At 32.4% G+C, this 115850-nt stretch overlaps 8 protein-coding genes across 10 annotated transcripts; 5 read left to right on the forward strand and 3 right to left on the reverse strand.

Moving 5' to 3' along the window:
• Window positions 1-6018: 6018 nt before the first annotated feature.
• Window positions 6019-7947, reverse strand: LOC130979087 (40S ribosomal protein S10-1-like). Its single transcript, XM_057902442.1, has 4 exons — window positions 7845-7947; window positions 7699-7747; window positions 7209-7621; window positions 6019-6490 (listed from the first exon to the last, which is right to left on the reverse strand). The coding sequence occupies exons 1-4, from the start codon at window positions 7845-7847 to the stop codon at window positions 6410-6412; spliced, it is 546 nt and encodes a 181-aa protein (XP_057758425.1). The 5' UTR covers window positions 7848-7947; the 3' UTR covers window positions 6019-6409.
• A 9924-nt stretch (window positions 7948-17871) lies between these two features.
• Window positions 17872-20940, forward strand: LOC130982329 (cytochrome P450 82A3-like). The gene is made up of 2 exons (XM_057906297.1): window positions 17872-18943; window positions 20212-20940. Exons 1-2 carry the CDS (start codon window positions 17960-17962, stop codon window positions 20839-20841), a joined length of 1614 nt encoding a protein of 537 aa, XP_057762280.1. The 5' UTR covers window positions 17872-17959; the 3' UTR covers window positions 20842-20940.
• A 4251-nt stretch (window positions 20941-25191) lies between these two features.
• On the forward strand, window positions 25192-29896 carry LOC130982405 (cytochrome P450 82A3-like). Its single transcript, XM_057906402.1, has 2 exons — window positions 25192-26221; window positions 29086-29896. The coding sequence occupies exons 1-2, from the start codon at window positions 25247-25249 to the stop codon at window positions 29713-29715; spliced, it is 1605 nt and encodes a 534-aa protein (XP_057762385.1). The 5' UTR covers window positions 25192-25246; the 3' UTR covers window positions 29716-29896.
• Window positions 29897-40351: 10455 nt separating this feature from the next.
• Window positions 40352-43319, forward strand: LOC130981982 (cytochrome P450 82A3-like). Its single transcript, XM_057905770.1, has 3 exons — window positions 40352-41181; window positions 41695-41850; window positions 42542-43319. Exons 1-3 carry the CDS (start codon window positions 40405-40407, stop codon window positions 43169-43171), a joined length of 1563 nt encoding a protein of 520 aa, XP_057761753.1. The 5' UTR covers window positions 40352-40404; the 3' UTR covers window positions 43172-43319.
• Window positions 43320-71249: 27930 nt separating this feature from the next.
• Window positions 71250-77345, reverse strand: LOC130979139 (uncharacterized). Of its 3 annotated transcripts, none has more exons than XM_057902504.1 (9): window positions 77106-77345; window positions 76780-76910; window positions 76147-76232; window positions 75720-75814; window positions 75057-75153; window positions 73653-73767; window positions 73388-73542; window positions 73185-73310; window positions 71250-72246 (listed from the first exon to the last, which is right to left on the reverse strand). In XM_057902504.1, the coding sequence occupies exons 1-9, from the start codon at window positions 77285-77287 to the stop codon at window positions 72169-72171; spliced, it is 1065 nt and encodes a 354-aa protein (XP_057758487.1). In that variant the 5' UTR covers window positions 77288-77345; the 3' UTR covers window positions 71250-72168. The 3 variants fall into 3 exon arrangements, with proteins under 3 accessions (XP_057758487.1, XP_057758486.1, XP_057758485.1); XM_057902503.1 differs by having other exon boundaries at window positions 71250-72264; XM_057902502.1 differs by having other exon boundaries at window positions 71253-72298.
• Window positions 77346-79759: 2414 nt separating this feature from the next.
• On the forward strand, window positions 79760-81041 carry LOC130981396 (uncharacterized). Its single transcript, XM_057904997.1, has 2 exons — window positions 79760-79942; window positions 80037-81041. Exons 1-2 carry the CDS (start codon window positions 79760-79762, stop codon window positions 81039-81041), a joined length of 1188 nt encoding a protein of 395 aa, XP_057760980.1.
• Window positions 81042-81062: 21 nt separating this feature from the next.
• LOC130981397 (uncharacterized) lies at window positions 81063-82321 on the forward strand. The gene is made up of 2 exons (XM_057904998.1): window positions 81063-81428; window positions 81515-82321. The coding sequence occupies exons 1-2, from the start codon at window positions 81063-81065 to the stop codon at window positions 82319-82321; spliced, it is 1173 nt and encodes a 390-aa protein (XP_057760981.1).
• A 6950-nt stretch (window positions 82322-89271) lies between these two features.
• Window positions 89272-91462, reverse strand: LOC130982281 (cytochrome P450 82A1-like). The gene is made up of 2 exons (XM_057906229.1): window positions 90461-91462; window positions 89272-90208 (listed from the first exon to the last, which is right to left on the reverse strand). Exons 1-2 carry the CDS (start codon window positions 91424-91426, stop codon window positions 89576-89578), a joined length of 1599 nt encoding a protein of 532 aa, XP_057762212.1. The 5' UTR covers window positions 91427-91462; the 3' UTR covers window positions 89272-89575.
• Window positions 91463-115850: the final 24388 nt, after the last annotated feature.

A 115850-nucleotide genomic window follows, 5' to 3' on the forward strand; every position in this document is an offset into this window, starting at 1 on the left:
TTACCAGCCACTCCAAAGGCCACAAGGTCCGCTGCCTTTCCGACCAACCGGGTTACTGCAACTTAATTTGCTTATTGCAAACGACGGAAATACTCATAACCATCCTTCTAACGCGCAATATCTTTTGAAAGTTTTGCTTGCACTTGCTGGAAGGTTTTGGAGATCTGCAGGTGAATAGATTAAGAGCTAAGACTGAAAATACGGTTATCTATTTGGGCAATTGAGTTATCACGTAGACAAGTATGGGGAATCGAATTATCAACACGTGGTGAAATATAAGTATATATTAATTGGGAGGCATTTTGATAACGAACCAACATATGTAATATGGGGCACTGAATTAACATATAGTGAAAGAAGAATTATATCGCTTGGAGAAATTTGCACTCAAATTCTTGTGTTGGCATTCATGAATAGATAGCGCTTTCGGTAATGGCAAATGCATGGTCACCACTTAATAGGAATTTATCGTAAAATGAGTAAAATGGATTATTCAAACAATTAGAAAAAAAGATATCATCAACTTAATAGGTATAAATTTATTACAACCTCTTTCTTACTGAACGATAACTTTCAATGTTACAAATAATGTTACCTTAATAGGCATTCAGACTTTAGCATAACCATGATCTCTCTGTCTCTGGATGGAGTATTTTCATCTGTGATTCAAAATTTTCTTATATCTATTATATATTACTAATTTTACCATCAAAATATATTATATGTCACTTTTTTATTCTAATTGAAATCAAATTTTTTCTCTGAAATTAAAGAGTTATTTCCTCCTCTCTTTCTCTTTATCTCTCTCATTCTTTTTTTTTTTCAACTACTCTATCTCTCTTATATATTATTATCAATAACTAATTACAAATTTGATAGTCAAAATATACAACATGACATTTTCTAATTGTAATTAAAATAAAATTAAAATTAATATTGAAATATTAAAAGTAAAATATTGAAATTGAAATTTAAATATAGTTATATTGTATTACTAATCTAACAACAAAAATATGTTACATAACACTTTTCATTAAAATTGAGATGAAATATTTTTCTCCAAAATTAATAAACTCCCTTCCTCCATCCTCTTATCCACCTCTCTCTATTTCTCTATTTCTTTTTATTCTTTCCACTTTATATAACTTATAATTTATATTTTATATTACTAATTTGAGAAACCAAAATATATCACGAGATATTCTTATCATAATTAAAATAAAATCTTTTTCTCCAAAATTAATAAACTCTCTAACTCATTTTTCTTTATCTTTCTCTCTTTTTCCTCTCTCATTCTCTCTCTCTCTAGTTTCTACATTTCTGTTCTACAAAAAAATTAATAAAATAATATAATTTAAATAAATTCATAAAATTATAAAAATACATTAAATGTATAATTAAATATAATTAAAAATAATCACATTTTATTATTTACATAAAAAATATATTATTATTATATGTATATTTTTTTAATTTTTCTTATTTAGTTTTAAATTTTTACTGCTTATTTTTTCAAATTATATTTTCACTTCTCTTCATTCAAATATTATTACATATAATTTTAAAAAAATACTAGTATTGTGATTAATAATTAGAATCAAGATTCAATTGTTTCAAAAAAAAATAATGTTGAATTCATTTTATAACTATTAATTAAATTTTTTATACTAATATATAATTTTTTATATATAGAGAGAGAAGGAGAGTGAGAGAGATTACTTTAAATAACAAATATAAAAATTAATTATTTTTATTTATACAAAAGACTCTTAACACTTAATCAAATATAAAAATATACATATTAAATTTAAATTTTTAAATAATAAATGTTAAAATTAATTATTAACAAAAAATTAAACTCTTTCATATAAAATAATAACTAAAACTCTTATTATTTGATTTTTTATTTATAAAGACTCTAATTTTTTTAGTCAACGAAAACTTTTATTCCTTGCGATTTTTTTATAAAAATAATTTGATTTTATAAATCTTTTGTGCCATTTGATTCTATAAATCTACCGACATAATTTAAAAATATTTATATTTTCATAATGTTATGACGGGTAAAAACACTAATTTTAATACTAAATTTACTCGTCTAAATTCAGCAACAATAAAACACGGCAATTAGAAATAACTTCAGGATTACTTAACTTTTTCAACAAATACAAGTTTGGTCATTTACCAGGCAAGGTAATATAAGACAGACAAACACGGTACAAAAAAAAATAAAACGGGATCAAAGCGTTAATGAGTTCTGCTGGGATAACAAATTTATTGGAGCTCAAACAATACTCACCAAAGTTTAAATAATATAGGAAGGTTTTCACATGTATCACAGTATTTTTTTGATACATTGATATTCCAATCTTTTTTAGCATTAAGATATATAATAAAATAATTAGAAGGCTAAGATTGAATAGATATATATTGAGTAGTTTTGCTTTTTTAAAGAGCACCATACAACAAAGACAAGTTGTTCCCTTAGCCCACAGAAAAGAATGAAGAAATTACTATCTTGTACTTGTGTTGTGTTATTTCCTTTTGATACACTCTTTACTTTTCTTTTCTTTTTCCTAACCAATTTTCATTGATCATTTTATCTCTCTGTTAGTTTTTTTTCCTCCTTTTCGTTCCTTTAAAACAAATGACTTCCTTTGGCACGATGTACTTTATTTATCTATTTATTTTACAAGGATATTATTATTATTATATGAGATAATACTATTTTGTAATTTAGTTTGTTTCTCTTTTACATATATAGTACTTACTTAATTCAATTTTCTCTATTATATTAAATACATATTATTTTATTAAATGCATATTATTTTTCAAAATTTTAAATATGAATTGTTTTAAATATTAATCTATTTTTATTAAGTTATTTAAAAAAGAGAAAAAATAAAAAAAAGGGTAAAATGACCATTTTAATATTAGTATAAGTTAAATTTAATTGCTCAAGTAAGTATTATTATAATAATATCAGTAAAAATTTGTGCAAGAATAATATTACTTATATTTTAATTTTATCAACTAAACTCATTTTAAAGTATAAGTATTAAATTTATTGTGCTAAATTTTTAAGGATAATATAGAATTTCACAATAAATTAATTTTATCTGATATTCGTTAATTAAAGAAATAAATTTATTAAAATATTTTTAATTAATTAATTAATTATAAGCCTTAGAAAAAAAACTAATCTCATCATTCTTGTTAATTAAATTATGATATAAGATAGTGGTATGGATAGTTTTATGGGTAAGACTTGGCAAAAAATAACTTAAAATTAACAATAAATAAGTAATAAGGGATTGATAGAAAAAATAAATAATAAATTTTGTGCATCATTAATATTATTGGTGAAAAATATTTATTAAAAAATTAAAATATTAAGTCATTAATGAACATCTTTAAGTGAAAGACATCTATAGTCAAATTAAAAAAAAAAGCTAGAATTATAGACTCGTAAATTTTGTCAAGCTATAATGAATTAATTTTTTTTGTATATAAGAAACTATTTAATAAAAAAATTTAAAATTAATATTGTTACGTGGGTAATCTGAAATAGGTGGATTGGGCTTGAAAGATTAGCCCAAACGTCAATGGAAGGTGGTCTCCAACTTGGTTCACATATGAGAGCCGCCGTCTGAGTTGTATATGTGAAAGAATGGGGGGTGGTACCTGCAAAGACACTCCGATGCTTAAGTTAGCAAGGGGGTAAGCAGGTTTAGAGAGTATTGGAACTTAGAGATACCTGAGGGGTGTCAGTGTATTTATAATGGTGATCCAATAACCACCGTTGGAGTAGTTCCACTTTTGAAGGTGGATAACCGTCCCTTTATCTTAGGGTAGTTGGGATATGGCTCTTGGAAATAGATTGAGAGATTTCAGAGACAGTTACTTATTTGAATAAGTGTTATGTGACAGCTATCCATCGAGCCCGACTTCTTTGGGAGGTCGGTGGGTGACGAAGGTCATTCTTTGGAATGGGCCTTTTAGCATGTGTTTGGACCTGGGTCATAGTGTTGGGTCAGGATATGAAAAAATATTAAATCTATTTTTGTTAAATTATATTAACTAATTGCTTACACTTATAAGTTAAAAGTTAAAGATATCTACTTATACTATTTATAATTGATTAAATAAAAAATTTTAGAATCATAATTGTGCTAAATTAATATTATTTTGTTTAAGTCTTTTCTCCTATTTGTTTTATGATAAAATTTAGTTTAACATTTTAAAAAATAATGATAATTCTTATCAAAGAAATAAATGAGCATATATGAACTTTTTTGTTGTGATTTTTTAGAATCTATTTAGAATAATCATCTTTTAATTTAGATTTTAATAAATATTATTATTAATATTTTTTTCATACCGTATGATGATTAAGAAACGTAAACGAAACAAAAAAGATTTTAATATTAGTAGGATGAACAAAATATTGAATAGAAAAAATATGTCAACTTCACTATTAAGATGCATGTGCAATATTTTTTACTTATATTATGTGTTAATTTTTTAAGATAATAATATTTAGTTTTATTTTTAATATAGAATAAATAATATTTAGTTTCACCTTTAATATATTATAAATAAGTAGATAAACAAATGCAAAGAAACAGAAAATTTAAAAAGAATAAAAAAAATAAAAAAATGTTTTTAATTATAGAGATATATTTAATATTTATCACCAATTTTTTTTCTTTTATTTTTCTTTGTTTTTTTAAATAAAATAATATAGTAAAAGACAAATTTCAATCATATATTATAAAAATATTTTTAAAGCGAAATATTCATGCTGTATTTAAATACTATTATATAAGAAAAAACTAAAAAAATTATTATATGTAAGGCAAGTAAGATTATTTTTTTAGTTTATCTATACTTATTAAAGAGAAATAATATTAACATTAAATACATTGAATAACCTCAAGAAAAAAATAAAATAATATTATACATCCAAATATTTTTATTAATCAAGTATAACCAAGTTAGTTTAACGTAACAAAAATCAGTTCTAGCTAATATATTCCAATTCTTATAATTTAATTTGGTTAGAGTTGATTTATAAAAAGATTTAGATGTGTAGTATTACTCAAAAAAGTATTTATTTGGATAATTTTTTTTTTTTTGGTGAAAAACACTTTTTAAAATAATAAAGTATTTTTATTAAATTTTAAACATATTTAGATGTATTTAAAACAAAAATTTTTACTAAAAAATTAAATTATTTGATTTTTTAAAAAATCAATAATACTCTGATTTTAAAAAAGTAGAAGTAAAATAAGTTTTAATTATTTTTTTACTAGACATATCATTTATCATAATTAATAATTACCATTTATACCTTTAAAAATAAAAATATATTACTCAAATTGAATAATTTTATTTGAGCAATGAAAAAATAAATTGTAACAACATAATATTATCATATTTGTAAATATTAAATTTAATAATTTGTCATGTATCATGTACAAGATAAGATTAAAGTTTATGATTTTAATTTTTTTTTCAATTAAAATCAATATGCCAATTTTATAAATCATAACTTCTTAAATTAAGAAAAAATATATAAAATAGATACATAATTATTTAATCAATATAAAATAACATGATATATATAATTTTTGAAATATAAAAAAGTGTTATTTCTTTTAATAAATTTGTTATATTTATAAGTTTATTTCACATTATTGGAAATAATTTTATTTTTAAGTATTTTCTAAACAAAATTTTCTTTTTTTTATGAGACTTCATAAATAATATAATTTATAATAAATAAAGAAATAAAATTTTTATACATTATTTTACTGTGCAGCATTTTTTCAAGTCACATGTGTTATCTTTTGTTTTTTTTTTTTTATGATTGAAGGACTATTTTTGTCTTTTTATAAATAGCTACAAGACAAAATCAACTTACAACTTAATCTTACATGGAACATTAAAATTCCAATAAAGTAAATGGAACACTTGAAAATTTTCCAATAATATATTATATATTAACTCAAATAATTAAAGAAAAGAAACTAATTATATATAATAATCATCCTTTTTATCTTAATTAAAATTTCTCCAGGACTTTTATGGGGGGATAAATGAGCTGGCCAAGTTTAAGAGTGACGCTGAATCATTTATACGTGCAGTGATGCCAGGATGTAGCTCTCAACAGATTAAGACTACTCCTGGTACAGTGTTCTTACTAAATCCAAAAAATAGTCCCATAATGGTGCATGAAATTAAGTTACTCATTCTAATTATCAAAAACACAATTCAAAATCTTAAGTGCATAAATAACCAAATGAATGCAAAATAACAGATCAAACATCCAATTTTTGGCCAGGGAAACTACAATCGACTCAACAGACAGCTATGTAACAGCAAAAGAGGGCAAATATTGAAGAATTTAAGGAGCGTTTGAGCTTGTTGGAGCGCCGCCTCCAAAACCACCAGCACCCCGACCAAAGCCAGGCCTTCCACCAGCACCCTGAATGATGGAAAAATCAGACAAAATTATTCAGCAAAAAGACTCAAAAATGTAAACGACCATTTCCACAAGGATGAGATCTAAGAAATACTACCACACCCAACAACCAGCATCAAACATAATTGGTGTGAATATCAAACAATAGTGCTCTAAATAAAAGTGTACTGGCATACCACGCCAACAATCAAATTACATTAGATCATACCATAAGCCAATTAAAAAGAAGGCAAAAAAATTGACTGCAAGAGAAAATTGCCTTGTCTCGAATTACATAGAGAAGTGGGGGGCTTTAAAATTTTCAGCAACTTCACAAGATGGACTTTAGAATATACTGGACAACATTGTTCTCTTCAAGTAAATAGCATGCAATATAGAATAGAGAACAATATACAATAATCTACCATTCAATACACCAAAAAGAATATAAACTTGGTGCACATTCGCCACAGTTATGTCAACAAATGAATAATGTGCAACACTTGAAACTTGAAGCAAGCACGGAAGTATACAACAATTTGCTGGCACACAAAACATTTTAGACTAACAAGAATACAGTAACAAACAAACTAATTCAAAATAGTCTGAGCAGTGGCCATTCGGCAATTAGAAACAGATCATACATAGAAAGACCACAGTTAAAGTCAGATAGTATTACAAACTAAATAACAAGAATATTAAAAGTTGAAAAGAAACAATAGTTTGGTTCAATGTGAAATACCCCAAAAGAAGGTCTGTAGTCAGCAGGAGCACCACCCTTGTCTCCTCCAAAATCACCGCCAGGTCCTCGTGGGCCTCCGCGGTATCCATCACGGTCACCGAATCTGCGCTCTCCCTCAAAGCGAGGTGGACCCCTGGGGCGGTCACCCGGTGGGCCGCCAAAAGGCCTGCCAGGTGGCTTGGCTTGCTTCTTGAGAGTGGCGGGGACGATCTCAGAAGGAAGGTTGAGGTATGTCCTGAGATGCTCGATGCCATCGTTGGTGAGGAACCAGTAATAGTGCATCCAGGCAAACGTCTCCCTGACGTACTCCTTCGACTTGAAGCTCTGCATCAGCTTAATCACCTGCAGATTCGGCACATCAATCTCAGGGTGCTTCGCAAGATTGAAGTCTTTCTTCGCGTAGCATACTCCCTCTGCAAATGCATTCGTCCATTCATTCATTCATTCATTCAGAACACAATAATCTATCAGACAAGATGAACGAACCTACCTTGGAATAGGTATTTGCAGATCTCCTTGCGGTTCTTCTCCGGAATGATCTGAAGAATTCAAAAACAATAGAATAATTCAATCAGATAATTCAAAAGGAACATGGATTGGTAGACAGAGAAGAAGCAAGCTGTTGAGGTAGCTTACCATGGTTGCAGTGTAGAAGCCAACGGGGCAGAAGCGGCAGCGAGCTCGCACTGGTAAATTATCGCTTTGCTCCTTCCCCAGTCAGTTGTCACACTAAACCCTAATGCCACTCTCTCCCATGTTTTATGATGGACCTCTCATCCAAATTCGGCTTCCTTCTCGGCCCATTTGTGCCTTCACCTCACCCGGCCCATGGTTTCGTCTTACTGTTCTCATTCTCAATCAAACCTTTTCCGACTTCCGAGGGTTGTTCTCCTAGTGCGTTGCGGGGTGGTTTGGGCGGGTTTCGGGGCAGGTGAGACTAGTTGGTTGGGCTTCTATCCGGGTCTGGTTTGTACGAGGCTTAGCCAAATCTTTTTTCTGGGCTACCAAAAATATAACAATGGTTATTTTACATTTCTACTATAATTTTTTATTTGGTATTTGATTTATTAGTTAGAAAAAAATTTAAAATATTTTGAACCGATTATAGAATATAATAATACTATATAGTCACCAAATATTATCATTTTAAATTAGTATTTGACCAGTAATAATTTGTATTTATATATATAACAAATTTACACACATAAAATACATAGTTTATATTTATATTTATTAAAATTTATATACATAAATTAATACAATATATACTCGTATTAATGTATTTGTTAAACATAATTTGATTTTTGTGCTGACCAAAATTACTAAAAATTAATGATTCTTAAAATTTATATAGAAGAATTTTCTATATAGAAGAATCTCTTTGCCTGAATATAACATGAGACCATCAAATATAGTTATGTTTATTTTTAGGCAAATTTTTAGGTGTAGATAAAAAATGAATATTCTGTGAAATTTATTGAGAGAATAATTTGATAGTAATAGTGCAAAAAATAATATATTTTGGTATTAATATTATCATCGAAAAAATTCGTCAGTAACCAAATAATTTTTCGAACAGGTAATTTGTTGTAGAATTCGACAGTAATTACCGTCGGACGAAAAAATTCCGATGGTAAATATTTATCAGTGAAGTTTATTCTGTTTATATTTTTTTCATTTTTCTGACGGTAAATTCGACGATACTCACGTTTTTCTTGTAGTGTCGTCATGATTGAAGATGATAGCGTGGATGACATAGAGAGGAGTATTCCTGTTGGGGCTGGTAGAGCATCGAATTTGGAGACTCAGCAGTACCCCTGCACTTTTCAACTTTAGACTTAAAGGCAATGAGACAGCAGGGATTCCTAGATGTAAAATTTGGATTCGGGGCCAGAGATTCACATAACACAACAAGTCTAGCTAAGTTCAAAGTTAGTAATCAGTTTCAGAATAAAAAGGAAGTTGTCTTATGTGATGATTTATAGCATCCGTCTTGGAGTTGAGTACAAAATGCTAGAATCAAATCATGCCAAGTACTATGGAAAGTGCAAAGAGTTTGGAAACACTTTCATATGGTTGATTTAGATCACTCTTCGCCAGCAGAAGAATATTTGGGAGATTAGACGGTATAATGAACCTCATACATGTCTGACCACGTCAATCTTTAGTGATCACAGGAAACTTGATTTTCATGTGATATCTGCTTTATTACTAATAATTCTAATAGCGCTTATAATCAAAATCTAAGCGACTTAATATTACTAACAATTCTAATCTATCTTAAAGAAAATAAATTTCATTCACTAACCTCTTCACTGATGTTACCAGCAATATGATTAACTTCGTCCAACTGGTAGATACGATTTGGGTCGTCTTCCATGTCCGCATTTTTGAATCCTCTGGTGTTGTTGTCTAACTTTTTTCTCTTTGGTAAAGTTTGGAGGTGGAGAAATTTGTAAAATGTAATTCGAAACAATTGAATTCGAATTGTATATATATAGGAACACAACTATTAAATCGAATCTATTACATTCAATTAATCTTGATTCTTGTTTTCTTTGAATTGAAACTATTTAATTCGATTTACCATGGGTCTTAAATCGAAGCTTATTGATTCAATTTACTATATGCTATTTCACTAAAACGTTTTTCATAATAAATCGAAACTAATGAATTTAATTTATTAATACACCTATTAATTCGAATCAATTGAATTCGATTTACATTAAAAGAGTATAAGTTGAATTCGATTTATATAAATATGCAAATGAGACGTTCATCTAACCTATTTGTATTTAAGAAATTTATACAAAATTAGAACCCATTTAGTTTATTTATGTGATTTTTATCATATTTTTTCTTTATATTCTACAATCTGATCCCATTCAATTGGATATCAAATCTAAAGATAAAAAACGTTTATATCTTATTCTTCTTTTAATGCTCAAATTGAGATTTTGATTAAATTCAATCTATGATATCTCTATCGTCTATTGTATATGTTTTTGGGGCATAATATAGGATAATAATAAAAGAGTAAAGAAAGAAAGAAAGAAAAATGCAGAGCAACGTACTGCTAATTGAAAAGAAAAATGCCTTTAAGTGAATTACTCAAAGTGAGTTTTTGATATCTTACCGTTACGTTTCACTTGAAAGACTTATATATGATGGTAAAAGTCTTTTCATAAGAACTATGTACATAATACACAACTAGTTATCAGCTTTTAACACTTTCTTGGACTTTCATGATCAGCCCATGACTTTGGGCTTCTTTACTTGCCTCAATAGCCCCCCTCAAACTCGAGTGTGGTCTTTGAGTCACTCGAAGTTTGTCCTTCAATCTCTGAAAGGCAATCGCCGAAAGAGGCTTGGTTAGGATATCAGCTACTTGTTCATGTCCCGGGATGTGTATTACATGTAGAGAATTTGCCTTAAGCTTTTCTCTAATAATTTGAACATCAAGTTGAAAGTGTTTAGTTCGATTGTGCTGAACGGGGTTGGCAGTAAGAAGAACTGTACTGAGATTGTCACCAAAAATTGTAGGAATTGTCTTCATGGGTATCTTCAATTCAGTTAGCAGATTTGTGAGCCACACCAACTTTCCTTCACAGGTAGCTAAACTTCGAAATTCTGCCTCAGTAGAGCTCCTACTTATGGTAGTTTGTTTCCTGCAACACCAAGTAATCAAGTTAGGTCCAAGGAATACACAATAACCAGAGATAGAATGCATGTCCTCCAAGTCCGCTGCTCAGTCTGCGTCTGCAAATCCATAAAGCCTGTAATCACTGCTGGGATGTATCAACAATCCATGCTCCTTAGTACCCTGCAGATACCTTAGGATTCTCTTTACCGCCTTCCAATGAGAAAGCAAAGGAGAATGCATAAACTGGCTCACTTTGTTCACTGCAAAGGATATATCTGGTCGGGTTATGCACAAGTATTGTAATGTACCTACCACACTACGATACAGCTTAGCATCATCAAAACATTCAGACCCACTGGACAGCAACTGTAATGATGAAATCATAGGTGTAGGCATTTTGCTTGCTTCACCCATTCCTAGTTTAGAGAGCAAGTCACTAATATATTTTATTTGGGATAAATGAAGCTGCCCTTGATCTGTCTTTTGAACTTCAATTCCCAAAAAATAACTTAGCTCACCTAAATATTTTAAGGAAAACACTTTATCCAATTGAATAATCATGTTACTAATATCATTTGAACAATTCCCAGTGATAATAATATCATCCACATAACACAAAATATACATAACAGAATCTGACCTAAATCTAATAAACAGAGAAGAATCATAGTTAGTGCTATAAAAGCCAAAGGAGTTTAAAGTACTACTCAATTTGTCAAACCACTCCCTTGGTGCTTGCTTTAATCCATATAGGGACTTATTTAATTTACAAACATACCGAGCAGCTTGTGTCTCAAAACCAGCTGGTTGATGCATATAAATGGTTTGATGCAAATCACCGTTTAAAAATGCATTATTAAAATCAAATTGACGAATTACCCAGTTTTTGGACACTGCAATGCTCAATATAAGTCTCACAGTTGCAGGCCTCACCACAGGACTAAACACCTGGTCAAAATCAAAGCCTTCTAATTGATGAAAATCCTGGACTACCAATCTGGCTTTGTATCCACTCCCAGGTTAAAGGGATATTACACCTCTTCCCCAGGAACTCTAAATGATTCACCCGGAAAACACATAGTCGATTCTGAGGTTGCTAAATACAGAGCCTGGGAGTTCCGGTCCGCTGATTGGTAGATGGAAGTCTTTTCCCGAGGCCAAGCGCATTTTCTGCATCGGTGGATGAAGAATCGCGAACATAAGAATTTATGGTTGACCATGTTCCCAGAAAAAAGATACTTTAGAGAAACAACGAGCACGACTGAAGTGGCTATACATACAAATCCATTTACGGATAGGATAGCATTTCTCTACGCGTTGATCCGACCAACCTTTCTTATGTTATTTCTAGTTTGCTCGAGTTCGAGAACCGAATCCGGGAGCGGAAACATGAATGTTATTTGCTCTTTCAACGAGTGCTTTCGCAACATCCTGCCTATTGAACAGTCCCATCTGCATGTCTTTTAACAGCAAATACCCATTTACTCCCAATAACCTTAGCATTAGAAGGTGTTGGTACCAAGGTCCAAGTGTTATTCTTCATCAAGGCTCTAAATTCCTCATTCATAGCATGATGCCAATGAGAAATTTTTTGAGCAGCAGCAGCTGATTTTGGAGGTTGTTCAAGAAAATTGTTATTAAAAATGGTGGCTGCTAATGCTCTTGGCCTTGAGGAGTGAGTTTTGGACTTTGTCAACATTTGGTGAGTATTTGGATTATGAGAAGAAGAAATGGAAGTAGAATTTTGAGTTTGTTGAGACTCAGCTTCCACAAGCGGAAGCTGAATTTTGATACCTGTTATAGGTTGCAAGGCAGAAGATGGAATTGATGTATATGCCGGCTTTTCGGCAGTCTCTATATGTGTCGGAAGTGACTGAGAGGGAGGATCATCAACCTGAAGACAAGGGGCTGGGTTGGAAATTGGAGTACACCTGGCAGTGGAAGTAGCCTTTGGAAACATGGTAGGGCCATCACCAGACTTTGGTGCAGGGGGTAGAGAGGAAGAGGCTGCAGGCATTGTTAAGAACAATTTTGCATATGGAAACTCAGATTTATCAAATTTCACATGTCGAGTAATATAAATCTTGCCACTTTTGGACAAACATTTATATCCTTTAGAGTTAGTAGCATAGCCAATAAAAACACACTTTATTGATCTGTTTTCAAGTTTATTTTTATTGTAAAGCCGAATAAAAGGGTAGCAGTTGCTTCCAAAAATTCTAAAAAGACTATAGTCTGGTTTCTTATTAAACAATTTTTCATATGGAGATAAATTGGAAAGAACTTGAGTTGGAATACGATTGATTAAGTAAGTCGAAGTAAGAACTGCTTCATCCCAATAAAGCAATGGCATAGAGGCAGTGGAAAGCATAGCTAGACTCATCTCTATGAGATGTCGATATTTTCGTTCTGCAGTCCCATTCTGTTCATGAACATAAGGACATGAAAAGCGATGAGTAATGCCTGCTCTTGCCAAGAATTCAGAGAAGGCATTGGAGGTATATTCGCCTCCATTGTCTGTTTGTAGTGCTTTGATTTTGTGTCCTGTCAAATTCTCAATATACAGTTTATACTGTTGAAAAGCCAGAAAAACTTGTGATTTTGTAACTAATAAAAAGGTAAAAGTATATCTTGAGAATGCATCAATAAAGGTAACATAGTATTGAAATCCAAGATGAGAAATATGAGGAGAGGGCCCCAGACATTAGAAAACACCAATTCAAGAGGAGTAGTATATATTGTATTAGAGTCAGAAAAAGGTAACTTGTGCATTTTTTCTTGTGCACAATTTTCACATACATGAGTATTTTCATTTATATGCTTCATCGAATGTTGAATATTACATTGAGAGAGAACTAGTTTAACAGATTTAAGAGATAAATGCCCTAGGCGTTTATGCCACAAATCTAACACTGAACAAGACACAGTAAAAGCAATAGGGGAATTGAGTGAATGAGAGAGTTGAGAGACAGCAACATTTGTAAATTGATATATGTCCCCCTTTACGTATACCTTGTAAGAGCACTTTCTGTGTAAATTGGCATTTCACATGACAAAAATTAGCAAAGAATTCAAAATAGACACAGTTATCATTAGCAAATTTCGAAACACTAATCAAGTTCTTGGTGATTTGTGGTGTGTGTATCAAGTGCTGGAGATTAAAATATCTTTTGGAATCTAAAGAGTATAGAAAAGAATTTCCAATACGAGAGATGGAGATACCTTCACCATTACCCACTTGAACCTGTTTTGGGCCCGTATATCTGGGTACCAAGCAGGATCTGCAACAGTATTGGGGGCAGCAAGAAAAGCAGTGGGATGGTGAAAGGATGGTGCTGGAGGGGGAGGTGTAGTGGATGCAGTGGAAGGTCCTTGAGGAGAAGTAGAAGATGTTGAGTAATTCTGATTATAAGCCAGGTTGCTGGATTGCTGTGCTTGATTGCGGGATGGGGGTGGAATATCTTGATTAAAGCGATTGAAGCAATGCCACGCAATGTAACCAAAACGGCCACAAACTTGGCATTGAGGTCGATTTTGCTGAGAAAATGCACGTCCCCCCTAGGAAAACGTCCCCCTCTTCCTCGTTGGAATCCATTGCCTGAGCAGAGTTGTGAAACACAGGAAAGGAATTTTGGGTGAGATTAGCTTGAAGAATGCCACTCCCATTTTTCTTGAATTTCTCTATCACGTCATCATGAGACATGATGAGATTTTTGACTTCCACAAGACTATAAATTTCTGGTTTGGCATTGACAGTAAGAAGAAGATTTTGGTACTCTTCATTAAGCCCTTCTAATAGAACTTCCACATGTTCTTCCTTAGAGAGAGGATTACCTAAAACTGCAACTGAATCAGTCACATTCTTGATTTTAAAAATGAAGTCACGAGCTGTCTGACCTTGTTTCTTTATCAATTTCAGTTGAGCCTTCAGTTGTTTAATATGATATTTGGTGGATTGTGCGAAATAATCTTCAATTTTCTTCCATATTTTATAGCTGAGCGTGGAACCTACCATTTTGTTCTTGAACGCATTGTCAATTGAGGCAAGCATCCAAGAAACTAAGTGACAATCATCTTGCTTCCATTGTTTATAGAGGGAGGATTCAGTTCCTGCTTCTTGATCAGACTTGGATGAGAATTGGGGTGGGATTCGTGCTTTGATGAGATGATCTTTAAAATCCTGACCTTCAATTGCATTGAGTGCTTGTTGCTGTCAGGTCTTGAAATTTGTTTCACATAGTTTGTCTGAAATTGGATTGAACGATCGTTGCTGATAGATGATTGGAGGAACATTATTGTTGGTGGGTAAGGAGGGGTTGTTAGTAGCCATGGATCTCTTAGAACCCTAAAGAGCTCCGATACCATAAAAGAGTAAAGAAAGAAAGAAAAATACAGAGCAAGTGATGCAGAGCAATGTACTGCTAATTGAAAAGAAAAATGCTTTTTAGTGAATTACTGAAAGTGAGTTTTTGATATATCTTACCATTACGTTTCACTTGAAAGACTTATATATGATGGTAAAAGTCTTTTCATAAGAACTATGTACACAATATACAACTAGTTATCAACTTTTAACACTTTCTTGGACTTTCTTGATCAGCCCATGACCTTGGCTTCTTTACTTGCCTCAACAAATAATATGGTGAAGATTGAAAATTTGATAGAGAGTGAAAGTTCACCCAAAAAAATTATTATTTGCAATGTACTTGTTTTTTTTATATAAATTTAATAAAAATATTCACTCTTTGTCCAATTCTATTTTTCAACAAAAAATTTCTCATAATATACCATACCCATGTTTAAAATACCGATCACAATAATTCTGTGAAGGTCCCACGATGTCGTTTTGTGCTTTTGCTAATGGATTTGAGTGATAGATTTGGTCAGATATGATTGCCTTTTCTACTTAAACAAATTAGGAAAATAAAATTTGGAGCATAAATGAGAGTTTGAATTTCAGAATTATTTTATTTTATTTTAAGGATTCATTTTTATGTATCATAATAAATTAATTAAATATTTATAATATCATCATATTTTTAATTAAATCCTAATTTAAAAAATTATAATTAAATTTATGTATTTAATAAAAATGTTACAATTACATCTTTATAATTATTTTTTGTTAAAAATATATTTTTTAAAATATTTAATTTTATGTAAGGCTGTACATGGATCGTATAATATCCACTGTTCGCAGTATATTTATCTACATCTGATCTATAGTTTACATATATTATCTGATCCGCACTTTGATAAGATCAGATAGCGGATATTATTGTCATGATTTATGCGGATCCGATCCGCACTCTAATATAAATACTATAGTTAATAAATAAAAAGCCTAAGTCCCTAATTTCCTAACCCAGCCACTCAGTAACGGAGTACTCTTCCTCTCCTCTCTCACCCAGACCCAGTCGACTAGTCCCATTCACTGTCCCAGACTCGCTGTTCACCTCATTCATCACCATCGTTCACCTCTGTCGCCGTCGTGTCGTTCATCGTCGCGTTTCGTCAGCTCAGACCATTGAAACCATGTCTACTTCTCCGTCTCTGTCTCCATCGTCACGTCGTCGTCTCCTCCTTCGGCACGATGGTCGTCTCCTTCATTAGCGCGGTCCTCGTCTCCTCCATCAGCACGGTCGTCATCTCTGTTTATCATCTTTGTTCATCATCTCTGCTTGTCACTGCTCTTCATTGCTCGCCGCAGATTCTTTCTTTTGCTTGTGCTTCTCCAATGCAAATCTACTTTTGCTCGATTAGGGTTCTAAATATATTTTTTCTTATTTTGTTGATCTTTGATTTTGAAATATAAATCTATTTTTGCTTGTTGTTTTTTTATCAGATTTTGCTCATTTTACTTCTGATTCATTGTTTATGTTTTTACTATTAAAAATGTGTTCTTAATTTTTGAAATGTATACTTTTGTTATTGTTATGATAGCGGTAATTGATATATTTTAGTGTAAATATTGATGCTAAATTAGGGATTTAATTGATGCCAAATTAGGGATTTAGAGTTTCAGTTTCTATTTTTGTTAATTTTGTTGATTCTTTTAAAACAAAAAATATTTTTATTTTTTTCATTATATCCGAAATTCAATCCGGTCCGCAAATGTGAGGATCAAATCGGATCAAATTTGATATTATATTCAATCTGATGAGATTAATACGAATTGGATTGAGATTTCGGCTATATCCGATCCAATTCGATTCGTATGTAGTCCTAATTTTATGTTTAATGTATGATAAATTATGAAATATTCTAAAATTATTGTTTTTTTTTAAATAAGAACTACTAAAAATTTAATTACAAATGTTAATTTTTAAATAATAGTACCTAGCTGAAAATTTAGTAAAGAGAATTGGTATAGAATTATTAGAATTTATTATTTTTTGTCATTAATTAATCATCAATATTTAAAAATATGAACTAAAGTATATTATTAGATTATTAAACTAACAAAATTGAATTAATGATTAAAAATTTTGAAATGAGGAATGCTAGGGCCAGCAATTTTGGTGTTTTATAATCATCAATTGGCCATCAATAGTATTTTTAATGGTGTGAGATTACATCTAATGGTAGAAGATCACTCACTTTTGTTTTGATGGTTAAGTACTAGTCAGAAAACACAAAAATTGCTGGTTCCTAAATTTTTTTTTTTGAAAAAAAATTATAAATTCTGATAATGTTCTAACATTTTTTTCTAAGGTTAAGAGTGAAACTCAAGTCTAAGACCTCTAAATGAAATTAAAAGATGATGTGATTTGAGTTATAACTTATTACCCTAATATTTTTCTTTATTAAATTATAAGAACGGGCAAATTAAAAAAACTATACATAATTACAAATACAATACACATGTTAGTCACAAAAAAATACAATACACATGTTTAAAATATCTGGAGGTCCCACGATGTCGTTTTGCTCTTTTGCTATAATTGATTTGGTGTATGCAGTATGCTTTATATGCTCGCCTTCTCTACTTAAACAAATCAGGAAAATTAAAGCATTAAGCTAATTAACTCATCATTTATCCAAATCAAACTCATCTCTATCTCTTCATTTTGCAATTCCACAAACAGATTCTTGAGCAGAAAAATCAATGGATCCAATTCTAACTTATCCAAACACCACCTCAATTACCGGAATAACAATCCTTTCTCTTGTTATTACCATCTTATTCTATTTATTAATGTATCGTCCATTCAAAGCTGGCAATAAACATAGAGAACCTCCAATGGTGGCTGGTGCATGGCCTATACTGGGTCACCTTCCACTCTTCCATGGCTCACGTTCACAGCCACTCCACATTACTTTGGGCGCCATGGCTGACAAATATGGACCCCTTTTCACCGTGAAGCTTGGTTCCAAAAAGATTGTAGTACTAAGCAACTCAGCAATGGCGAAAGAATGCTTCACAAAGAATGATGCAATTGTTGCTTCTCGTCCCAATCTTGTCTCATTCGAAAACCTTGGCTACAATGGAGCCATGATTGGTTTCACGCCGTACGGTCCATATTGGCGTGAACTCCGCAAGTTTTCAAACTTAGAGCTTCTCTCGAATCGCCGCATAGAGCTGCTAAGCCATGTTCGAGTCTCGGAAGTTCGAGCTTCAACAAAAGATCTCTTAAGTCTTTGGTCCACTCAGAAGAATGAATCTGGATACGTGTTGGTGGACGTAAAGCAATGGTTTGCAGAGTTGACATTCAACATGGTTCTTAGAATGGTTGCGGGGAAGACATTCTTTGGAGCTGTAGATTCAGAAAGTGAGGATAAAGCGAATAAGTGTTTGAAGACTATTAGGGAGATGATGCGTCTTATGGGGATGTTTACTGTGGGAGATGCTATTCCTTCATTAAGGTGGCTTGATTTGGGGGGCCATGAGAAGGCCATGAAAGAAACTGCTAAACAACTCGATGAGATTTTGAGTGGATGGTTGGATGAGCATCGCAAAAACATGGATTTCTTAGATGAAAAGGGTTCAAGTGAAGAGCCACGTGATTTCATTGATGTCATGCTTTCGGTCTTTTCTCATACCAACATTCATGAGTTTGATGCTGACACCATATATAAAGCCACAATATTGGTATGTATCTATTTAGAATTTGTTACTTGTTCTTATTATTCTATTTTTTTAGCCAGCACTGAGCTAATAATAATTTATATTTATATATACAAAAATTTTATATACAAAAAAATATAATTAATATTCATATTTATTAAAATTTATACACATAAATTAATATAATTTAAATTCATAATTTTTAAAATTTATATACATAAATTAATAAAATTTATTTATTAAACTACTATTATTGGCTCAAAAGTTTTTTTTTTCAATAGTTAAATCATATTTCACACTGGGAGTAGAGAATTATACACTTAATACTTATCTAATCTTTTCTTCTTTTTCCTTTTGTTTTCCTTTTCTTAATTTTTTAATTTTTATTTTTTTCCACCTATAATAAGCCAACTTGTTCTCAGTTGCTATTGTATTGTGTGCTCATTCCTTTCTTATCGTATGTTAGAATTTAAAACACAAATTAATAAAATTCTGTGGCTTCCTAAATAATATAGTAGTAAGTATAATGAGTTGACCGAATACATGAAAAATAAAGAGTAAAAAAAAAGTTTCATGTATATATATAAAGTGATATATACTATAATATTACAATGGCTTTAGATGTTAAAATTAAAATAATATTTTTTATATTATTTTATAATGCTTTTTAATATAAAAATAAAATAAAAAATATTATCAAAATATAAATAAAAATGACCTTAATTTTAACATACAGAACATTTTAAATGTTACTAAATTATATAGTTAACCACCGTAATAATAGTCATAATACACTCTTTCATATAATGATATAGGATTGTATTATATGTACACTAAAATCAACTATTAAAATTAGCTATTAATATATAATATATATTAGAATATAAATACATATTAAAAATAAATTAAACTATATATATATATATATATATTTATACATAGATATATTGATGACTGATTTTAATAGCTAATTTTAATATAACAATAACAATTTTGAATGATATAACATTGTGGTACTGGTAATTAATATTTTCAGTGAAAAATATATTTTTTTCTGGCAACAATTAGTTGAGCTTTCTATTTCTTCTTTGCATGTTTTAAAGCTTTAATTTGATTTTCATTCAAAACATATATGCATACTTAATACTTTCCTTTGTTGTTGTTGTTGTTGTTTCTTCAAAAGAAAACTGATCTCCTTAATGTATGTGATCTACTATTTTCTTGCAAGATTGATCCTCCTTAAATGTGTATAGCATTTTTGTCATGAAACTCGTACTATTTTAATGTCGCAGACAATGATAGTTGGGGGAAATGACACCACCACAGTTTCTCTTACATGGGCCATGTGTTTGCTATTGAAAAATCCTCACGTGTTGGAAAAGGCAAAACAAGAACTTGATGAGAAAATAGGGAAAGATAGATGCATAGTTGAGTCAGATATAAATAAATTAGTATATCTTCAAGCTATAGTCAAGGAAACATTAAGATTGTATCCAGCAGCTCCTCTAGCAGCACCTCATGAATTCACAGAAGATTGCAACTTAGGTGGATATCACATCAAAAAGGGAACTCAGCTAATTACAAATATTTGGAAAATCAATACCGATCCTTATATTTGGTCAGATCACTTGGACTTCAAGCCAGAAAAATTCCTCACAACCCACAAAGATATCGACGTTAAAGGCCATCACTTTGAATTGTTACCGTTTGGAGGTGGTAGACGTATTTGTCCCGGAATTTCATTTGGCCTTAAAATGCTTCACTTTGTTTTGGCGAGCTTTTTGCATTCCTTTGAAATATTGAACCCACCTATTGAATTTGTTGATATGAGTGCAACTCTTGGATTGGTCATTGCTAAAACTACTCCACTTAAGATCATGGTTAAACCACGTTTATCTCCCAACTGTTATGTAAACATGTAATTAACACTAGCGTTAGTTGTGTGCTTTCGTGTATTGTCACTTTGTTAAGTCCTATACTTGTCCATCTATCGCTGCTTAAACATAAAGTTATAAAATCAAATGATGGTGATTTCGTGATGTAGATGATCCAAATGTCGTTTACTTTTAGTAATTAACAAGTATAATTATCCGTACGTGATAAAATTAAAATTATAATTTTAAATTATTTTTTTTAAATTAATTTAAATTATAATAATTTTATTAATAAAAAAGTAACATGTTATATATTATTTGTTTATTTTTTTTAATCTAGTATTAATTGGATTAACTCTAAAATAATTATTAATCAGTTTTAATAATTTTTTTTAATAAATCACACATATATACTGAATGTGATCAAATAATATAGTAATAGTTAAATTCACCAACAAATATATTGGCTATTATCACACTATAAAATAAATTAAATATAAAAGCTAATAGCATTTATAAATCTATAAAATCGTATTGTCTTTGATTCGTGTAAGGGTTTACTTATCAAATAAACTTAAAATATAAACCAAAAATATTTATAAAATGGACCTAGCATCACTTAAAAGAATCATGAAAAATAATCAACTTATCTTATCATCTATGAAAATCATTTCTTTGTAAGTCGTCTTGTTCTTGTCAAATTTGAATGGGACTTTCCATAACCTTATAATTATTGCCTTTATTTTCCAAACTTTTTTATTACATAATCTACCATAGGTAACACTGTTGATAGAATCGCAGTTAGTAGCCCTTAGGTATGAAAAATAATAAACAGAAGAAGATTTATATATGAGGTACAAATTTTCTAGATGATAAATAATTGTAATAATTCACTATTACTCCTTATATATATATATATATACACACACACACACAAATTATATACAGTAATAATTAGCAAATATTTTCAATGGAGATACTTGCTACAATTAGGTGAAATTTATGTCATTATATTTTATTAATCTTTATGATTAATTCAATAGAGACACTTACTCAATATATATGTTATCTATATTAATTATATGCCAATAATTTTAGAAAAGAGCTAAAAGAGGAGATATATAAATATATATAATATTATTGCTATATAGGAAATATACATAAATTGTTACATTTTTTTATTATATTATACAACTTAAAATTATAGTATCATGTTATTATTAATTCTAGATACTTGCTATAATTATATCAAATTTAATTATGCCTCTAAATAAATAAAATAGATAATATTCAATATTATTTTTTTATATTCAATATTTACTGTAAATATAAAAAGTAAAATAATTAATGAAAAATATGAGCAAAAAATAAAATATATTAATTAAAATTCAATTTGTTATCTAACTAATCTTGTGTCCAAACGATATAACTTTACGAAAATATTATGAATCAAACCATTTTTATTCTAAAAAAAATTATATGTAGCCTTTAGTATTACAAAAATAATTATAAGAATTAATTATTGATATTGATATTAATCACAATTGATTATTGATACTCTAATTTTTTTTAAATATATTTTATTTTTTTAAAATATAATGCATGTACCGTGTAAACCTTTATTATTATTATTATTATTATTATTATTATTATTATTATTATTATTATTATTATTATTATTATCCACTAATTAATATCAAATTAAATGAGTCACTATTAATATGTGCATCAACTATCTTCTAATAAAATTATTACACTTGAATGAGAATTAGAATTATATCAATTGATATAATTAGAATGATTAAAAATATCAATGGTTGATAAGAAGTTTAATAACGCATTGAATATTAATTTCATATAATTGTAATGAAAATATTTTCTTAAATTAATATAATCATACATTATTCATGAATTAATTGTAATATAATTAGAATAAGTTTATTTGAGAGAAAAAAAAGTTCATATGTAATTTCTAAAAATTATAATAATTTTTTTATTTATGTATACGTATATAATAATTTTGTTAAATAATTATATATATATATATATATATATATATATATATATATATATATATTACTAGTTTTTTTAATATATATACATATACATAAATAATTCTATACATATACATAAATAAAAAATATATGAATTATATTTTGTTAAATTCTATATTACCGGTTATTAAAAACATTTAAATCACATATATTAATTATTTTTTTGTTATAATTATTTCGTTTTATATATATGATTATTTTTATTTTATAATCGTGCAACAATTTTTTATTTTTTATATCCATATATATTTCTCAATCTCGACCCATTCATAAGCATATTAACAGTTTTTTTTCTAATAGTGATGTTTTAATTTTTTATTTTTTTTTTCACGTATCTTTTCTTTTTTTTTTAAATAGTGATGTTTTAATATATTTTTTAAATACATCTTTTTAATAATTACATTACTAATTTAAAATATAAAATGAGAAAAAAGGTTATACATATATCCAAGAAAGAAAATAAACTTAAAAATTAGAAAAAAAAGAATTTTATATTAAAAAATATAAAAATAATATATTCAATAAGAATAGTTGTAATATATAAATTGAGTCAATAATTTAAATTTTTCTAAAACTAATTTAATCAAATACCAATATTAGAAATAAATTATTTAAATAATATTTAATCTATTCTAGTCCTTAGACACGTATAGATTAGAATCATTCTCGTAACGACAACCAACTGAAATAATATCGTAAGTTCGAACATTTATAATTCGTGCAAATTCAGACCATTCCCTTGTTCTTTGAAAACCTTATGTATCTCTGATAGAGTTGAATCACAATTCCTTTTATAGAAAAAGAGTTATGGAGGTGGCTTTGATGTGTTGGAGACCAAAATCCGGAAGTCACTATTTATATTTGAGTGTGACACCCATTAAACCTCAAAGACCAAATAAAATAGTATCTCTGATTTTATTCTCATTTAATTCTAAATAAAAAATAATAATGACTTATTTAATTTAGCATTTATGATAATGAGATGACCATTATATAAGTCATTTAATGTAAAATAGCTTAATTTATGATTAAAATTATTATATGTATTGCCCATAATAGATCACGAAATAATAATTTTGTAACAAAATAATCATTCAATTTGAATTACAATTAATTGATTGATAAAAATTATATTAAATTGTATGATATTTAAATAATTAACTAAATTAATTAGTTGATATAATTAATTTATTATAATAAATTAAATTTATTGAGTTAAAAAAAATAAAATATTTAAAATAAAAATAATTATTTAAAATTTATTAAATATTATTTATTTATTTTTTTAATAATTTAGTCTCAATATTAAAGACATTATAACATTCACCATCTAACATTTGACTATATTGCAGGGGCCTCATGCATGATGTCGTTTAATTAGATCTTTGCTATATTGCACGGGCCCCATGCATGATGTCGTTTAATTAGATCTTTGCTACTTGTATTTGAGTGATTTGGTCTATATGAATTATTGGTGCCCTACTTAAAGAAATGTCAAATAGAGATATGGACTGGCAAAATAGCTACTGGGACAATTTATTAACGAGCAAGTATACAGCTGTCCGTTAAAAATAGTTATTATATTAATAATTATATTGGATATATATTAAAATTAATTATTAAAATATAAATATATATTAAAAATAAATTAAATTATATTATTTATATATAAATATATAATAATTAATTTTAATAATTATTCTTCCAAGAATACTCTATCCGAACTATACGTCGATTCTTTGTTGTCTTTGGTGTGTCTGATAGCCTTAATTAGATCGGTAATATCCTCGAGAACTCATACCCAACCGTGATATCTGCAAAAAAAACTTCAGTAAAGGATAATCTAAAAATAATAACGAGCAAATGAGCACTGAGATATTATAGTTGCAGAATATTGTATATGTGAGTAGTTTTTAGCTTTCTTAGCCTCTAGTTGATATGGTCGACCTTTTGCTTGATTTATAGCCTGGTTGGTTGAAGGAAAAATGGGTTATCGGCTCTAGCCGAGATTTCTGCAACTGATCTCTTGGCGAGATCGTGAGTATTGTTCCATTACAGTCTGTTTCATTTATTCGTAAATAACTTGTGCCGAGATATAAATCAATCTTTTCGAGATTTTAGAGGTGCAGTACAATAATTATTTTTAATATATAAATAATATTTTTATTAAATTAAATATTAGTATATAATATATTAAATATAAAATGTATATCAAAATAAATTAAATAATACGTATACAATAAATATATTATACTGATTTAATAATTAATTTTTAATAAACACATTTTTTATTAACAATATGTCCAAAGAAACGAGAAATAGCTATAAAGCCAATCAATTAAGTAGCGATTAACTTAATTATCTCTGAAACAGCAAGCACAAATTCTGAAGCACGAAAAATGGATTCAGTCCTGACTTACCTAAACACAACCACAAGCATTGGAATCCTTTCTCTTATTATCACCATCTTAATCTATTTACTTTTGGTTCGTCCCTTCCAAGTTGGTGATAATAATGATAATAATAAGCATAAAGAACCTCCTATGGTGTCTGGTGCATGGCCAATAATCGGTCACCTTCCACTCTTGCATGGTACAAAGCCACTCCACATAACTTTAGGTTCCATGGCCGACAAATATGGACCCCTTTTCACCATTAAAGTCGGATCCAAAAGAGTTGTAGTACTAAGCAACTCAGAGATGGCCAAAGAATGCTTCACAAAAAACGACGTTGTTTCTTCCTCTCGTCCTATCCTTATTTCATCTGAGAATCTCGGATACAAACGAGCTATGTTCGCTTTCGCGCCGTACGGTTCATACTGGCGCGAACTGCGAAAGATTGTTACATTAGAACTTCTCTCGAATCGCCGCATAGAGCTACTAAGTCACGTTCGTGTCTCCGAAGTTCAAGCTTCAACGAAAGAACTCCTTAATCTTTGGTCCACTCAGAAGAATGAATCTGGATACGTGTTAGTGGACATAAAGAAATGGTTTGCGGAATTGACATTCAACATAGTTCTAAGAATGATTGCTGGGAAGAGATTCTTTGGAGCCATGAATTCGGAGAGTGAGGATAAGGCGAATGAGTGTTTGAAAAGTTTAAAGGAATCGTTGCGTCTTTTAGGATTGTTCACTGTGGGAGATGCTATTCCTTCTCTAAGATGGTTGGATTTGGGGGGTCATGAGAAGGCCATGAAGAAAACTTCTATGGAATTGGACAGGTTTATGATTGAATGGTTGGATGAACATCGCCAGAAAAAGATGAATTCCGATGCAAGCAATGAACGAGACTTCATTGATGTTATGATTTCGGTGCTTTCTGATGCAAAGATTCATGCGTTTGATGCTGATACCGTAACCAAAGCCACAACGTTGGTATGTATAAAATAATCTTTAGTTTCTAGAGAAAATTTATTTTAGGGCTGCGGTTTGAAAAAATATTTTTTTAGTTATTAATATTAAGCTTAAGGTATGTTTGATCGGAAGTAAAAATCGATATATTACTTTACCCAAATGAGTTTTATGTGTAAGGGATCGGAGTGAAGGTACTAGATAGTAGTGGAGCACAAATCCAATGATATATAATGGATTTCGAACTCATAATAATATAATATAGACCACATAATAACATGAGTATTTGGATATCAGTGCAACTAGGGAGTTTATTTTTTTGGTTCAATATTAGTTAATTTTTATTAATTTTAAATTTGATATTCTAACTTTTAATCCTAAATCTTAAAGTCTCCTAAAATAAATTTTAAAAAATAATTTTATAATTAAAATATTGATTATTGTTGAGTACTTAAGAGTCGGTTTTCTATTTTTTATATTATTTAAATTATTTATGTAATCTGTTTTAACAAACAAATAAAACCCACAACCAGTAGAAATATAATATTAACTAGGATAATTTCTAATTCTACTCTACTCTATTAAAATCCTAAAAACAAAAAATATAATAGACATTAAAGTAATTACCTTTCATATAATAATAATAATAAAAGAAAATATAAAAAAATTAATTTTTAGTTAATTAATATTAACAAATTTAATTTATATTTAGAATTTAAGATTGAGAGTTAATTTAAAATTTAAGATAAATAAACTAATTTATAGAAAGTTGGATAATATTGATTAAAAAAATTAGTTTTTAATATTATTTTAATAATAATTAGTTTTTTATTTCTATTAGCGTGTTTTGAAGATTGATTTCGTTAGGTAGATAACGAAGAATCTGAACAATATGAATAATAGGCTGAAATTTGGCTCAATGAAACAAAAAAACACTCCATTCAAATTATTCAACTAAAAAATCTCATTCAATAATTCAAAATTTAACTATTCATTATATCATAATTTATCAAAACACCTGCTTTTTTCTTAAATCTTCTGCCGTCGCGCGCCGTTGCTTGGTCTCCAACCAGCCTCCATCGTCACCGTTGAGATCCTCCTCACCGCCACTAGTTCATCAACAAGGACTCTCATCGGTGTTGTTTTCCTCCAGACCGGAAACGAACGGTGCTGCTGGGCTCCTCCTCGTCGTCGCTACTTGGCTTGCACATAGGGGTGGAAACAAGTCAGGCCAGGCCAGGCTTTACTCTTAACAGGTCTGGCCTGTCATACAGTTGATTGGCCTGAGCCTGGTCTGCAGCCTGTTATAGGCTCTTTATAAAGCAGTAGGTCTGGCCTGTTATTCCTTCTGGTCTGGCCTAAAGCCTGTTAAAAGGCCTGATAATTTTTTTTTACAAAAATAAAAATATTATTTTAAAAAATATTTTTTAATAAAAATAGTTATATGTAATATGTCATATATTTAATATTTATAAAAAAATTTAAACTTTTAACATATTTAAAATATACAAAAATATTTATAATAAAATATAATAAATTTAAAATATCTCATAATTTTGTTAATAATAAATAATTATTTATATATTTAATTATATTTTAACAGGCCCAAGCAGGCCTGACAGGCCTATAAGGCTAATTAATAAGCCTAGGCATGGTTTATTAATGTATTAAGGCTTTTAAAAGAGTTTGGACCTGTACCTATTTTATAACAGGCTAGGCCAGGCCAGGCTGCAGGCCCCTAACAGGTCGCCTGGCCTTTTTCCACCCCTACTTGCACACACCGTCATCGGCGTCACTCACTCCTAGTGAAAATAACCATTTACTTGAGAATAAATATAATCATCCGCATATCTAGTAAATTGAACATCTAGCATATTTTAATTGTATATAATTAAACCTAATCCAATCAAATAACCATCCACATAAGAATTAAAAAAACCATCCGCATACCTACTAAAATGACAATCTTGAACTAGCCATAATTGAATACCAGAGCTTAAACTCTGGGAGGTGGCAAACGAAAGGATGGAACTCATCGGAGCCCCTGGTGGGGAGAATGGCACCGTTGTAGTGTTCCTGAATTTCGGGATTAACCTGAGGGAAAAGGAAACCGATGAGGAGGTTGAGCATGTAGATTTCGAGGTCGTAGGAGATAATATAGAAGTCTTGGATCAAGTATACGCGCAGAAACGTAGATACAAGCGATGATGAAAGAACCAATCCAGCGGCAGAGCATGTGCGGTATGATCTTGTCAAAAAAATGTTGGTATGCCACAACACCGTGAATTTCTATCGCGATATGACATCATCCAATGAGAAATAGTTGGCGGAGGTGGAAGAGATCAACGTCGATAAGGAATGCAAAATGGCGTCATAATCTGAGTTGGAAGAGAACCTGCTACAGCGGAGAGGGAGGCAGCAGTATCAAGACCTTTGTGACGACGACAATGACAGTTACAGAATAGACCGACATCGTTGAGGAAATATAATGGTACATAATAATTTTAGTGTTAATCTTAATGTTTTTAAATATTAAAATGTGATAATAATTATTTAATTAATTAAGAATCTGATTTTTAATTTTAAATTTATCTTTTTTTTTTAATTATTATTCATGTTGTTCACTATATACATTGTTGTTCTATACTTTTCTTTTGAGGATTTGACTTCAAAATCAAACGTGAAATGCATGATAATGGTTTTTAACGTATATAACGTATGCATTTTTGTCTTCTTTTATTATATTAGAAGAGTTATTGGTGTCTGACTATGAAAGCAAGTTAGCATAGCATTCCTGAAATCAAAATAAACCACCTTTTAATTTCTTTTTTAAATGGTGACTATTGATCACCTAGAAATTAAATAATCTAATATTAATTTTTTTGCAGGCAATGATTGCGGGTGGAACCGATACTTCCACTGTTACTCTTACTTGGACGCTATGTCTACTATTAAACAATCCTAGTAAATTGGAAAAAGCAAAAGAAGAACTTGACAAGGAAATTGGAAAAGAGAGAAACGTAAGTGAGTCAGATATAAATAAATTAAGATATCTTCAAGCTATAGTGAAAGAGACACTAAGATTATATCCACCGGCTCCTCTTGCTTCACCTCATGAAATTACAGAGAATTGTACATTAGGGGGATACGATATTAAAAAAGGAACTTGGCTCCTGATAAATGTTTGGAAAATCAACACGGACCCTTATTTTTGGCCAAATCACCTGGACTTCGAGCCAGAAAAATTTCTCACTACTCACAAAGAGGTTGATGTGAAGGGTCAACATTACGAGCTGCTACCATTTGGATGTGGCAGACGAATTTGTCCTGGAATTTCATTTGGCCTTGGAGTAATTCAGTTTATTTTGGCTAACTTGTTACACTCCTTTGAAATCGTAAATCCCTCTAATGAACCTATTGACATGAGTGGAACCCTTGGACTTGTCCATGCTAAAACTACTCCACTAATGGTTATGGTCAAACCTCGTTTATCTTCTAAATGCTATAAAACCATGTAATAATACATGTATGAACCTAGCTTTCCCATGTGATCCATTATGGTTATGTACTTATGTATGTCGGATCTATCTCCTAAATAAAATACCATGTACTTATTATGTATGTCGGATCTATCTCCTAAATAAAATAATGTAAATCATTGTGAATTTGTTATTGTTGATACATAAATTTGATCATCTATCTTTGATGTTTAATCAAATTATATATATAACTTTATTTCTATTTATTCAATCACATAATATATATATAGTGAATCAATGTTTTTAATATAATAAAAATATATAAAAAATAAGACAATAATGATAGTGATATATCACATATAATTACACATAAAACAATAATGAGAATATAACTACAATCACTATATTAAAATAGAAGAGTAATAATATCAATTCATATAATAAACAAAACTCCTAATCTTAACAATGGAAATTTAATTGTTCATAATTTAGAGAGAAAACTAGAGTTCTGAAAAAAACTGTAAACTTATAGAATATGATGCATAAAAGAAAAGAGTCCAAAGAACTGAATCTTTTTTCTTTTATATCTAATTCTAATTAATATAAAATATATTTTTTTAAAAATAAATAATATCTTTTTCTATTTGTAAATAAAATAAAATTTTAATCAAAATAAAAAAATCTTCGGATACTCCTTGAAGACGTGGGGACTATTGTATTCCTGAAGGCTAGGCGCCACTAAGGCAACATGGTTTGGCGTGCTTGTGCGCACCTAACTTGGAGAATTCCAAGTTAGGCGTCACCAATGCCTTATGGATTTGGGAGCTTTTCTTCAACTGGCACCTAACTTGGAGAATCCAAAGTTAACCGCTACTAAAGCAGTATAGTTTGGAAAAAGAAAATGTATACTATTATATATCGTTGAAAAACTATGAAAGTTAGCTTTCCAATGCCACTAGAACCACGTCAATTGAATGTCTGTAACTCAAGTTATGCCAGTTGGAGTGCAAGAAGGCCAGGATTGACAGCATCATCCACTTTCTTCTTTTTCTTCTACCAAACCCTATTAAATCCATCCGAATGCTACCTGAAATAAACTGAATTGCACACGACTAAAAATAGCATTCATAGTGGTTCAAAAATACTTAAATCTTGATTAAATTTAACAAATTCGAATACAAATTCACTAAAAAAAGATAGAAAAGATATTTACGCATTAGTGTTTCTATTTGTTACTTGCATTTCATATCTTCTTATGTGATTGGGTTTAAAATTTTTCAAATACTCAGATTTTGTGGCTCGCTAGTTTGGCAAAGGATTATGAAGATAAACAGAGAATCAATGTGTTGTGAATTCAAACTTTAATCTGTAGCTCTTTGATTTGATGCAAATGTAAGTGCATGTTTTTGTTCTTCGTTTCTAAAAGCATAAAGACATTATTTGGATTTGCACATGGAACATAAATATTTGGATGTTGCTCTTTATTCTTGAAATGAGTTATCGTAACAAAGATAAGTGAATGTCAGAAGTTTGTGGCTTTTCTTTTTTAACCATTTTTATTCACGGATTCTTTACTTCTAATTCATATTATCTTTTAAATGATAGCATCAAATTCGTAGTGTAGCCTCAATCATTTTCTATATATTTTTTTAGGGTGACTCGGAATGGATGAAGATGAGGAGGATGTGGACTAAATCACTATAAGAAATATTATTAAAATCGACGGAAATCAACGGTTAAACTGTCGATAATATTAAAATTCGACGACAAAATGGACAACGGAGGTGGTCACTATTAAATTTGTCGATTTTTCAAAATTCTAATAAAATCGACGGCTTGCCTAACCGTCGATAATAATTTAATAAAATTAATAGTGTTCCTATCTATAATATGAGTTTGAGAATTTTACATTGTTACTAAAATCGAACACGTTGTCGTCGATATTATTATATAAAATCGACGTCATTTCTGTCGATATTTGATTCAATAAAATCGATAAATATTTTCGTTTATAATATGATTAATAAAATTGACAACGTTGCCGTCGATATTTGATTCAATAAAATCGACACAGTTGCCGGCCATTTAATTATTTAGATACCGACAAATTCTTTGTCTATACTTTATTTTTTTTGTCAATTTTAATTTTTAAAAGCGACAATTTTACCATCGATTTTAATAGTTATATGTTTTAATTATTTTTTCTATTTAAAACATAGTAAACAATTAATACAAATAAACTTTTAAATATAGAAATAAAATTTATACAGAATATTAGATAACAAGACAAATAAACTTTTAAATATAAAAATAAAATTTATACTAAATATTAGATAATGAGTTTACAAACTTATCAAAATAATAAATGATCCTCTAATATGAAGACTACTCAAGACAAGATAAATAACTAAATTTAGACTTATATTCGTTTAAATTGCAATCCACTAATAATATAAAATATTCAAAGTAAAATAATTAAATAACCTACTTATACTAGTCTAAATAATCATCCGAGTCATCAAGATCGTCAAAATCATCCTCCCTTTGAGAACTCTGTAGTTGTCCTGGTCGCTACAGAATAGGTGGCAGTTTTCTACCTGGGGCTGGGACTGGAACTGGGGCTGGAGCTGGAGCTGTGCTTTTCTGAGAGTTTGGAAAAGTAAAAGGAGGAGGTGGGGGAACACGTGATCCAGAACTTCTAGGACCCATGGTTCTCACATACTCAGTCAAGTTGCTTAATTGATTACTAAACTGATCAATCTATTAGTTACTGGTGTTGAGATCCTCGTATAAGGATTCAAATACAGATAAGCACGCATGGATGAATTCCGTGGAAGGACAGAGTAAATAGAATCCTAGGATTGGACTTATTTCGGTTTAAGCAAACATTTTCTTGAATTTGACTATGTAATTCTTAACAAGAGATTTATTATGTTGATATTTTTATAAATATATTATTTTATTTTCCAGTTAATTTTGTTATTTTTGCCATAAGTTTAGATTCAATAGATGAAAAATATTAAGATTTATAGTATTAAAGGGTCCAAAAAAGGTATCTTTAAAATTAAACCCAGAAAAAAAAAACAGCATTTTTTGAAAGGAAAATCTAATTTTTTTTAAATTTGTATTGAAAATAGCAGCGGTTTTATAACCGCCACAAACAGTCATAAAGAAAAAAAGCAAAAATATTGCGGCGGTTCGTAACCGCCGGTAAAGAAGGGACTAAATCCTAATACTTGTATTAATTGCCGCAAAATACTAATTCAGCGGCGGTTATGCCAGCGGTTGTTGGAAACCGCCACAAGACCTAATTCCGGCGTCCATATCCATGGCGCTCCGCTAAACCGCCGGCCTTTGATTTTGCGGCGGTTTAAAACCGCCGCTAATAGAGGAAAAAACCGCCGCTAAACAGCGCCTCTGTTGTAGTGATGCATAATATTTTAATGTTAATAACTATGACTGTTAAAAAAGATAAAACAAAAGAGAAGGGACATACACAAAATGAGGGAGAATTTTTAAAAAATAATATTAATAAAAAATGACACCAAATTAACTTAATCTGAATTTTTTAAAAATAATATTAATAAAGTATAATTTTTATATATTTATTTAATTATATATATTGTTATTGAAAGAGTTAATCCCTTACACAATATGATTGCCGTATGATAAATCTGGTTCCTTTTTTATTATATTGATATATATGCCAGAAGCCAAATAAAAATAAAAAACACTTTGCAATCCATGCTACAAATAAACTTAGGTTATAAGTTTTAAACTGAAAAGATATATATTTTTATCCTCTTTATAACATGAAAGCAAGAAGACTTGCCAAAAGAGTTAAATTAGAATGTCAAATCTAACATTTTGAGTAAATCAAAGCATAGAATATAAGAAACCAGAAAGTATTATTTTAGGCAGTCAACCAATTCATGCTTTTTGAAAGATCAGTGATATCATTATGAAACAATCATAAACTTCATACTTTCAGAATATGGCTGTTGTCGGTTGTAGTAGTGAGTGTGACACCATTTTAAAATACAAAGATTAATCTAATAGAATAAAACATACAAATGGCGAAAAAAAAAAACATATCAAAAATGCATTTAGAGCCAGAAGCAATGTTAGAAAAATTTGGTGCATTACAGAATAAGGAATACTAAAGTTTAAAATTAGAAAGCTGAAATCATAGATTAAAAATCTCTTAACACCCTGCGGGAGTAATGCTGATCTAGAATTCTGTAAAAAGGGATAATGCATATATATAGATCAGAGGCATACTAAAAAAAAATCACCATTGAGGATATAATGGTTAAGTACAGTTGTTAAGAGAGTGTGAGAAAGCTTTTTATAAAGGGCAACTGTAATCCAATTGCATCACCATCCCTAAAAATAAAAGCTAACAAATGTGTATCATTGTGGAATATTTTTAAAAGTAAGCTAACACAAGATATTGAACATTTATTTTGTATATTTTTTTACAGATGAAACGAAAGAAAAAGAAAGAAAGGGAAGAAATGGCGCCAACCTTGCGAATGGAATCCAGGGAATGAAAATGGCAGGATTAGAACATAACTAAAAATATTGAGATCATAACCTAGATGTTGCCAGTACATTCAATAGAACGATCCACTCTTCCATTGGTCATTTTAGCAATTATCATCAGTTGAGTAATATTAACATCTTAGTCTTTCTTCCCCAAAAATATAAATAATTATGTAGAAAAACTTAAAATGAACCTCTTGTATATATTTGTTATGATCTTTTGGGTTCACAAATTTATTAATCCTAAACTTCTTAGCTGCCAATAATAGTAAATGAGAAAATACTATCAATAAGTGAATATAATTTGTAGATTTAGGAATTTTCTCACATTAATACAGGCAAAGAATATTAATCAAGATTCAAGAGCACTTAAATATATAAAGATGAATCTAAAATCTGAAAACTTCAATTCAATAGCAAAGTCAATACATTAAAATTGAACGATAGCGGAAAAACATGTGAGTTGAAGGTTAGCTACTACTCTTAATTTGTTGAATGCAATTCATAAGTAATTTACTTTACAACATTATGGTAAATTAACAAGGAAATCAACGTCAATTCAATTAATAATAACAAAAAAAGGCTGAACACAGAGTGAAATAAATATAAGGGATTTGGTGTCTTGTAGCTTTTCGAAACAAAGAACTTCAATTATAAATCTATAAATCACACTAGTTCCTAAAATCAGTAGTCATAAAGCACTTCTCTTTCAAGCTAATATGTCTAGAAGAATCCACACGTGACTAAAAAAAATAAACAAGCTGCCAATTTTGCATAATCCGATATCACAGCAGCTAGGGGTGGAAAAAGGCCAAGCGGCCTGCTAGGGACCTGCAGCCTGGCCTGTGTTTGGCCTGACCTGACCTAGCCTGTTATAAAATAGGTACAGGCCCAGGCTCTTTTAAAAGCCTTAATACATTAATAGGCCAAACTCAGGCTTACTAATTAGCCTTATAGGCCTGTCAGGCTTGCCTGTACCTGTTAAAATATAATTAAATATATAAATAATTATTTATTATTAATAAAATTATGAGATATTTTTAATTTATTATATTTTATTATAAATATTTTTGTATATTTTAAATATGTTAAAAGTTTAAAATTTTTTATAAATATTAAATATATGACATATTACATATAACTATTTTTATTAAAAAATAAATTTTTTTAAATAATATTTTTATTTTTATAAAAAAAATTATCAAGCCTTTTAACAGGCTTCAGGTCAGGCCAAGCTGATTAACAGGTCAGACCTAGTACTTTATAAAGAGCTTATAACAGGCTCAGGCCAATCAACTGTATGACAGGTCAGGCCTGTTAAAAACAAAACCTAGCCTGACCTGGCCTGTTTCCACCCCTAACAGCAGTGTAAGACTTTGGAAGAAAATAGCTAAACCTAACACCTAATAAATCTAAAGAGGAGAAGATAATTAGCTTGAAGCAGAGACTGAAAAGAAGAGAAAATTGTTGGGGAAAAGGGGAATTTAGGGTTTGGAGGATACCTGAAGAGCATAGGGGTCATCAGCGTGGAGAGGATCAAGGGGAATTTAGGAATTTCCAAATGAAACTAAAATTGGCTTTGAAAAGAGTTCAGTAACAGTCAGAAAACGATACTTGGTTCTTGTGAGCTCGATTGAGAGAGAGCGAAGAAGGACTAAAGTAGGAGAAGCGACAGCGACAACAGAGAGAAGGAGCGATGGTGTCATGGCAGCAGCGGAGCGACAGGCGGCGCGAGCAAGAGGAGCGACAGTGGCGGTGCGAGCAAATGGAGTGACGGCGGTGCAACCGTGACGCCGGCAGCGGAGAACGAGGGTTGGTGAAGAAATTAACAATATTGTTTCTCATACGCTCGAATGCAGAAAAGAAAACGATAAAATTGTGTTTCTGAACTTGGAGCGGAAAGTGGGCGCGGGGTTGGTGTTTTTAGCAATAAAAATTGACGGTATGTTTGTCGATTTTAATTTGAAAAAAAATAATGCCTTTAGCGTCTATTTTATACATTAAATTCACACCATTTATTTGATTTTAGAAAGCAATCTAGACTATTTAAATTTATCGACGGAAAGACTGTCGATATTTTAAATATAAAAATAGACGTCATGTCCGTCAATTTTAAAATAAAAGTATTTTCAACCCTCGGTTTATCGACAATATGACAATAGTTAAAAGTGATTTAATGCATCATCAAAAAATCGACGATTAAGCTGTCAATTTTATTATTTTATTTTTAATTATCTTTTTTTTAAATATCGACGAAAAAGATAGCTGTCGATTTTTTGCGTCAAATTCATATAGTGAACTGGTAGGTTATTGTTTATATCCTTTACCCCAAACTGCCTAATTTGTAGTGGAATACTGGATTCTATTTCTTTTCTTAAGTTGAATTAAGCATAATTTAGTTATATATTTTGTTTTAGACACAATTTATATGCCTCTTTTCCTTTTAGGTACATTTTATATGTAATATGATGAATATACAGTATAATGTCGCTGTGTTGCATACGTAAAACTCTTCTTGTTGGCGCCTCTTTTATTTAGTTAAGAATAATTATCTAAATCAATCAATTTTTAAAATTTTATTTTGATAGACAAATTAATTTTTAATTTATTTTTTAATAGAGTAATTACATAAATTAATTCCCAAGAATTTTAAAAGCGGATATTTTAGTTTCAAAAAAAAATTAATACATAAATTAATTTCCAATGTTTTTTTCTATCAGACATAATAATCCTCCGTCTATTTTACTTTTACTATATGTCAACTTTTATAATTATTAACTTAGTTTTGTGTACGTGAACGATGTCACTAGCATATTAATACATTCTTTTCGTTAGAAACAAGTAATAAGGTGAATAATTATACTTTGAAATCTAAATTAAAATATTTTTTTTAATACAAACATGTTTTTAAAAATAAGACAACTTTTAATCATATTAAATACAAAAATATCAAATAATTTTAACTTTAAATTTTTAGTAGAATAATCTCTAATAATTTTATTAAACATTATTATTATTATTATTATTATTATTATTATTATTATTATTATTGAGTGACTATATACATATATCATTATTATTATTATTATTATAAATACATACATAAAAATTTAATAAAATTTATTATTATTTTTATCCAAAAAATATAAAAAAATTATGATACATTATTATTTTATAATTAATAATAATAATTTTATTTTATTTTATTTTTTGGACAAAAGATTATTATGTCTGATGAAGAAAAATGTTGGAGATTGATTTGTATATTAATTTTTTTAGACTAAAATATCTATTTTCAAAATTCTTAAGGACTAATTTAGATAATTATTCTATCAAAAAATAAACTAAAGACTAATTTATTTATTGGAATAAAATTTTAAAAATATTTTTATATATTAATTTTTAAAAAAAATTAAAATTTCTGTTTTTAAAATTTGTAGAGACTAATTTAAATAATTATTCCGTAGTTAATGTTATGGTGACGGTGATGATGATTGATGAATCTTGTTCTTTCCGTTTTGCTTTGTAATATCAGCATCATAATTATTGGTCCTTTTTTTTTCAGTGTTAGGCTATTTTTTTATGAATAATATTATGGTTAATGGTACATAATTAATATAATTTATTATTTTTAATAAATAATTATTTAATAATATTTAAAAAATATGACTAAAATTATAAAGTTATATTATTGAACTAAAGATGTTAGTCAATTTGAATTATTGGTTAAAAGTATTGTTCGTCCTTAAACTTCTCTCTAATATTATTTGTGCCAGGTGAATAATAGTTTGATTTAATTTAAAATTATAGTTAAATTTAAATTAGATAATTATTTTTTGTAATTTCTTTTAATTTGTTTGACACATATATAATAGATTCACATAGTAAATAAACAGATTATTTTCTCTAATATCTTCTTTTGGTTTCTAATAATCATGGTATTATTCTTGAATTTTCTGAGTTTATCTGTTGCTCCAAATTCCTTTATTAGGAGATTATTATGAGTAGCTAACATCGAATTTTTTTTTAAATAATTAATTTAATTTTTTATTTATTAATATATATAATTTATAAAATATTTATTAATTTGTATAATTTTATTTATCTTGTTTCTACTTAAATACATTGAATTTAAGTAGGGACAGAGCCATATAGTGACAAAGGAGGACAATGGTTCCTTAATTTTAATTTTTTACATGTAAATTATATGTAAATTTCAGTTTAGCATCCTTTAAAATTTTATTATGTAAACCCCCTTTTAATATTTCATCTAACTCCGCCCCTGAGTTTAAGTGTACCTCGTTTATAATATAAACGAAATAAGTCATATTTTGCATTGAATGTATCACATTTACATACCTGATACATGAGAGAAAATTATATGTATCTCATTTAATTTACACTTTAAACGAGATACACTTAAACTTAACTCATTTACAGTGTAAATAAAATACATAAAAAACTATTTTATTTACACTCTAAACAAGATAGAGTACGATAAATTTCGACCAACTATATAAAAGGATCTGCAAGTATTACTGTTCTCCACAAAACTTTTACTTCTTCTTCTCTGTTTTTTTTAATAAATTTAGTAAAAATGTCTAGTGGTAATGGATATATTGTTGTAAGTGTATATTGCAATTGTCACATGAGAAATAGTGACAATGGAGTTGTGTTTGAGTGTGATAGTCTTATTCTCTTTCGCACTTGGAGACTAAGCTCTTTGTCTGAGTTAAAGAGTTTGATATTGACAAATTTCGGTGCTAATAGGACAAATGAGGTTGGAATGATTGGGTATAAGTTGTTAGCATTGATAGAAAATCGAGTACTTCAGTTTTCGTGTTTTTTGGCTTGATAGCCACGAGCATGTGCTCTTAATGTTTGATGTCCATGGGAGAATCATAGCTGAATAAGTGATGGAGCTTTCTACAGAGGTTGTTAATGTTGGTGGTGGTAGTTTTGGACACTCAAATTTTGTCCAGGATGACTCACCTTTGCACTGTGCTAGTCCAGTGGTACACATGACATGGACGTGGACAGCGAGAAATCGGATGAAGAATATGTTGTTGATAGCAACGAAAGTGATTCTTCTGAAGATGATGAGGAGGAGAAGTTTGTACTAGAGACTTCTGTCAGTGGAACAATTCAGTATCTTCTTTCTATCCAAAATCAATTCTAGAGTTATCAGTTATACCCAGCCACTATTATACATTAGATTTGGACGCAATGCACGAAAAAACTCCATTTTTCAATAAAGGTGGAGATGATTACAACACAGATGGTGGTATAAAATTTTACATTGATCACATATTCAAAAGCAAGGAGAAGTGTTGAGTACATGGTTGTGGAGTCGGATCGATCAAAATACCATGTGCATTGCAAACAATCTGTAGCAGGATGTCCGTAAAATTTTCGTGTTGTCCTCGATAGAATATCGAATATTGGTAATTAAGCCACTATTCAATGTCTAAAGTATATTCTTATTTATTATTATTATTTTGAAAATAATGTCTACCGACTTTATTTTAATTCGTTAGGAAGATGTGTAAATTTGAAAGATTGCACACATATTTAATCTCTACAATGTTTTAAAACCATCACAATTGGATAACAATCTCATTTGTTGTGTCTTCCTCTCCAACCTCTCGTATAGTCCAACTCATTAATTATTATCCTTATTCTACAAGATGCACTTAGGTAAAACTATCATTTTAAATTTTCGTAAAAAATGTTTATATTTTAATTTACTAATTATTCTTGTTAATTATTCTATTTTTAGATTAACAATTTCTATTTATTTTTGACTTTTCTAAATAAAATTTATTGTAAAAGTGAGATTTTAAAAAAATTATACTTATTAATTCAATTTTATTCATAGTTTATATTTTTATTATTAATGCAAGCTTTTTAAAACACGTTTTTTAATTATAATCAAATAAACATCTTTAGAAAAAGATGTTTTGGCGGCTCTTACATGAGTGGAGGCCAGAAAATAATTATAAATCAAGCATAGCAGTATCTGACAAAAAAAAAAAAAAAAAAGACATTCCTAGCAGTATCCGCCGTAAGGCGCGTCGTTTATTTAAACTCTATTATTCTCCCAGACCCCAGTAGAATTTTCCACAAATAATCCCATCTTCTCTGCAGCTCCACAGTCCACACACAAAAGCTTATCGATCAAAAATGGATTTAGTCGTTGCAATCGGAATCCTCTCTCTTACCATCTTACTCTGTTTTCTTTTGTTTCATTCCTCAAAAGTTTGTCCCATGAAAGAACCTCCCCTGGTGGCTGGTGCATTGCCTATACTTGGCCACCTTCTACTCTTCCATGGTTCACAGCCACTCCACATAACTTTAGGAGCCATGGCCGACAAATACGGACCCCTTTTCACCATCAAGCTTGGTTCCACAAAGATTGTAGTACTAAGCAATTCCGAAATGGCTAAAGAATGCTTCACCAAGAATGACAAGGCTGCTTCCTCTCGCCCCAAACTCATTGCAATTGAAAATCTATCCTACAACCAGGCCATGTTCGGCTTCGCTTCATACGATCCATATTGGCGCGAAATGCGCAAGATTGTTACCTCAGAACTTCTCTCAAACCGCCGCATGGAGCTTCTACGTGACATTCGTGTCTCCGAAGTTCAAGCTTCAACGAAGGAGCTCCTTGGCGTTTGGTCCACTAAGAAGGATGAGTCTGGCTACGTGTTGGTGGACATAAAGCAATGGTTCGCAGAATTGACGTTCAACATGGTTCTTAGAATGATTGCTGGGAAGAGATTCTTTGGCGCAATGAAGTCGGAGAGTGAGGAAAAGGCACAAAGGTGTGTGAAATGTGTTAAGGATTTGTTGCGTTTGTTTGGAGTGTTCACTGTTGGAGATGCTATTCCTTCTCTAAGGTGGTTGGATATTGGGGGTCATGAGAAGGCCATGAAAGAAATTGCCAAGGAATTCGACAAGGTTTTTGTGCTATCACATATAATTGTTTATTCTTGTTTTTGAATTTCTTCTAAGGGTTGACAATTAAAATTTTTCGAGTCAATTTGGTTACTAGGAAACCAAAAAGACAAAAACTCGAACTTCTTTTATTTAATATTTATTAATTTTAGTAATAATTAATAAATATTAAATAAATAAATTTTAATTATATTTTATTATTTTCTTATCAAATATTTTTAATAATTTAATATGTCAATTTGATTTCTAAAAGACATTATGTGGTTAAGTTGATCTTTCTCTTCATTTTTTGTTGACGTGTTACTATTATATGCTAGACAATATTAAAAATATAAACATGATATACGACTATTGTTTAGAGACCAAATTAAAATATGAAATCTTTTGAGAACAAATTAACTTAGACTAAATTTTTTAAAATTCTTCTTAATTAACCAGTATTATATACATATATTCTACATTGAAACTTCTTAAATTTGAACTAATGTTTTAATTTCACTTGTTTGTATGATATAGATTTTGACTGAATGGTTAGATGAGCATCTCCAAATGATGGATTTGGGTAAAAAGGATGCAAATGAACGAGACTTCATTGATGTCTTGCTTTCAGTGGTTTCAGATGCAAAGATTGATACTTTTGATGCTGATACCATAATCAAAGCCACAATATTGGTATGTATGTACTCTCTATTTATTTTATGCTTCTATTTTCAATATCTTTTGAGATAGTTTAAAGAAACAAAAAAAGGGGGGGGGGGGGGGGGGGATGGAAAACAATATTTTATTATTTTCTGCTAGTTATTATAGAAGAATTTAATTTTATGCAGTGTCAAGTGTAAAACTATTTTACATGTACATCTAATCATATAACATCATATTAGCAAAAATAACTATCTTTTAAATTAATCGTATGAATGGTCATTTAAAAAAATAGTTGCAATTGTACGTCTATATAAAATATTTTATAATGTCAGTGTATCAAAATTAAATTTATTATAGAATTCTAAAAATCGAAAAATGAAACAAAATCTTATTTTTCTTTTCATATCATAATGGAGTTTTCTATTTTTTCTATGGGTTTCAAAACTTTAATTTGTAAATAACAAATTAAAATTTTTGTTCGTAGAAATACATTTTAAAAATAAAATATTAGATTTTTTAAAAGTTTTTGTTTCATTAAATGCATTGAAAATATAAAAAATATATTTCTAATAATTTTATTAATAAAGTATTTTCTTTTATAATATTTTTAAAATGTAGGCTTTTAGCACAATTATTTTTCTTATACAAGATTAATGTTGGTTAATTACTAAGTACGTAGACCATTATTTTCTCATATATGTCACTTGTGCTTATTTTGTAGAATATGATTATAGGAGCAACTGAAACAACTTCAATTACCATGACATGGGCAATGTGTCTGCTACTGAAAAATCCTCATACATTGGAAAATGCAAAAGAAGAACTTGAGAAGGAAATAGGAAAAGAGAGATGTGTAAGTGAGTCAGATACAAATAAATTAATATATCTTCAAGCCATAATCAAGGAGACATTAAGATTGTATCCACCCGCTCCTCTTACAGCAACTCATGAATTTTCAGAAAATTGCACTTTAGGTGGGTACCATATCGAAAAGGGAACTCAGCTAATTGCAAATATTTGGAAAATCAACAACGACCCTTGTGTTTGGTCAAATCACTTAGACTTCACGCCAGAAAAATTTCTCACAACTCACAAAGATGTGGATGTTAAGGGTCATCATTTTGAGTTGTTACCTTTTGGAAGTGGTAGAAGGGTTTGTCCTGGAATTTCCTTTGGCCTTCAAATGATTCACTTTATCTTGGCTAATTTTCTGCATTCCTTTGAAATATCAAATCCATATAATGAACCTGTTGATATGAGTGGAACTATTGGATTGGTCCATGCTAAAGCTACCCCACTAAAGATTATGGTTAAGCCACGTTTATCTCCCAACTGCTATGAAACCATGTAGATGTGTGATTCTGTGTGTTGTCACTTTGTTAAATCATGTAGGCGAAGGAATCTAGCTATCCAATGTGATTCATTATAAAATACAAAAATCCAATGCTGTCATCATTTAGTAGCTATGTTCAAATTATATTGGTGATCTTGTTTACTCATTTTGCTTTGTAATCTCACTATGATAGATTGGCATGGGAAAAAATAATATATATTTTTCACTACGATGGGTAAATACTAACTGTTCATACCCTGGCCCAATGCAAAGGCCCGGTCCAACTAAAAAGCCTAATCTAAAGGATTAGAGCCTTGCTAAGTGCCGACCTTCACATAAGAAGTCGGTGCCAACCACGACTTGGTCTGAAGAGGTCGGATGTGAGATTAGCTGGCAGATAAACACTCATTCAAATGAGTAACCGTCCCTAAAATCTCTCTAACCACCTCATAAAGCCATATCTTAACCTCCCCAAGATAATAGGGACGGTTACCACTCTAAAGATACGGCACTACACCAACGGTGGTTATTGACTCACCATTATAAATACACTGACACCCCTCAGGTATCTCTAAGTCCAATACTCTCTAGACCTGCTCACACTCTTGCTAACTTAGGCATCGGAGTGTCTTTGCAGGTACCACCCCCCATTCACACGCGAGCACAAGTCGGACGGAGCCTCCCGAGTTGCGGACCTACCCGGAGTTCTCCTCCATCACACACTTGGGCCGCCAAACGCCATTCGTCGTATTAATCTCCGGTTACCTACCGTAACACTAACTTTATTTGCGGATATCTAATCGAATCAAATTTGGTCCAATTATAGGGTTAGCAATTCAATTTGTAGTAAAGAATCCACACTCTTAATATATTATAATATACAATTAAATATTATTATATATGTATAATGAAATAGATGAAAATTGAACTCACGTACTCTTCTTTTCTATAAATTCATAGAATTATTAAGTCAATCACTTTAACTTGGATTGATAATGGAAGTTGAGGATGCAGTGATAATTATATTATTTACAAAACAGTTTTATATATACATTAAAATTAATTATTTTTTATATTAACACCTTAAATAGTTATTTAAAAAAATAAATATAATTAAATAATTTTATAAAATATTTTAAATTATTAATACATTAAAATTTAACTCAAATTTTAATTTTATCACTATCATTTAAAATAATTTTTTTTTAATTTTTAGACAATCAATAATTAATCAACATATTTATTTTTTCCAATACTATTCCTATTTTTCTTTATGCGCATCATGGTCATTCCATCAATCACCCTGAATATTATTCTTCCATACCACCACCACTATCTTATACCAATTTTTTTATCAATCACCACCACCTCCACCTCATCTCTATAGTCACTTCTACTATCACCCTGACGCCACCACTACCTCTTCTCTCACTCTCACCAATTCTTTAAGCCTATATTTAGTTGAAAAGAAAGAAATAAAAAGAAAAGAAATAGAAAGAAAAAAAAGAAAGAAAAAAATTGAATGAATTTTTAATTTTTTTAGATGTGTTTGGATGAAAGAAAAATAAGAAAGAAAAAATATTATAAAAAGATAATTTTATCTTTATATTATAAATTAAAAAAAGTGAAGGGATAATATTAAAAGTGGTGAGAGAAAATAAGTTTTTTCTTTTTTTTTCTTTTTAACGTTAGAAAAAAAAATTAATAGGTCCTACCAATTTTTTTTTATTTCTTTTTTTTCTCTCCATTTTCTCTTCATAACCAAACAATAAAAAATAATTATTTTTCTTCCTTTTTTCTTTCCTTCTATTTTCTCTTTAAACAAATATAATGTTAGTGTTATCCTAAAAAGTATAGATACTACACGTAATAGTGTAATACTGACACGACATGAATACAGCGATATAGTATTTATATAAAAATATAAGATATGATAGGATACGTCTAAGAATATAATATAACAAAATATATAAATAATAATTAATATTTTATTATTATAAATAATGAATAATAAATAATAATTAAAAAAATAAATTTTTTTTTGGTATTTAATCTATTTCAAGAGTAGGTGACATATCCACGACAACAGTGTCCGTGCTTTATCTTCACTCTCAACCGTCGCCCTTTGGATCCTTCGTGACTATGGCCCTCAATAACAACAACTAGCCACTATCACTACAATCACAACCTGGACCATCGTTGCTTCCCGTAGCGGAACCAAGGGGCTAGTGGGATTTTTTATTTATATAAATTAAATAATTATATTAATTACTGATTTGCATAATTTATACCATTTTTACAAAAATGTATTACATGTCATATTTTGTTTACAGTGTGCGTAAATTCAATTCGTTTATATTGTAAACAAAATACGCTCAGGGATGTCTATTTAAGGGGTTTCATTTATAGTTCTAGAAGAAGTCAAAGTTCACTGTTTTTCTAACACTTTTTATCCATTTTATCCTTGTTTGACCAAACCGAAAATTCAGTTGAACATTATAGCAGACGATGAAGACATTAACAGGCTGAACGCCACATGGCATGTTGTCGGGACAGAAAACTTTCAAGTTGGTGTTGTTTTTATTTTATTACGTAGGTTTATAGTACTTGAGACATGTTGCCATGTTGGCCCTATACTATACGTAGTTGATTGTAGAAGTAGTGTCTAAATAGATTCTAGTTATAGCAATATGTAATTGTAAGTAGTTTAAATATTTTTATAGAATGTTAGAGCAACTTTGAGTTAGGGATTCGATTAGTATATACTACTTTATCACCTGGTATTATGTATATTAAACTTAAAAACCTTTAACCAATGTAATTTATGCAACCAAAATTTAAAGTAATTACACAAACACATTTAATTATGTTATATCTCATTTAATAAATATAATTATTTTTTTATTAAATAACGTATTAAATATACAAGAATATATTATCTAATGATTATATAAAATATTTGAAAATTTTTATATATTAAATTTAAAGTGACATAAAAGTATACATTAATAATAATGACCGAGAGTGTTGCATGTAATGTGAAAATTTTTATCATACCTGTAAGTTAGGTATTATTATCTGCTGTGGCTTTATAGGGTTGTAGATAACACTCGATCATGAATGGCTTGTGCTTTTTTTTTCCGTTTATGTTTACTAGTTGGGATGACTACTTCTGTCCCGGAGAGTTAGCCATAGAGTCCCATCACCCGATATCATTCTCCCGTACTTGAGAGAGGCTGGTTTCGGGGACGCCGCCCCACTGAGAGACTTTTTGTTCGACAACGCGATGATCATGGCGTTCGTAGAACGGTGACATTCAAAGACTCACACCTTCTACATGCCATGGGATGAGTGCACGATCACACTCTAAGACATCGCCTACACAGTAAACGAATTATTTTTCCACGTATTTCGTTTACACAGTAAATAAATTGAATTTACACGTATTTCGTTTATACTGTAAACGAAATATACACATGTCAGGTCATCTACCTTATTTCGTTTACAGTGTGAACGAAATACGTGTAAATTCAATTCGTTTACTGTGTAAACAAAATATGACAAATAACGCATTTTCGTAAAAATGCTACAAATTATACAAATTGGTAATTATTGTAATTATTTAATTTATATAAATAAAAAATCCGGAGCTAGTGTGGGACTTGGTTCCCCTTCAAAAAAATTTTTTAATTGCATATATATATATATATATTAAAATATTAATTAATTAATTTTTAGATTTTTAATTTATTAAACATATTTTTGGTATAAATTTTTATAATAATTGTATAGATTATATTAATGTTTTAATGAGTGGTTGAATAATTATTATGTAAAATATATCCTTTTCTAATTTTTAAAATAAGATTAAGTATTTTTCTTTATTTTATGTACACATACAAAAAATTTTTTAAGTTACAATTGGTTTAAAAATTATATTTTATTAAAAGTTAGTGAAAACATAATTTTTTTTACATCTTCAATGCCTTAAACCGATAAAAAATTCTAAGAATTTTTGTTATTATACTTTTAAAAGGTGTTTTTAGAATAAATTCATTATAATAAAAAAAATTAAAGCTAAAAATAGTTGTAGATTTAATATTAGTAAGAACTTGGCTACCCTAATGTAAAAATTCAAGTTCCATCACTGATTACCTATGTTATCTTTACATTCTTTTTTTGGTGTTATCTCTTTTTTTTTTGTCTCTAGATCTTAATCTCAATCTCGTCTTTTTTTCTTTATCTTTGCTTTTTTTTTCATTTAGTTTGACTGATGTTGTTGGTTACAGGGGGTGTTCAAATTCAAATAAATTTAAATTAAATTTATTAAAACGTACTAATTTAAATTTGATCAGTTCTTATTTTTAGCAAATCGTATACATTGGATTAGATTTTGGATCTACTCTTTAAAATTGATCAAATTTAATCCAAATCGCACAATTTAATACAATATTATTATTTTATTGTTATTTTTAAAAATTTATTTATAATATATTTAATTTATTATATATTTTTATCTTATTCATATAATGTTATTATTTAGTGAATATTTTATAAATTAAAAAAATTATTTATTTATTTTAACATCTTCGTCGTTTTGCAGTTTTGCATCTGCTCTTCGTCACTCGCCACTGCTTCTTCTCACTTCTGAATTAGGGTTCTAATTCTATTTTATTTTTAATTTTGTTAATTCTTTAATATTTGAAATGCAAATTTGGTGATTCTTTGGTACTAAATTCTTTTTCTTTTTGTTGTTGATGCTGTGAAATGCAAATTTTTTTTTATTTCTGCTTGTTGATTTGTTAATTTTGTTGTTCTTTAAAATACAAATTTTGTTTTAGAACTTTCATTGTTGTTGGCTGTTCTTTTGTTTGCGAGTTTTGTTTTGAAATTTTTATTGTTAGAGAGTAATTACAATGGAAGTGGCTACTGAACTAGTTGCTGAAGATGTTGAGGAACTTGAGGCTGGCTGTTGAGAGATTGAAAGAGAAACAGAGTCATAGAGGTTGGAATTTGTTAAGTCAACGGTAACGACTCTCCCCCAATGGCATTAAATTCCGGTCCATGAACAAATGGTGACCAAATTGGAAGTGTTCCAATTGTTGAGAACTGATTTTGAGAATTAAAATCCTTCTTTGAGAGAAACAACTTCATGAAAATCACTTAACAAGATAAAGAAGATGAGGAAACAGAACCAGAGAGGAAATAAAAAAATTTTGCTAAGTGGGATGATAGTATAATTGTTTAAAAGATGATTTTAAAATTAAGTTGAATTTTAGGACGATTTTATATGCAGAAAAAGATTGAAAACAAATAAAATTTTTATCTTAAATTATAAGAACTAAAATCGTACTTAATAAAATTAATATTTAAATTAGATAAATTTTTGATATAAAATTGATCAAAACTGCACCATAAACACCTATAGTTGGCTGTATTGTTAGTTATGATTTTTTATTTATAAATGTTGTGATTGTGGTAGTTGAGATGAGTGAGGTGGTGGTGGTGAAATTGTAAATATGTAGTGAGCAAGGAAAGGATGAGGTTGGTGAGGGTTTAATTAATATTAATAAGAGGTGTTAATCTCCTAACATTTTATTTTCATTTTAAACGTTTAAGATCAAATTTTAAGTGTGTGGATTTTTTGAACCTTCCTTTTTAACTACTATTAGCAATTCAGTATCATAACTAGGCAGATGATTCTCACTTCACAACCTCACTAATTTTTCCCTTGCATAGACGTGGAGTAAATTTAATGAAAAGTCAATACATATCTACAATCGTCATAAAAAGAATCTTATTCAGTATAAACCTCTATTCTCCCCGTTCTAAAATAAGAGTCACTTTCATTCTTTAAATTCATTTAAAAATTAATTTATTTAAAACGAGTGTCATTTTTATTTTTTAAATTTATTAAAAAATTAGTATATTTATTTGTTTAGATATATCAATTTTTTAATAAATAAAAAAAAATAAAAAATTACACTTGTTTAAAAACAAAAAAAGTATAAAAGATAAATATTTCACTAAATTATCGTATTTACGTGTCATATATTTTGAATATGATACTTATTTAATATTTAATTTGTTTAACACGTATATTTTTTGAATTTAATTGTCCTAAATAAAAAAGGGAAATTCTCCACGTACAAGCGTTTTTTTATATAAGTTTTTACAAGTGCACCTTCTTCTTCTTCTTCCGCACGTTCTTCTTCCTCTTTCTCTTCTTCTCATTTTCTTTCGTTTCTTACCTTCTCTTTCTCCTTCTTCAACCATTGCTGCACGTTCTTCTTCCTCTTCCTCTTCTTCTTCTTGCTGCACGTTCTTCTTCCTCTTCCTCTTCTTCTTTTTCTTCTTTTCTTTGGTTTCTTGCCTTCTCTTTCTCCTTCTTCAACCGTTACTGCACGTTTTCACTGCACGTTCTTCTTCCTTTTCTTCTTCTTCTTTTCTTTAGTTTCTTGTCTTTTCTTTCTCCTTCTTCAATTACGTGTTTTTCTCTCTATTTTCTTTCTTCGTTATTCTCGATTTTCATTATTTTTTGACATCAAATTCTGAAATCGTTTTTGAAGAAGAAGAAGCAGTAGAAGATGAGGAGGAGAAAGAGAAAGAGTTATGAATTATGCATAAGGCGTACTTCAACGAATTTTGGGTGTATTTGTTAAATCCTTTAGGTGTAGTTTTTGTAATCCTTTGGGTGTATTTCTGTAATCCTTTGGCGTATTTCTATAATCGTTTGGGTGAATTCCTGTAACCGTTTGAGTGTATTTCTGTAATCCTTTGGGTGTATTTCTGTAATCATTTGGGTGTATTTCTGAAGTTCCATTATCTTCAAATTTGGCAGAAACTTATTTTCATTGAGGAAGAAAAAGAGTCGTTTATAATGCATGGTGAGTAATGCGCTTTGGAAACAGGAAGTGGTTGAATAACGTGGGTTTATTTACTCTTGAATGTGGGAGTGTAATGTGTTTTTTGTTGGACTTGTACCAACTTATAAAACTTGTAAGCTACAAAAACTTATATGTATAGCAGACCTCTTTTATATTATATATATATATATATATATATATATATATATATATATTATAAAATTAAAAATAATCTAAAAATAAAAAATAGAAATAGAATTCAACTCCCAAAATTTATCAATTTAATATAATATAGATTGATAGTGAACAAAAACCACGATAAATGCATGTAAGAAATTAAAAAGGAATAACTACCTCCAATTTTTTATTATGTGATTTAATATGCCTGTCGGGCTGTCACTATCATTCATTGAAATGGATTCGCCCTTTTTCTAAGATTTTGTATTGAGGCTTTTTCTTTTTCCTCACCATCTACCACTAACAATTGATTTTTTTAAATAAACATTTTAAATGTTTTATTACTAGTATAGATAATTTGGACATAATTTATTTTTTATATTATTTTTATTGTAGTAATGTGTAACTCAATAGACTCAACGAATGATGAACCAGTAAGTGGTGAGGCAAAACTTCTCATACTACAAGCATGGCTTTGCCATTCCTACATAAGGATTTTTGTGAATTGCGAAAAGCATAGTATTGTACCACGCGATTTCTATGCATATTTTTGTGAATTGCGAGAAGCATAAAATTGTACCATGCGATCTCTATGTATATTAGGTGAAGCTGTCTCTTATTCCTAAATTTTGTATAAATTATTTTCTTTCTCGTATTCTATAAATTTTAGTCTTTTTTATTTTGTACATGATCGAGATAAAATAGTACAAGTAATGAAATAGTATAGTTAAAATAGTGAGATTTGTATTAGTATTGTGAGAGATCAATATATATATATATATATATATATATATATATATATATATATATATATATATATTGAGAAGAGTAATATTTATTTGTTTTTGATAATATTAAAGGAGTATGAAATTATTAGTTTTTGAGGTGTGATTTTAACAAAAAAATAGTACAGAATTTAATTCTAAAAAAAAACATATTGTTACGCATGTAAATAATTCTCGATATGTAAATTATTTATTATGCTATTAAATTTTTCATATACATGTATTTATTTTATTTTGTTAATGTTAAGAATTTTTTATTATTTTTGTATGTTAATCATGTTAAATTATACGAAAAGTTAAGGATGAAAATATATTATAAGAATAATTTTTCAGGAACGTGTACCGTAAGTATTATTAACATTACTAGATAATTATTAGCATTATTGCATATATTAATATTATTATGAAGTGTGATAATTTAGATATTATGTTATTATTATCATTAAAAATATATTAGTATTGTTTCATGATTTAACCAATAAAATAAATAAATAAAGTAGTATTTTGATTAAATTTGGCTTTCCAAAAATGAACACTTCACATCATGTTATTAATAATAAGATTAATATTAATAATATATAAAAAAATATTAACTTTAGTGAAATACGGTACATATATTATATATATATAAAGTATTCTTAATTATGAATATATTTTTTGAAATTTTTGTCGTGTGTTACTTTATTTTTTTAATCTTTATTTATATTTAGGTAGAGGACGAGAACTTCAAAACTAATATGGATTTCATTAGAATAATCTAGTCATTTAGTGAACGATGCATTACGAAAAGTCAGTTTCTATCACATATTTCAAATAAAAAGAGTAAAATGTGAATCATCTCTAATTACGACATTAATAAACAGATGACGGTCCGAGATACATACGTTTCATCTTCTTATAGGTAAATGCACAATCACACTAGAAGATGTTGCGCACATCCGACAATCGTTCTGTAAATGGAAGAACGAACAACAATTTTTCCCACTTGGTCGACGAATGCGTGGCCAATTTTGGGATACCGCCAAGCGAAAGTGAAAATGTATCTAGTGCAATCAAGCTGTCATGAATTAGACAAATTCGTGATGTAGAGGCGTTAGACACTCAAGAGTCTGTGCAACACTATGTCAGATGTCACATATCCTGCTTGATTAGTACCACTTTGTTTCTTAACAAGTCGACGTCGATGATGAGTTGCAAGTACTTGCCCTTGTTGAGGAATATTTCGGAAATCAGGTCTTACAATTGGGAATTGGCATGTTTGGCATATCTATACAAGTCTTTATGTAGGGGTCTCACGTTATGATATGAAAGAGATGGATGGTCCAATAGTGCTGTTACACATCTGGGCATGAGAGCGAATGCCTTAGCTAGCTCCGATTCCCACACCTGTTTCTGCAGGTGGAGTATTTCGATTAGCGCAAAGGTAAAATTGTCTTTTCACATGGAAAATAGATTTACTATTTGGTGAATTGTTATGTTTCTAATTAAAAAGCTTAATATTTTCAGGTGGAATAGCTGGAGACAACGCCTGAACTATAGAGAAATGAAAGACGCGCACATTAAGTAGCTGCTAGATCATATGCAACATGAAGTAATAATAACTAGAAACCTTGAAATATAATAAAAAATAGTATTTTTGCTGCTATTAACTTTTGTTTGATTGATAGAATATTTTACCGTAGTTTCTATATATGGCTTACGTATGTCCACATCCACCATGAGGTGACGCAAGATTTATATGGTCATCATGAGACATGGATTGTCGTGAGCCCCTTGATCAACTTTGAGATCATAAAATGACACCTAACTGATCGAGTTCGTTGACAATTTGGCTATGTACAACATATACCTGGCCCGTCAAAGGATTTGGAGGGGGCACACAATGTGACGTTGCGTGGTGAACAAAACACTGACTAAAGACAAGATTATAGCAATTGGATCGTAATGTGGGATGTGGACTGACGACATTATACCATTGATGACTTTCATGTGGATCTTTATTCTCCTACCGTTGAGTACACCAGTTAGTATAGAAGAGATTTTGGTGATCATTTGACTGTATGCGACAAAGTGTGGATCGATCTGTTTGATACACAACAACCATACTCACCACATCAACAACTACCCCTGCCATGACAAAGACCACCACCACAGCCACACTATCTTCTCCTACCACCACCACAGTATCCACCATACTATCCACCACACTACTCAATGCGGTATCCACCTCCACCAAGAGACTATCCGCTACATTGTTCACTGTCACCATACTATCCACCACACTATCCACCATATCCACCATACTATCTACCACATCACAACACTTTTCTACCATACTATCTACCACAGGATCCACCTGCACCACCTCATTTGCATCAACAACAATGCCTCCAACAAGAAGGGAATGCTGGAAGTACTTTAATATCTTGATTGATGGAATTGGGACCAGATCAATTTCAATTTTCGTTTTGGAATAACGAGAAACCACAGAATAATAAGGAATCACATGTAGCTTCCGTTTAGAGTCAACTAGTTCCTGGTCGTATGTTATTAGATGCCCATGCTCCTCGTGTTCCTATTAGTAATGTTGGCGAGTCTACTGCACAAATGTCTATGGATTCCACGAGTAGTTGTCCTGACAGTGGCTTTGGCTACACGCATGAGTGGGTTGACACACGCCTGAATGAACAAGCTTGGCAAATGACGAAAAAGACATATGTAGCGATTCAAACGAAGACCAAGTGGGGGGATTCGAGGACTCAAGCATGGGTGACAGCGACGATGGTGATGATGAGCATGACTCCCCAGGTGGTAGCACTTGCGGCACCTACTAATGCGGCAGTGGGCATGACAAGGCATATTTTTTTTGAACCCATATGGCACCACCAGATAAACTCAACCCATCGCCTTTTATGAAAATGCTTAAAAAGAGAAAGAAGTTTGTAACTAGCGAACCAAATTGGTTAGGAAAAAAGAAGGAAAAATAAACTTCATATGATTTTTTAGTGTAGCATATAGTCTTAGGTAGCAACTATGATATGTATGTTGTGATGTAAATTTTGTATGCATTTTGAACTCTTTGGTATCAATCATCATATGTATTTTGGAAAGCTCTGATGCATGGATGGAAGCTCCAAAATACTCGGCGCATTATTTTGACACCTTCCTCTGTCTCAAATCCACGATATGCTTATATAGTATCTACCTGAACTACTGAACCTGAGTTTTGAGCACACATTATCATACACCATGCCGGAAAATACTCATGAAACTTTCCAACTATAAAATTTTGCAATTGACTTTTGATTTGCCAACCAAACTTTACGATAGTTTATTGTATAGTTAAACTTCGATTGAACATCTGCAATGACAAGTCAGACCTTCAAAGATGGGCCAACTTCAACAAGAGGCCTTATAACATTCGCAATTGTGTCTGAATCCAGTTTCGAATGGTCTTGTGAAATTGTCCCTATAGTACACATAAGATTTTGATTATATCACCTAATTTTCCTACAACATTTTCGCTGAATTAAACTAGCCTAAATCATCCAATCATAACCTCTACCATACTGCAAGCATTTTGCACAAAACGTCAAAGGCTTAGACTCGTAGACCTTGTAATCGACCCATTTAAAAAGGGTGTAATTCCTAATTGAGATGACTATAGCTTCCTTGGAACTGAATTTTATTCTAACAGTAAACTCACCATCTTGCACAAACGAAATGCTTACAGACAATGAATAACAATTTTAAATTTCTACAAAAGTATATGTCATAATATTTGGCGTCTTAATTAAAAGTAAAATTAAAATATCACTAATTCGTAGTCATTTTAATTCAGGCCCTTACAATATCAAGTAAAATAATGAAACTCATTTGATTCTTTTTATTTGGTGCATGCAAACCAATCTTATTAACAACTACTACAAAGACTTGTCGAAATTTGAAATATTGAAATAACCAACATTATTTAAAAAATACATTTTAACCAACATACTTTAAAAACTGATAAAGTCACATACTTGGGTTTACAAACTTAAAAAAATTTCGGTGCCTGCATAGCATCGAAGACCAAAGCACGCATGAAAGATGGCACATCGAAAGAATGTTGGCTTGCTACTATGTTTATTGAAGCATGAACTCGTTTGCTTCGGTGTTTCCTCCCAACATGTCATTGTTGGCTAAGAACTCTTCTTCATTATCACTGTTGTTTACTTTTCAGTCTATGTTGTATCCTTCATTTAGCAATGATTCATTTGCTTTGTCACTAACAACCAACTGCTCAAACTCAACATACAACTCTATTGTCAACACCTGAGCTTGACTCTGTCAATATAAAACATTAACATCGTTAGCATAGTAGTTTCATTGGTCACATTTATTAACCGAAACTACATCACACCATTGAAATCTAACACCGTCTGCCTGTATAAAACGCTTCTAACTCTTTCTAAAATATCACGGTATATATGTTGACATAGTCTATTTTGTAACTCTATAAATGACATTGTATAAGGCATAATAAAAGAAGTTGGACTCTTACAAACAAATTCACATTTTTTAGTTGTGTATAGTATAACCTTGCCATCAAAATACACTAATAAACTCACGTTGTCTTTCATTACTTGTACAAGAAAGTTGTTGTTTTACCACTCTAAATTAAAAATGTTTGAGACCTTGAAGTTAAAGAAAAAAAGGTGAAAGAATGAAAAACACAATTCCAAAAGGAGAGGAAAAATGCCTATCTCATATGAATTTGGTTATTTCCTTATATAAGAAGATAAAAAGAATATATTTATAGATTTTTGGCTACAAAACAGTCAATTTTTGTTACAAATAATACTAAATTGTTATAATTTCGCATACAACAAGATACTAAAACTATTAAATCAGCCTAATAAAGAAAGCTTCCACTTTTTGCAAACTACTGAAAACATGATATCACCTGTACAAAATTATCTTTTTTTAAAAAAATAATTTCTTTTAACTTTTTTCAACCAATGAGGTACCTTTTTTATTTAAAAAAAATCAAAACATCTCACCGTTAGCGAATAATTTTTTTATAATTTTTTAAAAATTTATCTGTGAGAAATATTAATTTCAAATTATTTTTTTTTTAAAAAATCTTCGCGCCGTTAGCGAGAAAGCTGGGATTATTACACCAAAATGCATCACCTTCCAATTCCATCTGTAGACATAACTCCAAAAATTAATCTATATACAAAATTTTTAATCTCATTTATCGTGTAAATGAATTAATTATGAAAATATCTCGTTTACACTGTAAATGAAATAAGACACAAATTTTAAATAAATAAAATGGGATACATGGGAATTGACGTGTCTGTCGTATAAGCGAGATATATTCATAATTAATTTGTTTATATTGTAAACGAGATATATGTATTTGTAAACATAAAAATATAATTTTTTAAAATAATAAGAGAGTATTAATAATTTGATTTGGATCGATTTAAAAAAGTAAAAATCAATATATTTTGTTACTATTTAGATCGACTTTAATTAATTTATATCTCATCTAAATTTTAAATTAATAAATTCCTCTTACTATTGAATTTTTAAAATGGGAATTTCAAAGATGAAAGAGAATAATGTATTGGTTTCTAAAAAAACAATACGTTGGTTTGAATAAACGGTTTTAAATCACTAGTTTTAGATTAGTAAGAAGAGAAAAAATATTTATTAGTTTACGATTTACTTTTGAATTAGGTCTAATTTGATCGCTAGTGATTTTTTTACGTAAATTGTATTTGAAACTAGCACATAATTTTTTTAGAAAGTAACACGTTTTAATTAGTACTTAAAAAGAGTACATAAAAAATTTTGTATTTAAGTTAAAAATTTTGTTATATATAGATAAATATAATAATGTTTGTTTGTATTAATTTTCTTTAAATTAGATGAATAAAATTTAAATTATAAATTTTTAAAATAAAAATGAATCGTTAGAGAAGAGAGTTTGTAATGTAGAGACTCTTAAATTTTTAATAAAATAATGTACCATTTTAAATCCTCATTAGTGGAATAGGAAAAGATAAATGAAAATAAAAAACCAATGAGAGATTTAAATAAGTAATGGGAGATGAGACTAAATTAAAGAGAATTGGAAGTTAAATTCACGTATTTTTTTTTTTTGGATCGCTACAAATTTAAAAATAAATTTAAATAGATAGTTTTGAATAATGAAAAAGTTAATTGTAGTTAGGAAGTTATTAACCTATTAAATAAATTCATTATAAACAAACGTTAATAGTAGTGAAGTTATTATTTTAAATTTTAAATTTTAAATGAGATATGAATTAATTAAAATTGATCTAAATAGTGACAAAAATATATCAACTTTTATTTTTTAAATTGGTTTAAATCAAATTATTAATACTTTTTTATTATTTTAAAAATTATATTTTTATACATATAAAAATTATATACTTACAAACACCCATAGTCTCATATCTTGTTTTATCGTGTAAACGAATTAATTATAAATATAAGTTATTTGCACCATAAATGAGATATGTTGAGTTCGTTAACTTCTACGTATTATAGGTGCACATGTTTTGTTTGCTTAATATTTGTGTTTTATTTCGTTTATACTGTAAACGAGCTATATTCATAATTAATTCCTTTACACTATAAATGAAATAGGTAATAGAACACAAAAACGTAAATTGTGTCTAAATTACCTATATCAATAAATAGGGGTGTACATGGGTCGGGTGAAATCGGATTTGTCCTAACCCAAACCCAACCCTAAATATATATACTAGGGTTAATTTTTAGACTCTAACTCGATCCTAGACTCAATAAAACTTATACACACTCAGGTCACAATTATATCGGGTGAAAACCAGGCCTTTAATAACAAAAAGGAGATGAAAACTTACTTGTAAATTAGGGATAAGTACTGTTTTGGTCCCTAAGGTTTACGGTCAAAATCAAAATCGTCCCTAACTTTATTTTCAATTTAAAATCGTCCCTAATATTTTATTTGATATTAAAATCATCCTTTTTAATTTTTTCGAACAGAAATGCCCTTTCGTTTGTTACTGGTAGTTATGACAATAAAAAAACATTATAAATAAATAATGAACTAACAAAAGATAAAGTGATGTGACCTCCACCATCATAGACTACACCATCGTGAATCACCTAGAGAGAGAATTCCATGGCTTACCAAACCTCAACCTCTTCTCGAAGCTAATATTTTGAGCACAGCATGGTGCTACTTTGCTCCCATGATAAGAGGCCGGTTTTGCAAACTTCAGGGACAAAGGAGAACCCTGGTCATAAATTATGGGGCTGTATTTATTTTGAGGTTTGTTATTTTTTTTCAATTGAGTTGTTTGTGTGGTGGATTAAAAGGTGACAATAGTGAGTTTGTGTAGGTTCAACAACCGGTGCAATTTCTTTTGTTGGGCAGATCTAGAGGCAGAAGCGAAACATTTAGAAATTGCAAGAATTAGGAGAAACGTTTCGTCTCTAAATCAAGAACCAAAGTTACAAAGTGGAAGTTGAAGGTCGTTGCTATGTTAGGATTTATTGGGTGGGTTGGATTTGTTTATTTGCTATTGCAAAATTTTTCTAAAGTAAGACAACCATGTGTAATTCCATTGAAGCTTGGCTAAACAATGTGTTGGAGTCTGGATAAAGTATGCTGTTTTGGTTTAGAATTTATTGTGGATTTTGTTATTTTGAGTGTGTGCTTAGAATTAGATGGGTGAATTGGGTTAGGATTTGTTGTTTAGATACGTTCCCTATTTCAGTTAAACTAAATTCTGTTTCAGGTATGTATGAATGACAATTATGTAATAATGGTTGGTTTTTGAAATGAGATCAGAATTTTAGTTTGGCAATTATATGGGTTCCATTATTTTGTTTTGCATAATTTTTCTGTTATAAGTCTGTTGATAAATGAACAATTCCATAACAAAATCATAAACAACAAACTAAGTAACATCAACATAGTAAATATTAGAATAACATACCAAGTGAACATAGTTTTTCACAACCAACTAAGTCCCAATAGGGTTAATGGTCCAAGCCAATAGTGCAGAACAACATTGAGTAACTTATAACCAAAATATCACCAACATGCAAATAGTCCAGAATAAAATAAAGCTAACAGCACCTACATGACATTAGTAAAATTTAATACTAATTTAACCCAAAATAAGACCACAAGCATTTTATCTAAATATCAAAATATGCTCTTATTTTTCAAATTTCCTAAAGTAATTCCCATTTTCTTAGAGTCAACTTTTCCATCAACCTCAATTTCTGTGGAGAAACATGAGGTGCTTTAGAATTCCTCATAGAGAATCATCCAACTGGTTGGCTTGAACTCTGTTTCACTGCATGTTTATGTTGGTTTGGTGGTTGTGTTGAGGATGTGGTAGGGGTTAGCTGAGATGCTGGAAGGGATGTGGTGTTTGACTGTGATGATGAAGGAGCCATTTTCTTGGGTTGTGAGGATGAAGAAGATGCTGACTTCTTCGGCTATGATGTTGACTTCTTGGGCTGTGATACTTTTTGGGCTGAAGAGTTTGGCTTAATTGTTCTTTTGGGTCTTTTGGGCTGTGATGCAGAGTTAGACTTGGCTGAAGAGTTAGGCTGTATTGCTGAAAAAATTTTGCTCTTGACTCCAATTTTAGTAGTAGGTTGTGAATGTGTATTTTTCCTTGACAAGTGAGTGTGGCTGCTTTGTTCTTTGTCCCTAGTAGCTATTCTTCTCTTTTTCATTGGTTGGTGACTAGGCCTTCTATAAGGTGGTGGTATAACATCACTATAATCTGTCATCTCTCAGAGATCAAGTCCATTCAATGGGTGTATGACTAACTTTTAGCACTTCAAGTATGCTTCTTTCTTGTAGCAGTCGGCCACAAAAGCTTCCAAGTCAAGTCTCTTGAACTTGATGCAACTAGCAACATGTGTATAAGGTATGCCACTCTTCTGCCACCTATTACATGAACACTCATGAGTACTTATGTCCACAACAAACTTTTCTAAACCATTAACAACCTCATATTTTTTAGCTACATACCAATATGGCCGCCACTCTCCAGCTAACTTGGACCTTCTCTCTAATCTCAATCTAATCCTAGGTAAGATAGTCCCTGAATAGTTCTGAACCAGCTCTCTATTTTGTGCCCACCTAGTCATTAACTTAACTCTAATCTCCTCTAACATTGTAATTATAGATTTCTCTCTAGCATCTATTATAGCATAATTAAAACTCTCAGACATGTTGTTAACTAGTGTATCTACTTTAGAATGAAAGGTGAACCTAGATCTAGACTGATATCTAGGTGCAATAGTAGTTAAGTGGTGAAAAGCTTCCTAATTCACAACTTTGAGGTTTGCCATATACTTCTTCAATTCTTTTCAGTGAGTCGCCTTAACACACTTTCACATCATTTGTTTCAAATGCAAACATGGAAACTTTTTCCTGAAGTTGTTGTATAAGTGTCTCACACAAAATTGATTGTCAACACTTGGTATCACATCCTGAAATGCTCTCAATAAACCCTACACAGAGGTGATATTTTAGATGATATGGTTAGTCATAAATTACATTTTAATTCATAATGTATTATACTTAACAATATAAATGCACATATGCTGTTAATGAACTAGACTTACTTTTTGTTGGTCAAACATGAATGTGGATCTTCCCATCTTCTCAATTCCAATATCAGATACAAGATGATTCAAGAACCAAGTCCATGAATCTTTGGTCTCGACCTCTACAACCACATATGCAGTTGGTAGTATTTGGTCATTTGGGTCCCTTCCTATTGCAATAAGCACTTGTATATGGACAAAGGAGCCTGGATTTGCCCTCAAAAGCTCATGACCATAGTCATATATCCTCTTATATTGCTCTCTGAATATTCCCTGAATTTCATCCAATGCAATCTGCTTTGTCCTAGAAGCCATTGATTTAGTGACAGTCAAATTCCACTTTTTCTGAGCCTTGGAAATTAACTCCTTTATCTTCAATTTGAAATTTAATTTAACCTTCTTAAATGCCTTGCCAAGCTATTTGGAGTGTAAAATTCCCACTCTGTGTGCTTGTGTACATGATTGCTTTAAATTTATGCTTCTAAGTTGCCAAGTATCCTCTTCTCCTATTTTGGCAGCATATAGCCAAAAAGGACAGTCATAAGAACGAACTGTCCTTACCCTCTTAAGATCACACTTTCTGAATGTAATGACTCTTGCGGTTTGCAGACCATATGTAGTGACAGTTTTCTTGAGTTCCTCTCGAGATGCATACAGTGTCCCAACTTACCACTTGTATTGCTTCATGTCTATTTGTGCCCTGTGAATTGGATACTTCACTCCTTCATAGTCTGAGTCTGACCCCTCATTTCCACCATCCTCATCAGCCCCAACTCCAACCTCGTGGTCCAATTCTAATTTATCACCATCTGCTCCTTCATCATCTTCAAAATCCTCAGTTGTTACACCTTTCTTCTTCGCTGCCCTATATTTATCAATCATGACATTCACATCCTCGAACACACAAATATAAGGATCAAGCTCATCTTCACTGTTGGTGAAGTTCAAATCATCTGTACTGTGATCTTCCACTTCAGATGGTTTATACTTTGAATTAAGACTATCACTATCATATCCACTAACGTTAGCAAACTCAGCTTTGTGATGCTCATCCTTATCACTATCACTAGACTCTGCCCCAGTAACATCAGCACTTGGTTCAATTTGCTTTTGCCTCGCCTCATTAGGTCTATCGACTATATCAACTACATTGTTCCCTTTCTAATACAGCTGTTGACCATCCTCAGCCTGTTCTCCAGCATACACCACCACCTCTTGTCCCTCACCTTTATCACCAACCCCTTGATCTCCCTAACATTAATGTAGCCAGCATTAGGAAACACATCCTCTTCCTCAACCTTGTGCACAACAAACAACTCTACATGTTCTCTTAATTCAGCTATTTTATACATGAAAATCGAATATGCATCACCTTGAAATAACTTTAGATTATCCTCAATGTCTTCATGTATAGGATCCTTAAACCACAATGCTGAGATATTCTCCTCAAGGTAACCAAACTGCTTTAACTCTGCAAAGCTTCAAGAATATCTTCTATAACTGTTGTTTATCCTCCCATATACTATAATGGCCTTTTACCATGACTAAACCATCCTCCATAATAGAGTTTCAGTTTAAAATATTCCATCTTCTTCTCTAACACCCTATCAGTAAACAACTATCAGAATACATTACTAAATTAGAAGAGGAAAAAATACATAGACATCTCTATTTTACTGAGATATTATTCCCTAGTATCACTACAAACATATTTGGTCTCCATTCAATCATCAACAAAAACCGCAACCTAAACCCTCAAATCTGAAACTAACTACTAGGAGGAGAGATACCATAGTCAATGAAAGGAGAGAAATCATACCTACCCTAACTCTGCAATTACTGCCTCACTAACTATTCAAGACCCTTCCTTCAAACAAATGTAACTCGCCTGCTTTCTTCTCTCTAAGAACAGCCTCCGTCATTTTTTATTCTGGGTTAGGGCATGAAGCACTCATATTGGTTTTTAAAATGTTGTGGTTAATGTTTTAAGGGTTTAGAGACAAATGAACATATGAAGTGTTTTGCACGAAACCAAAAAAAGCAAAAAGGGTATGTTCTCATTTAAAAAAATATTTTATTAGAAAAGATGATTTTAATACTAAATGAATTGTTGGGGACAATTTTAAGTCGAAAATAAGGTTATGAACGATTTTGATTTTGACCCTAAACCTTAGAGACCAAAATAATACTTATCACAATTATACCGGGTAAAAACCGGACTTTTAATAACAATTTATAAAAAGGAGATAAAAACTTACTTGTTAGTTATTACGAAGAAGTTGATAGCCAACATTGAACTTGAATCTCTCAATGAATCATAATTTCATGCATCTTTGTATCTCTTTCCTAATTTGACAATTTTTATTAAAAATAAATAGATCAATTTATAATACTTATTATACAATAATAGTTAGAAAATATAAGTTCAAGACAAAATGCATTACCTTCTTGAATGGTAGTATGGGAGTATCTCCAAATCTCCGATGCTTATTTCATATGATGAAATTCACTTAGAAAAATATAACAAGTACTAACCAAATTCTAAATTTAAAGCATAATCACAAATCAATACTAATAACACCAAATATTTAAGTCAGATACAAATAGCACAAAATATTATGTATTAGTCTAAAGTCTTATACTTCTTAAACACAAAACATTAACTTATAGTCTTATATTGACTAATAACACAAAATATTAATGCCATATACAAATATAATACTTAAATTCCATATAATAATAGCCATCATCTATTAATTGATTCATAAGTTGCTATTAGTATTGTCAACTTGCTCCTTGTGTGGTATGGCTGCATTAGTGAAACCTATAAAATATATAAAATTACTCATTTTTCACATAAGATAATTACTCTAAAATTATTAATTTACAGATAATAAAGATATCATAAATGTACCTTCAATAATTTTTTGACTACTATCAAATTGATCAAACTCATGATCTCCAACTCCTTGCTTAGAAGGGCACAACCAACTTTGAGTGCATATCAAAGCTTTGGCTATTAATGGTGACAGAGAACTACGAAAGACATTAAGCACACGCCTACCCGTGTTAAAGCATGACTCATAAGCAACGATTGAAACTGAGATACCTAAGACGTCACCGGGTATACGTGAAAAAATCTTATATTTTGAAACATTAACTTTCTACCAAGACAATATATCAAAATTCTCATCTTCCACAGTATCCTCGGCCAAATATTTCTCCACATCTGTCTTGCTATCTGCACTAGCCTTCTCTTTTTAGCTTTTTTTTTTTCACAGATTCATTTTTTTTAGAAACACCCTTGGCACTAGTCGAGACTTTAATATTGTCATCCAAAATATCTCTAGATGAATCTCCATCATTCTTCCTCCCATTATTATCTACAATCTCCTTTGCATAAAATTTGTACAATGCATCCAATGTGAGTTTAACAAAACTAGTCATACTATTTGACACTTCCTTATCATAAACATCCTCTAAATACCAAAAAAGATAATCTACTTTGTACTGAGGATCCAATACAACAGCAACGAGTAGCAATGGGTTAAATTTGTCAGTCGGTCTCCAATATTTATCATATTTATGCTTCATAGAACATGCCATAGTTTCTAATAATTCAGAATGATTTTGGAATCAAGATGTTAGTAGAGAAGCATGATGCGTGAGCATCATTTGTATCTTTTCTACGTGATTTATATAGTTTTTCTGTTGATTTGTTAAAGAATTTTAGTGGATTAGTCTCCATTGGATATTACTTTGAGTTTTGTGACTTTCGATTGATTTAAGTTAGTATTCTAGTGAAGAATTGGTGAAAAAGGCATTAAGAAGCAAAAGAGGACCACGCGTACGCATCATTGGAGAAAAAAAGGGAGATCGTGCGTACGCATGTGTTGCATGTACGCACGACCTCAAGAGCTTAATTAGACCAATTTCCATTTGGATGCCTGGCGCTAAAGACCACGACCCGACGTTTAGCGCCCAAAGCTTTGTAATTCACCATTCAATTCAAGAGACTGATGCGTGAGCATCTTTTCTATCTTTTCCTAGTGAATTTGCATCTAATTTGTTGAGTTTAATCAAGAATTAATCATATTTTAGCCACTATGGATGCTATTTTGAGTTTTGTGCAATACTGTTTATTTTAGGTAGCATTCGGCTAGATTTGATGGAGTTTCTGTAGCACAAAATCAAAGGAGATGGCTGCGAGGAGCGACGCGCACGCGTGCCTGACGCGTGCGCGTGAAGTGGAGATATCCATGGCGACGTGTGCGCGTGATTGACACGCATGTGTGAATTGAAGATTTGCTCAGCGACGCGTTCGTGAGACTTGCGAAGAAGACCAGCGACGCGTACGCGTGACTGACGCGTGCGCGTGACTGACGCGTACGCGTGACGTGCGCGATCTACAGAATTTACAGAAATCGCTGGCGTGGATTTTGGGCCGCGTTTTGACCCAGTTTCCAGCCCAGAAAACACAGATTGAAAGCTGCAGAATGGACAAACAAGTGGTCCCCACCCATCAGCTGAAGACTTGTTAATTAATTCGAATTTAAATTCAAATCTTATTTTGAGGAAAATATATTATTTTTTAATTTGAGATAATTAGATTTTCAAATTATTAGGATTAGTTATAAATAGGAATTTAGATGCCATCAGATGGAAACTCTGTATATTTAGAGGAGTACATTTTTTACCAGAACCCTTATTTTTCTTCTCTGAACCATGAGCAACTAATCTCCCATTGTTAAGGTTAGGAGCTCTGTATATTTGTATGGATTTATTCGTTTGATCTTTCTAATTTAATCCATGTTTAGATTTATATTTTAATAATTATTTTCACTCTTTATTTTATGAATGTGGGTGGAACGGAAGTATGACCCATGTTCTAATTGAGTTCTTGTAAAACTTGAAAAAGCTCTTTACTTGAACAACAGCTTGAAAACATATTATATTGAATTTCTAATTGTTTGTATTTAACGGGATACGTGACATATAATCCCCTTATTTTTGGATAATTAGGATTTCTTTGGCATATAAACTAGAAATTGATCATCACCCTCTAATTGGAATTAATTGACCAAGGAATTGGCAGTTAATGAATTTTAGAGGAGACTAGGAAGGTCTAAGAAATTAAGGTCTAGTCACATATAGTTTGCCATGAATTAAATCTTGCATGATTAAAATAGTTAGTAAGAAAAATCAATCCGAAAAAATAGATATCTCTGAAACCTTAACTGTTTTCTCAATATTTTATTCCCAATTTATTTATCTGCCTGTCTTTAATATTCCAAATTTGCTGTTTAATGCTATTTGAATACCAAACCACTCTTTTCTACTTGTCTAACTAATCCTATCAAACGCTATTGTTGCTTAATCCATCAATCCTCGTGGGATCGACCCTTACTCATGTGAGATATTACTTGGTACGACCCGGTGCACTTGCCAGTTAGTAGTGTGGGTTGTAAAATACCACATCAGAGACATGGCGCTAAATGCCCAACCACCGGCATTTAGCGCCCAAGTCCATATATTGCGTACATTCCTTGCTGCCTAAGTGGCGCTAAATGCCCAAAACCTGGTGTTTAGCACTGAACGCGTGTTAGAGAATGGGGACCACACATTGCAACAAATCAACAAGGCTTGTGGAGATTTGATTTTGTAAATCACATGACTATTAAAAAAGATCTCTTAGGGTTTTATTTAAGTTTTAAATCCATTTTTATTAGGACTATAAATAAGATTTAGATTCGCCCACGCGGGAGACTTCTCTTCTCCGAAATTTTCATTTGACACTTTCTACATTTTTTCTCTGCTAGGGTTTTTCACACCATGAGCAATTAAACCTCCATTGTTAAGGTTAGGAGCTATGTTTACTTGAATAGATTAATAACTATTTGTTCTTCTACTCTTGATTAATGCTTTGATTATTGTTTAAGGATTGGTTTCGTTCTTCATCCTAGTAATTAGTGATTATTGGGAAATAACTCTAATTTTACTTGAATTCTATTTGAGTCTCGAAAAAGATATATCATTAGAATTACAACTTGAAACCAACTCCTCATAACTTCTAATTATCTGAACTTAATGTGGTATGTGACATATAACTGTATTCTGCTTTGGGATTCTTAGAGTTATGTGACTTATAAATTAGAAATTGGACTTAGTCTTCTAATATAACTGAGTGATCAAGGGATTGACGGCCAGTTATATTAGAGGAGATTAAATTGTCTAGGAATAGAAATTTAATCACCTGGGGTTTGCTATAAACATAATCATTGCATGATCAAGATAGTTGAGATTGAATATTAATCCGAACATTTAAATATCTCCAAATCCTTAACTCCATTCTCATACCATTTTCTCAACCATTTATTATTTGCTTTCTTACTTTATTGTCTTCTATACTATTTGATCTTCAAAACTCCCATTTCAATTTGTCTAACCAGAATAGCTAGTCAACCATTGCTTGTTTAGTCCATTAATCCCTGTGGGATCGACACTCACTCACCTGAGTTTATTACATGGTACAACCCAGTACATTTGTCGGTAAGTTATTGATAGAAATTCCATACCAAAGCAATAGATTCAATTTCATGAAAATATTTGTTTGAGGTGACATGCAAGGAAGATGAGAAACTTAAAGTTATCTTTTAGAAAATATTCAAAAACTCAATGAATAATCTAGCATGTTGCCAATTAAGTGGTGTAGGTGGAGCAATTTTCTTTTTTTCTCCATTATCTTCTCCAAACCATCTAAAAAAATTAGGTTCTTGATCTTAAAGCCTTTCAAAAGCTTTTCCAAATTTCTCGGCATGTTCCAACATTAGATAGATGGAATTCTACCTAGTTGGAACATCGAAGCATACAAGGATTTCAGATTCAATCAATTCAACTTCAACCTCAATGTATTCTTTAAATTTTTAGTTCTTTGAGGAGAAGAACTAACATACCTGACAATATTTTTTATGCTTTCAATTGAAGTTTGTTGCTCTCTAGTTTCTTTTTTCACTATCAAATTATGAACATGAGCACAACATCTCACATGTATATATTTTCCTTCACACACCAACCCACCTCTTGCACCTAATTTCTTTTGAAGATAAGTAATAGCCCCATCATTCAAGATTGCATTATCTATTGTGATTGTGAATATACTTTCAAGTTTTTACTCTCTCAAACACTTCTTAATTTCTCTTCCTATTGTATTACCTTTCTAGTTCTCAATCTAGCAGGAATTTATAATTATCTTATGTGACTTTCATTCTTCATCAACGAAATATAAAGTCAAGTTCATATAACCCAAATTTTGATTTAAGCTCCAGTAATCTAATGTCAAGAAAATCCTAGTACATGACTTTGTCAACCATTCTTTTAACTTTTTCTTCTTATTTAACTAAAGTTGAAAGCAATTTCTTGAGAACGTCATCCTAAGTGATACCATAAATCTTGGCTCAAATCGATTAAACATTTTACGAAATTTAATCCACTCAACAACTTTAACGGTATTTCATCAAGTACAACAAACTTAGCATAACAAATTTAGCTACATATTTCTTATAATCTTTTCAGATATAACCCTTAAAGGCTTTGTATAGTTTCCTTTCTTCATTAATTTCAGAACCATGAAATATCCCCTTCTTCTCTACTTTAGTAAATATCTACCTATGAGAATTTTTCAAGTGCTTATATAGAACATTTGTGCCATGTTTAGTAGGCTGATAATTCTACTTTTTTTGACAATGATTACATTTTGCCTTCTACTCTTCCTTTGTCTCAGTCAACGGAAGCTCAGTAAAATGTGACCAAACATAAGATTTCTTTTCCTTACAAACAATTTCTTGATCCTCTTGTCTGCATCCTTGTTTTCTTCATTTACTTGTGGTGCAGTAGGAGCTGGGGTAGCATCAACAATAGGTTCAACTTCAATATCCATTACTTTGTTCTGGCTTCTTAGTACCAGTGATGATATTTTCTTTTTTTCTAAAAAAAATTAATTAGTAATGGTATTTTGGTGTTTTGATTCTTAATATCTCCTCCTCCCATTCTTCTTTATCTAAACAAATAAAATCAAAGAAAAATCAGATCCTGTTCAGCAATACTGACTAACAAATTAAAAGTTCAGCCCATTAAACAGCATAATAAACAGAACAATAATAAAAAACCTTATAATAACAATAATCAGAAAAATCAACAATAACGACATCAACTAAATTAAGAACAAATAAGAAAAAACAAGTAATAATCAGAACAAATATTGAATTTACTGGTAATCAAAATAAGAATCAAAACACCAAAATACCATCACTAATTAATTTTTTCAGAAAAAAAGAAAATACCATCACAGGTACTAAGAAGCCAGAACAATAATCAAAATACTAATTAGAACAATAATCAAAACCCTCTAATCAAAAGTTTCAATAATTAACAATAATTATTTTTTAAATAAAAAGGAAAAAATTAGTTTACCTAAGCTTGAGAACAGAAAAAGGGAAAGTTGAGCACAACTGGTGGCTAACTGAACTTCGCTGGGGCTTCTAGTTGTGACGAGGCTAACCTTTGCGAGGATTGATGGTGGAAGAGAAGAAAACGACGGCCGGGGGGCAACAACATTGGGAAAATAAGAACAGAGAAGTGCCATCGCACTTTGTGGCCACTAATGATGTCGTTGTCACTGAGGTTGCTGTCACCAAGAAACAGTGCATCACTGTGGCCGTGAAGGTGACAGAAGCATTGAAACAGAGGAGCACTGAGAAGTAGTCAAAAGAGGAGCTTTTGGCGCGGGGCAAGGTGACTCTGAGGCTTGTGAGTGGTGATGGTGGCAGGTGGTCTTTGGTGAGAGATAGAGAGAGCGCTGAGAGAGAAAAGGTTCCTCCCTTCGTGAGGTACTGAGGGTGCTGTGCATGCTGAGAGAAGAAGGGGTTTAGGGTTGTGCCTGTGTGCCCTAGGCCTGTAGCCAAGTATACTTTTATTGGAGTAGTATGCATCCTCACTACAAGAAACCATGCTATGGGGCCAGACCCGGTTGACAACACAAGAAAAACGTTGAGTTCCACTAGATTTATTGGCAGATTTAGCATTGGTTATTAGCAATGGGTTTACCATTACATTTACTGGCAGATCACGCAATAAATTTGTCCAATAAAAACGTTAATGTCGTATTAGATTTTTCGTCCGTAATATTTAGAGGGAAAAAAACGAAAATTTAGCACATTTTGTACCATCCGATTTACTGTTGAATAAATTTGCCAACAAATCTTATGAATGAAACGCTACATTTTGTTGTGCATCATGAAGTTATTGGCGGACTAATCCACCAGTAAATCTGGCGGTAAAATTGACCCTAAATTGAAATCACACGTCCTCTTCCCCTTATTTTGCAAGACAACTCTCTTTATAACACCGGCACTCTCTCTCTCCCCCCATCTCCCTCCCACAAACTGCCTCCGGCAACCCTTCCGCCATCGCTAGCTACCACCAGCAGCCTCTGAAGACTGCGTGTACTAGTCACTGCCACCACCAACTTGCATCACGTGAAACGCTGTCGTGCCGCCACTGTTTTTTTCGTCGCTATCGCTGTTTGCCAAGTTGCCTCCCTTCTTCGTTTGGGTAGGTTGTTGTCCTTCCTCGTTATATTTTATCCTATTTTACATTTGCATTTTTAACTGAAATCCTAAATGCAGTCTTTCAAGTTGGTCACCGTCACTGCCACTGCATTGTACATGTTGAGTCCATCACGTCAGAGAAGTTTTTTTTTTTTTTTGCGCGGCCACTATCTCTAGAAAATTTACTGACTAAAAAATTTAGATTAGTTAAACTTTAAACCTTAGTTTATGTAATTTTAATTTGTTATGTGTTAGAAAATATGTAATTAGGATCACAAAATATCAATTATGATTGATGTTATGAATATGATGAAAGTAAATAGATATTCAGGGTTATTAATTTTTTATTTTTAATTGCTTTATTAATTTTTTAAGTTAGATCTTTTTAAGTTTTGATTATTAGTTTTTAAATTTTACTAACTTTATTTTTATTTTAGGATTTTTTTTAAAGTCGTGTAGCTTTAATCGTGGGTTGTTCGTGCATTACTCATGTTGGTTTTCTATTTCTAAACGTGCTATGTTATTTATGTTTTATGTTGGACTTACTTTTTTTAGGATAGAGTTTTAGGACGGAAGTAGGAGAAGGTTGCGTAGTGATGCCTTCTCGAAACCCTTATTTGCTGGAAAATTGTGGAGTAATAAGGAGTTGCACACTAGAACTACTAGAATTTGATATTTTATTGAATGCGTATTTGTTTTAATTTATGCATGCAGTTGTTTCTTCTATGCAAAAGTGATAAATTTATTTGGTGAATGTCTCTAAATTAAGTAGAAGTTCTGCCGAATTTTCGTTTAAATTGTTTGAAACATGTTCAGTTTGTGAGAAAATGATAATTGGATTTGGTGAAAAATTTTAATTATAGAAGAAACTCTGTCGAATTTTCTAAAAATTTTAATAAGTTGTATTGTTGGTTGAATTCTAGAGTGTTTGTGGCAAAATAATTCCAAATCAACATTTATGAATGTATGATATGGATAATGGTGGACAGAAGGAGGGGGTTATAACCTGAGTTTTTTGAAGGGGTTAACAAGTTTGTTACGTATGTCTTTAACATAGAACTGTTTAGGTCTTAAGAGGTTTCTAGGTATTCGTGCTTTAAGTGTTGGTTAACTAAGTGGTTAGGACCTTTGGAGATAACACTTCATCTTTACCGTAATAGGTTCAAGAATGGATATTGAGTGCAGACAAAACACAAAAAAATAGATGAGTAGGAAATCAACCGATTTGGCTTAAATTTCAATAGGTCTGAAGGTCGATCAATGAGAGATCGAGTGATTAGAAAATTAAATATGTAAGAAATGAATTGTTGAAACATGACTACCACTCCCTATCATGGGTGCAATAGCAACAGAAAGAATGAGGAAGAATTAAGTTTAGAGTTTATAATTGAAGACAAAAACTGAATTGGAAAATTTTGAAATGTATACCACATCAGCTAGCCGTTATAACATTTTAGGTGGCAACAGCAGTGTCAAATCAGCTCTCCGCTTGCTGACTCACATTGGAAATGAGCTCAAAGACCTGTATGGAGCCAGGCATTCAATCTGAATGGTTTAATTAGTGCAATTGAAAACTGAGAAGTAACATTAATGCACAGGCCAAATCTCAATGACACTTTTGGGAATTTAGTCACAAAATTTTCATTCTCACCTAACTTCACTCTTTATCATAACAGTGTCCATTTTTTTAATGTAACTAATGGAGTAATATCCAAAATTTGGTACTTAATAATTTATGCTTCGTCCAAATTAATACCAAAGAAAAGAAATCGACAAATTGTTTCATGATCTTTTAGAATGTTAAACAAATTGCTCCCAAAGCTTTCCCCAATACGTAAGATGCCATTTCGTTTAGCGCAAGAAGCCTTCACCATTCAAAAGGTTACCCAGTCTTTCTGAAACCGCAGCCAAGGTTTCATGGCTCTTACAAAATGCAAATCTTATATATCTCTTCTGGTAGGAACAACTTCCTTCAGAAATTCCATTCGATGATAAGTTTGCGTGAAAAAATCCTTGTCCTGGTACAGCCACCACCCCTGCTTCTAGTATTAGTTTCTTAACAAATTCTACCTGTGAAAAAGAAAAATAATGCAATAACTGTTCGAAGAATTGCACAAAAACCCAATTCAAAAGGACTATGTACTAATTTGGGAGCAGTTATTTTGCTTGCATATAAATAAATACATAATGATTAAGGAAATATCTTTTCAAGTCCTCTAAAATGTTTGGGAAAATTTTTGGTAAAAGGTGGAATCAACATAAAAACATCTTTATGAGAAGCCTATTTTGGGCCTATTTGAAAAACTTCAAAAGTAACTTTGAGTTTTTGAATTATAAAAAGTAGTAGTATTAATGTTTGGTGCAATTTTCAAAATCAAATTGCAGTTTTCTAAAAAACTATTTAGGAGTTTATAAAAAAGTTAAAAAAAATTACTTCTCTTATAATACTACTACTTTTTATCACATTTTTATAAAATAAACACTTTTAGAACTAAAAACCCAAACACAAAATAACTTATTTATAAACAACTTTTAATATAGTCATTTATTGTTTAAGCTATTTTTTCAAAAAGAACTTAATTAAGTTGTTTACCAAACTGGGCCTTAGTTGCATATAATCATGTTTTTTTGGTTTTTACTTCATATTTTCACTGTTTTCTTCACAAGAACATTGAAAACAAAAAACACTAAAAATGAAAACAAAAACTAGAGATGCAAACCAAATACAGAAAATTTTAATCTTTTAGAAAAAAGATCTATTTTATTATAACATAAGATATGTTTGATCATATGAAAAGAACTTTTAACATTACATCCAAACATAAAACAACTTTTACTTTTTCAAAAAATCTTTCAAAAACATCTTGAAGAAACTCATCCAAATGAACCCCATGAGTCTATGACAATTAAAATAGCTCTAAACTAGTAGCTAGAAAAGTTTAATGAGTTGACATACATCAGATAGGTGGCAATCTTCTGGAAGCTCCGCAAACAAGAAAATGGAACCTTGAGGTATAAACTGTATCTTGAAACCTACTCCAGCAAGCAACTTGACAATAAAGTCTCGTTTTGATTGATAATCCTGAGTATATAGATAGAAATGTAAGAAGCATGGGAAAAATAGTTTTACATTTCCTCAAAGTGCTTCTGATGTCTTACACTTTTCAATGTTTGAAAGTATTCTGGGGGACTTCTCAAAGCAGTCAATGCAGCTTCCTGAAATGGCGCTGGTGCCGAATCCGTAACTTTGATATGAATATTTCTGATAGCAGATGCAAGGAAAGCAGGTCCAATTGCCCATCCAACCCTCCAGCCTGATGTATGACAGACCAATAGTCAGTGAATGTAATTTATTCAAAATGATGCAGGAACCGAAAAAAAAAAATTGCAGGCTTCGTGGTTTTATGAAGCTTTGATTTGTTACCTGTAACACTAAATGTTTTAGACAAAGACGATGTTATAACAGTCCGCTCTTGCATTCCTGGAAATGTGGCAAGGGATATATGTTTCACGGTGTCGTATGTTATATGCTCATATACCTGCAGAAAGCATGATAAATGAGGCAAGGAATTCCATTATGTACATATATTCAACTCTTGCAGAGTTAAAACTCCAAGCAAATTCTTGAGAAAACTTTCAACTCTCCCAAGAGAGACTTGCTAAAAGACTCGTAACAAGTCCTCTCTCCTTTATAATTATCATCGGCTAATCTGCTAACTATAATTAGTGGTATCTTAACCATGTAAAGAGAGAGATAAGCATCAATTTGGTCCCTGAGTTTTCACTCAATAATTAGTTTGGTCTCTAAATTTTATAACAATGGATCAAATTGGTCATTTCATCACCAATTTGGTAAATAGGTTACTTATGTATGCAGTTAACTGCTACTGTGGCAGCCTAATAGTTAGCTAACATTGCACTAAAGGTGAGACTTAATTTGGTCTCTTAAGGGACTAAATTTTATAGATTCGAATGACTCAATTTAGTCAATTGAGGGATCAAATTGAGCCTACACCTTTAGCGTAGTGGAGCTAGCCATTATGCTGTCACATATCAATTTATTGCACACATAAGTATTTTGTTAACTAGACTAGTAACCAAGGGACGAACTTGATTTATGGTTATAAATCTCACGAACCAAAGGGAGCATATTAAAATCCAAAGACTAAACAAATTATCACATGAAATCTTAGGAAACAAATTGAGCCTTATATCAAAGAGAGTTGATGAGTAATTCTTCCAATGAATATTGCTTTGTAATCCAGTTATAGCACAAGCTTTCTCCACACATGCCGAAATCACCTAAGATAAAAGCCTAACATCTCTTCCATAAAAGGCCAACTCCAACTTACTCTTTAACAAATGTGTTCCTAATGCTATATTGCCTAGTGTAAGCACTTATCCACCACCACATCTTTAACTCTACATTATTAATTTTAATTTTAGTGTTCCCTTTAACTACTCAACATCCGATTCTACATTCTTATAGTTGTGCAATAAAATTTCCGTCAAGTTCGAAGGATCCTTTTTTGTTGTTAATCGCAAAGAACACATAAAATGCTTCTCCATTTCATTCATTTATCTTGGATCCTATGGTTTGCATCTCGCCTTTATTCATCCATCATCTTGGGTAGTAGATCCAACATACATTAATATGAAGCATGAATATCGATTCCAATTCATGACATAAATTAATGTTATTCATCCCCACCCTGACAACCCCCCCCCCCCCCACCCCCCAACACACACACACACAAAAACACTCAAATTGTCTTGATTAAATCTTGAAATTTAAGTTTTACCAGTGCAAAGGAAGGGAACTTCATACTTCATCTGTTATTGCCAGGCAATCTTGGCTGCAGCATGCTCTAGCAATAGTCTCAAGTTCTTCTTTTGTGAAAACTTTGCCAGTTGGATTGTGAGGACTGTTTGAAATTTATGTCAGCATTTTTGTAATCCATAATGTGTAATCCATAATGCGAGACTAAGCATCTTTCAGGCATTTATATTCAAAACTAGTTATAAAAAATAAAATAAGCAAATGAAAAAAAGGACAAAAAGAATTTAGTGAGTAATTGCTATTACTTTCATCGACTTCATATTGAGAAGTTCTGTGAATGTAAAAAATGAATCATAAACTTCAAACCAAGCATGTGTAACTATTGCAATTCCCCTCACAAAAGTTGAGCAAATGAGAAGCAAAATCTTCGGTGAAAGATTTTTATGGAACACGTAACAGCAGAATGCACAGGAAACATGATCTGAAACACATGAATTCTTGTAACTAAAGTTTCTACAGTATCAGGGTAACAGGAAAACACTGATATTGCATCTCTGCTTGATCTTTAAATAAAACAATTTGAAAAGAAAAGAAAAAAGATTTTCGTAATCACTATTCAGATGGTTGTCGCTAGGTACAAACAGCAACACGATCAGAACAAATTCTATGTATGAAATTGAGGGAAACTCATGCATTTGGGTGATTTTTAACCTGTTCAGTACTATGGCTTTAGTTCTCTCCGTTAGTGATCTCAGCAATTTGCTTGGATCCAGAGTCCACTGAGGTGGGTCAAGCGGCACATGTATCTGTCATGTTGGTTAATTAAGCTAATAAAAACAAGCTGCACCAGTGAAAAGATCATTTCACATCAATAACAGACACACAAAATATTGAAGGCCACTAGCTTAGTTTAGATTATCTGCAAGAACGTTTTCCATGCGACATTGCATAAATTAAATTGTGTAGCAAAATGAGGATTTTTTCCTGGTGAAGTGTTATATATAAAAAGAACACACATATGTAGATGACAGTGGTAATCTTTGCTCCTAGTAAAGCTTGCGATAAACTGAAGTATTAAACCTATTAAGACATCTTAGTCCACAAAATTGGATATGAATATTGGTAATAAGTAGCTTACTGGGACTCCCCCTGCCATGGTAATACATCCTTCATATGTTTCATACGAAGGGTCAAACAGTATGACTTCATCACCAGCATCAATTGCTGTGAGAAACAGAACAGAAGATGATTATTACATAGCACAAGAAAGGAATATATAGAATATCTCATCCAAAACACAAAACATTGAAATTGTTATTAGATATAATCAATTCTGCCTTGGTGTTCTAACATCAAATTTTCAGTATAACTTTATAAAGTACATTAAGCAGTTGTAGCAAATAAGATAAAAATCAATTACCTGTCGGTATTCTAATATCAAACTTTAATTAGTTATTTATTTTGGTTTCCTACAGTATCTCCCCACCCATGAGGTGCTACATACACAATACAGATTCAAAGCAGACGAGTGACATTTATTCAAGTGGACGAGTGAGCTCACCCTCAACCAATGCAAGTTGGTTTAAAACTTTAATGTATTAAATTGCATTCTAGTAATTATTCCCTTATCGCGATGCTTGCCAAGAACTACTAATCGAAAAAGGTATCTGATAGCAAAATTTGAACAGAAGCAAAGACATTAAAGTAAGCAACTAAAAAGAAGGATTTTGTTTCTCTTTAGTAGTAACATACAAAATTCATCAGCACATACTTGCGAAAATTGCTGCTGCAAATGCCTCAGTTTGACCACAGCAAATAGCAACGTCCGTTAAGGGGTTGATGTCCAAGCCATGAATTTCCTTCACCATCTGGCTCAGGTGATCACATATGCCTTGCACGTGCCTCAAATTACAAACAAGTACACTATCAATTTATTGTAAAAGTAGCACTTAGCTGAAACAAGGTCAAAAGGTTTTGATACTTTCTATTGACTCTTCTATTTACTCGACATGACGTACTTATCATTATGGATAGGGTTAATTTGGTTGAAGCTCCAGCATGTAACAAACATTGTATGGTAAGGGTTAGAAAGTTGACCTGTACTGGTTGAAGTCAGAATTGATTGCGGAAACGGCAGCGTTTTTTATGTGGAGAGGGGCAGGGAAGTCCGGGAAGCCCTCAGCGAGATTGATGGCATTGCAGCACTGTGCAAGATGGGAGAGTTCTTGAATGGGTGACGTTGTGAGCTTCTTTGCCGCACGGGACAACTTCGCTTCCATCGTTTTCTCAATTTCTTCCTCGTTTTTCTCATCTTGTAGCTTTGAGCTTTCTTATTTATTCCGGACGGATTACCAAATCAGTGTCTCAGCCAAATTGTATACTATACTCTAGTCTATCCCTTTTTTAGTTTAGTCAAATTAATTTTGAAAGATAAAAATTTTTTAATTAAATTAATTTTTTAAAAATTATAAATTAATCATATCTATTATTCAATTAGTCTATTTAGTATTTATTAATGAAATCAAAAATTTATTTTGTTAAAAATTTAAATTTTTTGTATTATCACTATTAAAAATTTTAAATATTATTACAAAATTTTAAATATTTTATTTTATTATTTTTAAATTATATATTATACTGTATATTTAAAAAGTTTTTTTTTAAATTATACATTATGAAAGAATCTCATATATTAGATTATTCTTAGTTTGGCTGTCTGCTTTTATGTATTATATTAGATTTATTTATATATCTTTTTAAAAAGTCATATATAGATAATGTGAATCAATTGAAATAATGTAGAATAATTTGTTGTTATTAAAATTGAATGAAATAGTTACAAATAATTAAATTCTATTTATAATTTTTATATTTAGATAAATACTAATGTTATTTTATGTTGAGTTTAATAATCATTAATTTTATATATACTTAAAATAGGATTAATATTTTTAGTTTTTACTATTAATTTCATACTGACATAGTATGTTCTTAGTGATATTTTTTTTATTAACTAACTTAACAAATTTTGAATAATTAATTATAGCAATAAATTCTAACGATTATTTAATTTAATATAAAAGATATTATAATAATAGAAATAAAATTATTTTTAATTACATTATATATAATATTTTATTTTAATAAAAAATTATAATTATTATTTTTGTTGTTCATCAATTTCAATTTTTTCTCTTTTGATATGAAATTAATTTATTACATATTTTTGTTGTTATATATTTGATAGTTTTGTGATGATGATTTTTCTTTTAAATAATTGTTTTTACGTTCGATTAAAATTATAAAATATTAATTAAATTATTATTTATTAAATTTTTGATAATTTAAATTATTTGAATTAAGCAAGCTAATGTATACTTTTTTTATTCAACCGTGAGTCACTAAATTAGTCATTTGTATAATATATATATATATATATATATTAGAACATAAAATATACATTAAATAAATTTAACAACATATATATTTATGTATAAATATATGGTAACTAATTATTTGTGTGTATATAGCATTTTTATTTTTTATTTTAGCTTGACCATGATGATCATTAATTTCAGTCTTACTTAAATTTTATATTTTTATTGATTGTTATTATTATATTTTTTTGGTGTACTTTAATTATTATTTATTTGCATTGTAAATTTATGTAATAACTATCATTTGCAAAATTTGAAAAAAAAAATATTTTTTTGTTAGGTGTGGCAAAACTACTCAAATTCTGAAAATCACTGTAAGAATTGTCCAAAATGAAGATCTGAATATAAAATTTTTTTTGCAAGACAGAGGTGGAGAATAAAATTTTTCAGAGACAACTGCGAGAACCCCGTGATCTTCGAATTAGGTAAACATACATAATTGTCATTAAAATTTTAGAGCTATTGTAGGTATTTTAGTAATTTCACCTCTCATATATATTTTAGTAATTTTATCGTATGTTATTTTTTTTTAACATAATATAAAATTTTACTTAATTTATAATTTTGGATAATATATATTTATAAGTTGTTCTAATATTTTTATGATTTTTTATTTTTTATTTTGTTTTCAAATTTCATTAAATAGAGAATAGGGTCTTGCAAGAACTTCGAAAAATACATGAAACAGAGATGAAGATAAACATTCTTCCATAGTAGAGATTGAAGATGGAGACAAAAAAAGTAAGAATTCAAGAACAGAGAGTTTGGAGCTGAGGCATTCTTACCCCCACCCTCACCCCCTTCATAAACATTCGATCCCTACTTTTGATACAAAATTTATGATTATTTTAGTTTTTTTTAGATGTCGTCTACTTTTTAAAAAATCAGCTTATACACACCCATCACTCACATATTTTTTAGCTACAATTCATCATAAATAAAAGGGCAAAACACATAAGTAAACCATAGCTAGGTCAATATTATATGAATCAGCCAAATCAAAAATTGGTTCATCAATCAACCAAAGAAGATTTTTATATAATTCGAACCAATTTGGTTCGAACTCAATCTCCATGTAATTCGAACCAATTAGGTTCGAATTACACCTTGTAAAGGTTTGCCAAATAATTCGAACCAATTAGGTTCGAACTTCTACATATAATTCGAACCAATTAGGTTCGAATTACACATTTGCTAAGTAATTCGAACCAATTTTGTTCGATTTACACCTACTATGGTGGTTCAAATTAGTGAGGACCAGAGCTGTATTTATATGGTTTGAACGTGAGTTGGTATCATTAGAGAAGAGGTAAGATGGCTAGTGAGGAGAGTTTCGTAGTGTTGGTTCACCACAGAGGATCCATTAAGAGAAAAACTCATTCCGGTGTGAAGTTCACTGATAAGGATCCTCTCTGTGTTATCGTAAGGCCTACGATGAGGTATGAGGACCTTGTTAGCTCTGTACTGCTAAAACTTGGTCTAGAAGGTGTAAAACGGGTTAAGAAGTTTTTTTTATCGAATTCCAATCAGGGTGCTCTAGGAAACCGTAAAGTACGATTGTTTCACAATCGGGAGTGATGATGACTTGCAGGTCATGTTTCATTGTCGCCGGCAGTTTCCAGAGGTGAGGACACCAAAACTGTTGGCAAAGTTGGTTGATGCCGTGTCCAGCTCGGGGGGTTCGAACCGGAATACCACCACTTTAGCCACGGTAGCCGGTTCTAGCTCAAGACCAGCCGTGGCATCTTCCTCCGTCTCTGCGTACGAGCCGCCCCTCCAACCTGTCGCCTCTCCTTCGTTCGCTGTTGATCTCAACGGGAGTGTAGGCGACGAGGTCGGAGAAGGGAAATATCCGCGGACCTCTTTACAGTGTCTTGTACCGGCTGGGGTTGGAGATGGATTCTTGGATGATCCAGAGGAGGATGATGTCGAGCCGGATATGATTACTGATGACAGTGGTGATGATGTTGGAGCAAGTGAGCCTGCTGGGGCGGGCGGTGGTTCTAGCTCTGGCACGCAGCAGTACCCTCCACATTTTTTCTCTTTGGACTTGGCTGCCATGAGGCAGGAGGGGGTACCTGGGCAGCCGGCTGGATTTGGCGCTAGAGATGCTGAAGGGTCTGCAGGTCTGACAGAGTTTCAGGTTGGTCAGCAATTTCCGGATAAAGAAGAGGCCCTCTTAAGTGTCAAGACTTACAGCATCCATCGAGGGGTACAGTACAAGGTTGTGGAGTCTGACTATCGCCGGTATGTGGGCAAGTGTTCTGAGTTCGGCAATGGGTGCACATGGTTGATTCGGCTTTGTCTCCGACAGCGAAAGGAAGTTTGGGAGGTCAAACGTTACAACGGACCGCATACTTGTCTCGCCACCTCGATTTCCAACGACCACAGGAAATTGGATTACCATGTGATATCGGCATTCATTATGCCAATGATTAGGGCTGACGCATCTGTCAGCATCAAGGTGCTCCTAAATGCCACCGCAACACACTTCGGGTTTAGGCCGACTTACAGGAGGGTCTGGTTGGCAAAGCAGAAGGCTGTTGCCCTCATCTATGGTGACTGGGATGAGTCGTACAATGAGCTCCCAAGGTGAGTGTTAGGAGTCCAGTTGATGATGGCTGGTACTGTTGCAGTCCTAAAGACGAGCCCTGTTCGTGTCGGTGGACAGTTGGACGAGTCTCGAGCTTATTTTCACAGACTATTCTGGACGTTTCCACCGTGTATCGAGGAATTCCGTCATTGCAAGCCCCTAATTAGTATTGACAGCACCCATCTGTATGGCAAGTATGGGGGAATGTTGCTTGTCGCGATTGCACAGGACGGGAACTCCAACATACTCCATGTTGCATTCGCATTAGTCGAGGGTGAGAACGCTGAGTCGTGGTCCTTCTTTCTCTCCCACCTGCGTCAGCATGTGACACCGCAGCCGGGTCTGCTGGTTATCTCGGACAGGCATAACGGCATCAAGGCCGCGCTTGAGGCTCCTGACGCAGGCTAGTTACCTCCGTCTGCATACCGGGCATTCTGCATTCAACATGTTGTGGCAAATTTTGCCCTCACCTTCAGGGCAAAGACGCAAGGAGGCTACTTGTGAATGCGGCGTACGCTAAGACCGAGGTCGAGTTCCATTACTGGTTTGATATTCTTAGGTTCGAAGACCCGGCGATGTGTGATTGGGCGAACCGGATTGAGTATTCGTTGTGGACACAGCATTGTGATGAGGGGCGTAGATTCGGACACATGACGACGAATATATCTGAGTGTGTGAACTCGATCCTCAAGGGTGTACGAAACCTACCTGTGTGCTCGCTAGTGAAGGCAGCATACGGAAGGTTGGCCGAATTATTTGTTCGCAAAGGGATAGAGGCTGAGGCGCAGATGGAAACCGGACAACAATTTAGTCAGCACTTGGTGAAGTGTATAGAGGCCAACTTGAAGACGGCTAGGTGCTTCACCGTTACTGTGTATGACAGAGATAACTCCGAGTTCACCGTCGCAGAGACAACTCCGACTGATTCTTTCTCACTATGTAGCTACAGAGTCTCGCTTGCATCTCAGACATGTGACTGTGGATACTTCCAGGCTCTTCATTTCCCGTGTCCCCACGCACTGGCATGCTGTGCCTACTCACGGCTTACATGGGAGCCTTACGTCCACCACGTGTATCGTCTTAGTTCGGTCTTCAGTGTGTATCGGATGGGTTTCACACCTCCCATTCCGGAGGATTTCTGGCCACCATATGACGGGCCGACTGTCATCCCTGACCCCAATAAGAGGCGTGCGAGAGAGGGTCGGCCGAGGTCCACTAGGATACGGGCCAATATGGACGAGGCAGATCCGAACTGGCCAAAGAGGTGTGGGCTTTGTCGGTAGCCGGGCCACACACGTCGGAGTTGCCCACAGCTCGGAGGAGCAGAGCACACACGAGGGCATGATTAGGTGTTTTGGTGGATTTGGTACTTTTGTTGTTTCAATTTCGCGTTTAGATTCCACTATTATCGATTTTCTTACTTGTAGTTGCTGACTGATAGAATTTGTTAACATCAGTGTGATGTACTTTGAATGGGAATTTAGTTAATGAATATGTTCTTTCTCCGCAGTTTTAAACGAAATGTATGTCTAATGCACACCGGAATAAATAACTCTGCGAGTTTTATTAAACCATGATGCAGAAACTATGTTCATAACTTAAATTACTGTGCGGAACGAATTCTTAGTAATTCGAACCATCTTAGTTCGAATTACTTGCTGGCTAATTCTTCACACTAATTCGAACCTAATTGGTTCGAATTATATGTAGAAGTTCGAACCTAATTGGTTCGAATTATTTGGCAAACCTTTACAAGGTGTAATTCGAACCTAATTGGTTCGAATTACATGGAGATTGAGTTCGAACCAAATTGGTTCGAATTATATAGAAATCTCCTTTGGTTGATTGATGAACCAATTTTTGATTTGGCTGATTCATGTAATATTGACCTAGCTATGGTTTACTTATGTGTTTTGCCCTAAATAAAAGTCACTAAATATCATCGAATTTATTGACGAATTTGCTAAAAAAATCTATTGGTATAAACTTCGCCAGTAACTGTTTATTGGCAAATTTTTTGTCCATCGCTAATTATTGATGAATTTAGCGACGAATATAAACTTTTACTTGACAAAATTCTAGAGCTTGTTATCATCGAATTTTTCTCCCGATAAATATGACGGTAATATATTATTTATTGTTAATAATTAAATTAATAGTTACTAGCGAATTTAACCGATGACAAACTTAATTTTTTTAAAAAAAAGTTTGTTTGAAAATCAATATATAATTTTAAATATTTAAGTTTAATGATTTCTAAACTAACAAAACTTAAAATTTTATAATTTTTTATAATAATTTGTCAATAATTTTTAGTTAAAAGATCACAACTAATTTTAAATATTAAAATTTATTATTAAATTTAAAAGATAAGAAAATTTAATTAAGTAGAAAAATTAAATTTAAAATGTAACAAATCCTCAATTATAAAAATTGAACAAAATTAAACCAAAAATCAAAAGAGCAATACTGATAAGTATTAGATATTAGACTATATTAATACTACTACATTACGTAAAGAATTAATTATATCAAACTATTTATGATACTTGCAATTTGTAAGACTACTCAAAATTAAATCCTCAAGAATCACAACTCAGTATTTTTGCCAACTCCTCTGAATTTTATTGCAATAGTATTATATGATTCCAAATTAATAAAGCTGTCAAACTATACATTTACAATGAACTAAGGATAAATAATTTACTTAACATTTAAAAACACAGATTTAGACAACCAATTTAAGATTTGAATCTATGACCCTCCAACTCAGGTCACAATGTTGCATATTAGTGCGTCAAATGAATTTTAAAGCATACAAAAATTAAAACTTCTAACAAAATAATCCACCACATAATTTAAAGCTCGGAACAAAACAATCCATCACATAATAAAAAATTTAAAATCACAAGCAATATTATCAGTTCTAAATTATTAATAAGTAAATAGTTAATAAAAATAGATAAAATTTCACTCCCTCCGTCTAAAAGAGGCTAAAATGACACTTTTCTCTCTTCTATTTATAAAATAATAAAATATACACTCTCCTTCCTTATTTTTGTAATTCTGAGTTGCCGAGTTCAATTTATTTTTACTTGTTTTGAGTTGATTCTGCTTGTTTTGAGTTGATTCTGTAATTTAATTTGTTAATAATTTTGATTTGTGATTTTGAGTTGCTAGGTTCAATTTATTTTTGCTTGTTTTGAGTTGATTTTGTGATTCAATTTGTTAATAATTATGATTCTGTGATTCTAAGTTGCTGGTTCAATTTATTTTTGCCTGTTTTGAGTTGATTCTGTGATTCAATTTGTTAATAATTTTGATTGTGTGATTCTGAATTAAGGATTCCCTCTCTTGTTGCAGCAGACAAGTGAGGTTAAGGATTCCCTCTCCTGTTGCATCGGGAAATTGGATAGAATGTTAAGGATTTTCTTTGGTTCAATTCCCAACTGTGGTGTGGACGAGTTAGGTTGAGGATTCCCTTTCTTGTTGCATCACAATCTCTTTGATTGTTAAGGGTAGTCGAGCATACTCTAGCATAGTGCTACCTCCAGTGAGAAGGTGACAGGGCAGAGGGCACTCTCCCTCCCAAGACCGGCTTGTGATAAGTTCAGGATGTTCTTCCTGCGGATGCACAACAGAGAGAGAATATTCGGGTTAGCTACCAGATGTGTCGGGTCTGACAGTATAACTGACACGTGAGCTCACAACCAGTAGGACAGGCATACATCATGTGTATTTGTTTGTAATTGTTTGTGCGCGCATAATTACTTAGTTTACCTAATTAATAATCTATTTAACTGCTAATTGTGCTACATGTTATAATTGTTCTCTATTTATGATTGCATTGTATTAATTATTGTTCATGTTTGACCCATTCAAAGACTTGAGACTGAGAATGATAATGATGACTGTTGAAAATGGATGAGACTAGTGGTAATTTAAATCACTCACACCATAGCAAATTAACCATGTACGGATTAGTTAAGATCCTAGGATAATTCCTATAAAATTTGGAGATCATGATTGTCTAGAGGGTTCATGTTTTCTTATGTAGTCATTATTTGAAATTGTTACCCTATTGGTAACTTTTTGAGTTCTCACATGTTGTTGTTATCTTGTTTTTTTTTTAATACAGGACGCAATGCACCTCGGTGAGAGTGCAGACGAAGCGAAGATGATTACTTTTTAGGATTTTATTTTGACACTAGTGTTCTCTCCCTATTTTAAAATTGTATTGTATATGACTTTAATTCCTCTTAAAGGCTTTTTATTGGAGAGATAAGTTTATTATTTTGTATTATCTCTAGTTATGTAATTTTATAGCTGGCCTTTCATTGCCAGTCAAGACTAGTAACTATTATGTATATACTTTATTATGTACCTTCTTATTGAACTTCTGATATTTTCGCTTCTGTATACGATGCTCATGTCCGTGAGCGTTTGACGGCTGACGATATTCAAGTTTTCTTTACGGGCTCCTAGTTTTAATATTATCCTTCTATAATTATATATGTATCTCTAAGTCTAAGTATAGTAATGCCTCGTCATCGTTAATTTACGATTTACGCATAAAACTGTGTGTGATAGGGTGCTACACAAAGTATTTTTCGACAGCATATTGGAAGATCCAAAAATAGCTTCGGGTTCACTCTTTTTTCGTAAACTTCTGATTCATCTTCTTCTTCTTCTTCGTGCCCTACTTCTAACTCATCATAGCTTGACCTCTAAAAATTTGACTATAATTTAGCGCAATCATCTTTGATCTTTGTGCTGGTTTTTCTCCAGAATCATCAAGCATTTGAAACAATAAGTTAGACTTTAGAGATGGGTTTGATCCTCTTAAATTTGACCGGAAATAACCTAAGCAGAGAAAAAGCCTATCCAAATTCTGAATGCTAAGGAGTATAATATATACATTGGCAAGAAACTAAAGAGGTGGAGTGAGGTACTCCACACTAACCACCACCAATGAGCAACAAAAATGGGTAATGACAAAAGTAGAAGATAGTGAAGAAGAAAAGTAGAAAGAAAGGAAGAAGAAGAAGCATTAAGGTTTATAAATGGGGCAGAGACTAAATTGAAGAATTATAATTGACAGTGTAGCAGTGGTTATGCCACATCAACAATCTGCTTGCTGGCTCACGCAAAAAATGAGTTGAAGAACTTGTATGTAGTCTAGAACTCAATATGGGATGTTAAATTAGTGCAATTGAAAATTGAAGGGTAACATTGGTGCACGAGCTGAATTTAGAAGACGCTTTGAGAATTTAGTCTTAGCAATAATTGTCGCTAAACATAGGATTGCGGTAGATTTCTTTTTGTGTCCGTTTGTAAGCATGACAGTTTGGAGAGGATTAAATAAAGAAAACTTTGGAGCAATTTGAAACTATTGCAATTTTTTTTCTTTAAAAATAAATAATAGAATTTTTTGCAATCCAGTAGAAAAAGATTCTTGATAATGTAATAAAATAATACTTTAATCATCTTTAAATTTTTAATTTTTATTAATTATAATTTTCACTATCTTGATTCAAAAATAATAAAAATATTAAAATATAAATTTTGTTAAGTTATGTCTTGAAGACACATCTTAAAAGTACCAAAAAAAATATTTGGCTAAAAGTATTTGAAAAATTAATTTTTTATATATTTTCAATGTATTGAATACAATAAAAATTTAAAAGCTTTTTATTATTATAATATTTTTAATATGTATTTTTAAGGTACAAATTAACTAAATTCTTTATTATTTTATCAATTTATTCATTTTAAAAGAACTTAATCCCAATTTAATAAGGATACTTAATGAAAAAATTATTGCAAAACATATTTTGTCCTAGGTATAGGCTTTTTATATTCAGAAGTTACACACACAAGTTATTCTGGTTTATAAGTTATACAAGTTGGGCCAAACCCAATAAAAATGACACTCACCCATCTGAGCGTGTTAACACACGCACTATTCAACGGTTTTCATTGCACGCTTCGCGTTTCTCCTCTTTCTCTTCCTTCTTCTTCTCCTTCTTCTTTGCATTTTTGCTCCTTTTTCTTCGCGTTTTTCATCTTCGTCATCGTTTTTTATTACTGTCGTTGTTGCTGCATTTTTTCCCTCCTTCTCTTTCTATGGATTTTTTAACATTATGTATTTTTTCTTCTTTTTTTGAGTTTTTCCTCCCAAAAAGAATTACAAGAATATGAAATAAGAAGATGAGAAGGAGGAAGAGGAAGAGTTTTGAATTATGCATAACTTATCAGCACACATACACTGAAAATTCTTAAATAATATACTCAAATAAGCACACATACACTGAAAATTCTTAAACAATACATCCAAATATCTTCGTGTTATACCCAAATATCTTCATGTTACACCCAAATTTGCTGCAAATACAAAAAATGTTTCTTCTAATGCTGTATTTTTTTATCTTCTTTTTTTTCCTTATTTCTTTCTTTCTTTTAGTTGAACGAATGTATGTTCATCATCTTCCAAGTAATTTTGTACCATTATGTGTTTCTTCTTCTTCTTTGTTTGATTTTTTTATTTTTATTCTTGTTAAAAGAGTAAAACAAGAAGAAACTTGAGAAATAACAAGAAAAAAATATGAATAAAAAAAAAAGATGATGATGATGATGATGATGATGATGATGATGATGATGAAAAAGAAGAAGAAGAAGCAAAAGATAAGGAGGATGAGGGAGAATAAGAGTTTTGAATTATGCAGACCTTATTAGTACACATGCACCGAAAATTCTTAAACAATTCACCCAAATATCTTCGTATTACACCCAAATACAGAAAAATATTTTCTTTAATACAAAACTTTTACATTACATTCATTTCAAAACCATCAACGATGAACAACAATTTTCACAAACAAAAACAACATTATTCACCTACAGAATAATAAACTACTAAAAAAATACTAACTAGAATTGAACCACACCTCAGCCACTTGATTGGATTTAAAATAATCAATTTCATTCTGGTTCAATTGACAATATGAATTTGAATTATTTATTATTTTCAACAACGAGATAACTGATGATGGAGGAGAAGGAGGAAAAGGAAGGAGGATAATAAATTCTAATGAAAAAAGAAGGAGAAAGAAGAGGAAGAAGAGGAGGAGGTGGTGTTGGTGAGAGAGTAAAACAAAAAGAAAAAGATGAATAAGAAAAAAAGAAGAAGAAGATGGTGATGATGATGAAAAAAAAAGAAGAAGCAGAAGATGAAGAGGAGGAGAAGAGGAAGAGTTTTGAATTATGCAGAATTTATCAGCACAGATACACCAAAAATTCTTAAACAATATACCCAAATATCTTCGTGTTACATCCAAATTTATTGCAAATACAGAAAAATGTTTCCTCTGATGCTGCATTTTTTTCTTTATTTCTTTCTTTTTTTTAGTTGAACGAATGTAATTTCATCCTCTTCCAAGTAATTTTGTACTATTATGTATTTCTTCTTCTTCTTTGTTTGACTTTTTTATTTTTATTATTGTTAAAAGAGTAAAACAAGAAGAAATTACTTGAGAAGATAAAACAAGAAAAAAAATGAATAAGAAAAAAAAATTGATGATGATGATGACGAAAAAGAAGAAGAAACAGCAGAAAATGAGGAGGAGAGAGAAGAGTTTTGAACTATGCAGAATTCATTAGAACACATACATTGAAAATTCTTAAAGAATACACCTAAATTTACTGCAAATACAGAAAAATATTTCTTCAATGTAGAACTTTTACATTACATTCAATTCAAACCATGAATGATGAAATATTATTCATCTACAGAATCATAAACTACTAATGAAAAAATTAACTAGAATCGAACTACATCTTGAATTATTCATTATCTCCAACAACGAGATAAGGAGGAGAAGGAGGAAAAGAAAGGAAGAGAAGAAATTCTAATGAAAAAATAAGGAGGAAGAGGTGGTGTTGGTGACGACGATAACGAAAGAAGAACGTGCAGCAAGAAGAAAAAGAATAAGAATGTGCAGTAACGGCACGAAGAAGAACGTTTCGCGCGTTGATTGAAACTGTTAAATTAGGAGGCGCGTGAAATCGACGTGCTAGAAGAGGCGTATCTAACGTGAAATAGAATATATGAACTTATATAACTTATATGGATAAAACGCTTGTACGTGGAGAATAATTGTTTTATATTAATACTCATGAGACTGGAGTATAACAATGGGAGTACAATCATATTGAAATCAAACCAAAATTAAACTTAGAAAAAGCACCTGCTACATACATATTAGCTACTAACCACAACAACAATCAATCTATTAATTCGACCCTATTGCATAAAGATTTAATCCATAACCACACTAAGATATTTCAATAGATCAATATCCAACTTCACAAAGTGTAATTTCCAAATTTAAGCCATAGATTTAATACTAGATATCAGATCTTTGTCTGGCATTAATTCCAAATCAAATCTTCTGCATTACACTTCATAGCCTCATATACTTGTACTACACGAACACGGACATATATATAATTTAACAAGATGACAATACTACTAAAGCTTACATGGTTTCATAACAAGCAAGAGCCAAACATGGCTTGATCAGAATCTCAATTGGAGTAGTTTTGGTATAGGATAATCCAAGGATACCAGTCATATCAATTGGTTCATCAGGAGAAGGTTGTAAAATTTCAAACGAGTGCAAGAACCTAGCCAAAGCAAAGTGAATCATTCGAAGGGCAAATGAGATTCCAGGACAAATCCTTCTACCACTTCCAAATGGCAAAAGCTCGAAATGCTGACCCTTAACATCAATGTCTTTGTGAGTTGTGAGAAACCTCTCTGGCTTGAATTCCAAGGGATCTGACCAAATACTTGGATCACTTTGAATTTTCCAAATATTCGCAATTAATCGAGATCCTTTTTTGACATGAAATCCACCTAAAGTGCAATTCTCTATGAATTCCCGAGGTGCTCCAAGAGTACCTGCTGGATACAATCTTAGTGTCTCCTTCACTATAGCTTGAAGATACACTAATTTGTTTAGATCTGATTCTGTTATGCATCTCTCTCTTCCGATTTGGCTATCAAGTTCTTCTTTAACTTTTTTCAATGTACGAGGATTTCTTAATAATAAACATAGTGCCCATGTAAGAGTAACACTAGTTGTATCAGTTCCTCCAGCAATCATTGACTGCAAAAAACACGTTTACCACATTAATTAGAAAAAAAAAAATGCTACTATAACTAATTTTCTCAACAAGATCATTCTGAAAAACAAAACACTGGGTTAGTCAAATGGTGTAAAATCGGTAATAGCCAAATTAGTTTACTCGTTTTAAAGTTTAAACTGAATTACACAACTTTGTAGTTATTCTCACATTTTAAATATGTATTATTAACTCCTAGTAAAATTGTACACAACTACTCTATAATAAACTCATACCATTGTTGTGGCTTTAATTATGGTATCAGCATCAAACCCATGAATCTTCGATTCTCCGAGAATAGAGATCATAACATCCATGAAATCTCGTTCACTGGAAGCTTTTTTCCCGAAATTTATTTTATGCTCCTCCAACCATTCACTCAAAACACTGTCTAATTCCTTAGCAGTTTTTTTCATGGCTCTCTCATGGCCTCCAAAATCCATCCACCTCAACGTAGGAATAGCATCTCCCACAGTAAATAATCCCAAAAGATGCATAAAATCTTTGATTAATTTTAAACACTTTTTCGCTTTTTCCTCGCCGCCAGCCGCCGGCACAGCATCTGCGGTAGCACCACCAAAGTATCTCTTTCCGGCAATCATTCTAAGAACAGTGTTGAAGGTCAGTCGTGAAAACCATTCTTTCATCTCCACTAACACGTAACCGTCATTGTTTTTCTTTCTGGACCAAAGACTATAGAGCTCATTAACAGAGGCTTGAACTTCAGAGACGCGAACATCGCCTAGAAGCTCTATTCGGCGATTCGAGAGAAGCTCTAAGGTTACGATCTTGCGAAGCTCTCGCCAGTATGGACCGTACGGTCCTAAACCAAAAGCGGCGAAGTTGTAGGTAAGGTTCTCCATTGCAATGGTCTTGGGGCGAGACGAAACGGCCATGTCGTTTGTGGTGAAGCACTCTTTGGCGATTTCCCAGTTGCTGACTACTATGGTCTCTGTGCCGCCGAGCTTGATGGTGAAAAGGGGTCCGTATTTGTCAGCCATGGCGCCTAAAGTTTTGTGAAGTGGCTGTGAACCCCGCAACAATGGAAGGTGACCCAGTATAGGCCATGCACCAGCTGCCATTGGAGGTTCTTTGAGGTTACCACCATTTTTGAAGGGTCGGAGAAGTATATAGAGTAAGATTATTAGACAAAGAATTCCGGTTATTTCGGTTGTGTTTAGGTAATTTAAGATTGAATCCATTTTTTTTTTCTCCCTCTCTCTGGATCTGGGTTTGTGTTTGGGGTTGCTAGATATGCCTCTTCTAATTAATATTAATTTAAATAACACTAAATTTTTTAAATTAATATAAAATAATTTTTAAAATTTTTATTTTAAAATAAATTTTATTCAAGAAATTTAAAAATAAATAAAAATTATTAGACTAAAAAACGAATAATTAGCCATAAGAATTGATAGTTTAAAGTATAAATCTTAAAAAAATTATTAAAAAAATTATAAAATTATAAATAAAAATTGAAGTTATAAAAAATTATTAAATTTGTAAGAAAATAAAAGAATATCAAAATATAATAAAATGGAAACAGAAAAATATTATTATAAAATTTATAAAAATAATAAAAAATAAAAATATTTTAATAAAATTTTTGTTAAAAACTTAAATTTTATATAAATTAAAATCAAAATTAAAACAACAATTTTAAAAATATAATAATATTTTTTAATAATGCTAATATTTTTTAATTTATGCTAGTATTTATGTTACAATTTTTAATATATAATAATCTATTCGAAGAATGAAATTATATCTTTTTATTTAAACCGTTTTAAATGTTTTTGTCTGACTTTTCACGTTTTTTTTTTAATATCAAAGACAGATTTTATCAAAAATTAATAAGATGGGGGGTTCACATTGGGATAATAATTACAAGGGTACAGTATGTAACAGTAATATGGATAAGTTCGAACAAAATATCTTATGGAAGAAACTAAAGCTTAGAAAAGGTTATTCATTTCTTGTTTTTGTCTTTAATATTTGGGGTAAATTTTATTTGTATCCCTAACATTTAAATCATCCTATTTGTATCTCTAACATTTGTAAAAGTGATTCAATGTTATCCTGTCATTAATTATACATCATAAATGCTTTAGTTTAAGTTTTAAAAATCTCTTCTTGAAGTTAGAATACAAATATCTAGGATAGAATCGATAATCCATTCCAAAAAATAGCTCATCAAAAGTTGGAACTAATTCCTACAACATTTACATAATTCACTTTTCTAGGGACATAATTGAATCTAAATACAAATAGTGGGTATAATATTAAAATCAAACACATCCAAATGAGACCTAATTGAAAATAAATACATTCAAGTGAGAATAATTGAAAAATATAATCTGATTTGTTAGTATAATTGATAGTAGGACAACATTGAATCACTTTTATAAACATTAGGGACACAAATAGGACGATTTAAACGTTAGGAACACAAATAGAACTTACCCCAAACGTTGAGGACAAAAACGATACTTTACTCTTCATTTCTTCTTCAATCGACTTTCTGGCGATCAATAATCAAGTCATCCGATCGTCTTCCAAGAAGAAAAATTCAAATTAAAAGAAAATTATAAGAGTAAATTGAAATTTAAGTATTTTTAAGTGAATAATTTGGCTATAATTCAACTCTTAGCAATGATACCAAACTTTTATTTCTGACTCTAAGAATTTAAAATTTTGAGTCTTTTGTCTGGAGATACATCACGTCGTGGAGAGAGTGAAAAAGGGGAGGAGAGAGGAAGAGTGTATTTACAAAAATATTCTGATACTTAAATTAATATTTTATATTTAATGTGTTGTATGTTAAAAATAAAATGTTATATTTTTATAAGTAAAATGAAATAGATTGATTACACTTTTGACAATCATTTTCATTGAAGAGAAGTTATAACAGATTAAGACGTTACGATATCTGGTCGAATTGTATCGTTGGGGTGAATTATAGTTCATTAAATTGAATTATAATGTATGATGTCGAGTTATGACTTTTGAGTTGGATTATACCAGCCATATAATAAAAATCGCTATAAAATTATATATTCAATTAAAAATGAGCAAACTAATTAATTTGGTTATTACTAGTTTTACATCATTTGACTAAGCTAGTATTTTGTTTTCTAGAACTATCCTGGTGAAAAAATTAGTTATAGTAGCTTATGTTTCTAATTGATGTGGTAAACTTTTTTTTTGCGTCAACGTTATTTCCTCTTGTTTTTAATTGAATGTTATTAGGTTATCAATTTTGTCAACCAAAAAGAAAAATGAGTAATTTTCTTATTAGATAAATTAATCTTATAGTTGTGTCTTATTTTGTTTTTAATTTACATAACAGTCTTCTTTAAAAGATTGAATTGGTGTTTAAATAAATGGATGACATTCATAATTCACAAGAAATTGAAATAGATAAGCATGACGGTATGAGTGTTCTATGCAGTAGGGGTGTTCAAAATCGAATTGAACCGAATAAAACTGACCAACCGAACCGAAATAATCGAGAATTGAATAAATCGAAAATAAAAAATCGAAAAAATCATATTTTACTATTTTTTATACGGTTCGATTCAGTTTTTGGTTTTAATATTAAAAACCCTAACCGAATCGGTCAACTAAAAATCATGAAAAAACCATTCCCCCCAACCCATCAGATAACCTAACATGACCTAAGTCACTGACTCAGTAACTCCTATTCTCCTAACCTAGTGCAGCCAAGAAACCCCATTACCCCAACCTCTCCCAGCCCTCCCAGCAGCGCCTCCTAACCCCGCCTCCCAGCCCCTCCCAGGCTTCCACTCCCAGTCCCGCGAACCAGCGCCTCCCAATCCTGCGAACCAGTGCCTCGCAGCAATGCCTCCCAGCCGCGCCTCGCAGCAACGCGCCTCGCAGCAACGCGCCTCCCAGCAGCGCCGGACCAGCCATCCAGCAGCGCCGGACCAGCCCCTCCAGCACCTCCCAACACTGAACACCAGATATGGAGGATCCAACTCATCCAAGTCAGGTATTAATTTGAATCATTTCTGTTTCATGTTCAGTGATTTTTTTTTGAATTTCTGGTAATTGTTAATAATTTTATTTTGTTTGAATTTATGCTTTTGTTTGAATAATTTCTGTTCTTTGTTCAGTGTAATTTTGTTTGAATTTATGCTTTTATTTGAATAATTTCTATTTTATGTTCAGTGTTTTTTTGTTTGAATTTATGGTAATTGTTAATAATTTTATTTTGTTTGAATTTCTACTTCTGTTTGAATAATTTCTGTTCTATGTTCATTGTTTAGTGTATTGTTGTTCATTGTATAATATATTTGTTGTTAATTTACTAAAATTGCTTCTAATTGTTGTTCTGTTGTTCATTATTCACGTCGATAGACAATAAGGAGCGAAAGCAGGCACGGACCTACACAGTAGAATGGGGGGACATTTGCCCCACTGTGATTTTATTTTTTTAAATAAAAAATACATATATAATATGCCCCCATTTTAGATTTTAAATGATCCCACTATAAATAAACTAAGCCCAATTATTTAAAGTCCTAAATCCATTTTATCTTTTTATCATTTTAACTATTAGTTAACCTAATTAAATTTAGTCTTTTTCTATTTCCAAAGTTCAGCCGTTACTCATTTATTCTCTTAAACCTTCTTCTTAGTTTCATATTTTCAACCTTCTTTTTCTATTCCTTGTCTAGTGGTCATCTTCTCTTCATCAAAAGGTAAATTTTAAATTCTCTATTTTATTTTGTATAACTCTCTATAACTTTATATATCTTTTAATTTCATTGTTTATCTTTTTGATATTTTTAATTCAAACAATTATAGTTTAAGTATTAATCTATTTTTTTTATTTTCTTCATGAATTTATATATTTTATTTTATTCTCAATTTACTGATCTTTATTATTTATTTGTTTATCTTTTGTTTTATTCTATTATATATAATTGTGTTGTATATAAATTTCTAAAGTGAATTGATCAATTTACTAATTTAAAATATATATTTTTTATTTTTAAAAATAGTAATGAAAAAATATTTCGAAAGAAAGCTATTACTAGAATCTGAAGTCACTCCATTAGAAAAAATATTTCTAGTGGTTGAATGGAAAATGAATGGTTGAATGATTGTTTAATTATATATATAGAAAGAGAGACATTCACTCAAGTTGATAATGAAACAATTATTCAATATTTTCAAAATATGAAAACAAGAAGAGAAGTACCTTTAAAATTTGAAGAGAAGAAAGTTAGCGGCTAATGTAATTTTTAGTTTTTTTTTTATTCGAATAATTAATGTGCACTTTTATTTTTTAAAAATTAAATTAATATATCTTTTGATAATAATGTGTATTATTTTTGCCCCCTCAACATAAATTTTCTGGGTCCGTCACTGAGCGAAAGCCACTCAGTTGATTGCTAAATCTCTAGTTCGTGAGAAGGATTTGCTGTAGTCAATCAATGCTTAAAAGAATTTACAAATATTTCTGGTCTTACTACATATCCAAGAGTCTAATCTACTATGCTACTGCAGTTTGTGTGCACTGGGTGCTGTGATTCACTTGTACCCCCGAGGATTGAATCCGCATTTGGTATGGATTGTGCTGATATTTTTCAGATTTCACCAGAGCCTACACATTTACTGGAGTATGGATATGGGTACTGACTACTGAATGCTTGATTACCATTGCTTAAAGAAGACAATTCCCCCTTTATCACTCTCTATCCACGACCTTTGCTTTTTAAGTAGTTTTTTATGGTAAACAATAACAAAGAAAAGTTATTGTCATCACTCACAACATTGCATAAAATTGATGCACAAGTTTATATAAAAAAGTAATAATACTGTGATTTAGGTGTTCTTTGATCCAAACATATAATGCATAATTATTAGAGATACACTTGACTCATAAGTTGCTAATTAAATTTGCTTGAATATCATTGTATTTAGAAAGAGAAGGAGAAAATAGAGTGTATATCGTTAACTTTCAAAAGGGAGAGGGGTGGGCTTATATAATATTTCCTAACACGAATTATATATTGTTTATATATGACTCTAAACCTCAAAAAATTAGGGACCACACCAGTTCATCTTATACTTATTTTCTTTTTGGCTCAATAATTGATTATTTGAATTCCTTTTATCGTTAAATTTTATTAGATCAAGATTTTGTTAGTTATTGTATATTTGTATTGTGGATTTTAATATTATGACTTTGTGAAATAGTATGGTAGTATTTTTTTTTCGAATTGATTCAAAAAATTGAAAAAACCGAACCAAACCGAATTGCGGTTTATTTAAACAATTGGATCGGGTGACTTTTCTCTTAAAAATCGAACCAAACTACACCGCGAACACCCCTACTATACACTTAAGTATAGAAATCCATTATGACGTTGTCATTGAATGGATGAAGAGAATGACATCTAGATTAGTTTTAGTTGAGATTTAGGTTATAAGAAAATAAAATGACATGGATTAAGATTTTTAATGGTCTTTGCTGAAATGATAAGATTGTTTGCGTACTCTGTTGGTGATGCACTCAAGATCGTAAGTAATAGAAACTACAATAAATAAGAATTTTTGAAATGGTCAAAAATTGTTGTTATAAATCGAAAAATTATTTTTAAAATTTTAGGTAATGTTTTGGCAATAATTTTTAAACTGTTGTATATACGAAATAATTTTTTATTTAAGGCAACGACAATAAAAAAATTATTATCTTTATTATTGTAATAAACAACCGTTTTGATAATAATTTTTAAAAAGATAGGCAACGATTTTTTGCCATTGTAGTTTTGTTATTAATTTAGATAATGATTTAAAAATAGTTACCTTTTGTTGATAACTTTAAGAACGATATACAAACTGTTGCCTTTTGTAATTTTGTTTATTTTCATAATAATAAATATTAATAAAATTAAAAAAATTAACAATAATGTTTAAAAGTAATAAAAATAATATCGACAATAACAGTAAATTCATAATAATGTTAGAAGATAATAATAATAGCAATAAGAATAATATAACAATAATAATAATAATAACTATAGTAAATTACCAACAACTATTACTACTAGTAGTTAAAGGTATACGGTTTATGAGTTATAGTTTAATATAAGATTCAGAGTATAGAATTGATTGTTTATATAATTCATAGTGTTAGGATATATATGTTATGATTTAGGGTGGGTGCATGATCTAAGTGTTTGAGTTTTAATATTTAGGGGTTAGGGTATATAGTTTAGGGTTGTTTGACAATGAAATAAGATTAATAGTATAAAATAGGGTGGGATATGAACCGAGTATTTGGAGTTAATTTATTATTTATAATTTAAGATTTAAGAGTTAATCCTTAAGATATATATTTTATTATTTATAGCTTATAATTTAGTGTTTAGATTTTAGGGTTGAGTTTTGGAAGTTTAATTAGAGGTTAATGAAGATGAAAAAGGGTAAATCATTTGGCGTTTAGGGTTAAGGTTATTATAAGGATTATGGTTTAAGACTTAGTGTCTAGGTCTAAGAATAAAGGTCTAGTATTTAGGGTTTTGGTTTAAGTAGTTAGTGTTGAAGGTAAATGGTGTGGGTTTAAAATTTTGGACGTAAAATTTAAGATTAATGAGCATGTACTATTAGGTTTATGGGTTAATGTGTAGAGTTGATAGTTTGGGGTTTAACATTTGGGGTTGAGTGATGATGGTTTAAGGTTTAGGGTTTGAAGTTTATGGTTTATGATTTAGGATTTAAGGTTTAAGGCTTTATTATATAGTGCTGAGTGATAGGGTTTTAGGGGTTCGAGTGTAGCACTGAAGGTTTTGCTTAGGTGTCAAGTGGTACAATAGTAAATTGGGGCCTGTTCTTGCTGTTTAGGGTTTAGAATTTAAAAGTGAAATTACGTTAATACTTCCTCTACATTATATGTAAATTAAAGTATATATTATTTAAATAAAAAAATAGTAGTAATAAATTTATTTTTATCATAAGCTAAAGAGCAAGTTACTTAATTAAATTGTTTGGAATCCAAAATTACCAGAATATAACTTTTATATTGTAGACATATTTACAACATTTACATATCTATAAAAACCGTTATAGGGTGTAGTGATTTCAAAATTGAACGTAAATCACTACACTCTATAGTGGTTTATGTGGGATTGCGTAATAACGATAGCCTCTCATGGTTTCTTTATAATCCATGTTCTTAAAAAATCGCTACACCCTGTAGTAGTTTTTGGTTATCACTCAATCCCACATGAACTGTTACACTTCAACTTTAACACCACTACACCGTGTAACGGTTTCTATAGATATGTAAATGTTGCAAATACATTTGCAGTGTTGAAAAGTTATATTCTGGTAATTTTAGATTCTAAACAATTTAATTAAGTAACTTGTCCAAAAATATAAGTATTAATATTCTTATTTAATTATTTTTTGTTGTATTTTATATATAACTATTGGTCAAAGTAATTAAATTCGAAGAAGGGAGTTATTCAGAATTTAATGAGTGAGCTTTCGGAAGGAAGTTGATATCGAAGTCTTGCGTTAAGGGACATCGAGTAAAAGTCCGATTAAACCTAGCAAGTCGAGAAGTTATTTGAAGAAGTGGATCGAAGGTTAAAGGTTGTTTTTCAGCCGTTACATGGTCAAGCAAAAAAACAGAAACAGTTACTCATGTTTTCACACACGTGGAAGTTACGTTTTAATTCAATTGGTTAAGAAATGGCTATAAATAGAAGAAGGTTTGAAGATACAAGGGTTGGAACTTCGTTTCAGAAATTACTCACGCACACTCACATCCCAGCGACTTTTTGAGTCTGCTTCGAGTCAAATTTCTGTAGGGTTCCTTCCATTTGTTTTTATTTTCCATTTACATTTTCTGCAAACTTTACTTTTCTTGCAAATTTATCTTTGAAGCAACACTTAATTTATTTGTTCAAATTTACATTCTCGCATTATTATTTTCGAATTCAAAGTCCTTTGATCTAATCGAAGGCGTTTTATTGCTCTATTTAAATTCAATGCAAACCATTTTAAATTCAGTCAAGTTTATTTTCAAAGTCTTTATTTGTGTTTTTTTAGTCTTTTCTTTAAATCTTATATAATTTGCGGGTCTTTGATGCACTTTTAGAAAATTGGTACTGTAACACCCTACCATACAGAGTCTTATGCTTAAGTCATAATTCAGAGATGGAAAGGTATTACGACCTCTAAAATAAAAATTTAGTACGTATAGTAGTATGAATGATTGATTATAACTAGGAGCCTTTGTAGAAAAAGGGGTAAACAAAAATCGCAACTCAAAAGCGCAACACTCCGATCGATAACGTAACGAACAAGGGTAAACCAACGCGAGATTATATGTATACAAAGAAGTGTCAAAAACAGGAATATCAAGACTCAAGATCCGGCTGCGAAGATAACCGGTCCGAGCATAGCAATATATACATATGATAAAATAAGGAAACCCCAAAGGAAACCCAAAGGGACACAAATACATAAAACCTATTCTCCAAAATTCTCCCATAAGAGGAGTCATCACAGTTTGTATTATTTAATAGAGATAAAAGTATCTACGCAAAACATATAAACTAAAACAGAGACCCCAAGAACAAGAAATCTTTGCAAATCTAGAAGTCTCCAGCATGCCTCAGCGGGAAACCACACGTCCTGCATCTGAAAACCACAAAATCCGCATGGGTGAGAACCAGAGGTTCCCAGCATGGTAACAGCTTCCACATATATAATACATAATAATAGAGGAAAGCCGAAGGCAATCCTAGAACTTCCTCCAGATAATATCAAAGCTTATAAACAAGCTAAACCATATAAGGGCATCTAACTAAAGATTCTTCAGTCTAGCTAATACTTTCCTGTCCAGTTCCTTCAAACCTCCCAACCACCAGCAGGAGTATAATGAAGCAAACACAGTTATATCAAACAAGAAATATACAAATAGGAGCAGTTAAGGCATTTAGACAATTAGCAAGTAATATGCAGTCAAATAGGCAATCTCAAACAATTCACATAGTATGCATATGATGAATGCCTGTCCCTAGTGGCTGATGATATCATCTGTCGGTTATAGAGCCAACCCGACAAGTCCTGGTAGCTAACCCTTGGACTGTCCCTCTGTCGCGCATCCCCAAATCGAGTTATACTCATCATAAACTTGATCATAAACATGATCCATATCAATCACCCTCACTGGTGAATATTTACGGGGGCGAGCTCATCCAGGTCTTTCACAGTGCCCGACCACACTTACGACATAGGGTCAACAGAGTATCAAGTCTCAACCTGGAGCACGTGGTGGCTAGCCACTGCTACCACCCAGGGAAACTCGTATCTCAAATAGTGGAAGTGCAAATCACAATTATCAATAATTCAGCAAAAACATGTGTGAATTCTCATCCATGGATCAACATCCATATCAGCCATCCGGCTCACGGTTCAGTCCAGAACCAGCCAATATTCATATCATACACAGCCATTCCAGCTCACGGTTAAATCCATAACCAGCCACCCGGCTCACGGTTAAATCCATAACCAGCCGCTTCATTAACAATTACAGCCTTTCGGCCCATGGCATAACAAGCACTTCCACCACCATCCTCCACATCTCATATAATCATCTTTGATCCTCAGTGATCATTCGTTTTTCCCTTGCTTCACTCGTAAGTTACCTCATTCATTAGCCCCTTTTTAATAGCTAGGCATGTCATAATGATTTAAGACATAAATGGTGAGATCAGAGGCTTAGAAGTATGAGATTTGGCTTTTAAAACTCAAAAATCAACTTTGGGATGAAAACAGGGCCACGCGTACGCGCACTCCACGCGCACGCGTGGATGGCCTCAAAAACTCATCGACGCGTAAGCGTCATGCACGCTAACGCGTGGATTGAAAACTAGCAAATCGACGCGCACACGTCAACCACGCGTACGCGTGGGTACCCTCGTGCCCCAGGCACAACACTGGCACAGTTCTGGCATAACTCTCTGGAAAATGGCTGGGCATTGGGTGCAGCACAATCGGCGCACCCGCACACACCACGCGCACGCGTGGATGGCGCTTTCTGAAAGATCGGCGCGTACGCGCCAGGTGCGCCCACGCGCAAGGGGTCATTCTGCTAAAAATTTTCTAAGTTAAAAGCTGTAGAATTTACAAATTTAAACCCCAATCTTCCGACGGACATAACTTCCTCATTTTAAATCGTTTTTCACCCGTTCTTCGAACGGCATGGACATCCCGGATCCAATTTCATTTCTAAATAGATTTGGCACAAAACAAAGATCCGTAGTCCAAGTTATATCCCATCAAAGTATGCCCAAAAACCATATTTTTCATACAAAACCACAAAGTGCCATTCTCAAAACAAGCCATTTTCAACTCTTTTCAAAATCTATCAAAACATGCCAATTTCATCCCTTTTCTTTGAAATCAATAAAAATATATCAAATTCAACATCAAGCCTCCTCAACTCACACATTGACACTTTACCACAATTTACAAAATCACTATCTCGTCATTTTAACCCACTTCACCCAAGTGGCTCAAACTCAAACACATTGACATATCATATACTCTTTCCAATGCCAATTTTCAACAACACCAATCCCAATAAATCATCATTGTACATAATCAATATCATACTCACCATCAACATGGTTCAACCCACAATTCAACCATAACCAATTATCAAACATATATCACAACATGCATATTTCTCATACATCATACCACCAAGGCATCAATAATAATCATCACATATATGACCACATCATATATATCAACCATTCAACAACATTAACCATTCAATGCATATCTTAGGGCCTCTAGCCTAAGTATTTCCTACCACATTACATATTAGATACGGGAAACCGAAACCATACCTTAGCCGATTTCCCAAGCTCAATCGGAGCACTTCCAAACCACTTATCTACAAGCTCTCAAGGCCTCAAAACCTTCAAGAACAGATTTTTCACCACCAAACCCTCTCCAAACTTTTCAAAATCACCAATCAAGCTCCAATATTCACATATACACAACCTAAGCCACAATCATCATACCCACACACAACATCTCAAAATCCAAACATCATAAAATCACAAATTACACTAGGGTTGAGAATCTTACCACACCCAAGGTCCAAGGAGACAAGATTAACCTTCTCCTTCAAGAGAGTTGGGTCCTATAACATCAAAGAGCCCAAAATCTTAACATTTTTGCTCATAAAACTCGAAAACAAGCCTGGAATTTCGAAGAGCAAAACGTGGCTTACCTCAAGATTAATTGTATGGGTTTTGTAGAGCTCTCCGCGATGAACGCGTGGCCGCAAACGGAGCGACAATCGGAGCTCTAGATCAAAAGTTATGGTGGTTTGAAGATCAAGTGAGAGAAAGAACTTGAGAGAGTGTTCTTCCCTCCATGGCCTCCATTTTCAGCATGTGAGTGTGTTTAGTGAGGAGAGAGAATGCTGAAAACTAGGGTTTTGGTTTAGTTATGTTTGGCCAAGGGCCCACTTTGGGTCCGGTTGGACCGGTTTGGCCCGTTCGGTCCAATCTTGGTCCGAATTCTATAAAATTGGTACCAAAATTCTCGTCTCAATCTCCTCTATCACATTTAGCCATAAAATCACATTTTAGGCTTTCTAGAATAAATTCTCATTTGTGGGTTAATTAGCCGTTAATTAACCGGGTTTTACATTCTACCCACCTAATTGGGAATTTTGCCCACAAAATTCAAATGCAATTACCTGAGAATAAATGCGGATAATCCGTTCACATCTCCGACTCAAGTTCCCAAGTGTGCTCCTCAACACCGCCTCGACTCCATGCCACTTTGACTAATGAAACATCTTTTCCACGCAACCGTTTAATACTAGTATCATCAATTCTGACTGGAGCCACTGGAAGCGTCAAATCTTCCCTTAACTGAACCGATTCAGGTTCCAACACATGGCTAGCATCAGGAGTGTACTTCCGAAGCTGCGACACGTGAAACACGTCGTGCAGGTTCGAAAGATAAGGTGGTAGAGCCATCCGATATGCCACCGGTCCAATCCTCTCCAGGATTTGAAATGGACCAATGTATCGAGGATTCAACTTCTTTGTTTTAATCGCCCTACCTACTCCCGTGGTCGGAGTAACCTTAAGGAAGACATGGTCTCCTTCCTCAAATTCTAAGGGCTTTCGCCTCTGATCGGCGTAACTCTTTTGACGACTCTACACCGTAAGCATCCTATCTCGGATTTTCTTGACTTGTTCAGTAGTCTCAGCTATCATTTTCGGTCCCAACAAGCTTTTCTCTCCAGTACCAACATAGCGGAGATTGACATTTCCTCCCATACAAGGCCTCATACGGAGCCATTCCAATGCTCGCATGATAACTATTATTGTATGCAAACTCCACTAATAGCATATACCGATCCCAACTCGCCGGTTGGTCCAAAACACAAGCTCTCAACATATCCTCTAGTGTTTGGATCGTCCTCTCAGATTGACCATCTGTTTGAGGATGGTAAGCCGTGCTCAAGCTTAATCGGGTTCCAAAAGCTTTCTGAAATGCACCCCAAAACCTTGAAGTGAAACGAGGATCTCTATCAGAGATTATAGTAGCAGGTACGCCATGAAGTCTCACAATCTCCTTTAGGTATAACCGTGCTAGCTCCTCAAGGGTGTACGTCATACGAATGGGTAAAAAGTGAGCTGACTTCGTCAGTCGGTCCACAATCACCCAAATAGCATCAAAACCAGCCCTAGTCCTTGGCAAACCTGACACAAAGTCCATTGCAATACTTTCCCACTTCCATTGTGGAATCTCTAAAGGTTGCAACATCCCGGAAGGTCTTTGATGTTCAATCTTTACCTTTTGACAAGTTAAGCACTTTGAAACATATTCTGCCACATCATTCTTCATACCCGGCCACCAAAACATCGCCTTTAAATCATGGTACATCTTAGTACTCCCCGGGTGAATGGAGAATCCGCTTTTGTGTGTCTCCTTTAAGATATCATGCCTCAAGGTGCCAACATCCGGCACAATAATCCTACCCTTGAATCTCCATAACCCATCTTTTTCTTCCGACACTCTCCACTGTTTTCCTTGCTCAATAGCCGGTATCACCTTCCATAACGCTTCATCATTTTGATGAGCCTTTAGGAGTTCAGACTTAAAGTCACTTGAGATTTCTAATCGGCTCAAACACAAGGTTCCGGATACTTCTCGAGCACCAATTTTCAGGCTCTCGAATCCCTTGAGCAACTTCTCCTCTTGAAGCATCATCCAAGCCGTATATAACGACTTCCGACTTAACGCATCCGCCACTACGTTCGCCTTTCCCGGATGGTAATGCAACTCAAAGTCGTAGTCCTTCAACAATTCCATCCACCTTCTCTGCCTCATATTAAGCTCTTTCTGATCAAAGAGATACTTCAAGCTCTTATGATCAGAGAGACTTGGAACTTAACCCCATAGAGATAATGCCTCCACACCTTCAAGGCAAACACAACCGCAGCGAGTTCCAAATCGTGCGTAGGGTAACTAACTTCATGAGGTCTCAACTGTCGTGAGGCATACGCCACCACATTATGATGCTGCATCAACACGCACCCTAGACCCTTCAATGAGGCATCACAATACACCTCGAATGGCTCATTCAGCTCGGGTAACACTAACACAGGTGTAGTGGTCAACTTTTTCTTCAATGTCTGAAAGCTCTCCTCGCACTCAGGAGTCCAAACAAACGGAGTGTCTTTGCGGGTTAACTTTGTCATTGGCAAGGCTATCTGTGAAAAGCCCTTGATAAACCTTTGGTAATAGCCAACTAAACCCAGAAAACTCCTTATCTCTGTTACGGTGGTTGGTTGCTTCCAATCCATCACAGCCTCCACCTTAGTTGGATCTACAGCTATTCCCTTCTTACTCACCACATGCCCCAAAAACTTCACCTCACTCTTCCAAAACTCACACTTAGACAGTTTTGCATAAAGTTTCTTCTCCTTTAGAATCTGCAACACGGTCCTCAAGTGTTCCGCATGCTCTTCTTCAGTCTTGGAGTAAATCAGTAAGTCATCAATGAAGACAACAACGAATTTATCCAGAAACGAACGGAAAACTCTATTCATGTAATCCATGAATACCGCAGGAGCGTTCGTCAACCCAAAGGACATCACAGTGTACTCGTAATGACCATAACGAGTCCTGAAAGCGGTCTTAGGGATATCCTCACCCCTCACCCTTATCTGGTGATAACCGGATCGCAAATCGATCTTGGAGAAAACTCCAGCTCCTTGTAACTGATCCATGAGATCATCAATTCTCGGCAATGGGTACTTATTCTTTATTGTAACCTTGTTCAGCTGCCTGTAATCCACACAGAGCCGCATACTCCCATCCTTCTTCTTCACCAGTAACACTGGAGCACCCCACGGAGAGACACTTGGTCGTATAAAATTCTTTCCAACAAATCCTCTAACTGAGACTTTAGCTCGTTCATCTCTAACGGTGACATCCTATAAGGAGCACTTGAGATTGGTCCCGCCCCGGGCACCAATTCAATAGCAAACTCAACCTCTCGATTAGGTGAAAACTCATCAATATCATCAGAAAACACTTCCGGAAACTCACACACAACCGGAATCTGTTCCAACCTTTGATCATCTCCCGAAACGCCCGCAGTTAACAACAGGATACCCTGACATTCGATTCCAGAACAGTTCACCATCATCGAATTCAAGTAATAATTATTCATCACGACCGGTCCTTCTGTATCTTCCGGCATAAAGTACACCGCCTTTGTAGAACAATCAAGCAGGACATGGTTCTTAGATAACCAATCCAATCCCAAGATAAGATCAAGACCGATCATCGGCAAGCAGACTAAATTATGAACAAAATCACGCTGCTTGAACCTAAAGGAAACTTCCGGGCATCCTAGCCTAGTTACCATGGCTTCATAGGTGGCATTGTACACTCTTAGATCATAACCTAAAGTTACAATCTTCAAGCCTAACTCATGGGCTTTCTCAAATGCAATGAATGAATGCGATGCTCCCGAATCAAATAAAGCATTTAAAGTTTGACCAGCTATTTCACAGTTACCTCGAATAAGTGTCTCGGATCCCTCGGCACCTATAGCTGAAGTGGTGAACACCCGACCAGTCTGTTGTGCCTTCCCAGCACCTTGTTTCTGCCTCTCCGGACAACTTGCGGCTTTATGCCCCGCCTTTCCACAATTGTAGCACAAACCCCATCCGGCCTTGCATGGTGCTCCCGGATGGTGACTTCCACACCTAGTACAAGCTTGATCATTCTGAGGTTGCTTCCCAAACTTCTTCCCTTGGAAATTGTTGTTGTTGTTGGGCCTCTTGAAAGAGCTTCCCCTCTTGAAAGACGGACCTCTAGGTGCAAAGCTCTTCCCTCAGTTCTGCGGAAATGAACCTTTGTGACTCCCTTTATCAGCGGTTGCCCTTTTCACACACTCTTCAGCAACCCTACACTTGTTCACTAATTCGGAGAAAGTCCTAATCTCCATTGGTCCCACTGAACTGAAGATATCACTCCGGAGTCCTCCTTCATACTTAACACACTTCCATTCCTCATATTCCACCGGAGTCCCTTGGCACATACGAGAGAACCTGAACAGCTCCTCAAACTTGTCAGTATACTCTGATATGGACATAGTACCCTGCTTCAGCTGTAGCAATTCAAGTTCCTTAGCCGTCCTAGCAGAAGTCGGAAAGTACTTCTTATAGAACTCTTCTTGAAAAACATTCCAGGTGATATAGTCATCACCCTGCTGCAGAAGACGTCGGATACCTTGCCACCAATGGGATGCTTCACCTGTGAGCATATAGGTAGCAAACTCGACACGCTGCCCTTCAGGTACCACTTGTGCTTGCAGTGCTCGCTCTATAGCCTGAAACCATGTATCAGCCTCAGTCGGGCTAGTAGTTCCCTTGAACTTAGGCGGATTAACCTTCAAAAAGTTTGACAGTGTCATCGGGCCCTGAACTCCACCTCCATCATTACCATAGTTGTTCATCTGTTGACCAAGAGCCTCAGCAGTGGCTTGCATAGCAGCAGCCATGTTCTCCAACGCAGCCATAAAGTTCACCGGGTCGTTAGGGTTATTTTCCGGTGCACGAGCATTCGTACGACCTCTCGCACTACCTCTACCGCGTCCACGAGGCGCCATCTGGTTCCTATACACACCAAACAATCGATATTAAGTTGATCAGTCTCAATATCGGAAGTCTAGTGCTTTAAAGTCCCAAATGCATGCTCATAAACGTTTATGCCAATTATATCAAGCAGATATACTAATAGCACATAACACACATACGGAGAATGCACAGAAGCATAGTTAGTCCATCCCTCAGGCTCTACAGGAACGAACTGCTCTGATACCATAATGTAACACCCTACCATACAGAGTCTTATGCTTAAGTCATAATTCAGAGATGGCAAGGTATTAAGACCTCTAAAATAAAAATTTAGTACGTATAGTAGTATGAATGATTGATTATAACTAGGAGCCTTTGTAGAAAAAGGGGTAAACAAAAATCGCAACTCAAAAGCGCAACACTCCGATCGATAACGTAACGAACAAGGGTAAACCAACGCGAAATTATATGTATACAAAGGAGTGTCAAAAACAGGAATATCAAGACTCAAGAGCCGGCTGCGAAGATAACCGGTCCGAGCATAGCAATATATACATATGATAAAATAAGGAAACCCCAAAGGAAACCCAAAGGGACACAAATACATAAAACCTATTCTCCAAAATTCTCCCATAAGAGGAGTCATCACAGTTTGTATTATTTAATGGAGATAAAAGTATCTACGCAAAACATATAAACTAAAACAGAGACCCCAAGAACAAGAAATCTTTGCAAATCTAGAAGTCTCCAGCATGCCTCAGCGGGAAACCACACGTCCTGCATCTGAAAATCACAAAATCTGCATGGATGAGAACCAAAGGTTCCCAACATGGTAACAGCTTCCACATATATAATACATAATAATAGAGGAAAGCCGAAGGCAATCCTAGAACTTCCTCCAGATAATATCAAAGCTTATAAACAAGCTAAACCATATAAGGGCATCTAACTAAAGATTCTTCAGTCTAGCTAATACTTTCCTGTCCAGTTCCTTCAAACCTCCCAACCACCAGCAGGAGTATAATGAAGCAAACACAGTTATATCAAACAAGGAATATACAAATAGGAGCAGTTAAGGCATTTAGACAATTAGCAAGTAATATGCAGTCAAATAGGCAATCTCAAATAATTCACATAGTATGCATATGATGAATGCCTGTTCCTAGTGGCTGATGATATCATCTGTCGGTTATAGAGCTAACCCGACAAGTCCTGGTAGCTAACCCTTGGACTGTCCTTCTGTCGCGCATCCCCAACTCGAGTTATACTCATCATAAACTTGATCATAAACATGATCCATATCCATCACCCTCACTGGTGAATATTTACGGGGGCGAGCTCATCCAGGTCTTTCACAGTGCCCGGCCACACTTACGACATAGGGTCAACAGAGTATCAAGTCTCAACCTGGAGCACGTGGTGGCTAGCCACTGCTACCACCCAGGGAAACTCGTATCTCAGATAGTGGAAGTGCAAATCACAATTATCAATAATTCAGCATAAACATGCGTGAATTCTCATCCATGGATCAACATCCATATCAGCCATCTGGCTCACGGTTCAGTCCAGAACCAGCCAATATTCATATCATACACAGCCATTCCGGCTCACGGTTAAATCCATAACCAGCCACCCGGCTCACGGTTAAATCCATAACCAGCCGCTTCATTAACAATTACAGCCTTTCAGCCCATGGCATAACAAGCACTTCCACCACCATCCTCCACATCTCATATAATCATCTTTGATCCTCAGTGATCATTCGTTTTTCCCTTGCTTCACTCGCAAGTTACCTCATTCACTAGCCTCTTTTTAATAGCTAGGCATGTCATAATGATTTAAGACATAAATGGTGAGATCGGAGGCTTAGAAGTATGAGATTTGGCTTTTAAAACTCAAAAATCAACTTTGGGATGAAAACAGGGCCACGCGTACGCGCACTCCACGCGCACGCGTGGATGGCCTCAAAAACTCATCGACGCGTAAGCGTCATGCACGCTAACGCGTGGATTGAAAACTAGCAAATCGACGCGCACGCGTCAACCACGCGTACGCGTGGGTACCCTCGTGCCCCAAGCACAACAATGGCACAGTTCTGGCATAACTCTCTGGAAAATGGCTGGGCATTGGGTGCAGCACAATCGGCGCACCCGCGCACACCACGTGCACGCGTGGATGGCGCTTTCTGAAAGATCGGCGCGTACGCGCCAGGTGCGCCCACGCGCAAGGGGTCATTCTGCTAAAAATTTTCTAAGTTAAAAGCTGCAGAATTCACAGATTTAAACCCCAATCTTCCGACGGACATAACTTCCTCATTTTAAATCATTTTTCACCCGTTCTTCGAACGGCATGGACATCCCGGATCCAATTTTATTTCTAAATAGATTTGGCACAAAACAAAGATCCATAGTTCAAGTTATTTCCCATCAAAGTATGCCCAAAAACCATATTTTTCATACAAAACCACAAAGTGCCATTCTCAAAACAAGCCATTTTCAACTCTTTTCAAAATCTATCAAAACATGCCAATTTCATCCCTTTTCTTTGAAATCAATCAAAATATATCAAATTCAACATCAAGCCTCCTCAACTCACACATTGACACTTTACCACAATTTACAAAATCACTATCTCGTCATTTTAACCCACTTCACCCAAGTGGCTCAAACTCAAACACATTGACATATCATATACTCTTTCCCATGTCAATTTTCAACAACACCAATCCTAATAAATTATCATTGTACATAATCAATATCATACTCACCATCAACATGGTTCAACCCACAATTCAACCATAACCAATTATCAAGCATATATCACAACATGCATATTTCTCATACATCATACCACCAAGGCATCAATAATAATCATCACATATATGACCACATCATATATATCAACCATTCAACAACATTAACCATTCAATGCCTATCTTAGGGCCTCTAGCCTAAGTATTTCCTACCACATTACATATTAGATACGGGAAACCGAAACCATACCTTAGCCGATTTCCCAAGCTCAATCGGAGCACTTCCAAACCACTTATCTACAAGCTCTTAAGGCCTCAAAACCTTCAAGAACAGATTTTTCACCACCAAACCCTCTCCAAGCTTTTCAAAATCACCAATCAAGCTCCAATATTCACATATACACAACCTAAGCCACAATCATCATACCCACACACAACATCTCAAAACCCAAACATTATAAAATCACAAATTACACTAGGGTTGAGAATCTTACCTCACCCAAGGTCCAAGAAGACAAGATTAACCTTCTCCTTCAAGAGAGTTGGGTCCTATAACATCAAAGAGCCCAAAATCTTAACATTTTTGCTCATAAAACTCGAAAACAAGGCTGGAATTTCGAAGAGCAAAACGTGGCTTACCTCAAGATTAATTGTATGGGTTTTGTAGAGCTCTCTGCGGTGAACGCGTGGCCACAAATGGAGCGGCAATCGGAGCTCTAGATCAAAAGTTATGGTGGTTTGAAGATCAAGTGAGAGAAAGAACTTGAGAGAGTGTTCTTCCCTCCATGGCCTCCATTTTCAGCATGTGAGTGTGTTTAGTGAGGAGAGAGAATGCTGAAAACTAGGGTTTTGGTTTAGTTATGTTGGGCCAAGGGCCCACTTTGGGTCCGGTTGGCCTGGTTTGGCCCGTTCGGTCCAATCTTGGTCCGAATTCTATAAAATTGGTACCAAAATTCTCGTCTCAATCTCCTCTATCACATTTATCCATAAAAATCACATTTTAGGCTTTCTAGAATAAATTCTCATTTGTGGGTTAATTAGCCGTTAATTAACCGGGTTTTACAGGTACTCGCAAAAGAGGAGTAGGTTTCACTCCCAGACCATTAGAATTAACCACCTTCGATTCGCTAAAAATCGATAAAACAAATTGGTACGCCCGGTGGAACAGTTTTAAATTTAAGTGTGTCAAATAATTTTGGTGTTGCTTAATGTATGCAATTAAGGAGTGGAAGAATTATTCGCATGGCTGATGAAGTTTCGCATGTGAATAGTGGTTTGTCCGCAAATGATAGTGCACCAGTAGTAGTACAACCTTCGGATGGTACTTCACGTTCGGAAGGTGTTATTGTAAGTGAAAGTGTAGCGGTTATAAGTGTGCAGGCTGGTAATAATGGGCGTAATATTTGCCCACGTGGTAATTCAATACCAATACTGCCCTAAGTAACTGTTGGTTGGCCTCCTTATGGTCTTCATCCATGTTATACGCCACCTGTAAGTAGTTTTGGCCCTTCGATTCATTTTGGAGGTGCAAGTGGAATACATAATATTCAAATTCCACAACCACATTTCGAGTATTCTCGAGATGTTAATATGGGTTCTACATCGAATGCTTCTAATTCAATTGTAGCATTTCGATAATATGTAGAAGAAAGTCATCATGATTTAGTCAATTTATTGACTCAACAAATGACTACAATTCTGAATCCTATGATAGCTAATCATGAAACAAAGTTTGATTGTCTTGCAAGGCAAGTCGAGCGAATTGCTCGAATTGTTGATTATGATAAAGGAGAAAGGCAAGACACAAAAGGAAATAATGAGGGATTTGAAAATTTATTTCAAAATAAATATGACGCATTTAGAAATAGAGAAAACCCTCAATTAATTCCTTAGGTCAAAAAGCAGATGACGCTTTGGCTCGATTACGTGCTAATCAAGTCGGTGAACGTTATCAGGTTACAAGAATTGTAGAAGATGTTCTTAATAGAGTTAGATTTAATATAGGGTTCATGAATCGACCCCACTTTGTGTCAGCTTTTTCTCATAATGTTCAAATAGTTGAGGTGCCGAGAGGAGTAAAAAATCCCAAAATAATTACAAAGTTTGCAGGAGAAGTAGGAGAATCGACTACTGAATATGTTGCTTGATATTTGGTTGAGATTGGAAATCTAGCTAATGATGAAAACTTGAAAATGAAGTTTTTTCCTTCTTCGTTAACGAAGAATGCATTTACTTGGTTTTCGAATCTTAGACCAAATTCGATAATAACATGGGCTCAGTTAGAAACAGCTTTTCATGCCCAATTCTACCGGGGAGAAATGAATGTGGTAGTTATTGATCTAGTGGCTTTGAAACGTGAAGATGGTGAAACCATTGATAATTATATGATTCATTTCAAAAATGCTAGGAGTAGATGCTATGTATCTCTCCCTGAAAGTGAAGTGGTAAAAATAGCGGTTATGGGATTAAGATTTTATATGCGACGAAAGTTGCTTAATGTTCATATACATGACTTGGCTCATTTGGCTGAGAGAGGTCGTCAGGTTGAAATTCTGAGGAAAGAAAAAGAGAAATATAAGAATGATAAAAGGAGTTTGAAGAGTAAACTTTTTCCATGAAAAAAGTCTCTTATGTGGCAATGGAGTCCTCCAATGAGGGGTTCAATTTAGTGGCAGAAGTTGATTTGGCCGAATTTAGGAAAGGCCTGTCTTATGTTTGTTCTTTACTTAAGAAAATCCCTAATAGTGAGAAGTCGAATGATTTAAAACAGAAAAGTGGAAAGACATATAGTTTTGATATTTCAAAATTTGATCAGATTTTTGATGTGTTGCTTAAAGATAAATAGTTAATTTTACCTGAAGATAGAACTTTGCTTTCGGTAAAAGATTTAAAAGGGAAACCTTATTGTAAGTTTCATCAAGCAACTAGTCATTCGATTAATAACTATGTCCGTTTCAGGGACTTGATACAAGAGGCTATCATGGAAAGGGGATTGAAATTCGATGATGGAAAAAAAGATATGAAGGTTGATTCTGACCCCTTTGGTAGTGAGGCTAGTTTTGCTGAGCCATATTTTGGTGTGAATATGGTGGGAATTTCTTATGACGTCGATATGGCCCTGGGAAATTTCAAATTGGATGTCCGACCTGTTTATCCTGGGGCAGAAGATGGGTTATTGATTTCTTAGTGCAACAGAATGAAAGATCGAGACGTATCTCTATGTCCTCGATGTAATGTAGTTTTCGATGCTGAAGCTTCAACAACTTTTGAAAAAGAAAAGATAAGGAAGGAATTGGCTAACAGAGAAGAGCAAGCACGTCAAAAACTTCCCATTCGATGAATGGAAGGACAAAGTTCTAATGGCTCTCAGAGAAACGCAGCTGCACCTATAAGCCGTTCTCAAGCCTTGGGTGTACAGTGGATTCGAAACTGTTAAGAGTTTCAGAATAGGGATGCTTATTATAATCGTAACCCACAGTGGGAACATAGAGGTCCTCCTCGAGGTCGATATCCTTACTTCCGTGGCCAAGCCAGAGGGTGTCAAAGGGGCAGAGGAAGAAGGGGACGACAACCATCCAAGGTATCTCTAGTTGACAAAGTTAAGGGGGCAACACCTTTCGTGCACTCTCGAATAGTCTTCCTGACTGATGGAGAGAAGTATCCAAAGGGAGTTCCCTCCCCTGTGAAGTTGGATAAAGGAAAAGCAGTGGTCACTGTTTCTGATGGTGATAATGATAAGGTTGCTGGTTTAGATGAAGAGTGGTTCAAAAAAGGAGAAAATGAAATTATTAGTACCATTTCGATTATCCCAACTGAGTATCTGGGAGAATACGAGGGTAATCTAGTGGAGGATTATGATGTTGATGATGAGGAAGCCTTTTTGTTCGTTCGATATGAGGATGAACCTGATTATTTTCAAAGGCCCTCCGAGAAGCAAAAATCTCATTTGCGCCCAGTACACATTATCGCAACCATGAGTAGAATAAAAATAAATAAAGTCCTGATTGATGGAGGAACACCTATTAGCCTCCTGCCAGAGAGGATTTTGATGAAGGTCGAAAAACATCCTGATGATTTAATCCCTACTAATATTTCAGTAATAGACTTTAGTGGTGCCTCGACCCTGCTAAAGGTTTGTTTGCTTTAGAAGTGAAGGTTGGATCCTCTAATTGAAACGCTGTCTTTGTTGTGGTGTCTTCAAAGTCTAGTTATAACGCCTTACTAGGACGTGATTAGATCCATGAAGTTGGGGCTGTGCCATCCACTATTCATCAAAGTATCCTCCTTTGGACAGATGATGAAAAACCTGAAGTAGTCAAGGCTGATTCGAATCTGTATGTCGAGTAGTTACACGTCGACATAAGGCTGTATAGTTCTAAATTGAAACCTTTGAATGTTGACAGGGTCCTTAATTCTTTCAATTGTGAAGGGTGCTATCTGACTTCAGAGGGTTTAAGTGTGAAGCTTCGTTATCCACAACTCAGTATTCCTCTGACTGGGTGGGATTGTTCAGCATAAGCGGTGGTTCGAGGACATTTTTCGATGGCAGGAGAACAAGACGTCTCAAATTATCTGGTAATTTGAAATAAATATTTAAGTAATTTTCTTTCAGTTGAAAATAAAGGTGATTTTTCTGATGAAGTCGAATCATTTAGTAATGTAATTTCATCTTCTTTTTATAGTGTAGATTCGATTCCTTCAATCAAATTTAGTCTTGGTTTAAATTCTTTTTGTTTCTATGATTTTAATAATGATGTCAATCAAATTGTTGCTGATATAGTAGAAGTACATTGTATTGAAAACAAGGTTGATGTTAATTCAGTAAGTAATCAAGTGTCTTTCGATCCTGGTGAATCTGTTGATTTGTCTTTTGATTGCATCTATGATTTAGAACCTTTGGATTTTGAAAAGTATTCGGTAAAAGGTGATGAGTATGCAAAAGGTTTGAAGTCGCAGGACCCTTTAAAAGAGATTAATTTGGGATCTGTTGATGATGTTCGAATTACTTACACATGTAAGGACCTTACAGCCCCGTTTCGAACAGAATTATTCCATCTTTTACATGAAGTTAAAGACTGCTTTGGGATTATCATGAAATTCCTGGTCTCGATCGTTCTCTTGCGGAACATTGATTAGCGTTAAAACCGAATGCTCGACCTATAAAGCAAACGCTTCGACGATTTGCTCCTGGAATTAATCAAAGGAGTAAAGAAGAGATCGAACGCTTGATCAAAGGAAAATTTATTCGAACTGCACGTTATGTATAATGGGTTTTGAATATTGTTCCTGTAATGAAGAAAAATGTGAAATTAAGACTATGCATTGATTTTCGAGACTTGAATAATGCTACTCTAAAAGATGAATATTTTATGCCCATACTAGATATGTTAATCGATTATACTACAGGTAATAAAATTTTAAGTTTTATGGACAGTTATTCGGGGTATAACTAGATTTTCATTTCGGAAGATGATGTGTCTAAAACTGCTTTTCGATACCCTGGAGCATTAGGGATGTATGAGTGGGTGGCTATGCCGTTTGGTTTAAAAAATGCCGGTGCTACATACCAACGCACCATGAATACTATTTTCCATGAGTATGTTGGAAAATTTATGGAAGTGTATATTGATGACATTATGGTTAAGTCGATTTCAGTAGCCCAACACATTGACTATTTGAGAATGGTTTTCAGTACAATGC

The sequence above is a fragment of the Arachis stenosperma genome, chromosome 5 (assembly GCF_014773155.1).
Source record: "Arachis stenosperma cultivar V10309 chromosome 5, arast.V10309.gnm1.PFL2, whole genome shotgun sequence".
In the NCBI taxonomy this organism is placed as follows: domain Eukaryota; kingdom Viridiplantae; phylum Streptophyta; class Magnoliopsida; order Fabales; family Fabaceae; genus Arachis; species Arachis stenosperma.

What these genes read in the sequence shown, in the direction of transcription:
- LOC130979087 (XM_057902442.1), bottom strand. An exon ending in CTGCAAATACCTATTCCAAG is followed by an intron (nt 7,622 to 7,698) that starts GTAGGTTCGTTC and finishes ATGCATTTGCAG; the next exon opens with AGGGAGTATGCTACGCGAAG. An exon ending in ACTACAGACCTTCTTTTGGG is followed by an intron (nt 6,491 to 7,208) that starts GTATTTCACATT and finishes TCCATCATTCAG; the next exon opens with GGTGCTGGTGGAAGGCCTGG.
- LOC130982329 (XM_057906297.1), top strand. Translation starts at nt 17,960, where the DNA reads ATGGATCCAATTCTAACTTATCCAAACACCACCTCAATTACCGGAATA. An exon ending in TATATAAAGCCACAATATTG is followed by an intron (nt 18,944 to 20,211) that starts GTATGTATCTAT and finishes TTAATGTCGCAG; the next exon opens with ACAATGATAGTTGGGGGAAA.
- LOC130982405 (XM_057906402.1), top strand. Translation starts at nt 25,247, where the DNA reads ATGGATTCAGTCCTGACTTACCTAAACACAACCACAAGCATTGGAATC. An exon ending in TAACCAAAGCCACAACGTTG is followed by an intron (nt 26,222 to 29,085) that starts GTATGTATAAAA and finishes ATTTTTTTGCAG; the next exon opens with GCAATGATTGCGGGTGGAAC.
- LOC130981982 (XM_057905770.1), top strand. Translation starts at nt 40,405, where the DNA reads ATGGATTTAGTCGTTGCAATCGGAATCCTCTCTCTTACCATCTTACTC. An exon ending in TTGCCAAGGAATTCGACAAG is followed by an intron (nt 41,182 to 41,694) that starts GTTTTTGTGCTA and finishes TGTATGATATAG; the next exon opens with ATTTTGACTGAATGGTTAGA. An exon ending in TAATCAAAGCCACAATATTG is followed by an intron (nt 41,851 to 42,541) that starts GTATGTATGTAC and finishes CTTATTTTGTAG; the next exon opens with AATATGATTATAGGAGCAAC.
- LOC130979139 (XM_057902502.1), bottom strand. Translation starts at nt 77,287, where the DNA reads ATGGAAGCGAAGTTGTCCCGTGCGGCAAAGAAGCTCACAACGTCACCC. An exon ending in AAAGCCATAGTACTGAACAG is followed by an intron (nt 75,154 to 75,719) that starts GTTAAAAATCAC and finishes AATTTCAAACAG; the next exon opens with TCCTCACAATCCAACTGGCA. An exon ending in ACTTTCAAACATTGAAAAGT is followed by an intron (nt 73,311 to 73,387) that starts GTAAGACATCAG and finishes CTATATACTCAG; the next exon opens with GATTATCAATCAAAACGAGA.
- LOC130981396 (XM_057904997.1), top strand. Translation starts at nt 79,760, where the DNA reads ATGGCTAGTGAGGAGAGTTTCGTAGTGTTGGTTCACCACAGAGGATCC. An exon ending in GTCTAGAAGGTGTAAAACGG is followed by an intron (nt 79,943 to 80,036) that starts GTTAAGAAGTTT and finishes GATGACTTGCAG; the next exon opens with GTCATGTTTCATTGTCGCCG.
- LOC130981397 (XM_057904998.1), top strand. Translation starts at nt 81,063, where the DNA reads ATGGCTGGTACTGTTGCAGTCCTAAAGACGAGCCCTGTTCGTGTCGGT. An exon ending in GCATCAAGGCCGCGCTTGAG is followed by an intron (nt 81,429 to 81,514) that starts GCTCCTGACGCA and finishes CCTCACCTTCAG; the next exon opens with GGCAAAGACGCAAGGAGGCT.
- LOC130982281 (XM_057906229.1), bottom strand. Translation starts at nt 91,426, where the DNA reads ATGGATTCAATCTTAAATTACCTAAACACAACCGAAATAACCGGAATT. An exon ending in TAATTAAAGCCACAACAATG is followed by an intron (nt 90,209 to 90,460) that starts GTATGAGTTTAT and finishes TGTTTTTTGCAG; the next exon opens with TCAATGATTGCTGGAGGAAC.